At 54.2% G+C, this 138,838-nt stretch overlaps 6 protein-coding genes across 15 annotated transcripts; 2 read left to right on the top strand and 4 right to left on the bottom strand.

Moving 5' to 3' along the window:
- Positions 1-15,075: 15,075 nt before the first annotated feature.
- IBA57 (iron-sulfur cluster assembly factor IBA57) lies at positions 15,076-32,677 on the bottom strand. The gene is made up of 3 exons (XM_004466882.3): positions 32,337-32,677; positions 18,986-19,320; positions 15,076-17,696 (listed from the first exon to the last, which is right to left on the bottom strand). Exons 1-3 carry the CDS (start codon positions 32,675-32,677, stop codon positions 17,305-17,307), a joined length of 1,068 nt encoding a protein of 355 aa, XP_004466939.2. The 3' UTR covers positions 15,076-17,304.
- A 16,294-nt stretch (positions 32,678-48,971) lies between these two features.
- GJC2 (gap junction protein gamma 2) lies at positions 48,972-62,331 on the bottom strand. 2 transcript variants are annotated; one of them, XM_058286332.2, is made up of 2 exons: positions 62,187-62,331; positions 48,972-51,487 (listed from the first exon to the last, which is right to left on the bottom strand). In XM_058286332.2, exon 2 carries the CDS (start codon positions 51,466-51,468, stop codon positions 50,134-50,136), a length of 1,335 nt encoding a protein of 444 aa, XP_058142315.1. In that variant the 5' UTR covers positions 51,469-51,487; positions 62,187-62,331; the 3' UTR covers positions 48,972-50,133. The 2 variants fall into 2 exon arrangements, with proteins under 2 accessions (XP_058142315.1, XP_058142310.1); XM_058286327.2 differs by lacking the exon at positions 62,187-62,331 and adding an exon at positions 52,658-54,090.
- A 1,375-nt stretch (positions 62,332-63,706) lies between these two features.
- GUK1 (guanylate kinase 1) lies at positions 63,707-81,401 on the bottom strand. 2 transcript variants are annotated; one of them, XM_058286318.2, is made up of 8 exons: positions 81,302-81,401; positions 67,603-67,716; positions 67,123-67,164; positions 66,416-66,512; positions 64,938-65,076; positions 64,781-64,865; positions 64,407-64,492; positions 63,707-64,122 (listed from the first exon to the last, which is right to left on the bottom strand). In XM_058286318.2, the coding sequence occupies exons 1-8, from the start codon at positions 81,360-81,362 to the stop codon at positions 64,087-64,089; spliced, it is 660 nt and encodes a 219-aa protein (XP_058142301.1). In that variant the 5' UTR covers positions 81,363-81,401; the 3' UTR covers positions 63,707-64,086. The 2 variants fall into 2 exon arrangements, with proteins under 2 accessions (XP_058142301.1, XP_058142304.1); XM_058286321.2 differs by lacking the exon at positions 81,302-81,401 and adding an exon at positions 68,729-68,855.
- Positions 81,402-81,635: 234 nt separating this feature from the next.
- Positions 81,636-86,578, top strand: MRPL55 (mitochondrial ribosomal protein L55). Of its 7 annotated transcripts, none has more exons than XM_071211478.1 (6): positions 81,639-81,780; positions 82,552-82,686; positions 82,878-82,962; positions 84,595-84,804; positions 85,237-85,438; positions 86,101-86,578. In XM_071211478.1, the coding sequence occupies exons 3-6, from the start codon at positions 82,937-82,939 to the stop codon at positions 86,248-86,250; spliced, it is 588 nt and encodes a 195-aa protein (XP_071067579.1). In that variant the 5' UTR covers positions 81,639-81,780; positions 82,552-82,686; positions 82,878-82,936; the 3' UTR covers positions 86,251-86,578. The 7 variants fall into 7 exon arrangements, with proteins under 7 accessions (XP_004466941.2, XP_071067579.1, XP_058142290.1 ...); XM_058286307.2 differs by having other exon boundaries at positions 81,639-81,784; XM_058286300.2 differs by lacking the exon at positions 82,552-82,686.
- A 5,152-nt stretch (positions 86,579-91,730) lies between these two features.
- Positions 91,731-96,113, top strand: C2H1orf35 (chromosome 2 C1orf35 homolog). Of its 2 annotated transcripts, none has more exons than XM_058286288.1 (8): positions 91,731-92,010; positions 92,114-92,264; positions 92,443-92,488; positions 92,688-92,770; positions 93,020-93,092; positions 93,318-93,403; positions 95,132-95,263; positions 95,546-96,113. In XM_058286288.1, the coding sequence occupies exons 1-8, from the start codon at positions 91,917-91,919 to the stop codon at positions 95,682-95,684; spliced, it is 804 nt and encodes a 267-aa protein (XP_058142271.1). In that variant the 5' UTR covers positions 91,731-91,916; the 3' UTR covers positions 95,685-96,113. The 2 variants fall into 2 exon arrangements, with proteins under 2 accessions (XP_058142271.1, XP_058142267.1); XM_058286284.1 differs by having other exon boundaries at positions 95,508-96,113.
- A 2,044-nt stretch (positions 96,114-98,157) lies between these two features.
- Positions 98,158-118,052, bottom strand: ARF1 (ARF GTPase 1). Its single transcript, XM_004466886.5, has 5 exons — positions 117,940-118,052; positions 101,867-102,052; positions 101,180-101,290; positions 100,258-100,382; positions 98,158-99,743 (listed from the first exon to the last, which is right to left on the bottom strand). Exons 2-5 carry the CDS (start codon positions 102,012-102,014, stop codon positions 99,582-99,584), a joined length of 546 nt encoding a protein of 181 aa, XP_004466943.1. The 5' UTR covers positions 102,015-102,052; positions 117,940-118,052; the 3' UTR covers positions 98,158-99,581.
- Between the last annotated feature and the right edge of the window lie 20,786 nt (positions 118,053-138,838).

Raw genomic sequence — 138,838 nt, 5'->3', positions numbered from 1 at the left:
GCAGCAAGGCCTTGAGCCCTCCCTCTCCCGTCATGGTTTAAAATTAGAGCCAGTGGGTCTGGTCATCAGCACACGATGGGCTGCTGCCTCCTTTCCCCAACAGCTGCTGCCTCTCTCTGGAAATGCTAAGATTAGGATCACACAAATTCCTAGAGTAGAAATTAAGGGCCAAAATTGCCAGGATGACTTAATTTTTAAAACTTGCAATTTTATCTTAGTTAGAAAGTGATTCCTCTCACTGCCAATAGTTTTCTACAAAGTGACTCCATTGCTTCAGTAAATCCCTACACCTCTGGTCTTTCTGAGGAACTTCAGGACCCCAGCTAATTTACTTCCAGGCATCTGGTATCTGGGCATGTTCATGCAACATCCTGTCATTGTCTTCTTGCCCCACAGCTGTCCTGGAAGACACTCCGGACAAAGTCATCTGTAGGGCATATCTCAAAGTTGCCCATGTGGCCACCACTAGCTCTTCAGTGACCATCCCAGGGCTAGCACATCTAGGAGAGAGGGAAGTAGAAGGCCAAGTGAGGACATTGTACAGAGAAAGCTGTTTGCATAAGAAGCAGTCCCTACTTTCTAAATATTGGCTCTAAAATTTGCTTAGAGGTTACTAAGGAAGCAATAGTAATCGAGAAAGTGACTCAGAAATAGAGAAGCAAGCCAATGAAAAATAGAAAACATGTAAACTGGCCCTTGCATATTCAGACATTGAGATGTCCCTGCAGAGGAGTGCAGGAAGGATGTGCTGGACAAATCGTTGTCTTCTGGAAAAAGGAAAACCACATCCCTACCTTACACCATGCAAAGAAAATCAAACCAAGATGAATTAAAAACTTACATGAAAAAGCAAAACTTAAAAATATAAATTAGAATATTGAGGAAAATATTAGAATATTTTGTGCAAGGATTTCTTAAATGAGACCCAAAAAGCATACATCCTAAAGGAAAAAAAATAATTTGACTTCATTGAAAGATAAAAAGTTTCAATTAGGCAAGAAAAAGATATAAAAGATAGCTAATTTGGAAAGGAATAAATACAACCATCTTTATTCACTAATGACACAATCATAAATATAGAACACCCCAAAGAATATACATACAAAATACTATTAGAGCTAATAAATAAATTCAGCAACATTATAGGAGGGGTACAAGACTAACATGAATCAGTTGTTTCTCTATACTTCAACAACGAAAAATCCAAAAGAAATTAAGGAAGCAATTCCATTTACAACAGAATCAAAAGAATAAAATACCTAGGAATAAATCTAACCAAGGAGGTAAAAGTCTTGTATACTGAAAACTATAAAACATTGCTTAAAAAAATTAAAGATGACCCAAATAAATGGAAAGACATCCATGTCCATGGATTGGAAGACTAAGTGTCAAATTGTTTAAGTGGCAATACTACACAAAGTTATCTAACCATTCAATGCAATATCTATCTGTCACATGGCAAGGCACCTGGAAGCCCAGGTTCCATTGCTTTCAGCTTCTTGTTTCCATGGCTTTCTGTCTCTTTTTCTGAATTTCATTCTCTTATAAATGACTGCAGTAAGAGGATTAAGACCCATCCTGGGTCATGCCATAACTGAAATGATCTTATCAAAAGGTCCAACTTACAAAACGTTTACACTCACAGGGATGAATTAACGTTAAGAACATACTTTTCTGGGTTCAGCTTCAAATCATCATAGATGTGCAACATCAGTAGTCATTAGAGAAGTGTAAATCAGAACCATAGTGAGATACCACTTCATGTCCATGAGGGTGAATGTAATTTTTTTAAAAGCAGAAAATAAATGTTGGCGAAGATGAGGAGAAATTGGAATCCTTGTATATTGCTGGGGTAGGGGATTGTGAAATGATCAAACACTGTTAAAACAGTTTGGTGGTTCTTCAAAAAGTTACAAGTAGAGACACTGATGGTCATAGCAGCATTGTTCACAACTGCCAAAAAATGGAGACAACCTAAGTGTCCATCAACCAATGAATGAAAAACAAAATGTGTTACATACATATAATGGAATACTATCCTCCAGTAAGAAGAAATTAAATTGGGACACATACCTTAAAATGGATGAATCTTGAAGACATTACTCTAAATGAAGTAAGCCAGACACAAAAGGACAAATATTGCATGGTCTCACTAACATGAACTAAATAAAAAGAATAAATGCATGGAGTTAAAATTTAGAGTATAGGTTATTAGGAGAGAAAAGGAAGGCTGTGAAGGGTACTAAGGCTTAATGTCTATAGAAGTGTTAATTAACTTGACTGAACGTGTGGAAATGGATAGAGTGAATGGTAACACATTATAGGGAAAAGTAGCTCGTTTATAACAGGGATTGTGGCTGAAAAGTGTAGTCTAGGGATGTAAATGTCAATTGAAAGAAAGCTAGAGAATAATCTAGGGACTGAACTGAATGAACCCAGAGGTGGATGAGAATTGTGGTTGATAATACAAATGCAAGAATATCCTTCTGTGAATAGAATGGATATATATCACTATTGCAGGGTGGTGGGAACGTGGAGAAGCATGGGAAAAACAGAATTAATGTAACCTACAAACTATAGTTAACAGCACTATTGCAATATTTTGGTATCAATGTCAAAGATGCAGGTATTAATAATAAGGGGATATGGGAAAAAATATGCCAAATGTATGCTATGAACTACAGTTAGTGGTAGTAGTATGATAATATTATCCCATGATCTGTAACAAATGTTCCACACTAGTGTGCTGTGTTGGTGAAGGGGTGTTATTTGGGAGCTCTACACATGTGCATTCTACACATGGCAACTTCGGTAATAAAAACATACTTTTTTTAAGTTACAAGTAGAATTAGCACATGACCCAGAAATTCCACTTCTAGGTATATACCCAAAAGAACTTAAAACAAATACTCAAATACTTGTACATGAATGTTCACAGCAGCACCAATTCACAACAGCCAAAAAGGGGAAAAAATGTCCATTAACAGACAGATGTACAGACAAAATGCAGTAAATGCATACAATGCAAAATCATTCAGCCCTAAAAAGGAAGTAACTACTGAGAGATCAACAACTTGGACGTACTTCAAAAATATTTTGCTTATTTTAGTTCTGCTAGGCTTCCAAAATGCAATATACCAGAAATGGGTTGGCTTTCACAGTTTATTATCTTACAAGCTTAGAGTTTTGAAGCTGAGAAAAATGTCCAAATCAAGGTACCATCAGGTGACGCTTTTTCCCCCAAGACCAGCTGCTGGCAATCCTGGACCCCTCTGTCCCAGGGCAAGGCACATGGTGGCATCTGCTGGTCTCTCCCTTCTCTTCCCAGTTTCATTGCTTTCAGGTTCTTAGTTCCATGGCTTTCCCTCTGTTTCCCATTTATAAAGCACTCTGGTAAGAGGATTAATGGGCCATGCCTTAATTGAAGCAACTTAATCAAAATGTTCTTAAGTGAAGTGACCTAACACAATAGGTTCAACCCACAGGAACAGGCCAACTTTAAGAACATGATTTTCTGGGGAACATACAGTCTGAAACCACCACATACGCTAACTTAAAAAAAAAGTCAGACACAAAAGTTCAAAATGTGATTGTGTGGATGTGATTGTGTATGTAAACTGACAATCTGACTCTAAAATTTACATGGGTGAGCAAAGGGACAAGAATAGCTGAGATACTATTACAAGGTCTTGGCTTATAATAGAGTCATGCCAGTTAATAAGAATTATTTAAAGGCATAGTGATTAAGACAATGATGCACTGGCGCAAGAATGGATAACAGAACATGTGGAGCAGAATAGAAAATCTAGAAGGAGACCTACGTGTAAATGAACACTTGAATTATAACAGAGCAAGCACTGTACTTCAGTGGGGAAAAGACAAACAGTATTGGGACAACTGGTGATATAAATGGAAAAAAACCCAATTTAATCCCTAACTCAAACCATACACATCAATCCCAATAGATTAAAGATCTACACGTGAAGGAGACAACTATAAAACGTTTAGAAGATAGTAGAGGATAATAGCTTCATGACCTCAGAGGGTGGTGAAGGAGTTTTTTTTTAAGCAAGGTACAAAAAAGCACACACCTTAATGAAAAAAAAATGATAAAAAGTTCATTGCATTGACGTTAAGGACTTCTGCCATGAGGAGAAACCATACAAAAAAATAAAAGACAAATCTCATACTGGGAGAAAATACTTGCAACTCATGTAAGTGAAAATGGTATTTCACACAACAGACATAATTTCTACAAAAATCAATAAAAGCAAAAAGATGAAGACCGCTAGAGAAGAGTGGGTGAGGGACTTGAGGCACTGGACAGAAAAAGGCAGATGGTCAGTAAATAAAAGACAGCATGTTCAACCTCATTAGCGGTCAAGGAAAATGAAATCAAACCTGCAAAACCCCATTTCAGACCAGCAGACAGGAATATCATGCAGCCATAAAAAGAAATGAAGTCCTAATGCATGCAGCCACAAGGACGAACCTTGAAGACTCCATACCACGTGAAACAACCCAGACCCAAAAGAACAAATATTGAATGATCTCACTGATATGAAATAATTAGAGTAAGCAAGCTCACAGAGTCAGAATCTAGAATATAAGTTACCAGGGGCTGGGCTGATTGTAGAGAATGGAGAGTTAAAGGCTTAATTTGTAGAGAATTTCTATTTGGGTTGATTATAAAGTATTGGAAATGGATGGTGGTGATGGGAGCACAAAATCCTGAATGTAATTAACAAAACTAATTAAATATGTAAATGTGGTTAAAAGGGGAAATTTTCGGTCATATATATGTCACTAGAACAAAATGTGAAAACAGAACACGGGACAGTAGTACACAGCGAACCCTACTGTAAATGATGGACTACAGTCTATAGTACCATTATTAAAATGTTCTTTCATGAATTGTAACAAATGTACCACACTCACGCAAGGTGTGAATAATAGGGTGACATGTGGGAACTCTGTATTTTGTGCATAATTTTTCTGTAAATCTACAACTTCTCTCAGGAAAAAAGAGAATCTGAACAACGACAACAAAACACTGACGCTCCGTGCAAGGTCACAGAGGAATCTGCTGCTCCAGGCAGGCTCCACGCGCCCGTCTGCTCCTGTCCACAGCCTACAGGGGGTTCAGTCAGACGTCTGCTTCTTGGCGTGTGATACCCAAGCATCTCCTCCCTGAACAAGGACTGACTTTGCCCCCGACACCCTCTTCAGGCATCCCTCTCTGTAACTCCCCGAAAGCACGCCGAGCTTTGGCTGCTATAACCTTGAACGCTGCCTGCCCTGAGTGCATCTTGTTTCGCAAAAAGAGCACATGCCAAGGTGATTTCCCAAAAGTTATAAGTAAGTGCCTGGCAAATATTTAGCCACTTTTGTTCCCCAACCATATTTAATCTTAGAGTAGTTGCCATGGGCATGGACATACTTGAGTCACCTTCTTGCAGTCTCGCTCTCGGTTGCATGGTACCTGCAGCAATCTGCACATAAGTTCCCCTAGTACATGACTAAGGACTTATCACCCTGGCATGCAGTGCCCCTTTCTTGGGAATCTCAACAACCCCATGGTAGGACAGTCTGGCACAGTGTCGGCTGAGTCTTCTCCAGTTTCTTCTTTTGGGGTGGGTCCTGCTGCTGTGCCAGCAGATGCAACAACTGGTGCACATGGTGGTTTGGAGCTGTGTGTACCCCAGAAGAGCGTGTTCTTAGAGTTAGCCCATCCCTGTGGGTGGGGACCCATTGTAAGCAGGACTTTTGGGTGAGGCTACTTCAGGTAAGGTGTGACCCACCTCATTCAGGAAGGGTCTTACTCCTATTACTAGAGTCCTTTATAAATGGAATGAATACAGACCGAGAGAAAGAGAGAGAGAGAAAGAGAGGAGAGAGAGAGGGAGGGAGGGAGAGGAAGAGACATGGAAGCAAGAAGTTGAACGCAACAAAACCAGAGAAACCGGCAGATGCTGCCATGCAGAGGAACAAGTCTTCAGGAAGAAAGCATTACCTTGATGATGCCTTTATTATTTTCATGCATGTTTTGTACCAGAGGAAAAGTAACACTCTTTTGAGAGATTGGGATGTATGGGGTTCTCTGGTCCTCTGGGTGACACTTGCATTAATGCTCCAAAGAGGCTGTGCAGATAGCAGAAGTGTTGGTCACCGTCTGGTCTGGTGCAGTTACCATCACCCTCAACTCAGAGCTCCTTGGAGGAAATACATCTCTTTTCTCAGAGCCTCCATGCTGGGTTACTGTGTACTTCCTTTGACAGATGGCAATGCTTATTTGCTGGCTAGTCCTTTCGGCCGAGCCAGGACGGATAAATTTCATGTTTTCGCTTTTAGCAGTCTGGTCTATCGTAGCCTCTTACAGCTTTTCTTGCCGACAGCCAGCCTCCAAACCGCAAAGCCCTTGCTGTTTATCCAGTATTCTGGTTCTATTTTGTCATCCGTTGGATGATTCTTACTTTACTCTCCCAGTAAAGCAGGAAAAGGAAATTAAAGACCAGTGACTTGACAGCTCATCCAAAGGACACAATTCGCTGTGGAGCTTTGCCTCTGGCCCTCTTTTGTCTCATTTTGGTGGTATTTGATTACTGAGTAGACCAGGAGATTAAAAGGGAGCCATCTAGCACCTTTGCCACTTATCTTAGCAATCCATGTTGGAAAGGCTGCCCTTTTCCTCCTGTTATTTCTTTAGAATTCATGTGAAAAGCCCATGCAGTAGAATGCCTCTTTGAATGTAATGAGTCCCTGTGGTCCATCTGGGCGACTGCCAATGAGTAGGAAAGCACTCCAGTACTCCTGCAAATTGAACAGCGTTGGTCGCTGCATTTCCAGTTCTGAGAATATCAGTTCAGGTGCAGCTCCTAAACATTTTGCCTTATGACTATGAGAAGATGCCTCCCTTTTCATGGACTAGAATGGATAGTCTATATCCATTTCCTTTTGTTTCTCTCTTTTAAACTTAAAAAAGGCAGGAGTGGGTGTAGCTCAGTAGTTGAGCACCTGCTTCATATGTACGAGGTCCCCAGTTCAATCCCTGGTACCTCCAAGAATAAAAGGAAATAAACCTAAAAAGGCAATGGCATAACTTACAAAACTGTGCAGGAGAGAGTGTAAACTACAATGTAAACTATAATCCATGCTCAGTGGCAATACTCCAAAATGTGTTCATCCATGGTAACAATGTACCACACAAATGAAGGATGTCATTTATGTAGGAAAATGTGGAAGGGGTAGGGAGCAGAGCATACAGGAATCCCTATAATATTTATGTAACATTTATGTAAATCTAAGTATCTTTTTTTAAGTATGTATTTTTTTTGAATGAAAAACATTAAAAATTAAAATAAATTTTTTTTAAAAAGGCAATGGCAGAGGTCAGGAGGGAGTTTCCCATATGTGAGAAGAAAAAAGCACACATTAACCTAAATTCAGATTTTGATGAGAGAAAATTCTGTACTTGTTGCTTTACAAACAGAAAAGAAAGAGACCAAAAGAAGTCTCAATGGTCTTTTTTAATAGCTTCCAATTTCAGAGGCATTCAGTGTTTTATCTCGTGCCCTGGCTTTGAATATGCCAGCTAAAATACTAGCCATCAACATGTTAATTTTCCTTTGACTTAAGCCCTCAAAGGGCCAAGGGTTCAGCCTACTCAAACAGAAGACCTCAAAACTGTAGATTGTTAGGTCTGTACATCGCCCATCATCACATGGGCAACTTTTCTCAAGGGTGAAGTGAAGCAGTTTAGCTATAGCGTAGCTATTAGGCACTCATCATTATTCTGTGTAGTCTCGCCTCTAAGTGGAAAGTAAAGCTAAATCAGATGTCTGCATTTAACCATAGGAACACGAAGGGATGCTTAGAATATGACACAGGATGAGTTGGGTTTCAGTTGCCAACTTTACAGAGTGAGGTTAACAGTTTTTTCATTAAATGAGTTTTTTGGGAGTTGGGGAATAATTTATTTCTTTGGTTTTAGACTTTATTTATAACGCTAATTAGCTGTCCTTATGATGAGGACTTGCTGCACACATGCACCTGCTTGCACTCTCAGCTATTTATGCACACAAGTGTGAAGGCTTTACAGGGAGAGAGTGTCTGGGACAGGCTGATTCTTAGCTAAATGGGACTCCTTCAAGGTAATAGGAGCTGCTGTCTCCCATAAATTGCACTTTAAAGGGCTCTATGATTAGGAATCAGGAAGAAAACATTCATGTTAAATATACAGTTACTAATAAAGATAGGCAATTCTTATTTCATATTTCCTTATCATATGAATTTAAATCTGTATTCTTTCTGCCTTCACATAGATATCTAATTTTAACATATTTTCTCCATCCCCAGATTAACCAAGAGAACAATACTAGGTCAAGCAGGTCCTTGAAATGAGAGTCAGTATCAAAGCACTACAAAGTTGGCCCCCTCGATGCCAACTTTGTCCATTCTTGAAGTGACCTGCAACACAGCTTTACCTGATTTGCTGCAAAGGTCCATGGATGATTTTTCAAATGAGAATTAGAAAGGAAAGGAAGGGGACTCCAAAACAAAAGGAAATCCTGCTCCACAAACTGGGTAGTTTCGTGCTTCTGATGAAATTCAAGCTTGTGAGCATCACTGCAGAATGTGGTGCATCGCTGTCCTCGCCAGTTATCACTTCCTCTTCCTACTTCTGAGCCTCCATTGTCATATTCTCAGCAATAGGAAGGGTAAAGGATTTAGTGGCTCTTTGGATGATAAGACTCCATCGTTGCCAACATACTTGAATGTGAACTATAGTCAAAAAAGTCAACCATGAATCAAGTCTTTTGCGGCATAAGAGGTTTATTGTGTCTGCTGAATTTAGTCTCTTCACTGTGGTTTTCCTGCTGCTGGGCAAGGTGGGGTTATGGGACACAGGACTGTGAAACATTTTACAGATTATCACAGTTGTCTTTCCATAAACAGTATCCCCCACAATGTGATTAGAAAGCTAGCAAGCCTGTGGTCAGGGATTTTTTTTGTGTGTTTTATGCACTCTATTTAATACATTTGGCAGAAAAAAATATATATGACCCATGTCATTCAGGGTGGGTCTTAATCCTCTTACTGGGGTCCTTAATAAAAGAATGAACCTCAGACCGAGAGAGAGAAAGCCACAGGAAGCAGGAAGCCGAAAGCTAGGAAACCCGGAGGAGAAGGGAGAGAGCAGCAGATGCTGCCAAGTGCTTTGCCATGTGGCACGGGAGCCAGGGATCCCTGGCAGCTGGTCTTCAGGGAGCAAAGCATCACCTGACGATGGCTTGATTGGGACATTTTCACGGCCTCAGAACTGTAAGCTTATAAGTTAATAAATTCCCATTGCTAAAAGCTGACCCAGGGAAGCAGATGTGCCTCAACTGATAGAGCATCCGCCTACAATATGGAGGGGCCAGGGTTCAAACCCAGGGTCTCCTGGCCCATGTGGTGAGCTGGCCCACGCGCAGCGCTGCTGCATGCAAGGAGTGCCGTGCCACACAGGGGTGTCCCCCGCATAGCGTGTCCCACATGCAAGGAGTGTCCCCTGCAAGGAGAGCCACCCTGCACGATACAAGCACAGCCCACCCAGGAGTGGCACCACACACATGCAGAGCTGATGCAGCAAGATGACACAACAAAGACAGACACAGATTCCCGGTGCTGCTTGACAAGAATGCAAGCGGACACAGAAGAACACACAGGGGGGAAGGCAACAGGGGGGAAGGGGAGAGAAATAAATAAAAATAAATCTTTAAAAAAAAAAAAAAAAGCCAACCCATTTTATGGTATCTGCTTGCACAGCTTTGGCAAACTGGAATCCCTGCTTTTCAGTATCTCCATGTGCACAGGCAAACTATGTGTTTCTTTTCATTAAACAAGGTCAGTGATCAAATACTACTTTCCAAAGTAATCTCTATAAGTCTAAATTCTAACCAACTGCTGTGATTACCAATGAGGGTTAAGAACAAATGTGTGTGTGTGTGTCTCACACTGGCCTGCTTTCCTTTGATAAAGGTTGTGGTCTACGTGGAAATTAACTCTGAGACCCAGATAGCCCCTCTCCAGAACATGTGTGTGTGGCTCATACTCAGCCAAGCCCCTGCAAGCACAGCTTGTATCTAATGCATCATCTATATTTCCCATGTTTAGACAGTAGATGTGAAGTGAACAGCCATGACAGTGACTGTGAAAAGAAGACAGAACTTCAGTTCCTTCCATTCTTTCATTCTATGTGGCCACATTTAGTATTCGCATTTAAAACAGCGGAGTAGTGTAAACTGCCCAGTGGCAAATTTTTGTTGGTGGTGTCATTCTTTTGCTATTTTTATATTTCTTTATTTTTTCATTTTTTCACTGGCGTGATTACAGATGTAAAGTTTAATAAGAGAACCTTTTTACTCTACAGGCTTCTTTTCTGGCTCAGCTTTTTTGTTTCATTTCTTAATGATGGCTGTAGCAGTTTGATATGGTTATGAATTCCAAAAACAGATATTGGATTATGTTTGTAATCTGGTCTGTACCTGGGCATGATGGAGTTATGATTAGAGCTTTGATTGGGCCATGTCATTAGGGCATTGAATCCCCAACCCTTGGCGGGTGGAGGCTCACAGATAAAAGGCATGGCAAAGCACAGAGTTGGAGCTTTTGATGCGAGGGTTTTTTGATGTTGGAGTTTCAATGTTGGTGTTTGATGCTGAAGCCTTAAGCTGGAGCCCCAGGAAGCAAGCTCACAGAGGAAAGAGAAGCCAGCTCCAGGAAGAGAAGAACACTGAGCCCAGGAAGAAGCAAGCCCTGGGAAGGGAAGGAACCTTGAAACCAGAGAGAAGCAAGACCCTGGAAGGGAGGAACCCAGGAAGCCTGAACCCTCACAGCCGTCAGCAGCCATCTTGCTCCAACATGTGGAAATAGACTTTGCTGACGGAAGTAACTTATGCTTTATAGCCTGGTATCTGTAAGCTCCTACCTCAAATAAATACCCTTTATAAAAACCAACCAATTTCTGGTATTTTGCATCAGCACCCTTTGATTGGCTAATACAATGGCTAAGAATCATTTTGTCATTGGGGAGTGGGGGCGAGGGGTTGTTAAACAATGCTCAGCTCCAATTGTCAAATACCTGGCATTCTGGATTCTGGAACCTTGATCATCCTACCGCGTGCTGGGCATTTGCACAAATGTTGCCCTTATTCTCAGCATCACATAGAGAACAACCCTGGAAAACGTGGCCATGCCGGCGTGAGCTCGGTCCATGCCGCTTCGGCCTGGTGCCCTCCACCCCATCTGCAGGATGGGCTGTGCACCGCCTTCTCTGGGAGACAGCGGAGGACCACCAGCCGTCACTCCTGCAGCTCCTCCTGTGGCCCCCTGGCTGGAGTACACCTGAATTCGTCCCAACGGGGCCTCCCCCATCTGTCCCTGCCACGTTCTTCTCTCCCCTCCCCCCTCCGCCTCCAGGCCCCTGTGTGCATCCAGCCTGGGCAGTGCCCCTACTGGCATCTCTAGGCATACACCTGCCGAGGCCTTGCTTGGAGAACGCAGCCACCTCCCAGCAGGTTCTGTGAGCTTGCCGGGGTAAGCTCCACGTGCCGATGGACCATGGAAGGCCCAGCCTGGCCCATCCTGCTGCTCCCTGGGAAGTGGTCTGTGTTCTCCAAGCCTCAGGCCCCAAAGCACCGCAAGGGGCTGCACCCCCGTGCCTGAGCTCCCTCCGTCCGGCCCGGTGCCTGCCTGGTCATGCCAGCTCTCCCAGTGGAGGGCGCTCCGGGGAAGATCTCTCACCACTGCTGGGCAGCAGAGCCTGCTCTGGGTCCGGTCAGAAGGTCAGCCAGGGGGTGCCACTTCTGGACCTTGAGTTCCTTCCCTACAGAGAGAGAGGGCTGGACTACCGAGTGAACACTGAATTAGGACCTGAGGTTTCTCTAGTCTTACAATTCCCTAAAGTACCACCTGCTCCTCCCTTCTCTGTGATGAGAAAACAACTTGATCAGTCAGGGTTCTTCAGAGAAACAGAGCCAGTAGGATATTGATCTGACTTCAATTTATCTATCTACCTATCTACCTATCTATCTATCACCTACTATTATCTATATCTACCATCTATCTATCCATCATCTAGCCAGCTAGCTACCATCTATCATCTATCCATCACCTAGCTAAGTAGGTACATCTATCATCTATCTATTCATCTATCATCATTTATATCTATCATCTATCCATCATCAGCTACCATCTATCTACCTATCATCTATCAATCGATCAATCATCTAGCTAGCTAGCTATCATCTATTATCTACTACCTATCATCTGTCAGTATAGCTGCCATCTATCATCTATTTATCATCTATCACCTACCATCTATCATCTATCAACTTATCTTCCTACCTACCATCTATCCATCTACCTATCATCTATCATCTCACCATCCATCATCTATCTACCATCTATCATCTAGATCTATCTATCCTCCTATCTATCATCTATCACATCACCTTCTATCTATCTATCTATCTATCTATCTATCTATCTATCTATCTATCTATCTATCTATCTATCTGGAGAGATGCAGATTAGATATAGAGAGATGGAAGTACATTTCAAGAAACAGACTCACTCATTGTGTGGGCCAGCAAGTCCAGACTCCATAGAGCAGGCCAGCAGGCTGGAAACACATGTGAGATTTGATCCTGCAGTCTTAAGACAGAATTTCTTGATCCTTGAGGAAACCACAGTTTTGCTCTTAGGGCCTTTCAACTGATTGTCTGAGTTCCATTCACGACATGGAGGGCTGTCTCTTTACTTAAAGCCAACTGATTGTGGATGTTAACCACATGCACAAAATATTTCCACTGCAGCACCTAGAATGGACTGAACACCATGGGCTAGCCCAGCTGACACAAGCTGACACATCTGACCCTTCTCAGAGCAGCATGTTTGAGATTCACTCGGAAACACGCCCTAGCACATCCTCTGGGACCCCAGAAACGATAGGGCCATAAGTCCTCTCTCTGGAAAGCTGGGTGCCGTCCTAAGGGTGGTAACCACCAACGATGGAGCAGAAGATGCGCACATCTGTTGAGCCCTCACTCTGCGCAAGAGCTCCTCGCCACCACCACACACCCCGTCAGGAAGGCCCACCAGTAACCGTCAGTGGCACTGGAAAGTATCCCCACCTCCACGAGGCGATGTCCCTCTGGGGAAGGGCCTTGGGGGGGCTGGGATTCCAGGGTGCCCAGTCCAGGGCTGAGCCCCTTCTTTCCCGGTGCCTGGAGGGGGCAGCTACTGCCCTGCCTGCCTCCCTGGTGGCAGCCCTCTGGCAGCACTGTATGGGGTCACTGAGTTGGCGCTTTCCTGCCCAAGCTCTGCCAGCGGTCCCCACCACCGCTGAGCGCACTGTGGCTGGTGTACCCCACGGACCCCCGTACCCAACTGGGATCTTTAAAAACAGTTCTATTTTTCTATTTGCTTTTCAAATCTTTTATAGTCCTTTTGCTTCTTATTCATATTTTCAATTCCTTATTTCTTCAGATTTATTAAATACAATTATAGTATGTGTTTGCTTACTCTAATATTTGAAACTTTGTGGGTTTGATGTTTTTTTTGTTGGCTCTCTCCTTTTCACTCATGGTATCTTGTTTCTTTGGGGGTTAAATTAGGGTCGGGTCTTTTTTTGTTGTTCGTTTTTTGGTTGGTTTGGGTTTTGTTGTTGTTGTTGTTTTTGTTTTGGTGTCTGTTTGTTTTTACAATGAGCATAAATTCCTTGGAAGTTTTTCTCTGAAAATTCCTTAAAGCCTGAGATGAAGGTGAGTTTCTCCAAAGGTTTACACTAAACTCTGCTGTGCTTGAGGAGATACTACCAACTAAAGCAACTTTTTTCTTTATCCATGATAGCTTGGTTTTCAGACCTTTATATGTTTTCTTAAAAAAAATAAAGCAGATATGAAAAACATTAAAGAATTTACCAAGTTTCTACACCAGTCCTCACAAAGATATCAGTAACCATGAAACTGCTACCAAATGTAATGAGTAAACAAACTGAATATTCCCCCTCTTCTCCTTGTCCCCTGGGTGGTCCCAGGTGGCCTGCTTTGCAGCTCCTAAAAGCACCGGTCATTTTTGTGAAAACTGATTTGGTTTCTACAACAAAGCAGACATTTGTTGTCTGACACTTTCTTTTGCAAAAGTACTGAGGTGTGAAGATGTAATGTGTATTTATTTAGACCTGAAATCTTTGCGACTCCAAATGCCTGGTGAACTCTGAAGAAATTTACAGGGCACATAAATACTAATTGTACACCTCCTAACATCTAAGGCAGCTACTGTCCTTTTAAACAGAAGACTGTTTCACTCGGAAGCTGCCCAAGCTCAAAATAGCACTGTGAGCCCTACCTTCCTTTCAGATCTACTTCCAGTTCCCCCCGTCGGGCTACGTCACTGGAACAGAAGGTTTATGCTCATGCCTAACAGGCCCCGATCTTTTACAGACACGCTGGCGTAGGGACTCCAGGTGACCACAAGAAACTGAGAAACTCCAGGCTCAGAGGGTCCAGAGGCACGGAGAGCCACGCTGGAGTCTGCCGGCGTCCCTCCAGGAAGGGAACTTGACGTGTGTCCCACCCTGCAATGCTGATCGCTGCCAGGTTCTCAGTCACACTTACCATGAGACTGAGGACACTGGCTCGTGCGCTCACCGAGCCTGTGTGTCAGCTCGAAAAACACAGCCAGTGGGGTTAAACATGGCGCAGCAGCAAGTGCTGACCAATCCTACACACATTGCTGACATGGTTTTGAGAGCACGAAGCAGCTGGGTTAAAATTTCACCTCTGCTGATGATAGCACCACTCTGTGATGAGCATGAGAGCCGCTGGGTGTGCGCTTTGAATGGACTGTACAAACATGGGACGGGGTAACACAGGGAATCCTGAGGTGGGAGATGGACTGTGGTTAAGAGGACAAACACGAGAACGTCTTCACCTGAAGGAGAGCAAATAGACAAATACTAATACAGGGTCTTAATAATCCCGTGGGTCAGGGGAAACGCACCAAATGTAAGAGACAGGCTATACTTCGTAGTGATTTTTGTTTTCGTTTTATTTTTAGTAGTGAGTGTTTAATGACACACTTTCATCGTTTGTAACAAATATTTCACAACAATGCAAGGTACTGGTGGTGGGGTGATATATGGGAGCCCTGTATGATGATGTGCATGTTTGCTTTGTAAGTTCACAACTTATATTAGACTCTGGTAAAAAAAAAAAATTTTTTTAATGAAAATAATTTCACCTCAGCATTATCCCCACTTTTAATGAAAGAAAGCTGATGTGACTTTTTTTTTCCTTTGACAAATGTGAAAAAGGAAGCAAGAAGGCCAAGCTGAGAGACACAGGGTGGTTTTGGACTTTGCATGGAGAGTCCGTGGGAACCTGCTTCCCGGCGGTGCCATCTCAGGCACAGCGACAGCCAGCACCGCTCCTGGCCGCGGCGCCGCTCAGCCCCTCCCCAGCTCGCACGCCACGGGGAAGCCCTCACCCCTTCCGGGAAGCACCTGCCTTGAGCTGCGCACTCGGCCAGCTGCTGCCTGCCCAGCCGTGGCTCCAGACCCTCGGGGCTATTGGGGGCAGAGCTGCCCTAGGGGGCCACCGCGTCTCCCCAGCAAGTCCAGGGCCCCCCAGCCCTGCGGCTGGCCAAGGCCCCACGCGTCGCCCTCCAACTGTTCTTGCTGTGCGTCGAGCCCACTTCCCGCGACAGGCCACGGAGCCGTTTTCAACATCTGGGATGTGGACCCGGTGGCTGAGGCCCCCGCAGTGTGCCCCTTCCCGCGGCCCAGCGCCTTCCTCTGTCCTTTCTCCCCTCAAGCCCCGTCTCGGCCTGAAGCTGAGGGCCACGTGCAGCCTGCGGCTACAGATCCTTCAAGGCGGCCCCCTGCCCAGGAGCAAGGGCTAGAGAGAAAGCCCCCTGGCTGCACAGGTCCCCCGCGCCCTGCAGACCCCCAAGCCCTCAGGCTCTCCCCTGGCCTTGACCTCCGAGGGTGTCGTCCTTTCCTGTGGGCTCACCACGCACACTGGAGACGCTCGGCTCAACATTTCATCTGCCGTGCTGAGCGAGAGGGAGAGGCACAGCCGTCCAGTGTTTCCAGACAGAGTCCCGGCCTCCTGCCTCTCGAAGCAAAGCCAGAGCTCCGCCCGGGGCCTGTCGGTCACTCTTCAGTGGGCACTCGGGATGCACCTGCCGAGGCTCGCTATTACGGGAACTCCACTTTGCAGGAGGACGATGTGAGTCAGTGGTTTAAAGGGGAGAGAGAGACCCCAACCCTGGAGAGTAGATCCGATCCTCTCCTCGCTACACTTGAAAAACAGCACGGGAATGAGTCCAAAGTCCTAAGCATGACCTCCTCGGAGCCGCGGATGCAGCGCCTTTCTTGGCCCTGCGGCGGCCAGGCCCACCCCACAGGGCTGCAGAGGCCAGGCCCAGGGTGGCATTGTCCTCGCAAGATGCATCCCTGAGGGGCAAACGTGGGGGGTCAGTGTGGAGAGACAGCTGGGGGTGCACCCCGGATTCGCTGCTCCCCAGAGCAGAAGCTGGTGCAAGTGCACTTCAGGAGGGCGCGGGCTGGCTCAGGTGCAGTGTCGGTGCCCCTGTGGCAGTGTGCGTGTCATGTGAGTACGTGTGGCTTGTGTGCTTGCAGTGTGGGTGAGCACGGGGCACGTGCATGCGGCACGTGCATGGACCTGTGGGTAAGTGTGCTTCAGTGGGTGTGCGCCTGCTGTGTGTGGCATGGTGGGTATGCCGTCTCTGAGTGTGCGACGTGTGCCTGTGTGTACATGTGGCGCGTGTGTGCGCACAGTGTGGGTGTGTGTACGAGCACTGAGTACAGTGCAGACGGCAAGGGTGTGCACACTCAGCCTCCCCGTGAGGCAGCGGGGAGAGCCAGCCTTCCAGACACGTGGACACAACCCCCCCAGTTCCTGCCCCAGCCTCAGTGCTCCACGGCCCCCACAGAGGCTGATTTTCAAGCACGCTACGCGTGGGGCATAGGGAGCCCAGGAGCAGGCCCCGAAGCCCCCTCCTCACCACTCCAGGACCCAGCACAGGCGTGCCCACCTCGCCCTGCGGCCCCAGTGGACCCCGTGTAAGCCCACACGCCCCAGAGGCCGAAGGCCAAGCCTCGGGGCCCCCGGGGCTCGGCCCCATCGGGGTCTCCAGGGGCAGGTGCAGCGGCGAGGAGCACCCCCAGACGCCAGCTGCAGGGTGTGCGGCGCCGGCCCCGCAGGCCCGTGTGAGGCAGGGGCCGGCACGGCGGAGTCACTTGGCAGCCCTGGGCCACCAGGCGGGCACGGAGGCGGTCACGGCCACCCGGCCGCCCTCGGAGGTCTGGATGTGCAGGGGCCCCCTGATCCTCTCCGACTGCAGCAGGGCCAGCCCCACGTCGCCCTCGCCTGCCCGGAACTTGCCAGCCGCCTTCCCCGACGCGGCCAGGACGGCGGTGCCCGGCGCCACGCCGGCCGCGGGGAGCGGGCCCGAGAGCCGCACAGGGAAGAGGCGCTTGCGGATGACGCCCGTGTGGTGGGTGCGGGCGGTCAGCTCCTGGCCGATGTAGCAGCCCTTGGTGAAGCTGACGCCGTTCATGAAGGCCAGGTTGGACTCCAGGGGCAGGGCCACGCCCGGCGGCAGGTCGCGGGGGCCCTCGGGCACTCCTGCGGAGACGGGACAGGTGGGTGAGCCTTCCTGCAGGGCCGCGGAGGGGAGGGAAGGGGCCCTCGGGGACTCCTGCGGAGACGGGACAGGTGGGTGGGCAAGGCGGCTCGCCTTCCCGCAGGGCCGCGTGGGGGGGGCCTTGGGGACTCCTGCAGAGACGGGACAGGTAGGTGAACAAGGAGGCTCGCCTTCCCGCAGGGCCACGGAGGGGAGGGAAGGGGGGCCTCGGGCACTGCTGCGGAGACGGGACAGGTGGGTGAGCATGGCGGCTCGCCTTCCTACAGGGCCGCGGGGGGGCCCTCGGGGACTCCTGCGGAGACGGGACAGGTGGGTGGGCAAGGAGGCTCGCCTTCCTACAGGGCCGCGGAGGGGGGGCCTCAGGGACTCCTGCGGAGACGGGGGCAGGTGGGTGAGCATGGCGGCTCGCCTTCCTACAGGGCCGCGGTGGGGAGGGAAGGGGGGCCTCGGAGACTCCTGCGGAGATGGGGGCAGGTGGGTGAGCATGGCGGCTCGCCTTCCTACAGGGCCGCAGAGGGGGGGCCTCAGGGACTCCTGCGGAGACGGGGGCAGGTAGGTGAGTGCTGCGGCTCGCCTTCCCACAGGGCCGCGGGGTGTGGGGAGCTCAGGGCACGTCGGGGCCCTGCTCGGGCCCTGCCCTCCGCCACCAGCCTGGCCCGGCACACACAGGGGACGGTGGCTGTGCAGGACCGCTGGCCTGGCCCCAGACCCCTCACAACACCTCATCCTGGACACCGAGCACCCGACCGCTGTCGCCCCTGGGGCAGGCCCGGTGCCCCAGTCCCACCGCGCCGGGGAACCCTGCGCCTCACCTCCTGTTCACGGCACCCTCCCCTCCAGGCCGGGGCCAAACGACCTGCAAATACCCTTCCGGCGGGGGGGGGGGACAGGAAACACCCCCTCTCGAGTGTGGTCATCAGCCGAGCGGACGGCCAGACCCATCGTGACTACGGCCTCCCAGCCAACGTCCCCTTCAGGCCCCGCTGCCTGGCCCGCGACATTTCTGCACACGGCTCACAGGGCAGCGCCCCGCACACCGGGCCGAGCCCAGGCTGGCCGGCTTCCACTGTTCGTTTCGGAAGCCGAGGCAGCTTGGGGCGGCAGCAGAGGGCGGGGGCTCGGCAGACCCCGCAGGCCCGCTCGGGGCCGGGCCGTCTGCAGCCTCCGCCAGGCCCGCCGGGCTCTGTGGCGCTGGCCCGACGCACACCGGCCGCTCGCCCAGGGCCCGCCCGCCCCCGCGGCCCGCCACGCGGCAGGCTCTGCGCCTTACCTTGCCGGTACCGGTGCCGGTGGTAGGCGCGGGGCTCGCCGGGCCGGCCGCCGGGCACCAGGGCCAGGGCCGGGGCCGCCCGCGGCGTGAGGAACCGCCAGCCCATGCAGGTGGCCCTGGGGTCGCGGGCGAGGACCGAGGCCCCCTCCACCTTCTCCTGCAGGGGCCCGGCCGCGGCGGCGGGGAGCAGCGCCCACACGCTCAGCTCCAGGCAGGGCTCCACCACCACCTGCCGCCGGATCCTGTAGAGAAGCAGGTGCTTCTGCAGGGCATCCGACACGGCGCCGTCACACTCCAGGAGGAAGCTGGCTGCCTCCTGCTCGTGCTCGTGGAGCCTGAGGGTGAAAGAAGGGGCACGTGGGAGATGGCGAGGGCGCGCACCCGGCCTCTGCGCCCCGCCCGTGTCTGCGCAGCACGCTCCATGCACGTGGCGCCGGGTCAGGCAGGAGAGGCACCCCAGGGAGCAGCCGACAGGCACGCTGGGGCGCATCTGGACCCAGGGAGGTGCCTGGGCGGGGCCGGCCCCACGTGAGGCTCCAGCGAGTGTGGGGTCGGGGTGCAGGTGGGGGCTGAATCGCGGTCAGCGGGGCCGGCTCGAGGCTGGCTGTTGCATTAGGCGCTGTGCTCTGTGTGGCGGCCACAGAGACGGGAGGCCGCCATGGCCGCCCCAGGCCCGCTCACTCAGGGGGTCTGGCAGCTGTGCTGGTGGTCAAGAGGCCAAAGGAACAGCAGCTGGATCTCCCTGGGAGGGGGGAGAAGCCAGAGAGATGGAGGAGGGCACCTGGCCGGGGCAGCAGGCACGAGGGGGCGCGTGGCAGGTGGAGAGCCCTGAGAGGCCACCCACCTCAAGGTGGGGCAGGCAGGCAGGAGGGCCTGCATTCCCGAGGCTCCAGGCTGCTGAGGCTCTGGAGAGCGCCAAGGGGGCGCAACGTGGACACTGGACAGAGCACGTGGGCCGTGGGGCTGGTGTGCCCGAGGGGGTCTCCACAGGCACAGATGGACGACACGGGGGCCGTGGGGCTGGAGTGCCCGAGGGGGTCTCCACAGGCACAGATGGACGACACGGGGGCCGTGGGGCTGGAGTGCCCGAGGGGGTCTCCACAGGCACAGATGGACGACACGGGGGCCGTGGGGCTGGAGTGCCCGAGGGGGTCTCCACAGGCACAGATGGACGACACATGGGCCGTGGGGCTGGTGTGCCCGAGGGGGTCTCCACAGGCACAGATGGACGACACGGGGACATGGGGGCAGGGACGGTGGGGGGTGCGCACGGGCGCTCAGAATCGCCCTCGCCTGCGCTCAGGCATCCCCCAGCCAGGGCCGCAGGGGGGCCCGCTTGTCAGGCCTGGGTCAGGAGGGGCGTCTGTCCACAGGGCGGTCTCCAGCAGGCAGTCGGAGGCTGCTGAGGAGCTCACAGGAGGAGCTGGGCAGGAGCAGAGACTGAGCTTGACCACACCCTGCACAGGGCAGGAGCCCCCACCTAGGGCACGGAGCCCCCCGAGCCTCTCCCCAGGTAGGAAAGGGGTAAATCCCCTCTGGAGATGCCACTCACCCCAGAGAATACCGGAACCCTAAGGGCTGGGGAGAGGCCACTGCAGTGCCTGGTCAGGAGAGTCTCTGTCCCCAACCCAGAACGACAAGAGGCTGAAGTTGAGGAAAGACAGAGCCCAAAGGAGAGGCTGGCGCGCAGGGAACAGAGGGAGGAGTGACACATCACTCCGAAATGGCAGCGGAGCACCCCTTAAAACTACAGAGGAAGCTATTTCAAAAAGAAGAATCGGAACATAAAGAAGTCCTTTGAGACTAAAAAAAAGAAAAAAGCTACAATATAAACTCTAACAGAACGCAACAAAGTTGGGGAGATCTGACAGAAAGAGAGACAAAAAAAGAAAGCAAAAAAACAAGGCAGAGAATCAATCCAAAAATTTAAATATCCTCCTAACAAGAACTCCAAAATAAGCAGAGAAAATGTTGAGTAGAAGGGGAAACGGGCAAAAAAATAACACAAGGAAACTGCCCAGAGTTAAAGGGTGTGAGTCTCCGTCAGTTTTTAAAGATCCATGCTGAAGCATATTGTTTCAAAATTCCAGCATTCATGGGATACCTACTGAACTTTGAGAACAATCAAAATGGTTTCATTTCTTATCAGCAGCAACACATACAGGAAGACAACCGAGCGGTGCCCTCAAGACTTGAAGGAAAATTATTCACAGCCTTGAACTCTATACCCAGATGTATTAATCAGCTAACAGTATATACTCAGGAGACCTGAATCTCTGGACTGTCCATGTGACAGCCAGGCCCTGAGCCTCAGCAGACTTGCAACTCCTACCCTCTGGTTCGTTGGACTTACCCAGATCAGCTAACAGGGAGGTGAAGAGGATCAGCCACAACACCAGAGAGCTGAGAGTGCCTGCAACTGCAGGCAGGAGAATTGCATCCATCACCCAAGTGGAATCTGAGCCCCCTCTCAATATAGAGGTGGAGTGGACACAGCCATCCCAGGGTCCACAGGACGGAGGAATAGAGTATGGATTAGAGTTGACTCGCTGGTGTTTTGCTGGAGAACTACTGTGATTAGTAAGGGAAGAAATTGTAGCATTGATGTGGAGAAAGTGGCCACAGTAGCTGCTGAGGGTAGGGAGAGGGAAGAAGAGATATGATGGGGGGCATTTTCAGGACTTGGAGCTGTCGTGGGTGGTACTGCAGGGACAGATGCTGGACATTGTGTGTCCTGCCATGGCCCACTGGGTGGACTGGGGGAGAGTGAAAACACAGTGTAGACCACTATCCATGTGATGCACCAGTGCTCCAAAGTGTATTCTCCAGGTGCAGTGGGTGTGCCGCAATGATGGAAGAGGTTGTTGGTGCGGGAGGAGTGGGGTAGGGGGTGGGGGCCTCATATTGTTTGAATGTAACATTTAAAAAGTTAATTAAAAAAATAATAATTTTTTTAAAAATGAAGGAAAAAAAGAAAACCAACAAAAAAATGGAAGAAAGGAAGAAAGGAAGAAAGGAAGAAAGGAAGAAAGGAAGAAAGGAAGAAAGGAAGAAAGGAAGAAAGAAAGAAAGAAAGAAAGAAAGAAAGAAAGAAAGAAAGAAAGAAAGAAAGAAAGAAAGAAAGAAAGAAAGAAAGAAAGAAAAAGAAAGAAAGAAAGAAAGAAAGGGGTGCTGATGCAAAATACTAGAAATTGTTGGTTTTTACCAAGGGTATTTACTTGGGGCAGGAGCTCAGATACCAGGCATAAAGCATAAGTTACTTCCCTCACCAAAGTCTGTTTGGAGCAAGATGGCTGCTGATGTCAGCGAGGGCTCAGGCTTCCTGGGTTCCTATGTTCCTGGGCTTGCTTTTCTCTGGCTTCAGGGTTCCTTCCTTTCTGGGGATGGCTTCTCTTTCCTCTGTGTGCCGACTTCCCAGGGCTCCAGCTTAAGTCTTCAGCATCAAACTCCAATATCAGAACTTCAAACTGGGAACCCTCACCTCTGTCCTTGGCCATGCCTTTATTCTGTGAGTCCCTGCCCACCAAGGGGTGGGGACTGGGAGGGGAGTCACGGCCCTCTTCATAACTCAGTCACGCCCAGGTACAGATCAGATTACAAACATAATCCAACATTTCTTTTTGGAATTCAAGAATAATATCAAACTGCTACACTAGATAAGCATGAGGGTGGAATAAAAATATTTTGAGACATTCAAAGTCTCAAAGTTAAGTGCATTTTTTCTTAAAAGGCTACTAGAAAATGTTCCAGGAAAACAGAAAAGCAGTAAAGGGAACAGCCAGTATAAGAATTGAGTACAATGCCTAAGGGGAGAAGGGGAGGCAGAGATTGACAGACAGACTGAAGGAGGGGTAACACCAGGAGAAATGTTAAATTTTCTGATGTTTGAGCATTCAAGAAATGTTTATGGACAAACCTGATGGAAACAATTAAAAAGCAGTAGATAGAAAACTATGTAAAGAAAAAAGAAAGGCAATTACGAACTCAAGGTCAATTAAAAGTTGCACAAGAAAGAAAATACAGTAACACTACTTATCACAGTAGGAAATGATGTTTACATACTGTGGAGCAAAACCAGTGACCATGGGTTTCACTAGACACCAGGAAATAACTGTTGGGAGGATGGAGAAGAAGTTGGAACATTGCAAAGAGTGGGCACTCACAGGCACTTACATTCCATAAGTTGCCACATAATGTCAACAATCAGATAAACTGGGAAATGGGAACATAAGCAGACCGTTTAGAAATATGGAGTTAAAATGCCAGAAGAACTAGCTAGAATGGCTAAAAGATACTTCCTCCAAAAAGCACATGGAAAGATGCTCAACGTCATTTGTTAGAGAAATATAAATTAAACCACAATGGGATATGCCTACATAACAATCAATACAGCTAATAAAAATGTTTAAATAAGGACAAAACTGAATGCTGGTGAGGATGTAGAGAAAATGGATCCCTCATACACTACCAAGAATGCCACTCAGGGTATTAGTTTGGTAGTTTCTTTAAAAACGAAGCAGGCGAGCGACCTGACCAAGATGGCGGAGTAAGACGCTCCAGGGTTCTGTGCCCCAGGGACGTTTTGAACAACAAGAGGACGGACAGAACCATTTTTCTCAGCACTCCAGAAAAGAGTTAAAGGGTTGTAGTAAGAGGGTGAGCAATGAATTTAAAAATAAAAAATAAAAATAAAAAAGAAGGCAATTTAAAAGCAGTGGGAGAACTCCCGGCATCTTTGCAGGCCTCCCCACACATTCTCCCTCACCCAGGGCAGAGCTGCACCTGCACAACCAGTGCAGGTCACTGCTCCCAGTGCCAGAAGACGCAGAGCAACCCTTCTGCACATCGGAGGGTGCATGCGTCTCTAGGTTACTCTCCTGGTCACGTCTGAAGGGGTGAGCCAGGACACTGGTCACTGGCTTGCCATCCAGAACTCGCCCTGCACGTGGAAGGGGCTCACAGGGCGCCAAAACACTACATAAAAATAAACGAATCCCAGTCGCCTAGGGAAAAGGATTACTGGCTTTAAGACATACAGTACAGCACCTGGGACTGGAAGAAAGACTATTTCCTAGGGGAAAAGGCACATTTAGATCTATGTAAAACAAGGGAATTCCTAAGACTCGTACACATGCCCAGAAAAGACCAGGGAGGGCCCCGTGCTTTCACCTTAAGCTGCTCCTTAGACTCACTGTTAGGTTGGCTGAACTCTGAAGGAAATCACTCACACGGTACTATCTTCAAAGCCTGGGAAAAGTGTTTCCCTGTTCCTTTTTTCTTTTGTTAGCTCCTGGAATTCCAAGAAATCTCTATCTTAACACCACCTGTATACAAATTAAAGGACCAGAGACCTCAGTGACTAAATTCCCAGAGACAACATGTTAAAATCCTAAAATGCCCAGTATGCAACAATATTATAAGACATACAAAGAAATAGGAAATGATGGCCCATGCAAAGGAGCAAAAGAAAGACGGGACAGAGAACATACCAGACAAAGACTTTAAAAAATGATCTTACTCTCAAAGAACTAAAGAAAAACACAAAGAAATAAAGGAAATCAGGAAATCGACAGAAATACCAAAGCCATTGACCACAATAACTGAAATTTTTTTTTAAATCTCTAAAAGGATTCAACGGCAGATTGGAGCTGGGCGAAGAATCAGTGAACCTGAGGCTAACACAACTGAAATTATTCAGTCTGAGGAGCAGAAAGAAAAAAGAATAAAATGAATGGGTAAAGGGTACACAGGACGTCCTTGTACATTTTCCTGCAGTCTTCCTGTGACTCTCTAATTGTTTCAAAATCATAAGGGGAAAAAAGGAGCTGCCTCAGAGGAACACAAATACGTGGTGGGGAGGAGGCAAGCAGTGGACAAGAATTTTTCATCAGCCTTTTAGCGTGATAAGATGTTTTTAAATCATGTGTGTGTGTTATTTTGATTTTTTAAAACTTCAGTGAAGACAGGGTGATCCACACTGTGAAACATGAGGGAGCAGTCCTGTAAGATGCTTACCCTGGCTCCTAGGAGGCCCGGGGACCTCGGCAATGGGCGCAGTGGAGCAGGACGGGCAGGGTCAGTGAGGCCTGCGGTACGGGGACGGTGGCTGCCACTCCTTCCAGATCCCTGGCTGTCGGGCAAGGAACTAGGGCGAGACTGGACAGAAGGCCAGGCTGTGAGGAGCTTCTGTTGGATTTTAAACGGGGGGAAAAGACAGCAGAACTCACGTGGATATGGAGATGAGCAGGAGGGAATCCAAGTGCAGCAGCAGGAGAGGTGGAGGGAGGAGGAGAGGGCAGGGGCAGGAGGGGCCAGGACCCGGAGGGGAAGGCCAAGAGCCCCGAGGACCCACGGGAGCAGGCCAGAGACCCTCCACGGGGCACCTGGCCACGGGGGTGGGGCTGCTGCCTCCCCCGAGGAGGAGCCCAGGAAAGAACGGCGAGAAAGACCCAGAGAGGAGCTCTGCAATTAGATGAGAAGGACCCAAAGGGCAGGGGGCCATGGTCATGGCGAATGACGGGACGGCTTGCCGGGCGGGGCCACGCTGGAAGTACCCGGGAAAGGCTGGGCAGGGACAGACACGGTGGGGGTGGGGAGGGAGGCTGGCATCAGGCGGTCGCTGGTGGAGTGTGCGGCGCGGGCCAGGACGTGGCCAGGAGAACGGCCCAGACCACGGGAGACCAAAGAGCCCGCCCAGTGAGGTGAGGGCTCCACGAGGCCCGGGGCAGGGCCCCAGCTGACTGAGAGACAGGGCCTCCCCAGGGCTCCTCCCCTGCTTTGCCGCACCCCCCAGGTCTCGCTGACGGGGCACGTGTTCTCGTGGGGCTCCAGCTGTGGTGAGGGCCATCAGGCCCGATTCTGGATTCCACCCGTTGCCAAGTCCAAAATGATGGCAGCACTGAGTGATACGCTGCTCATGACCGCCCACATGTGGGCCCCCTGGGGACCTGACAAGGGGGTCCCCAGGCTCCCCGCCCCTCAACTAGCCCTTTCTCCTCCCGGTGAAGGTCCAGCAGCAACTCCACGGCAGGTGGTGACTGGGGCTCCCCCCTGCCTGGTTGTTCAGAATGACCTGCTAAGCCGGTCTCCAGGGCAGGCTGCACAACTCCCACCTGGACATCTGGCTGGAAGCACGCTGCTGAGGGTGGGAGCTGCCCTGGGCACTGCAGAGGTTTAGCAGGTTCCCTGAGCTCTACCTCCTAGATACCAATAGTCACCACCCTCCTCCCCCAGTTGTGAAAGCCCAGTATGTCTCCAGCCTTTGCCTGATAAAATACAGGACGCACAGCTAAATTTGAATTTCTGGTAAACAAGGGATACCGTTTTAGTGATGCTGCCTCCAGATATTGCAGATAGCATACTCATACAAGAAATTAATGGCTGCTTTCTCTGAAATTGAACTGGGCATCCCGTATTTTTATTTGCTAAACCTACCTGGGGGCAGAAGTGTCCCGGGTTGAGAACCAGTGCAGGCAAGGGGCACGGCTGGGCAGTACTGGGATCAGCCACAAGGTGGCACCGCCGCCACAGGCTTCGGCGGGCCATCCCCGCTCCCAGTGCGTGAAGAAGAAAGAAAAAAGGAGCCATGGCTGGGTCCTGGCTCTAAGGCCCTCCACTTTGCCCTTGCCTCGTTCGGTGCTGACCCTCCCACTGCTCCCCTAAGCACGCCCCGTTGCTCCTGCTGCCCCCTCTGTCCTCCACCCAACCCTCTCCCCTCCTTCTGATCACCCTCTGCCAGGAAAGCTATCCAGACCAAGCAGCCAGAGCCCAGGTGGGCTCTGCCTGCAAAGCTCCTACGGCACCTGCTGCCTGCACGGAGCCTCCTACAGACAGGGACGGCAGGGATGGCCGCCTGGTACCACGAAGTAGCAGTCAGGGCACTGGAGGCATGTTTCCAGGCCTGGGGGGCAGCGGACGCCTCACAGGTAAACTGACTCTCAATTCCAGTCCCCAAAGCTAAGAAGGGTGTGTCAAGGAAACCAAAGGCGCCAAGGCCTGAAGGCACAGGTGGGCCTGGGCTCAGGGCCGTGCACCGCTGGCTAGGCGAGGGAGCTGCTGGGCGAGGGAGCTGCTGGGAGTGGGAGCAGCAGGTCCCAGCTGCCATGCCAAGAATTTTGCTTACACTCTTTCTCAAGGCACCAGGCGGCCTGCTAAAGGGTTTTTAAAGAATCATGCTGGAAAAGGGCCTTCTGGATAAATATGGGAGACAGAGAACCCACCATTAGCTCCACTGTCCCCGAATACCACAATGACAGTGAATGAATTAAAAAGATAAAAACCCTCAAGAATTAGATAACAAGGCACAGCTACGCACCTTGGAAAAACAGAAAGCAGGTGGATGGTGGCATATGACTTAGCAGAAGCCAAACAGTAAGGGTCTGTGGGGTACAGCTAAAAGCAAACTGTTCCTACAGAGTCCCCAGATCCTAGGAAGGTGGGGCAAGATATGGGGTAAAAATAGAGGAACAACCCACACATCTATGGCCAATTGCTTTTCGACAAAGGTGCCAAGTAAACTCCATGGGAAAAGAATTGTTTCTTCAACACATGGTGCTGAGAAAGCTGATGTCCAAATGCAAGAGAATGAAGGTGGACACCTACCTCTTACAAATTTACAGAAATTAACTCGAAATGGATCAAGAGCTTAACTATAAGAACTAAAACGATAAAACTCTTTGAAGGCTTGGAGGGAAATCTTCAGAACCTTGTATTAGGTAATGATACTTATATATGACACCAAAAGCATGAACAACAACAAAAATAGATAAGTGGGACTGCAAAATTGAAACCTCTGTGCATCACAGGGGATTACCAAGAAGGTGAAAAGACAACCTACAGAACGGGAGAAGGTATTTGGAACTAGCACATCTGATAAGAGATTAGTATCCAAAATATAGAAATACAACTCAACAATGAAAAGACAATCCAATTTAATAATGGGCAAAGGACTTGAATACACATTCCCCCAAAAAAGACAAATGGCCAATGAGCACATGAGAAGATGCTCAACAGTATTAGCCAGTAAGGAAATGAAATCAAAACCAGACTGAAACAATACTTCACACCCACTGGGACAATTATTATTTAAAAAATGGAAAATAACACAAGTGTTGGAAAGGATACAGAGAAAGAGGAACCTTCATTCATTGCTGGTAGGTATGTAAAATGATGCCACTGCTGCGGAAAAGTTTGGTAGGTCTTCAGAAAGTATAGAAGTATCATGTGACCTGGCAATCCCACTATTAGATATATACACAAAAGAATTGAAAGCAGTGACCCAAACAGATATTCTTACACCAAAGGTCACAGCAGCTTTATTCACAATCACCAAAATTTGGAAACAACCTAAGTGTCCATCAACAGATGCATGAATAAACAAAATGTGGTATATCCACACGGTGGAATATGATCCAGCTGTAAAAAGGAATGAAGTTCTGGTATGTGTGACAACATGGATGAACCCTGAGGACGTCCTCTTGAGTAAAATAAACCACATGCCAAAGAAAAAATATTGTATGATTTCCCTTAATAAAAAAAGAAAGCTGATGAATGGTTGCCATGGCAAGGGGGAGGGGAGAATGAGAGCTGATGCTTAATGTACTGAGTTTTTGTTTGAGGTGATGGAGAAGTTTTGTTAATGAGTGGTAGTGATGGTAGCACCATATTGTGAATGTGCCACTGAACTGTACACATGAAAATGGTTAAAATCGGAAATTATGGGTTAAATATATGTTACCGAAATAAGATTTTTAAAAAATAGGGAGACTGATTGAAGTCTGAACGGGGGCAGTTAGATTCTGGAACAGGTTGTAAAAATGTCCCCAGTCCTTCACCCCTGCCTGTACCAGGTGGCTTGGAAACTGTGATGCCCCACTCAGGCCCAGGCACACCTCCTTTGGTTAAAGGGATGTTACCAAAGGTGACGGACGCCGAGCGTGGAGCCCTGGACAGGGCCGGCGTGGTGCTGTTCTTGCTCTTGCTCCCTGAGAAGATGGGCCCGTGGCCCAGGCACCTGGCCAAAACCACCCTAGGTCGGTCAACAGTCACCGGGGCCCAGGCCTGAGGGCGAGCTGGACCAAGATCAGATGCGTTCTGCCAGCTCGCGTGTGAGCGCCCCTGAGGTGTGCGGTTGTTTGCCATCCGGCACGGCTGCGGAGGTGGAGGACTGATACAGATCCCCACGTCAGCACCCCCGTACCACATGGGCAGATGGGTTCCCCCATCCCCACAGATCTGGGGATCCCAGGCATGTGAGAATCCTAATCTCCTGAATACTCAAAGAAGACCTGTATCCTCCTTACCAGTAAGCAGGCAGCCAGGCATATCACCCCAGGAAAGAGACGACAGGGCACTGCTGGAGCAACTGAACTGCCCCAAGAGAAAGTCCTCCAGTCACAGACGCTTCAGCTATCTCCCTACAGCGAGGGCCTCCGGTCAAGTGTCACCTGTAGACCAGAACCTTACACTGCCTCTTTCAAGCAGCCGGGCATGTGAGGAAAGCCCCTAACAGAAAAGACTGTGGTCAAACCCTGTGGATAAGGGAACCCAGAAGAGGCAAACACACTGAGCGAATGAGGAAAACACCCCAACAAACTACATCCTCATAAAAGAGAAGACACTGCATCCAGGAAACAGAGCAGGATGCTCTGAGGAAGGATGTTTGAAGAGGGTAGGAAAAATGCTCTTAGCATTTGAAAGTATGAGTGTTGAAACAGAAAGTTCTGGAAAGAAAATGCAGGAAAAATGCCAGGTGGAAACAACTACGGAGAAACCAGGAAGGTACAGGGGCGTCCAGGGAAAGATGGCCCTTGACAACTCTTCCCTGCTCTGCTTCTCCCCAAAGGAGCTGCCATGAAGAGCACAAAATAGTAGGACCATAAATAAATTACCAAAAGCAACCCAAAAAGGAAAGGAGGATGACCTCAAGAAGTAAACTTCAAAAATTGTCAGACAAGAAAAGAAGTGTCTGGAGTGGAGCAGAATGGACGGAAGAGCTCAGCTCCGAAGCCCACTGCATGCACCTGAACTGGTGAGTGGATAAAATCTCAGCAACTCCTATCACCACCCTCAAACTTGAGAGAAGCAAATTGAATGGGCAGCCTCATATTTTCCCTCTTCTAACCATTGAAGAGAAATGGGAAAATAATGTGTGGGCCCGCCTCTCTCCGATGCAACTGAAGACTTTTGGGTTTCACAAAATATTATGACCACAATCCAGACGTCCATGGTGTCCCCACAGGAATGATGTATTCCCACCACCACCAGTGTCCAGTGGATATTCCCTGGCACACAATTCTTAATTAACATCTCAAAAGAGAGAGCAGAGTGGGGTGCCTGAAGTCCTCCCTCCCTTAAGCTATGCCAGGAAGGGAGTAAGTTCCCCACAGCGCCCCTCCCCTACCATTACCTCAGGCTACGGAACAGTGAGTGGCATATCAGTTTTGAGAAATGAGCTAGGAGAGCAAAACAACTGCTCTCCAAGAGAGTGGGAAGAGAGCCTCCCCTACAAATGAGAGCAAGCAGAATGCCTGGAAAGCGCAACCCAAGCCCAAGTAAACAAGAACTGTTTGGCACAGCACCTATGAGAAATACTCTACAACAGATGAAAAGGTAGGGGGAAAAAAGCTCAAGAAACAAAAGGAAATCACTTCACACTGTAGAACAACTTAAAGGAATATGAATTTCACAAAACAAGAGCTCACAGGCAAAAAGATGTAATGGGAGAATGAAAACATAAGGAAGCAAATTTGGGGACCACTTGAAACATCATTACAAGGCTAATAAATAAAAGTAAATTTAAAACAGCAATAATCAGAATCAATACAAGTGAAAAATACTGACATAAAAGCTTAAGATAATCAAAACAAGCAAATTTTGTAAAATATTTAAAATAAAGCAATTGAAAGGAAATAAATATGTATGACAGGTGATGTGCTCCCTATCCCTGAAACAGGGAGCACATAGAGACCTAAGCAGCAGTCAGCAAACTTTTTAGTCAGATAGTAAATATTTCAGGCTTGAGAGCCATATGGTCTCTACCATAGCTAGTTAACTCTGTCATTGCAAGACAATATGTAAACAAATGCGCAGGACAGTGTTCCAATAAAACTTTATTTATGAAAACAGGAAGCTGGCCTGAGGGTCTTATTTTGCTGATACCTCTAGATTCATAGAGCCCACTAGGTGTCCAGCAAAATGATATGATAAAAGATCCCAAACTAGAAATACATCACCATGACATTTCAAGCTAGCAGGGATAAAGAAAAGCTTCTAGAGAAAAAAGTTCACACTCAAAGAACTGGAACTAAGAACGGCATCAGACTTCTCAACAGAAATACCAGCAGCAAGAAAACAATGAAGTGATGCCTTCAAATTCCTCAGGGGCAATTTTCAACCTGGGATTTTACACCCAGCCAAACTACCAAGCAAACCCACCTGCAGACCTATACTGAGTCGAAAAATTCTTCTTATGTACCTCATTTCTTGAGAAGCTGCTAAAAAGAATGTGCTCTTCCAAAATAAAAGAATAAAATAAGAAAGATGAAGACAAAGATTCCAGGAATCCAAATTCACCCAGGAAAGAGATGACAGGCATTCCCAGGATGAGCTTGAAGGGGGTCTTGGACAGATTGCTTGGCAGCAGGCCAGAGGGAAACTAGTCGGGATTAGAAAGGGAAAACTCAAAGAAAAAGCAGAACTGGGGAATTATCTGCCACCACTGACTGCCTGGAATTACACTGAGGAGGTGTGGAGGGAACAGTTCAGAGAAAGGAGAGGAATGGAAACCAACACATCTAGAACCACAAGCCCTCAGGTGAAGTCCCTCTTCTGGCTTAACATTGAGCGCTGTCGACTCATAATGTCAACCCAGTCCGATTTAACCAAAAACGAATATAACTGGATATGGGGAGATTTGGGGAGGGCAAGAGGAAATTATGAAAATCCATAGAACTGCACGAGAAAAAGAGTGAACCTTAATGTAACTACAGGGCATGTTACAAATATAATTGTAACATCGTCGCATCTGAGGTAAAAGGAACCACACTAACCAAAAAAAAATGTTAATAAGGAAAACTGCGGGGCAAGGGATGTAGATGAGAACTCTGTACTTCTGCGTGATCATTCTGCAAAACTACAACCGCTCCAATAAAAAATAAACAAAACCTGACTTCATTTAATTTAAAAGTCGTGGCACAAGCATGTTACCCAGAAACACGGGGGCCGCTCTAAGGCGTCTCCTCGGGCCCACACCCCCTCCTTTTCCGCGAGGTGCAGGGCACGCGCACGCAGCGCGGGCGCGCGCCCCCCCGGGATGCGCCCCGCGCCCGCCGCCGCCGCCAGCCGCTCTCACCTGTACAGAATGACGTCATAGAGCGTCCGGCCCTGGACGTTGAGGAAGTGGGCGTAGCCCGCGCGAGTCGGAGGCGGGACCGCCGCGTCCCCAGGCCCAGGAAGCGGCAGCTCATTGGTCAACAGCCCCAAGAGAAAAGGCGCTGAGTCCGGCCCGCGCACGCGCAACAAAGCGCGCTCGCCGAGCGGAAAGCAGGTCCATCCTGCGCCGAGGGCGCTGTCGCCGCCTTGACGGTCAGGACCGTGACCGAGGCGGCGCCCTGAGGCCGCGCACAGTCGCCAGCCCCAGGCGGAGCCGCCGCGGCCCGGAGTCAGGCCCCGAAGCAGCGCCGCGGCCGCCATCTTGGGCAGTAGTGAGGGTGGCCGGGAAGAGACGGCCCGAGGGGCAGCGCCCCTTCGAGCTACGCCACAGCGGCCCCTGGCGGCGACCGCCGGAGAGCGGCGCGGGGCCTCAGCCTGTCCTTCGAGCCGCGGGCCTGACGGCTCCGCCCCTTCGCTCTGCGGTCTCCTGCATCCCCCGCGTAAACTCTAGCCTCGGTCGGGACCACCGTGCCTGGCTCGTGAACGCTGGGCCCCTCTGTCGCTGAAACCTTCCCGCTAGCTTGCAAACCTGCAGTTATTAGTTCATCTTAAGACGTGTTCTTTGTACCCTGACTCCCCATCACTTCCTGCCCCCAATATTTTGCTCCTCTTTCCACCGAAACTTGGAGAGCGCTTCTGTGCCATCTTTAATTTCTGCATTCTTAACCTTTTCTTTAAGTAAACTTTATTTCAACTTCAAAAAATAAAATAGACAAAAGGCATTTTACCAAATTTTGAAAGCAATCACGCGAAAAAATTCTGTCCAAGCACATTTATCTTATCTAAACCTAAAAGCAAACTCAATAGTTTCTCCAGTCAGATGAACAGAGTGTTTCAGTGACATGACCAAGGTCTCCTTGTTGATGTAGAAAATTCCTTCATTTTCATCCTTTCTTCTTTAAAATAACTTTTTATCTTAGTAATACACATAGCTGAATAGATTCCATTTTAACCACTTTCAAGTGTACCACTCAGCAGTGTTAATTAGATTCACAATATTGTACCACTATCCCTATCACCCGTTACCCAAATTTTTTTATCACCTCAAACAGAAACTGTACCCATTAAGCATAACTCCCCCATTGCTTTCACACACATCCCCTCACACACTAGTACCCTGTCATCTACTTTATCCCACTGAATTTTCTTATTCTAGTTATTTCATATCAGTGAAATCACACAGTATTTGTCCTGCTGTGTCTGGCTTATGTCTCCTAAAAACGAGACTATGTCCTTTCCTATCCATGGCACCAATATGATGTTTCAGAACTTCATTCATTTTTATGGCTGAATAATATTCCATTGTAAGTTTTATACCACATTTTTTTAATCCACTCATGTTTCTCATCTTCTCTTAAGCCAACATTTGCCCCACTGCAGGAACTCTTGCCTGAGATGGATGGTAGATTTAAAATGGCCACAAATTGGGGGAAGTGGATGTGGCTTAGACAACTGAGCTCCCGCCTACCACATGGGAGGTCTGTGGTTCGGTTCCTGGTTCTTCTAAAGAAGACAGCCGTGGCAAGCTGACACCATAAGATGATGCAACAAGAGACACAAGAAGAAAAACATAATGAAAGACACAAATAAGCAGGGAGCAGAGGTTCCTGATGCCTCCTAAAGAAAACGAGCAAGGCAGCAAGCTGATGCTATGGGCAGGCATGGCAAGCTGACACAACAGGAGACACAGAAGATAAAACAATGAGATACACACCAAAGCAGGGAACAGAGTGGCTCAAGTGATGAAGCGCCTCCCTCCCACATCAGAGGTCCCAGGTTCAGGTCCCCATGCCTCCTAAAGACACAGCACACAGCAAGTTCAAACAGTGAGGGGGTGGGGAGAAAATAAATAAATAAATAAATAAATAAATAAATAAATAAATAAATAAATAAAAAAAATGGCTGCAAATTCTTTGCATCTCCTCCTATCAAGGCAATGACTATTTTCTCCCCCATTGAGTCTGGGTTGATGTTGCTCTTGAGAGCTGGGCTCCAAGACACTCAATGTCATCTCTGCCCTAGTCTGCTGGTTACAGCTCAGGCCAGTTTGCTGGAGATACGTGGCCCCGCTGACAGCAGCACTATCTTGAAGGCTTTTTAGACTGCATGGAGTCCCAGTCTGGCCATCAGATAACTGCGGCAAGAGGGACTTCAACCAAGACCAAGAGAAGAACCACTCAGCTGAGCCCAGCCCAAATTCCAGACCTACCAGAGCAAAGGAAATGGTGGCTGTGTTAGGCCCCTAAATTTGGGAGTGATTTGTTACACAGCCCAAAAGTAACTAAAACAGTCATCAAAGACCTCCCTATTGCTAAACGCCTCAGTCCTCTCTTTCTGGAGTCTTTGGGCCACACTTGACATCATCCATCATTCTATGCCCCTCGAGAGGCTTTCTTCACTTGGCTTCTGGGACAGCAAGTGGTTTTCCTCCTGTTGGCAGAGGGCTCTGGGTCCTGAACTTCTGGGTTCTTGGCTTATGTTGCATAAAAGAATTTAAGGACACACCATAGAGTAGGCAAGGGAGGAATGAGTTTCTTAAGAAACAAGAAAATGAGAAAAGTACACAGTCTGAGGATGGACTGCCAGTGTACTGCAGGGTGAGAGGCACACATGGGGTCCCCAGGTTAGGCCTTTTATTTATTATTTTTTTTAAGATTTATTTTTTTATTTATTTCTCCCCCCTTCCCCCTCCCCCCTCCCTCTCCCCCCAATTGTCTGTTCTCTGTGTCCATTCGCTGTGTGTTCTTCTGTGTCCGCTTGTATTCTTGTCTTGTGGCACCAGGAAACTGTGTCACTTTTTCATTGTGTCATCTTGCTGCATCAGCTCTCCGTGTCTGCGGCTCCACTCCTGGGCAGGCTGTGCTTTTTTCACACGGGGCAGCTCTCCTTGTGGGGTGCACTCCTTGTGCATGGGGCTCCCTTATGCGGGGGACACGCCTCTGTGGCACAGCACTCCTTGCGCACATCGGCACTGCGCGTGGGCCAGCTCCACATGGGTCAGGAGGCCCTGGGTTTGAACCCTGGACCTCCTATATGATAGGCAGATGCTCTATCGGTTGAGCCAAATCCACTTCCCCTCAGGTTAGGCCTTTTAAAACCTTTACTCCTCCCTCTTCATGATGTCGGGAAGGGGCCCCAGCTTTTGCTGTTCTGATTGGTCACCCCACCTGTCAGTTCTCAGGGGGCCAATGATAAGGCCTTTTGAGGGTATCTGGAGCTTTCCCTTGACCTCCAACGGGTTCTCATCCCAATCTCATTCCAAATGGGATTCTCGTGGCCAGGTGTATTAGTCAGCCAAAGGGCTGCTGATGAAAATACCAGAAACTGGTTGGTTTTTATAAAGGGTATTTATTTGGGGTAGAAGCTCACAGTCACCAGGCCATAAAGCCAAAGTCTGTTGCCATGTGTTGAGCAAGATAGCTGCCGACATCTGCCAAGAGGTCAGGCTTCCCGGGTTCCTCTCTTCCTGGGGCTTGCTTCTCTCTGGGCTCAGCTGCCCTGCTCTCTCCACAAGGCCAGCTGTAGACTGTCAGGCGACCAGCTCCGTCTCTCTCCCCGGGCTCGATTCTCTCTGGGCTCCAGCTCAAAATTCCAACCTCCCTTCTCTGTCGTGCGTTTCCCTGAGTCCCCCCGCACCAGGGGGCAGGGACTCAACATCCTACTGACGTGGCCCAATGAAAGCCTGAATCATTTGATCAAGTAAAGGTGAAACCTCTGAATCCAATACACTCTAATATGTCCAGAGGAAAAGGCCAGTGCACAAACATAATCCAATACCTGTTTTCCTGTTTTTGGAATTCATAAACCATCTCAAACTCCCACACCAGGATCTCGCGGGATCCTTGCTGCTTTATTCTTGATGGCAGTCTCTCCCTCAGTGTTTCCTGCCAGGCCTTGGCCGCGATCGTCTTCCCTCTCCCTGAGCTGACCCGCCTCACTCCCACCTCACTGGGGCCTCCGTCGGGTCTCCCTGGAGGCCCCTCCCTCTCCCGGTCCCCACCATGTGGCGGCGCTCCAGTGTGTGCTCTGTCTCCCCTCACTCTCCCGTCGCTCTCATCCAGCCGCTGGACCTCACACTTCCCGCATAAGCCCGTGACTTCAAATTGGTGTCTCTAGTCCAGACATCTCTACTGAATTCCAGACCTACGAGCCCTATATGCATGGCCACTTGCCCGTCATACCTCCAGCCTGGCTCAGACAAAGTGAACGCCACATGTATCCCGAAACCTACCCTGCCCAAAGCCTCCCACGCTTGTGGCACCTCGCGGCTCAGCACAAAGCCTTGTGCACGAGGGACTCTGTATTTTATACCTGATTTTTCTGTAAACCTACAACTTCTCTAATTTAAAAAATACGGATGTGTTTTTAAGCCCCATGTCATGCCCTCTCCTTCCTTCACGCCCACATCTGTGATGTCAGACCCTCTCCCTCCTCACCATCTGTCACCGGGGCTGGCCGTCCACCATCCCTCCCGCGGACCTCTCCCAGCTCCTGCCGCTGCCAACACCCCTCAAAACCCACCAGGGGCTCCCGTGCCACACAGTCACCTCTGACCCCACCCGCAGTCTTCCCCTCCCCCCGCCTCAGCCCCGACAGCCTCCCCCAGAGGCAGCCGGTCTACCCTCTCCTCCGCCTCTCCCAAGACTGGGCCAGGCTCACCTTCTCTACAGAACTGGCTCTGGCCAACTACTGATTGCTTTTTCCAATTTCTTATTTTCAAATTTTCTAACCTACAGAAAATATGAAAGAATATTACAGTGACTGACCATCTCACCCTTAGCCTAGGTTCACCAACTGTTGCCATTTGTACTATCTGCCCCAACTACCCATTATCAAATCTCTCTGATGAACCACTTGAAAGTCAGTTGCAAACACCATGACCCTCTGCCCCTAAATCCTGCAGGAAGCGTCTCCTAAAAACCAGGATGTGTCCCTTCCTATGCACGGCACCAAGGTCAAGCCATTCAGTTTAGCCATATTCAAATGTCTCTAGTTTTTCCAATGCTGTCCTCTATAACTTGTCACTTTTTCCATCCCAGGGTCCCAGCCAAGATCGCACATTGCATTTGGTTGTCGTGTCCCCTTCGTCTCCTTTAATCTAGGATGGCAAGCCCACTCCCCACCTCCGTTTTTATTCTTCTCTTATCTTGTATGATACTGGACATTTATGGAGCACTCAGACCGACATCCTGCAGCACATCCTCCAGTGGATTTATAGGCTTGTTTCTTCCCCTGCCCTTGTTCGTGGGTGGGGGTCAGTGTACCCCTTAGGATGGCTTTTTTCCCAGCGAGGGACCGTCGTACCGGGGCCTTTCCTCTGTGGTTAATCTGTAGTGTGACTCTGGTGGCTGTGGGACTCAACGACTTACCACCAGCCTTCATCCTATGGTTTTAGCATCTGACATCCCCCCGCCCCCCAGTTAAAACTGTCCCCCGTCCGCCCCCACTGGGCAGTTCTCCCAGTTCCCCGCTCACCCTGGCCACATTGTTCTTTTCCCCACAGCATGTCTTTTTCCAACAGACTAAATGCTTCACTTATTAAGTCCTGCGAGCTCCGGGCAGGCAGGGGTCTTTGTGCAGCTCACTGCCAGTCTCCCCAGAGCCTGGCACATATCAGGGAGGCAGTTAACTTCTGCCGCGTGGCTGTGAAGATGATGGTCCCCAGAGGTTCTGAGGGGAGGGGAGGGAAGAACAGGAGTAGCATGGGGCATTTTCAGGGCATCGGATTTGTTCTGCGTGATATTGCAATGGCAGATGCAGGCCTCTAAAAACCTGTGAAACTGTACAGCTCAAAGTGTAAACCGTAAGTAAACTATTAACAATGGTTGCAAACGATGCCTCAATATTGGTTCATCAGTTGTTACAAATGTACCACACTCATGCAAGATGTGATTAATAGAGGAAAATGCGAGAAGAGGAGGAGGTAGGGTATATGGGAAAACATTCAATGGAACCCTTTGGTAACCTAAAATTTCTCTAAAAATAAACTTTATTATACATATGAAAAAACGTTGCAGCATGAACGAATTACTGTCCCTGGCGGGTCTTCAAATCGCTCCCCTGCTGTGAGCCTGCCTCAGGAGCCTGGGACGCGGCTTCTGAGGCCCTTCCACCAGCCCCCCTCCCAGCCCCGCACCGCTCTGGCAGCGCAGCCCACCCAGCAAGCCTGCCGCCCTGCTGCGCGCTCTGGCTGCTGCCACCTGCCCCCTCCCCTGACCTTCCCTGCCCTCCCGAAGCCTTCTCTACCTTCTGCCCTGATGCCTGCGGGGTCCCGGGGCCTGCCCAGCCAGGCCCTGCTGGGAGGTTGGTCGGCACGCCCGTCTCCCTTCTCCCCTTCCCCATTCCCCATTGCCTGCGTGGAGGGCGCCCTCCTCCTCCACCGCCCCCCCCACGGGGCCGGCCCGGCCTGGAATTCCTGCAGGTGACCCGGCACCTCCCTGCCCGCGGCGGGGAGGACACAGAGGAAGCGGGGTGAGAAAAACACCGGGCAGGATGGACGGCCCCGTTCCTCCCAGGGCAGGGGTCACGTTCCTCCCAGCACCACGTCAGCCCCTCCCGGGCCAGCGCAGGAGCCGACTTCCCACCCCGCCGCCCACAGGAAGGGTGAGCGGCCCGGGCTGGCGCCCCACGCGGGCCCCTCGACACCGCGCTGCCCTGCCCAGTGCGGCAGCCGCGAGCCTGCGGGCCGTTCAGTGAAGGTCACTGGAAGAGACCAAGGGAACCCTCTGGGCCCCTTTCAAGCCTCAAGTGGCCAGAGGCCCCAGGGTAGACAGCGCAGAGAGCGCATCCCACCACTGCGGAGTCCTGCGTGGGCCGGGGTCCCTCCTCCTCCAGGAAGCCCTCTGGGCCTCTGCACCAGCCTGACACTTGCGAGCCACCGGGAGGCCTGCATGCGGGCCGAGCCCTTTTCCCTTCTCGGCGCCCGCTCCTCAGGTCCCTCAGCTCCATGGGGAAGGAGCTGTGGGCTTGGCCGCCAGGACGGGCCCTGGCCTGCCCTCGTTCATTGATCCAGGCCTGGCCGGGGGCCCCCCTGGAGCTGGAGCCAACATGCCATTGACTCGTTCCGAGCTCCGGGCCCTGGACGCTGTGGCTCGTGGGGCGGGGAGCAGAGGGCTGGAAAGTTGGCCCGGCATCGGGGGTCCCAGGCCCTGCTTCCAGCCGCTGCAGGGAGGGGGTGTGAGAGCTGGTTTCCTGTTATTCTCTCCTCACAGCTTCCTCCCTTCCCAAAGGAAGGCGACGAACACTCCCCCGCCACTCTGGGGGAGTCTCCGAGCACCCCCACAGACGACCTCCCGTGAACTGCTTCCCCTCGAGCGGCTGCGGAGCTGGCCGAGGCCGTGGAAACCGACGAGCCTAAGACGAGAAGGCCTCGTTCCTGCCCGCGTCTGCTCCGGTCTGCTCCGGCCCTCCTCCACCAGCCCCACCCCGGACCTGCCGCACACAGCTGCACCCTGGGGCCCAGGACAAGGCGCCCAAGGCAGGGAGCTGGAGGCCGGCTCGGAGCCGGGCGGCATGCTCCAGAGTGCCGAATGGCGCGGACAGAGGAGGGAGGGAAGGGAGGGTGGGCAGCGCAGGGCCGGGTTCAGCAGCACCAGGGCCCGTGCCCAGGGCTCCCCGGACCGCCCGCCGTCCTCCCAGCAATCCCCAGAGAGTCTGGACTGCATTTGTGCTTGGGGGAGACCGACTGTTGATTTTAAGCTGAGTAGTTGGGATGGGTTTAGCCTTTGGGAGTTAATGGAACCGGGCATCCAAGATACTCCTCTTTTTTTTTTTTAAACAATTGATTTTATTGATACAGATTAATAAAGCATACAATTCATCGAAAGTGTGCAATGAGGGAAGCGGATGTGGCTCCACTGACAGAGTGTCTGCCTACCATATAGCGGGTCCAGGGTTCGATCCCCAGGGCCTCCTGGCCGGTGTGCAGCTGGCCCATGCGCAGTGCTGATGTGCGCAAGGAGTGCCATGCCATGCAGGGGTGCCCCTGCGTAGGGGAGCCCCACGCACAAGGAGTGCATCCCACAAGGAGAGCCGCCCCTCATGAAAAAAGCGCAGCCCACCCAGGAGTGGCGCACACACAGAGCGCTGACCCAGCAAGATGACGCAACAAAAAAGAGACACAGATTCCCAGTGCCGCCCGATAATGCGAGCAGATGCAGAAGAACACACAGAGAGCAGACAATGGGGGGGAAGGGGAGAGGAATAAATAAAATAAATCTTTTTTTAAAAAGTGTACAATCAATGGTATTCGGTATAACTACATAGTCGTGCATTCACCACTTCAATCATTATTAGAGCATTTTCATTATTTCAATAATAATAATAAAGAAAAAAGACAAACAAGAATATTCAATCTCTCTATGCTTCCCCTGCCTTACAAAGCTGCTATTTCTGGCTATTCTTGTACATTTATTTATTTTTAAGTAGTTTATTGAGATATCGTCACATACTATGTGATCTATCCAAAGTGTAGAATCAATAGCTTTTAATGTAATCACAATGTTGTGCAGTCATCACTGCAAAAAATTTTAGAACACTTTCATTACTCCAAAAAAAAACACCCCACACCCCTTAGCAGGCACCTGTCCATCCCCCCATCCTTCCCAAGGCCTCCCTAACCACTGATCTAATTCCGTCTTTATAAATTGACTTACATTTACACTTTATATAAATGGATCCTACAGTACGCCAAGGCGCTCTCACACAGGTGGCACAGCACCAGGCTCCAACATCAGAACACAGCTATGTGAAGGACGAACGCCGTTACAAGAAAAGGGCGGGAAAGCACCAGGATGACACTCAGCCCACCATGCCCTCGTGGACGTCCTGTGAGGCTGGTGACACTTAGGGATGCTCCCATGGGAGAGAAGGTGACACAGGCCATGGGTCACTGTCATCCAAAGACGCCCAATTCAAACTAGGGACTACAGTTAACAGTAATCTGTTTATTTTTAATGCTAGTGAAAACATGAAGGATGACACTTTACGTGAATCATGGCATGACATAAATATTATTTCTGTTTCGGTGCACATCCGGGTATGTTGTTTCTAGTACTAGCCATAAACATACAACCGATTTAGTTGGTGTCAAGAAATTGTAATGAGTTTGACTATTTTGTGAAGCTGTGAAGGCAGTGTGAATTATAGTAATGCTAAGGATAATAATCATTGAAATTAAATTGAAGTACTACTTGAATTATAATTATTATTCTAGGTTTAAGAATAAGCATACATTAAATGTACAGTAATATTTTAATATTCTTTCAACAGGTAAAACAAGGTACCACACTTACTAGTCATCCAAAGGGGTGCTGATGCAAAATACCAGAAACTGGTTCGTTTTTATAAAGGGCATTTATTTGGGGCAGGAACTCACACATACCAGGCCATAAGGCATAAGTCACTTCCCTCACCAAAGCCTATCTGGAGCGAGATGGCTGCCGACGTCTGTGAGGGCTCAGGCTTCCTGGGCTCCTATGTTCCTGGGGCTTGCTTTTCTCTAGGTTCAAGGTTCCTTTCTTCCTGGGGCTGGCTTCTCTTTCCTCTGGGAGCTGACTTCCCAGGGCTCCAGTTTAAGTCTTCAGCATCAGACTCCAACATCAGAACCCCTCAACTCTGTTCTTTGTCATGCCTTTTATCTGTGAGTCCCCAGCCCTTGCTGGGTAAGGACTCAATGCCCTAATCGTAACTCAGTCATGCCCAGGTACAGATCAGATTTCAAACATACTCCAGTATCTATTTTTAGAATTCATAACCATATCAAACTGCTACACATAGCAATGTCGAATGTCAACAATGGGGGGGGGGGAGAGAAAGCTGCATTTTTTATGGGACTTTTATGTAAACCTACAAGTACTCTAATTTTTAAAAAATTTACAATCATTTATAAAATATATGCTAAGAAACCTGACACAAAGTACTACATACAGTATGATTCCATTTGTACGAAATGGAAATATAAATAAATCTATAGAGACAGAATTAGACAGAATTAGAATGGTTGGAGAAGGATAGAGAGATTGAGAGGTGACTGCTAAAGGATAGGGATTTTTTCTTTTTGGAGTAATGAAAATATCCTAAAGTTGATTGGGGCAATGAACGCACAACTGTGATTATAATAAAAGCCATTGATTATGCACGGTGGATGTAGTGAGTGGTATGTGAACATATTTGAATAAAACTGCTTTAAAAAAAAAAAAAAGCTCATGAATCTTTAAAGTGGACCAGACTTCAGTGGCCTACTCAGCCCCCCTCCACCCCAAGTCTCAGAGAAAGGAGGCTGTCTCTTTGTGTTTCTTCATGTCCCTTCTCTCCTTCCCCCCCGGATAAGAGGACTGTTACCTGGTGTGGCAGCTCGATATGGTCAAAAATAGATATTGGATTATGCTTGTAATCTGGTCTGTGCCTGGGCCTAATTAAGTTATGATTAGGGCTCTGACGGGGCCATGTCATTCGGGCATTGAGTCTCCACCCCTTGGTGGGTGGGGACTCACAGATAAAAGGCATGGCAAAGGACAGAGTTGAGGGGTTCTGATGTTGGAGTTCGATGTGGAAGCTGGAGCCGCAAGGAGAGAGACAGAGCCATTCACCTGATAGTCTACAGCTGACCTTGTGGAGAGAGGCAAAGCCTAGAGAGCCTCATAGTCTACAGCTGCCCTTGTGGAGGAAAGAGAGGAGCTGAGCCCAGAAGAACCCAGGAAGCCTGAACCCTCACAGACGTTGGCAGCCATCTTACTCCAACATGTAAAAATAAGCAGACTTTGGTGAGAGAAGTAACTTATGCTTTATGGCCCAGTATCTGTAAGCCCCTACCCCAAATAAATACCCTTTATAATTATTTTGCATCAGCACCCCTCTGGCTGACTAATATACCTGGGCATGTGCTTCCTAAACAGAAACTCCATTGTTCAGCCCCCATTGCATCTGGGGATGCCCTATAATAAGTTCTACCTGGCATAATGTGAGCAGGGGTCTGCTCCCTTCCTCTTCTGGTTCCCTATCCTACCCCTGGAAAGCAGATGTGTTGGCTGGAGCTCTGCCTGCATCTTGGAGCCATGGCCTGGGAGAGGCGGACTGGAAGCTGCCTTCTAGCCCAGTCCAAACTTGTGTCTTGAGCCCACTCTTATTTGGAGTTTTCTGAGACTTAAAGCCAGATCCCACCCTGACTTGCCTATTCATAGACACAGAGCAAACCAAGGGCAAAGCCAGGGACTGTGCCTTCTAAACCTGTGGATCAGCAAGGGGCCCCTCTTACCATTGTACAAAAGGACCCCTGGTTTCTCACGGACGGAATCCTATCCACTATGGTAGATGTCTCAATGCTATATCGATATACTAGGAACTGTGCACTCACCTGGAAGGTCAAAAAGACACTCAAAGTTGTCTCCGTCACTCAGGATGGCTTCAACAGCGGGAGACAGAGCCTCAGCTGTAGGGGCTTAAACACAAAGGAAACTCGCCCTGTGTGACAAGCCCCAAAGCAGGCAGCTCTGCCTTGCCACTGAAGGTCAGGGCTGTCATCTTCCACAAGCTGACCTGGACCTAGGAGGCCCTCAGGGCTGCAGGTTGGCTCTACACAGTAACTTAGAGACCCAGCTTCCTTCCAGCTTGTTGCTGCATCAGTCCCCTAGGAGAGCATTCCTCTCTGCACTGCCAAAACTGAGCTATATGTACCTCTGTGATGTCACTCACTGTCCTGGTTTGAGTCTTTTGCAGACCCCAGAATGTCCTGTTCTTAAAGTTTAAAGTACTTGTAAACCTATCGAATTTGGGGGCACTTTGAGTACATTCAATTCAGGACTCTTTTGATTGGATCACTTTTGATTAGATCAACTAATTTAAGAGACTTTGATTAAATTGTGGGACCCAGGGTAGGTCTTGATCCCTTACTGGAGTCCTTTTTAAATGGAGGAGAAAGGAGAGGAAAAGTTGCCATTTTACACTGCCCTGTGAGAGGGGACTCCAGGATTTCCTACAGCCATGGAAACACAAACCCTGAGAAGCTGAGAGAGAGGCCAGAGCCTGAAATCAGTGGAGCAGCCCAAAGCTGAAGCAACAGAGCCTGGAGGTGAGGGGGGAGATGAACTATATGCCTGATCACCCACACCAGAGCTCAGGGAGAAAGTGAGCCTGGAGGAGAAGGTGGAGACCAGCTGCCATTTCGCCTTGCCACAGGGCAGGAGTCCAGGATCACCAGCAGCCGAACTTCAGTGAGACAGCATCTCTGATGATGCCTTGATCTGGGCCTTTTCACAGTCCCCAAAACTGTAAGATTGTACCCTAATAAATTCCCGCCGTAAAAGTCACCCCATTTCTGATATTTGAATTATGATAATTAAACACTTACTATCAGGGCAAAGAGTGCCCTAGGAATGCATGGCCCCTGTCTTAAGACCCAGGCCTGGAACTATTAGCTATTTCTCCTGCTATGAGATGAATTTGTGCTCCCCAGCCCCCCAAAAATAAAGACATGCTCAAGTCCTAAGCTCTGTGACCTTATTTGAAAATAAGGTCTTAGAATTTGTGATTAGTTAAGAAGAGGCCAAACTGGATTGGGTGGGCCCAACTCCAATATGGCCGGTATCACTATAAGAAGAGGGAATCCGGACACAAAGGCAGAGAGGAGGCCATGTGAAGACGGAGACAGAGATTGAAAAGATGCATCTGCAAGTCAAGGAATGCCAAGAGTTGCTGGAACACCACCAGGAGCTAGGAAGACACAAGGAAGGATTCTCCTCCACAGGCTTAAGAGGGGACATGAAACTGCTGAGACCTTAGCTTTGGACTTCTGACCTCTAAAACTGTGAGACAGTGAATTCCTGTTTTAAGCCACTGAATTTGTCATCCTTTGTTATGGTGGCCCTAGAAAACGAAGACACTGTGATAGTTTGGAGCTGTATGTATCCCAGAAAAACATGTACTTACATTCAATCAATTTCTGTAGGTGAGAACCCCTTGGAAGTAGGACTTTTTTTTTTTTTTTCATTTTGCAAGTGGGACCTTTTGATAAGCAAGTTCAATTAAGCCATGACCCACCTCAGTCAGAATAGGTCTTAATTCTATTACCAGGGTCCTTTATAAATGGGATAAATACAGACACAGTGAGAGAAAGTCATGGGAAGCAAGAAGCTGAACATCAGTGGAACCCAGAATAGAAGGAAGAGACCAGGAAATGCTGCCATGTGTCTCGCAGGTGACAAGCTAAGGACCAAGGACCGCCAGCAGCCAGCCCCAGAAAGTCATAGTCTTAGGGAAGAAAGCGTTGCCTTGATGATACCTGGATTTGGACTTTTTTCTAACCTCAGCGCCTTAAGTGAATAAATTCCCATTGTTCAAGTTGACCTATTGCCTGATATTTGCTTGAGCAGCCCAGGAAACTAAAACAGACACCTTCCATTCATCTTCCACCAGTGACAGCTTGGCCCTGCTGCTGCTCCCAGAGGCTGAAAAATATAATCTTCATTGGGAAGTTATGAGCTGATTTTGGGTGACAAATTGCAGTCTCTGCCCCACGTCCAGCAGAAGTGGGATGTGTCTTCCCATGCAAGAAGAGTTTCCCCAGAAGCCCTCCTTGGCACAGTCCTTCTCTCTTTGACCCAAATTGCCTCAAATTGTATCTAACCAACTAATTGCAAGGGTATCGAGATGATGGAAATCGAACAATCTGCATGGTGGAAGGCAATTAATGGGTGATTTCAGGGCTGTGACAACAAGGAGGAACAGTGTTCACAAAGCTTCTGCCAGCATGTGCTTCAAATGGGGTGGGGGAGGAAAGGCAGAGAGAAGGGGAAGCTCTGTTTTGACGAAGAGGGCCATGCTGACCAAGGTTTGCAAGATCTGTTGTGTGGCTGGTGGTATTTTCTAATATGGCTACAATAAGATGTCGCAAGTCGCATGCTCATCTTAAAATATGACATTGACATATCGAAAGGTGGGGACTGTGTTTCTTCTTCTTGAATCTGAGAGGGCTGTGCTTATGGTGGAAGTGATAGGACTTCCCAGGCTAGGTCACGGAAGTTAGGGCAGCATTGCCTGGTGCTCTTGGGATGCCCATTCTTGGAATCCAACCGCCATGCTGTGAGGAAGCCCAAGCCACATGGAGAGGCCCCGGCTGGAAGCACCAGACTTGCTGAGTGAGGAAATCTTTGAGACAACTCTAGACCCAGATATCATCTGGCTACAACTACGTGAGAAAGCGCAAGCAAGAACCACTTCCCTGAGCCCAGGTAACATAGGGGATTGTGGTAGAGCTTCACAAGGAGAGTGTAGTCCTGGTGCTGCTTCCACAGCTCACCAAGGGGCAAGAGGAGGCTTAGCCTGGGAATGAGAATCCAGACCTTGTGAGCTTGACCTAAAATCCCTCTCTGTGGCTGGAGCTGAGACTTCCCTTAACACATTAGGAGTGGATTCCAGATGCTCTTTCCCACACACCCACCAGACCAGGGGTAATTGCCTGCTTAACACCCTTTGGTGTTTCCCACCACCCAGGGGGGGATCCTCAGGGTGGAGGGTCTCCAGATTATTTTCAGCTAGATCCTGGGGAGGCTGTGCCTACCTGCTACCACCTCCTGGGATCCTGTTACTAGTAGAAGTATGTCACCTCCCTCAGATGTGTGGGAGAGCTGACCTAAGGATCAAGGTCAACCCCCAACCTGCTTGTTGGCAGCTCCTCCCCTTAAAAGCTGTCACCCCAGCCACTTGAGTGATTCTGAATCCTCAAGTCTCATGCTGTTCCCTCAGCCCAGAATGCCCATCCCTCTCCATTACTCCAGGTGTACTCTAAGGTCTCCACCAAGACTCAGCTTAAATGCTACTGCCCAGGGACCCCTTTCCCATCCATCTTCCAGGACACATGCAACCTGGGATCAGGACCTATGTGGCAAGTCACTGCCATCCATTTGAGAAACAGTTCCAAGAGGCCCTGTGGCCCTGCAGGTGGCAGGACCCTAAGATAAGTGGTGCCTGGTGACCTGGTAACCTAGATCGGGAGCTATCTAATCTGGCCACAGCACTCTGCCATCGCAGGGTCTAGATGTCACTGTGCTCCTTATCTGGAGGCAGAGGTGGCTGGGGCATGGGCCCTCCCCAGATGGTCTGATTGGAGTCGGCAGAGGCTTGGGGAGAGAGAACCTCGGAGGGAGTGCCCAGAGCAAGCCTGCAGCGAAAGGGCACCTGAGAGGATGCCCGAGTGTGCCTTTTTGTGGTGCCTCCGACTCCCTCCTTGGCTCACTGAGCCCCATCACAGGGAAGGGACCCAAGCTTGCTGCAGCTGCATGAGCCTCCCCCATCATCAGCCCAGCCTCGCCCCAGGGATGACACTGGCCTTGTCACCAAACCGGGCTGCCGGTTTGGGGGACCTTTACTGTCATGGGCAAGCTAGGGTGTGCCCCACCTGTTTTGCGTTGGGGTTTGCTGTTCCTGTCTGTGGCTCTGGCTTCCAGTATCACTGTCTGCAGACTTGCTGGGGGCAGGGCTCAGCCTGAAATCAGCGCTCACCTGGGAATGGGGCTCCGCCTGGGATCAGGGTTCACCTGCGGTGGGACTCACCTTGGGGCAGAGTTCAGCCTAGAGTCAGGGTTCATCTGGATGTGAAGCGTACCTGGAGTCAGGGTTCACGTGGCAAAGAGGTTCAGCCTGGAGTTAGGGCTCAACTGAAGGCAGGACACAAGGCTGGAGTCAGGGTCCACCTGGTGTGGAACTCACCTGGTGTCAGGGTTCGCCTTGGGAGGGGCTCACCTTGGGGCAGAGTTCAGCATGGAGTCAGGGTTCCCCTGGGAATGGGCCTCACTCAGTCTGGAGTAGGGCTCACCTGGGGGTGCAGCCCACCTGGGCATGGGGTTCAGCCTCAGGCTAGGGTTTACTTGGGTATAGAGTTCACCTGGGGCCAGGCCTCACCTGGGGGAGGGATTTAACCTGCTCTGGGGTTCACAGGGACTTGGCGCAAGCATGGGGCCAGGGGTCAGCCAGTCAGGGCCCGGAAAGGAATCTGACTTAGCCTGCAGTTAGAGTTGGGCCAAAATCAGGTTTAGGCTTGGGGCTTGGCTGAGGGGACCTCAAAGACAGGCAAGCAGACCAGGAGGGTCTCTGGAGACAGCTGGGGTCATCCCAGAGTCCGGACCAAGCTGTCTCCCTCCAGCTAAGCCCTGCTCTGTCCCCTCTCCAAAGCCACCCCTGCAGGCCCTGGCCAGCATCCCGACAATGCCAGGTGGTCTGGCGGCGGGACTGCCCCTCCGTCCCTCTGTGCAGCAGGCTGGCCTTTGGGCCCCGTGAGCAGCCCGGGCTGGCAGTGCTCTTTGTGTCTTGCCATCTGTGTGCCCGCTTGCCCCCCCTCACTGCCACCCTCCGGCACGCTGCCTGGCACCGGGCAGCACCCAGGTGTTGCTGAAGAACTGCGGGAGCTTTTGGTTTGCACCCTGCTGGTTCCCAGGGGGTGGGGGGGCAGGAGTCTCCCCACCCAGCTGGTCTGGAGGTGAGGGGTGTCTCCCCTGGCACGAGGTAGGGACCAGTTCACACAGCCTGGTGACCAGAGGTGGCGCACACACACGCACGCACATGGTTGTAAACAAAAGTTAGTTTTATTTTACTCCCTTAGGCTGGAGGCTGTGTCTGAATTGGGAAGGGGCCTGGGTTGGGGGCTAAAGGGCAGCAGGAAGGCACGCCTGGAGAGCACCTGCACTCTCTCCCGAGCATTGCCAGAGCCGAGGCCCCGTACGGTCCTCCTGGCGGTCCAAGCCCCAAGGTGGGGCCCAGCATCTTTGCGGAACTTCAAGTGTGCCCCAGAAGGAGGAGGTCGCCAGCAGGGGCCCAGAGAGGGGGTGCGCTCTGTAGCCAGCCTTCTACGCCTCCAGAGAACCCCCAGACGCAGCACTCACTGGAGGAGGGGTGTTCACATTCCGAATCCCCCGTGGGGTGCGAGAGGGGAGGAGGCAGAGACCGTGCCTGGGAGCTGGGGTCTCTGCTCTTCCCTGGCCTCGGTTTCCCCAGGTGTACAAGGAAGGTGGAGGAGGATGGTTTGGGATTGCCTCCAGCTCTGCAGGACCCAGAAGGCGGGGCGGTGTAAGAAGCGCTGGAGGAACCCCCATTTGCTGCTGCAGTGGGGACACCCCCCAACGCCCTGTCCAGACACCAATGGGTGCCACACGTGCGCCACTGCAGGGGAATGGGGGGCAGGGGGGAGGTGGGAGGCTGGAGTCACCACTGGCCAGAACCCTCACCTGTGCCAACCAGCCCTGGGTCCTAGGGAGGCTGGGGTGGGCTGGGGAAAGGGACAGGCCTCGCAGCGGACCTCTCCCAGGCTCAGGGTGGCTCAGGGTAAAGGGTCTGGGGGCTCCAGCCACAGCCCTGCCCACTGCTCAGGGTTTCCAGGCGGGAGCTGGAACCCAGGCACCTTGCCCCCACCCCCATCCTGGTACAGAGAGGTCCAGGCCAGCTGCCCGTGCCCAAGGAGGGGCACAGTCATCCCCGGAGGGCCAGGCCCAGCCCAGGTTATGAAGCTTCTTCCTTCGGCTTCCTTCCACCCCTCAGTTCCTCCCGAGGGTCCCCAAACCCAGGGCGGAGCGCCAGGCCTCCCCGCTGAGGGGAAGGAGCAGGCTTTAATGAGCTCCGCACTCCCAGACCTTCCAACGCTCAGCGGACGCCCACCCCAGCGCCCCTGATGTGGAAGGGACGTGGGGGGAAGCCTCCCCGGAGAAGAGCCCGGCAGGGGCGAGGCTGCGCCCTCAGATCCACACGGTTGTCTTTCCGTCCCTGCTGCTGGCGCTGCCCTTCTCTGAGCTCGCCTTCGGCTTGGTGCCCGCCTGCCGCTCGGGGCCACCGCCCGGGCGGCCCTGCTCCCCCACGGTGCCCCCAGAGGTGGCGCTGCCTGTCCTGGAGGCGGGGAGGCCGGCGGCGGCTGCGGGGGTGCCGTGGGCGGCGGCCCTCGGGGGCCCCCGAGGGGCGGCGGGGAGGCCGGGGGAGGGCGGGCTGTCGCGCTCGCCCTCGCCGACGCCGTCGCGCAGCGCCTGCAGCGTCAGGTTGGCGAGGTTCTGCTCCTGCGCCCGCGCCGCGCGCTCCGCCGCGCGCACCACCAGGCTGTACTCGGGCGGGCAGGCCAGGCGGGGCCCCGCGCACGGGAAGGCGCAGGGCGGCGGCGGCGGCGCGCGCGCGGCGGGCGGCGGGGCCGCGGCGGGCGGGCCGCGGCGGGCGCGCACGGCGTCCTGCGCGCTGCCCAGGCCCAGGTGCGCCATCTCGCAGAGGTTCAGCAGCAGGCAGAGGCAGCTGACCACGTACATGACCAGCAGGAAGACCGTCTTCTCGGTGGGCCGCGACACGAAGCAGTCGACCGTGTGCGGGCAGGGCGCGCGGCTGCAGCGGAAGAAGGGCCGCACCTCGAAGCCGTACAGCAGGTACTGGCCCACCAGGAACGCCACCTCGAAGGCGGCGCGCGCCAGCAGCTGCGCCACGTACACGCGCATCAGGCCCTCGCGCTGGATGCGCCGCCGCCCGTCGTGCTTGGCCGCCGGGCCCGGGCCCTCCGCGGCCTTGCCGTCCTTGGCGGCCACCTCCTCGGCCTCCTCCGCCTCCTCGCCCTCGCCCAGGCCCGCGGCCGCCTCCTCCTCCTCCTCCCCCAGGCCCAGCATGGGCTCCTCCTCCCCCAGGTCCGACGGCTCGGGCCAGCCGGCGTGCGCCCCGACGGGGCGGCGGGGGCCGGGCGCGCGGCTGGGCCGGCGGCGGAGGGCGCGGCGCCGCTCCTCCTCCGAGGCGCGCGCCAATCGGTGGATGGCGTAGCCCAGGTACATGACGGAGGGCGTGGAGATGACCACAATCTGGAAGACCCAGAAGCGCACGTGGGAGAGCGGCGCGAAGGCGTCGTAGCACACGTTGTCGCAGCCCGGCTGCCGCGTGTTGCACGTGAACTTGCTCTGCTCGTCCGAGTAGATGGACTCGCCGCCCACGGCCGTGAGCACGATGCGGAACACCACGAGCACCGTGAGCCACACCTTGCCCACGAAGGTCGAGTGGTTGTGGATCTCCTCCAGCAGCCGCGTCAGAAAGCTCCAGCTCATGTTGGTCATAGGGGCGGGCGGGCAGGACCTACGGCAGCCGTCCCGGGTGGGGGTCAGCCCGGGGCCCCAGTGGCCAGGGACTACCTGTCTGCATCTGGAGGCCCCCCGGCTGCACCCCAATCTGCAGCCCTGAGAGCGGGGAGCTCACCACCTCTCATGGAAGGAGGCTGCCCCTGCCAGCATGGGGCCTCCAGGGGCACGAGCTCCACCCCAGCCCCCAGTCCTGCAGCGGGAGAGGTAAAGGCAGCCGTCTATCTCCCTGCCTGCCTCCGGCCGAGTCTTCCCTCAGAGACTGACCACACGGCCCCGGGGCCCCACCCTAAGGCCTGGCCCCAAACCAGGCCCAGTGCAGAAGCTGCGTCTCGCCCTCCACCAGAGCCCTCCGGGAAACCCCACTAAAGGAAGCAGGGTCCTTCTCACCCCAGCTCTGGGCCTCCCAGCCCAGGTCACAGAGCCTGGAAGCCAGTGGGCTGAGCACCCAGGTGGCGGTGGGACCGAGGGGGAGACCGAGACCAGCCCCCTGCGTGAGGAGCCTGTGGGGACCGTGGCTGCACCCCAGCACATCTGCTCACCTGCCTCTCCCGCCCCCCACCCTGGCCCCCGCTCCCAGCCAGGTTGCTGGGGAGGGTGCTACCACATGCAATCCGGCGCGGCCCTTCCCAGGCGCCCTCCTAGCTTCCCAGCCACCCAAGACCTCCCAGCCCCTGCAGCCCTCCAGCCCCCCCAGCCTCCCCAGGATCCCGGCCCGCAACCCTGCGCCGTTCTCTTCCGCACCCTGTGTAGGAGTTCGGGCCTCTCTATCTCCAAACAGAACTCTGATTTTCTTCTGCGCCCCTCCGCCCGCTGGTCCAGTTGCCCCAGGGACTGCCCAGCTGCCCCTCCCAGTGCCTGGGGACCTGGGGCTCCTCTCCCTTTGCAGCCGTCAGCCTGGACCCGTCCTTCAGCCTGGGCACACACACAGTCACATTTGGACACACTCGGCTGCACACAACCACATGCAGTTCCAGGCACATATAGTTAGACAGCCACAGAGAGTGGGCACCTCAACCAGGGCAGCACCCTCCTCCAGCTGGCCCCTGCAGGGCTGCTGCATGGGTGGGGAGGAGAAAGGGGGCCTGGCCTCCTGGCTGGTGGTCTCCCAGCGCCCACCCTCTCTTCCCACCACTGCCCCCCAGGAGGCCAGCCCCAGGGCCGGTACCTGCTCCTGGGTAGGTATGGGGGCAGGAAACCCCCAAATGCGGACACCTCTGCCTCTCTCCTGGAGCAGGACCTGGGGGCTGCTGGCCGCAGCAGGCAGGTGTGTGAGGGACAGTCCACCAGCAGCGGGCAGGAGCCAGGCTCCCGGCTGCTTTATGCAGCTGGAGCCCTCTCCCCTCCCTGGGCAGGAAGAGGGGGCAGCCAGAGTTCCTGGGGAAGTGGCCCTACTTCCTCACATCTGTGGGCAGCCCCCCACTGACACACTCACAGACACACACACACAGTCATGCACATGCAAACACCCACAACCCGTCACTGTCACCACTCTCAGACACATGTACGTTCACACAGACACATGTGCTCAAACACATGCACTCAGAAACACACACATGCACACACATTCACAAACATTGTGCACGTGCTCATAGGTGCACATGCACACACAAAGATACACAATCACTCAGACATCTGCACACCCATATGTGCACACACACCTATAGAGCCACACTCACACATGGATGCACATGCATATGCTTACAAACTCACACTCATTGATACATTGTACCCAGATGGACACACACAATGACTGCTTACACATGCACATACTCATAAACACACATACACTCCTAGATGCACATGCATAGATGCACATTCCCAGTCACCACTCATAGACACGTGCATACTCACACGTACACACACATGCATAGACCCACATTCACATATATTCACAATCACCACTCACACACACAAATGCACGGTCACATACGTACATATGCTCACAAACACACTCAGATGCATATTGCAGGCACATGGATGAAACACATATACTTGCAGACACACAGTCACTGCTCATACATGCACACACACTTGTAAACACATTTGTGCACTCATTCATAGGTGCACATGCACTTGCATAGATAACACACACCATTACACACAGACACCTGCACACTCAAACATGCACACATACCCACAGACCCACACTTACACATATTCACGCAGTCACCAAACACAAATGCACTCACACATGCACATATGTGCATACACACACTCGTATACACACATGCACACTCAAACACACATCCTAAACACACATGGCCACCACTCACTCAAATTTACACATATGCACTCACAAGCATGCACTCAATAGATACATGTGCACACACACACTTGCAGACAGACACACAGAATCACCGCTCAGACACACAAAGACATGCATGCCCATCCACACCCTCACACAGATAGCTTACAGACTCATGTATGTCTCATCCTCCAGGGCCCCAGGCCATCCTGGAGTCATTTTCTCCCTCCCTCTGCCTCAGACAAGGCTCCCTTGCCACCCCAGGCTGGCTGCTTCTCCTCAAGTCTAACATCAGCTCTTTTCCAGACCCTTCTCCCGTCCCAAACCCCACCATCCCATCTCAGGCAGCTGAGGCCGTGGCTGAGGCCCCCGGTCCTGGCCCCAGCAGGAATCCAGAAAAGGGATAACAGAGCAGCCCTCTTGGCACAGGCCCTCAGTCTCTTCCCTCCCTGCCCAAGGTGGGCATTGGGGGGCCTCAGGGAGGCGGAGACCTGTCCCAAGGGTTTCAAGACAGACCTGACCATGGTAAATACCAAAAAACCGGCTCTCGGGGGGGAAAAGCCTGGTGTGTAGTGTTGGACAGTTTCCGTGGTGTAAATACCCACCCCTTGGCTGTTTTCAAGTTACCACCTGAGGCTCCGGAATATGGACTTGAGAAGACACGTGCACGGTGGGTTCTTGAGAGCAGCCCTAGCACCCTGGGGTCTGAGGGACAGTACTCTGCCTGGGGGGACCCCTGTCCGGGTGAAGCTTTAGGGAAGAGAGGGCCTTCCGGAGGTGTTAGCTCAGAGCGGGGGCATCCCTGGGCGGCACAGGAGCGAGATGAACGTTCTCGTGCTTGCCTGGGGCCTCCTCTCCTGGCTTGCTGGCAGAGAAGCCAGCCTGCAGGCCAGGCTCCAGAGGGAGCGCCAGCGGGGGGGCTCAGGCAAGGGGGTGGCGCGGTTTCAGCCCTCCTGCCCCTCTGAGGCAGAGGCACCCCTCTGGCTCTTCAGACCTGGGGAGCCCCAAGCCCGGTGCTGTTAGACATGTGTGCACACGGAGTCACAGCCCAGTATGGGTCTCCATCTCATCACTCTGCCAGGTGACTTCCATGTGGTGACACTCGCCCAGCCTGGGGTCTTCTGAGCCTCCTGAGTTCGCCCCCTCCCGAGCTCCAGGTTTGAATGGCGAGCTGCCTCCCCGACATCTGCCCTCGGATACCTGGATACTTGGGTTCAAGAACACCGAACCTGAGCGCCCAGTCGTCCCCTCCAAGCCAGCCGCCCCGCCGCGCAGTCTCCCCCGATGCCCCCGAGTCCACCAGCAAATACTGTGCACCCAGAACCCCTCCTGCCACCTCACCCCACCCTGTGCGGTGCCCACTCTCTCGGTGGTCTCGTCCACTGCAGTTTTTCCTCCCTTTGAGCCAGGGGACCATCTTCCAACATGCAGCCGGTTGGTCTCTTCTCTGCCCCAGCCCTTCCCAGACCCCACGCCTCGCCTAACCTGGCCTCCCGAGGCTCACATTGTCACACCTAGCACCAACCCCTCTGCTCTCACTGATGTCTAAACGAGCGTGCTCACGCCACCCAAGGCGGCTCCCGCGACCTGGTCCGGCCCAGCCTGTCATGCCCAGTCCTCTCCTGTATCTGCATGTTTGCTGATGGGCCACCTCCAAGAGGCCTCTCGAGGCAGATGCCCATTCCTACGGGTTGAGAACTCAGGTACCGTGCTGCCTGTGTGTGCTGGCACCGCACGCTGGACAGTGGGAGCCCTGTGAGCACGGGAGGTGACAGACAAGCAGGGGGAGGAGGCTAGAAAGATCCAAGGGGTCAAGGGTTGGAGTTAGAGACATCAGCATCAACTTCTGTTCAGGTTAATGTTGGGACCGGTGGTTACAAGTATTTAGAAATTAGTGCATACACACCAGTCAGTACACACACACGTATCTCCTACCATGTCAGCTGAGAGGGCTTAGAGGCAAGGACAGCCCCGTAGCCCCAAGCACATCTGCATCCAGATCGTGGTTTCTAAAACCGCTCTCCAAAGAAAGGAGGGCTCCTCCGAGAAACGACTGATTCGAGGACCAGGGCAGGAAATGTACAAGATGATCCTGGAGCAACTTGTGCCAGAACGTAAGTAATTGCTCCAAAAAACCCCACAATGATGGGATTTTTCACAGGGACATGGGAGCCAATTGAAAGAACTCCCAAGAGCCAAGGTTGAACAGTTAGAGCAATAAAATTCATAAAGTAGTATTGGATTATAACCCATAGCATAAAATGTCCATGGATCTACACTGGGATAAATAAGTAAATGCTGGGGGAGGTGGGGGGGGAATGATTCACTCATGCAGAAGAATTCTAAATGATCTGCATAGATAGATGCTCTGCCCTCAAGGAGATGGAGCCTAAATGCCCATTCCTTTAAGTAGGGGCTACACAGAGGGACTTTCTTCCAAAGAGAACAGGAGGAAAAGGTGGAAAAAAGAGCCACTTCATGGTGGAGACAACCGATAGGCATGACCTCAGCCAGCTGGTCAAGGTCAAGGATTGAGAGACTGTCCCCTTGGGAAGATGTGATGGAAAGGCGCTGTGCCTCTGTGGTCTTCCTCCCCCCGGACCCATAAACCCAGTCCCATCATGCGAAAATCAGCAGACAAAGCCCAAGGGAGGGGCCTTCCACGGAATGCCTGCCCAGGACTCCTCAAAACTGGCAAGGTCAGACAGGCAAGGAAAGTCTGAGAAACGTCACAGCCAAGGGCAGCCTAAGGAGACATGGCGGCTCAAGGTAATATGGGGTCATGGAACGGGAAAACAACATTAGGGGGAAGCTAAGGAGAACCAAAGAAGGTATGCACTTGGGCTAGTAAGAACATACTGGTATTGGCTCATCAGCTGTCGCAAAGGAGCCCTACTGATGGGAAGATGTTAACCACACAGGCAACGGGAGGGGGTTGTATACGGGAATTCTCTGTAGTGTCTTCCTAACTTTTCTGTAAATCTAAAAGCATTATAAAAGACAATAAATTTATTCATTATAGATTAAAAAAAGCATTATAAAATGAAAAGCTATTTAACATAGAATTACCATTGCCTGCCCGCATCATTCTTGGTGCTCCCTGACATAGGGCTCCATCTAGAACATGCCTTCCCTGTTGGATGCCGAGCCCCACGAGAGTGGGAACTCTGGGGTTCCCACAGGTGTGCCTCTCCTGCGCAGAACCCAGAAGCTAGCGCTACTCAGGCAGTGTAGGCCAAAGGGATCGAGTGTGCGGGCCTGGGAGGGGCTGGCTGTAGGCCTGGGGGGAGCAAGCTGGGCCAGGGCCAGCCAGGGCTGGCGGCTAGTGGTAGAGGGGTAAGAAGGGTGCAGGCCTCACAGGAGGCCCCCAAGTCAGGCTTAGAGCTCACAACCCCTTTAAGTGAGGCAACCTTGGGTGCAGAGGAAATCAAACCCCAAAGCCACGTCAAAGCAAGTGTGCGTGGATATGGGGGTGGAGGGGGCAAAGAGGTGTACTGCGGACACGGCCTCCCCTGATGGCCCTGTGTGGGATCCAGGACAAGGTTTGGTGGGGAGGGGGCGTCAGTTTGGATGAGAGGCCCTGGGTAACCGGGTCGGGGCTGGGGGCTGGGGGAGACGGGCTTGGGTGTGCTCGGCAAAGGGAGCCAGGGGTGAGCTTGGGAGGATGACGACAGGACCCAGCCCCCTGGGGCCAGGAGTGGGCACAGGAGCCAGCCTGGCCTGGAGGAGGGTTTTAGGGCTGCCGGGCAGCACACACTGGGGACAGCTGCCTCCTGCATGGACGGTGATGGGAAGGGGGGACAGAGCACGGGAGGGCCACGGCATGGGAGCAGACGGCACAATAGGGGGAGAGGGTACAGAGGGACAGCCTTCCAATGCCTTGCGCCCTGAGCTCACTCGCTGCACCCTGGGCCCCTTCCTGTGTACCCCACTAACTGCCAAGACGGCCCCGCTGATGGTGTTGGGGGGCTCCCAGTTGGGGAGAGCAGTGGGCGCGGCCCTCTGAAGCCAGGGCGAGGGCCTCCCTCTCGGGATCTGGCGGGGACCGCGCAGGGCCCGTCCTGGGCAGGCGTCTAGTGGGGAGCAGGCCCGCGCCGGCCCACCAGGAAACGGGGAGCTGGCCCAGCCCCTGTCCCGGCTCGATGCAAACGACCAGGGCTGAGATCACTCCTGGTCTGAAAAACAAGCGTGCTCCGGAGGGGTGCGCCAGGCCCAGGGCGGCCCTCCTCCTGCCCAGGCGTTTCCTTCCCCTCCCCTTGCCCGCCCCTCGCCCACTTCCTCAGCACACCCCGCTCCAGGCGGGACGGGCAGGGTGGGCTGGGCTTCCGCCTCTGCAGGGACGGGCAGGTCCAGCACCCCGAGCCTGCCGCTCCTGGGGCACCGCCCTCCACGTCGCCGGCCGGCCGAGCAGGGCCAGCGGTGGGTGCCTGGCCTGACCCTCCAAGAGCCTCTCTGCCCACTGAGGATGAACGACCTGAGCGCGCGGCCCGGCACGGGGCGTCCCCGTCCACGCGAGTGGCTCCTGTCGCCCTGGAACAGGGGTCGGCCCTCGAGGTAGGGGGATGCACTCTACCGAGTCCACTCGGCGGGCTGTGAGGCCCCAGGACTTTCCCCGAGGGCCCTCAGCCTGCCCTGGACGCCTCACCCACCCTGCTACCCTCCTTTCCTGCCAGCACGCCTTGCCCTGGCCTCCCTGTGCTCCTCAGGGTCCTCACCTGGCTCCCTCTTACCTGTGCTACAGAGGTGGCGGCAGGTGGAGAGGGGGCCACCCGCAGCCCACCTCAGAGCCCGCGTGCGCAGCGGTCCCTGCCCTCAGGCCTTGGCGGCACAGACTTCCCAGCTGGTGCCAGCTCAGGGCCTCCCACACTGGGGAACCCACGGGTGTGCAGGCGGCACGGCCGGGCAGACCAGAGGGCCCCCGGCCCCGGGTGCTGGGATGCTGCCCAGTCCCTCCTCTCTGCCCTGATGCGTCCTCTCCCTGGAAGCCCTTTGCAGACCTCTGCTGCTGACTGCCTCGGGTTGGGGGCTCCCCTGGGCTCCCTGACTTGCTCCCTGAATATCTGAACCTCGCCGTCAGCTCGGATTGGACGTCTCTGTCTGCAACTCCAGTCCCCCATCGCTGCGCCCAGGACTCGAGCCCCAGGCCTGGGGACCATCTGCCGCACCTGTTCTGCTCTTTCCTGGGCTCACCCCGTGCTTGCCCCAGGCCACACGTGGCACGGCCACCGCCAGAGGCTCCTCCGGGCGCCCAGCTCCCCCCAGCCCCGCCGGGGTCCGGCTGCTGGACTGTCCTCAGTCCTCCAAGGCCCTCAGGGCCCACCGTGCCCACCTGTTCACACTCACATATGGCACTTGCATACACACTCACACACATTCACATTAGACTCACATGCAGATACTCATGCATAACTCACGACAGGCACACTTGTGCACATGCTCACGTGCTCTTCATGCACTCATACTTATGCACACTTGTCACACTCATACACACACTCATACACTCACGCACTCACATGACACACTCATGCACATGCTCACATACTCCTGATATACTCTCATCTACACAACACACACACATGCACAAACACGCTCACCCACTCATGCACCCACACATACACTCTCACACACAAACTCATGCACAATCCTGTATTATCCTCTTGTACACACATACACACTTGTGTACTTGTACACACATTACATTCACACTTGTGCACATACACACGATATACTCACACACATGCACACACACATCATGCTCATTCTCACACATACACATTAGTCTTGCTCACACATTTATACTCACACACTCATATTCACTCATGCACACACATCCTCACAACTCCTGCGTATTCACACCACTCAAATACACACAGACACACCTGCAGACACAAACACATGCTCACACCCTCCCCCTGCACTCATTTTCCCACCCGCCCCTCCATGCCCCTGCTTCTTTGCGCTCCCCACTGCCTCGGCTGGCCCCTTCCTCCTGGGCCCTGCTGGCTCAAGCCAAGCCACCCCTCCAGCCTAACCGCACAGGGCTTCCATTAGCCCAGAAGCACCCCCCCGACCCCTGGCGCATAGCCCTACAGGAAACCCTGATTCACTGTCCCCCCTGCAGACTGGGAGCCGGCGGCCCATCTCCTGGACCCCAGTGCCTGACAGCACTTGGCAGGGGGCATGTGCACCACACATGTGGAAGGACGGCAGGATGGGAGAATGAATGAATGGGAGCATGGGGGGGCAGCCCAGGCGCCCCGCAGCGTGGGTGTGACCCTGCGGCTGGAGGAAGAGGACTGGACGGCGCGGGCTCCCGCTTCCCCTGCTGGCTGCCAAGAGGCAGGGGGCTGGGGGCGGCAGCTGCTTCCATCTGCTGAGCGGGCTGAACCCCGGCCTCTGGACAGACAGCCTCTGCCGCCTCCCGGGGCCTTGGTGCTCAGGACATGGGCGTGCTGCCTTCTGCCGGACCGTGGGTCCTGGCAGGGCTGCGGCCAGGGCGTAAGTTCCGTCGTTCTGGGAGGCGTATGGGCAAGCGGGGGCGTTTCCCAGCAATCCTACCTGAACCCCTTCCTCTGCGCCAGGGCCTGACCAGGCGGGGCAGCCAAACCTGCCCAGGGGCCGGGCCCACTCCCGGGGGGTCCCCAGTGGAGGCCCAGAACCTACTGAGAATCCAGGGGGCCCTCTCTGCTCCGGGCTGGCCTGGAAACCGGGACGGGCGAGGGCCGTCCCCAGCCCGCGCGGTGGGTGGAGGGTGTGGCGGGGGCGGGCGGAAGGCCTGGAGCCGGGATGCAGGGGACCAGCCCCAGGACAAGCCTGGGCAGTGAGTCATCTCGGCGGCCTTCCCCCGGGATCTGGGGAGGCTGGAAGGAGACGCGCAGAGAGAGGCACCCCAGGCCCCTGCAGCAGCCTCCTGGGCCCCCACCCCAGCACAGGACCTGCCCTGCTCAGGGCCACACCCCAGCCGACCCCTGCAGCCGGTCCCTGACCACGGCTTCGCCTCCAGCCCTGGACGTCTCACCGTGGCCAGCGTTACCCGCCTGTCCTGCAGACTCCGTCTTCCCACCCACCCTGACCGGCCCTCTGAGCCTCCTTCCCCTGCGTGCTCCTGAATTCTTCCAGCGCGTCCACTTTTAACCCTCGCCTCCCACCACTGGAAGGCCCTCGCCGGCTGCCGGCGGCCCCACCTGGCCGAGCCGACCCTGCCTGGCACGGCATGGGCACCCGTCCTCCCCCTGCCCCTCCCTGCAGGGCTGAGCGCCTTCCACCCCAGGCTTCCGAGGGGGCCTGGAATCCGGGCACACTCACCTGGGCCCCACCAGGCCTCCCGGGCTTCCCGCCTCTGTCCGCGGCTGCATCCCGCCTGGCACCGCTCCCCCAACCCCAGCTGCCGGCCTCCGCACCCGTGTGCCCCCCGCTGTCCCTTACCTCTGAATCGTTGCTTCGACCCCATCTTCTCAACGAGGCCCCCTGACCTCTGTGCCCTCCCCACCCAGCCTTCTCACCCCTCCTTCCTTCTTGGACTGTTCCCGCTCCGGCCCTCCCCTTCCAACACAGCTGATGGTGAGCTACCTAGTCCCCTGAACTCTGTAGCCAGTTTCTAGGGGGTGGGGTCTGCGTGCTCACTGCTGCACCCCAGGGCCCTGAGCGCCTGGACATGGGAGGTGCCTAAGGACTTGTTCAAGGAACCGTCTGCCATCCCGAGGTGACAAGCCTGGGAAGCAGGGCTGGGGTTCCGGAACGGGTGAGGATGGGCGAGCAGGTGTGCCCACCGCGGGCTGTCTGCGCCTTGCAGGAGTGGAGCGGGTGCACATCCAGAGGTTTGCGCCCTTCTCCCCAGCGGTGGTGGCTTCCCTACAGGGCCCCCACCCACAGAGGGAAGGGGGCCGGGCTTGGCTGGGTCTCCCCCTCCCCTGCCTCCTGCACCCCCAGCCGGGAAGGACAGGCAGGGGCCTCTGCCTTGCGGACACACTGCAGCTGGCTGGCTGGACGGGGCTGGCCAGGCCTGCCGTGGCAGAGGGGGCCCAGCTGCCGGGAGGAGGAGCCGGGCCTCCCTCCCTTACTCCCACCCCCCAGCGGGGCACAGGGAGTCCCTGTACTCCCCAGTGACAGGGCCCAGTGACCAGGGCCTCCGGATTGCTGCCTCCTGCTGCAGATAGGGCATTTCAGCCTCGGCCTGTCAGCCAAGTGAGACGCACGGGCCCCCAGACCGGAGGGCCAGCGCTGCTGCCGGCACCCAGAGGGATGGGGCATCCCTGCCCGCGCTCACTTCCTGGTCCTCCCCACGAGCGACTCCCCGCCGCGCACACCTCCAGGGGACCTGGGAAGCCTCCCCTCCGGCAGCCGTGACCTGGCCCCGCCTCCCCAGGCTTCTGCCGCTGCCCAGGGACCTCGCCTCACACCTGGCCTGGCCCCCAGGAGGCGTCCACGGCCAGCTCCTCCCGGACCTTACCTTCTCCAGGCAGGAAACAGAGTCTGCTGGGAGCCCTTCCACCTGCTGGAATCCTCCCAGGGTGTGTGTCCAGGCCTGCGCTGCTCGGCGGGTCTGACCCGGGGCCACCTCTCACCACCAAGCACAATGGGGGTGGGGCGGGGGAGAGAACCTTCAAGCGCCCCATTGTTCCCACCGCGGCCCACGGGGTCTGAATCCCTGCGATTGTCCCTGGAGCTGCCAAGCCAGGGTCCTCTGGGGTGGGTTCGCTGAGCCTGGCCTCCTTCAGGGGATGCTGCCCAGAGAGGGAAGGGGATGTCCCCGGGCCGCACAGCGGGTCAGGCGCCAGCCCAGCCCTGCCTTTCAAGCTTCCCTAACTTGAACCCCGCTGCCCCTCAGCCGGTGGGGAGCGGCTGGACCCACCCCCTCGTTCCCCTGCAGCACCCTCACCGCACCCGCCTCCCTGGACATCTGGGCTTTTGGATGAGTCCATTGCCAGCCCGGGCCCCTGCTGGTCCCTCACGCGCTTGTCTACTTTCCATCATGTCTGTGTCTCTGTCAGGCTCCACCCCAGGGGTGGCCTGGCCTGGGCACACACCACACTGGAGCGAACGCTTTCCCGCTGCCCCCGCTAGGCTGGCAGCTCTTCTCCTGGGCCTGGGGCTGGCAGGCCACATGGGTGGGATGGACAGGAAGGGTGGGAGAGGCTCGGGGAAGGACGCTGGGATGGGGAAGCCAGGCCCCCAGCCCAGGGCCCTGGCCATCTTCTCAGCAGGCTCTCCAGGTTCTGGGACTCCTGGCCGAGGGCCAGCTGCCTTGACCAGGAGCATCCAAGACGGCTGGCTCAGTGGGGCCATGGGGCCCATGGAGAGCAAACGGCACCCACGGCACCAACAGGCCCCAGGGCCCACGGGCCTCAGCTTCCCGGACCCGTCGGGCCGGGACTCTCCTTGTGGTCTCTTCCAGGGTCACTGGGCACCCCTGCCACCCAAGCCTGCCCAGGCTGGAAGGCCAGGGAGCCCGTCCCCAGGCCCGGCAGGCCCAGCAGCAGCAGAGAATGCTGAGCCTGACGGCCCTGCTCTCCGCAGCGTCGGAGCTGAAAAGGTGGGTGGCGAGGCAGGGCCACCCTGCCCGGCCCACTCCATAGCCCTGCGCTCACCCGGAGCTCTGGGCAGGAAGCAGCCCCCGCCCAGGAGAGCGGACCCGCAGCCCGTCGGCTGGACGCGGGCCTTGGCCTGGGTGCAGGTTGTCTTTGCTGGGGTGGTGGCGGGGGGGTGACACCCTCCCCGGGCTGCGTCAGGGCAGGCCCTCCTGGTCCCCTGGCACACGGCTGACAGGGCCTCTCCAGGGAGGGGAGCGGCACACCCTGAGACCTGGGCATGGGGGGCAGCAGAGCCTCTGACCTGGGCAGCCTCCTCGGGGCTGGCTGGCTAGGAAGGGTGGGGGTGGCCCTGCCCCCCGCTGGGTGCACTGGGCCGCCCGGGACAAGCCCTGCCTGACCTTTGGGGCCGCCCTCCACTTGATCATGGACAGACAGACACTCCAACCCAGCAGTGATTTTATTACATTACCCTATCTGCAGGTGGGAGGGTTGGGGCCAGGGAGGCCTGAGAGCACCACGGCCAGGGATGGGGGGCCAGAGGGGCCACGAGTGGAGCCCAGGCAGCGACCCTCCCTGCCCGAGCCTGGAGCAGTGGCCTGGGCCCGCAGAGGACAAGCAGCAGGTCCCGAGACCCAGGCCTGGGAGGGAAGGCGCCACTGGGGGCCAGGGCTGGGTCAGTCCTGGGCCATGCCGTCCTGAAGGGGGTCTCACAGCAGCCCCCTGCCCAGGCCCCCTGGCTGGAGCCAGCACCCCAGGGATGGGGCTGGCACGGAGGCCTGGAATGCATCTGTGGAGTGGGAAGCACGCAGGAAGCTCTGCTCAGGAGCGGCCAGTCCCTTGGGCTTTCTTGATTTCCTGCCAGGGAGAGAGGACGAGGAAGCCTGTGGGGGAGGCTACGGCCAGAGAGGGGCCCAGGAAGCACTGACCTGGGGCCTTGCAGCCCTCCCAACGGGGACACGCAGATCCCGGGGTGGGTGGGCACGGCGGCAATTTTCACATAAGCCAGATGCAGAGAGGAACACCGTGCCCTGCGTTGGCTGGGGTGACACTGGCGGCTGGGGCCACGCCAGGTCTGTCTGGGTCCTGGCCTGACCGAGGTGGGGGTGGGACGGGGGGAGGGGGTGCGCTGTGAGCCCCACCTCAGAGAGGGCCTCTTTCAGCAGCAGGTAGGCCTTGTCCAGGTTGTCGTTGATGATGACGAGGTCAAACAGGCCGGGCTCCTTGCCTAGAAACAGGGGGTTCGAGGGGAGAGGCTGGAGGCCAGAGTGGGGGGCTCGTCCCAGGGCACCCACCTCGACCTGCTGCAAGGAGGCTGCAAGTGCGTGCTGGGGGCCCTGACGCAGAGCTGGCTGCAGCAGGAGCCTCCCCACCCGGGGCTGCCCTGGCCTGCCCCATCTGGCCCCCAACAAAGCCTCCGAGCATATTAGGTGAGAGATGGCGTCGCGGGGACGCTGGTGTGTGGGCGGCAGGGTGGGGTGCTGGGGGCAGAGCCAGGCCGCGGGGGTGGACTCACTGCTCTCCATGTCGGCCTTGGCCGCGGCCAGCCGCTTGGCCAGGCTCTCCTCCGTCTCCGTGTTCCGCTCCCGCAGCCGCTGCTCCTGAAACGCGGCAGGGGGTAGGTGGGGAAGCGTGGCTCGTGCTGCGCCCGCCCCCGCAGCCCGGTGACCCACCAGGACCTCCAGGGAGGGTGCCTGCACGGAGATGTAGATGGGCTGCAGGTCCGTCTTCTTGATGTTGCGCACGCCCTGCAGGTCCACGTCCAGCACGCAGATGCGGTTCATGGCCTGCACGGCCTCCACGGCCGCTTTGCTGGGGAAGGCAGCGCCGCTCAGCCGGGAGGGCTGGGACGGAGCCGCCGGGGCTGCCAGCCCGAGGCCCGGGCCCTCCTTCCCAGCTGAGGCTGCCTGGCTGCTTGTGCCGGCCCCCCTGCTGTGTGGCCTCCATCCCACCACCCTGTTACCAGTTCCTGGGTGCGCACCTCTGCGAGTGCCCAGACCTTGCGTGGGGCGGTTCCGGCGAGGAACAAGGCCAGCTCGGGCGCCTACCTGCAGGCCCAGGCTCAGAGTGCCTCGCCAGTCAGCGCTTCCTTCTCCTGCACGCACACCCCCTTACCCAGTCACTCCATCCCTCTGCCTGCGCCCCCACTGCCACCCACTCAGGTGCTGGAGCTCGCTTGCCTAGGCCGCTGGCTCCCTGCCCCCAGAACTAATTTCCACTTGCTCTGTGCCTGGGCCAGCTGACAACTCCCCGTGGCCCCCGTGGCTGTGCCGGGTGGCTGCTGCTGGTTCTGCCCGTGCTCTGGCCCCCCAGGTCCACGTCCTGCCCGCAGGGCTACCCCTGAGCTGGCGCCCAGCCTCCTAGAACCCCCTGGACAACCACGCCCTCTGGGGCTCCTCTGCAGCTCGCCTTGTGCCGCTTGTGCTCCTGCCCGGTGCGTGCAGGGTGCTCCCCTCACCCCCAGGCAGCCTGCGGGCTCCACACAGCGGGCGCTGTATAACCCGGGGCTCCGGGGCAGACTGCTGGGCGGCCGCTGCCTGCCAAGCTCCTTTCCGGGCTGTCCCCAGCGGCCCAGTGGCTGCGGCTGAGGCGGATTGTGGAGAGGAGCCACAAGCCTCTCCCTCCCCCAGGGCTGGCATGGAGAGCAGGCGCCAAGCGGGCATGACGGGGCCTGCTCCAGCTGCCCCAGCACAGGAACAGCTCCTGGGGTGCTGTGAGCCAGGCCCCAGCGGGCCCTGGGGAAGGGACACGCAGAGGGCATCGGCGGCTGCCACGTGGCCAGCAGACGGGCAAGATCAGGCCCCCCAACGAGGCCCGCCTGCAATGAGGACCCAACCTGGGTGCGCCCTGCCCTGCTCCCACCACAGCCTCACAAGCGCAGAAGGGTGGGCGAGGAGAAGGGGCGCAGGCTGGAGAGACCCCTCTACTGCTGCCCAGAACCGGGGGCGGGACGACAAAAGGGGCACTGAGGTACCTGTGGTGGGGGCCTGGGACCCTCCCCAGTGACTGCCCGCACACACATCGCCTTAGAAAGCTTCCCCTCCACCCAGCACATGACTGCTCTCAGAGGGGTCCTCCCACTGTCGGGGAGAGGCTGGAGGACAGGGTGATGCCAGGGGCCCCTGGGGAACGACGCCCTGGGGAGCCCCACCTGGTCCCGTACAAGTTCCCTGAGAACTCTGCGTGCTCGATGAAGTCGCCCGCGGCGATGTCTCTCTGCATCACCTCCCGGGTGACGAAGTAGTAATCTGGAAAGAGCGCTGGCTGGTCACCAGGGCCGTGAGGACCCTCTCCTGGGAGGGCCTGCCTGTCCCTCCGACACCCTGCCTGGGCAGCTCGATGCAGGAGGGCGATGGACACGCGGCGGCTGCTTCTCCTGTCGTCCTCGTTAGCTGAGACTGCAGAGCAGTGGTTTCCCAGAGTGTGGGGTCGGATGGACAGGCCACTTGGCAGGCACAGAGTCATATCCAGGATCCGAGGGCCTGCTTAGGTCGGGCGGGCACGCGCCCCGAGGGGCATACAGCTATGACTTCGACACGCGCCGACCAGGCACAGGACAGCGCAGAGCACGGCGCGCTCACGTGAGGCCGGCCGGTGCAGCGGGGTGGGAGCCCTGCCCGGCCCCCCTGGCTTCCTAAACTCCCCCTCGGGGACGTGGCTTGCGACGTGCATCCGCCATGTGCCCTGACCACATCGCCGAGCCCTCTGAGGGACTGCCCTTCCCCAGGTGGGAGGGCAGGGGAGGCTGACCCCCGAGCCTGCTGTGACCCAGTGTGGCTTGGGGGCGTCCGTTGTGCCAGTGAGCCTCCTGGAGGAAGGTCCTGCCCCGGGCCCACCCGAGAAGGGCGGCGGGCTTACCTCTACCGTTCTCCTCTCCGGGTCGCGGGTCCCTCGTGGTATCTGCAAACGAGCAAGCCCATGGCCCCCATGGGGCTGTGAGGCCCGGCCTCCCCGGCCCGGCCCCAGGGCACTGGCTGAGCGGCAGGAAGGGAGGTGCGGGAGGCTTAGGGGTACGGGAAGGTGGTCTTGAGGGCCCTCCTGAGCAAGCAGCAGGGCTAGGAGCCCGCCTGGCACCCTCGGCCAGACACGAGGCCCAGGCCCAGGCTCCCGGCTGACACCTGCCCTGCCCAGGTGTGTTATCTCACAGACACGTGCCCGCGCAGGCGGAAAGCGCCCTGCAAACCCAGAGTCCAAGAGTGCGGGCACGTCTCCCTGGGGTTGGAGGTCAGGGACCTGGTGGGGGGCGGAGCAGGACCCCGCTGGGAGGGAGCCGGGCCGGGCAGCCTCAGAGACCCGCCTTCCCCGCCACGGGAGCCGTGGGGCACCGGCGAGACTCACGGGACACACTGAAGCCAAAGATGCTGCCGTACTCCTGCAGCAGTTTCTTCAGCAGGGTGCTTTTCCCCGCACCCGACGGGCCGCTCAGCACGACCGGTCTTGGTCCCGACATTCCTGGGTGGGGAGATGGGGAAGACAAGGTGCTAATGTCCAACGGGAAGCTGGTCAGGGGGCAGCACCGGCCCAAAGGCTCTGGGCTCTTGATCAAGGCAGCGCAAGTGCTCCCAAGCGGCCGTGCTCCAGGAAAAGGGATTTGGGTTGGGTCTTTATCCAAACCCTGGCTGTGCTTTCCCAAACTCGGAATCTGAGTTTGCCTTGGCAGATTCTGCTTTGGGATTAAGTTAAGCTGTCTCACACACACACACACACACACACACACACACACACACACACACACAAAACACACTGATCATAAAGCAGAACTGAAACAGGAAACTCCCAACCAAGAGGAGAAGCAAACCTGAGGCTTTCCTCTCGCCCTCCCCACCTGGGGAGTGTGCACTGCGCCTCAAAAGGAGCCTGGCAGCCTGCACACGGCCCCCTGGGCTCCTGGCTCTCGGTGGCTAGCTGCCGTGTCCCAGCCAGACCCAGCGAAATTCTTTTCTTCAGGCAGTAAGACAGCCTGACCCCAGCGGAACGCCAAGGGCTCCGTGCCCTCAGCTCCATACCCACAGCCAAGTAAGAAAATGACAGCCAGGTGGAATCCTGGACCTGGAGCAGTGGCCGCAAGACCAGGTCTGTGGGTGTACAGCTGCCTTTACCCCCTGGCATGCTGGGTTCAGAGCCCTGGGAAAGGAAGGTGCCCAGAGCACTGTGGGGGCTGGACGGGACACCCAACTGGGGAGCAGAGAGGGAGAGCACAGCAGACGGAGAACCAGCTGCTGGCTGAGTTCTCCAGAGCCAAGGTTTGTCGGGCTGGGCCCTGAGCCGGGCCGTGGGTTCCGCCCAGGTGGTCGGGGTCCTTCCTCCCCACTCAGGGAACACCTCCCAAGGAAGTGTCTGCAGGCAGCCAGGCGTGCCTGGTTCCTGGGACAGACGCTGCTGCTCCTGGGCCCACACCTGCCCCCGCCTTCCTGGCCTCCCCGCAGCTCCCCAGGCAGCGCTCCTCCCCCCGGAGGCCCCCTACCTCCTCCCTGGAGCGTGCACTCTGCTCCGGGTGGCCGGCACACGCCTCCGTGGTCAGCGCACTTGGCAGGCAGCAGCAAGGAGGGGCTGAGGACCGGTAGGCAAAGCCGCCTTCCTAATCCCTGCCAGCCCGCCCTCCGAGCAGGAATCTCCTGGGCATTCCAGTGCTGAAGTCTGCCTCCACCCCAACACCCCCTTGCGCTCCTTGACCTTGAGAGGCACACACGTGTGCCCAACCACCCCACGACTGCGTGGGGGATAGAGAAGCCACAAGGAGAAGGCAGGCTCGGGGGCTGGGCGGCTCCAGCTCCGCTGGGAAGCAGCGGGGAGGGCTCCCAAGTCTGCACAACTCCTGCTGCTCTCCGAGGGCTGGCGCTGGGCCAGGAGGGGCTCGGCTCAGGAGACAGGTGGACAGGAGCCTGGACGGGAGCCACGTGGGAGGGCTGGGAGGTGATTTGGAGAAAGAGCCCGATGAGGCAGGCACTACCAGGCTGTTGGGGGCCCTGGGGAGAGAGGCCCGAGGGGGAGCTCGGGGAGCTGGAGCGGAGCCGTCTAGAGCCTGGAGTGCCGCCTGGACCCTCGGGCTCCCTCTGGGAGGTCCATCTGGCAAAGGGTCAAGGGGTCTGCGGTGTAGCTCAGATGGCCAGCAGACGGGCCAGCCACCCCAGAAAGGTGAGCTGTGGCCCTGGGAGGCCCGACCCAGCAGCCCAAAAGGCTGCTCAGTCTGCTGCGGAGGCCACGGCCACGTGCCCCTCACTAAACCACGGTCCCACTAAATCCATGACTTCCAGGCCCCTGCCCCCACATGCCCTTGAAAAAAACAAAAGGCAATAAGAATGATCCACGATGAAGAAAAAGACATAAGAAGAGAAGCTGGGAGTGGCTACCTCCGAGTAATGAATTCTTTGATTCTTTTCCGCCTCTTCCAGTTTTCTATTTTTATCCAAAAATGACGCCACTTGAGTCAAGAGTCCTTTTTCTCGTCTGCCTCCCAGCTCCCCCCACCCACAGAACCCGCCACCCCAGTCCACTCAGGCTTCCCACCTCTGCTTCTCCGCTCAGCGCAGCCCTCCCATCTCCACTGAGAGCACCCGGCCCTCGGGGGCCCGGCACCCCGCCCTCTGCCCGCAGCGCTCCACGGGGTGTCACTCCCGCAGGGCGGGGTACAGCGCCCACACAGAGCAGCCCCGGGGGGCCCAATGCTCCCGTCTGAAGCCCCGCTGCAGGTCTGTTTTCTGTTGAGTCACTGGCACCTAGCTGCTGGGTTCTGGTAGTCATCTCAAGGGCTATGAGAGTTTACATGCTGATGTGTTTAGGATTTTTAAATAGCTATTAATACGTGGGACTCATTTGTAGTTACCGCTCTGTGTGCGCGCGCACACACACACCTGGATTATCAGTTTTGGGTTGAATGGTATCTAGTTCAGTAAGAAGAATCCGGGAAATTTTAGGCTGTATAAATTAGAATGAATTATTTTAAAAAGAACATAGAACTGGACAATATATGAACCTTATTGTAAACAATGGATTATATCTAGTTAATATTACAATTATTAAAATGTTGTTTCATAAAAGATGAAAGCACCTCACAGTGTTTGTAATTAGCAGTGCTGTTATATGGGTATGGCAGTAGTTGAAAGGGAAAGTCTAAGGTCATGTATATTACTAAAAAGAAAGCTAAAAAATGTAACATGGGACTGTATAGCATAGTGAAACCTCATGTGAAATATGAATATGAGAAACGTTGCATATATGACTTTTTTTGAAACTGAACAAACGTTATGTATGTTAATGTTACAAGATATTAATTACAGGCAAAAAAAAAAAAAAACCAAAGAAACCAAACCATCATGCTAAATAAAAGAAACCAGACACAAAGCACTACATATTGTATGACCCACTTATACAAAATGGAAATAAAAATCCATTTATAAAGGTGGAACTAGATTAGTGGTTATATAGGGCTGGGGAAGGATAGAGAGATTCAGATACTAAGGGATGTGGAGTTTTCTTTTTGGAGTAATAAAATTGTTCTAAAATTTTTTTGTGGTGATGAATGCACAACGTTGTGATTATATTAAAATCCTTTGATTATACACTTTGGATAGAGTGTATGATATGTGAATATATCTCAATAAAACTGCTTTTTAAAAAAGTCCTTTTGTGAATTGTTATCAAATGCACCACACTAATGCAAGCTGTGAATGATAATGTGGTATAAGAGAACTGTATTTTATGTATGATTTCCCTGTAAACCTACAACTTCTCTAATAGAGTAAAAAGAACTTAGCTGAAAAAAAAAAGAAGCACCTGGAAGCTCTCACTGTTTCTACCAGGGGTTAAGTTGTACCCTCCCCAAAAGATCCGTTCATGTCTGAATCCCAGGGACGGCGAGTGTGACCTTACGTGGAAATAGGGTCCCAGAAGGCGAGACTAGTTAAGGCGAAGCCAACTACTCCAACACGACTGGACCCTTAAGAGGCGGGAGGAGACGCGAACAAGGTCCCAGGGGAGGAGGCCACGGAAGACGGAGGCAAGGAAGGGGGCCACGAGGAGCCAGCAGATGCACCTGCAAGCCAACAAGACCACAGGTGGCCAGCAACCACGGACAGCTGCAGAGGCAGAGAAGCCGCCCCGGGAGGCTTCAGGGGGCACGGCCCTGCAGACGTCTGGCCTCCGGAACCATAAGGCAGCACATTCCTGTAGTTTTAAGCTACCAAGCCTGTGGTCATTTCTTACAGCAGTCTTAGGAAACCAACGCAAGAGCATCTAGATACTCCTTTAATTGCTACAACGTTTTAGTCTGCTAGGCTGCTGAAATGCAATATACCAGAATCGGATTGGCTTTTACAACGGGGATTTATTAACTTGCAAGCTTAGAGTTCTGAGGCTGGCGATTCTAGACCCCTGTCACGTGGCGAGGCACATGGTGGCGTCTGCGGGTCTCTCCCTTCTCTTCTGGGTTTTGGTGGTTTCAGCTTCTGGCTTCTGTGGCTCTCTCCGGGTTTCTCTCTTCGCCTGATTTTCATTCTTGTATGAAGGACTCCAGTAAGAGGGTTAAGACCCACCCTGGGCCATGCCTTACTGAAGTCATCTCATCAAAAGGCCCTTCACAGAAGTGACCTAATCAAAAGGTCCTACCCTAATAGATCCACACCCACAGGACTCGATTAGCTTTAAGAACACGATTTTCTAGCTTCAAACCATCACACTATACATACAAGATTATTGATGGTCACAAAAGGCTTAGGACTCTTGGCTCTTCCCTCATTCATCTTTCTTGCTTACACTTGTTGTGGCAGCTTGAAATTATTTTATGAATCCCAAAAAAGAGAAAGATTGTAAACCAATCTATTCCTGTGGGTGTGAAACTTCTTGACTGCATTAAATCTGGCTGAGGGTCCTTTGATTAGATTACTTGATAGGATCCCTTTGGGGTTTTTGATTGGACGGTGTCAGTGGGGCGTGATTCATGTTCAGCCTTTGCCCTCTTGCTGGGGTCTGATAAAAACACTGACACAGAGAGGGACTCACACAGACACAGGAAAAGGGGAGTTGCCATGTTTGATCCAGCCATGTCAGAGAGGACTGCAGGACTGCTAAAGCACAAAGCCCTCAAGAGGCTGGGCCCGTGGAGCAGCTCAAGAGGAGACCAGCCCTACACCAGCTTTGCCTATAGCTGCAGAAAGGCAGAGGCCTTGCAAAGACCAGTGGCCGTCTTGCTTCCCCACACGGCAACTGACTTTGGTGAGAAAGCACTTGTTATGGTGCCCTGAGTTGGACTTTTCACAGCCTTGGAACTGTAAATGTTTAACCCATATAAATCCCCTCTATAAAAAGCCAACCCATTTCTGATATTTTGCATCAGCAGCTCCTTTGCAAACTAAAACACTTGTACACCAAAACCAACTATAATAGTTACTATGAAGCGCAGAGGTGAAAGGAAACAAATCACACTGTGAGGCGGTTTAGAGGGTGCTGGCACAGATGGCACGGCCAGGCCGGTCTGGCTGAGGCCGGGCGCCCACAGCGTGCCAGGGGTGTGAGCAGGCCCTCATCCCCTCTGCGCCTCTGCTCTCTATCTGGCACACAGACAGTGTCCAGTAGATGCTGAAACATCATCGATCTGAAAAGTGGCCATGGCTTGAAACTCCCTTCCAGCAGGGGCCTCTGAAGCACATGGGACGGTTTCTCTTGCTCTAGGGGTGGGATACGGAGTCCCCTAAGGCGGATCTCGGCTTTGGAAAAAGCCCGGAACTGAGGCCACCCAGCCTGGTGCAGCGGGTGAGGGGAGGGGCTGAGGTGAAAGGGCAAGGAGGGAGACCCACGGACCTGAGACTGCACCGAGTAGAAGGAACTGCTGGGGCGGGGGTTACAGGCCCAGGGCTGTGAGGGCTGCCAGGAAGGCCTCAGACACCCGCCTGGCGCCTCGTACCGGGGAAGGAGGCCGGGGGGCTCCGCGTGCCACTATTCTGCCTCCTTTCCCCTTCCTAGGAGCTGGGAGAATCTAGCTACCTGCACTAGTCACCCTGGGCCCAGCAGCCATTCTCTAGTCCTGTCTCCTTGACTTCTTGGTTCTGCTCAATACAAGCAACCACTGCTCCCTCTTGGAAACTCTCTTTATCTGGCCTGCACCCTACCCCAAGCCCCTCACGTGGGAAGACCCAGGCACAGCCTTATGTCCCACCGCTCATGGCTCATCTCCCAATGCCAATCCCCCAAACCCCAGACCCCACGCAGGTGTCCACTGGACAGCTCTGTGCAGGAAGGCCCGTCTGAGGCCCCTGTTCCTTCCACTGCCCACAAGGAAGTACCTCGTTTTAGCTAATGGTGTCACCACCTGTCCTGGTTTGTCTTTTGTGGACCCGAGAAAATTGCATTAAGTTAACCCATTCCTGTTCCTACACATGCAGTGTAGATGGGGCCTTTTGAGTAGACTCGGTTAAGGGAACTTTACGTAGATCGCTTCTGATTAGATTGCTTTAAGTCATGGACTACATCAGTGAAGCATGACCCAGGTTGGGTCTCTGCCTCTTCCTGAGGTCTTAAATAAATTGAGAACTGAAAGTGGAAACACACAGAGGAAGACAGCTGCCATTTTGACCTTGCCATGTGAGAGAGAGGTTCGCCTACAGCTGCAGAAAGACAGAGAAACCCTGAAAGTCTGAGAGAGGCCAGGGGCTAGAATCAGTGAGGAAGGTGAAGCGATGAGTCCCCCAAGGGGCAAGGCCCATGGAGCAGCTCAAAGCTGAGCGGGAAGGTGGGTCTGGAGGAGAAGGCAGAGCGCGACTGGCAGGCCCGCCATCTTGCCTTGCCATGTGGCGGGAGTCCAGGACCACCAACAGCCGACCTCTGGAGAGAAAGCACCTCTGATGGTGACTTGATTTGGACATTTTCAAAGCCTCAGAACTGTAAGCTTTTACCCCAAATAAATTCCCTTCATAAAAGCCAACCCGTTTCTGGTATATTGCACTGGCAGCCTTCCGCAAACTAGTACACCATTGATCTACATACTCGGCTCAAGCAAAAACCATTTCTCTTCCTCAGTTGACACAACAACTCTGTCAACAAGTCCTGCTCATGGGAACCTCCAACCACGCCCTGCACCGGCCCTCTCATGTCTCCACCACCCAGGCCACCACTGCCTCCCGCGGGGACTCCAGCAGCATGCCTCGCCACCTGTTCTCTACATGCAGCCAGGTGACCGTCTCCTTAAAGCCTAAGTCAGAAAACACTTCACTGGTGTCCCAGCATATCTGGAATAAAATCCAAACTCTGCACGCACTTACAAAGTGGTGCCAGGCCCATCCTCGGGCTTCACGCTGTCTATTCCACTCCAGATCCACACTAAGCTGGCCCTGCCCTGGGGATTTTGTGCTAGTTTGTCTTGTGCCCTTCCCCAGATCTTTGCAAGGCTGACTCCTTCTCATTTAGCTCTCAGTTCACCAAAGTCACACCCAGTAAATGTCAAGCAGAAATGCTGGCTATCATGACCTGTACTAATTCCCAGCACAGCTCACCGCTATGCTCATTTCCTTTCCTGTTCTCTAAGTGCTCCAACCGCCGTGATATCCTCAAGGAGAACAGAGGCTGAGTCTGCCCTATTCAGGGCTGGGCCCCAGGCCTGGCGCACGGTGCTGCTGGATAAAGATGCGATGTGAGCGCACCTGGAAGTCCTCAGCCTGCAGCCAGGGAGAAGCCCAGGCTTGTGTGAACACGGGCCAGTCACGTAGCAACACAGCCACCTTAAGAGGCAGGGAACTGTCCTAAGGAGAAGACAAAGGCCCCAAAGGCTGTGGTGATGTGGCTGCGGTCCACTGGCGTAACTTGACGCATTCAGCCTCAATCGTGGGGCTCTGGGCTCTGGGCTGGTCTTATCTCTGTGGAGCAGAGGGTCAGTCTGAAGCAGTGCTTCCCACAGCGCTGTGGGTTTCCCACGGCAGGGCCTGCGGCTTGCGTTTCCCACAGCAGCGCCGGAGGTCTGGGTGTGTGCAATGCCAAACTGGGCCTCCAGGGGGTGCTGGTGTGCCCTAAGGCGCGGTGCCCCAACCCAGCTGAGAGAGCCCCCCGACCCGTGTGTGCATGCACCTACATGTAAACGCGTGTGCACACATGGCTCCAAGGCCACTGCCACACAGAGCAAGCCCCTGTCCTTCCCCTCCAGGCCCAGGTCTAGCCTGGTGTCCCTTCCCGTGCAGGTGCCATGTGAGGCCTGTCCCCTCCGACAAAGCTTCTTGGCTCGAAGGTTGGCCCGCAGCGGGGAAGGTGACCTGCTCCTCTCAGCCTGTCCTCAGGGAAGTGACGAGGGGAGACGGAGGCAGCAGACCCCGTGGCACTCTGCTTTTCCATGACAGATCCTGAGGGCCTGCTCCCAGATGTGGTGTAGGCAGGGGAGAGCTGGGAGCGCCAGCAGTGGCGGGAGTGGAGGGGTGGGAGGAGCACTGAGTGGGCAGTGGGAAACACCCAGGAAGGTGGTAGAAGGCCTAAGAGCCCTGAGGCCGCTCCCAGAAAGCGCCCTGAGGGGACAGGCCTCATGCCCAGGGGACAGTACACAGCGTCCCATCCAAGTCCCATCCAACTATCGGGCCTCCAGCGGCGGCCCCACAGCCCCCTCCCAGGAAGGTGCCAAGTCACTCCCCTGACAAACACCCCCGCTTTATGGCTGTCCCCATCTCCTGCTGGCCCAGATGCCCCCCACCTTCCACCACGGTGGCGGAGGGGCATGCACTCACACCGGGTTCTCCGAGACCTCCCTGGGGCAAGGGGGGGCAGTGGCAGGGGGCCTGGCTGCCCCCGCACTCGCCCCCTTCCCATGCTCACGGAGCAGGGCTCACCGCCCAGGCAAGCGCAGAGCTGTCTTGTCTTTCTGGGACCCAGCACAGGCTGTGGGCTCCCCCAAAGCAGGGCTGCCCACATCGCCCCACCCCGGCCCCCAGCACACAGTGCCTGGAACACCTGCCACTCATCGTGAAGCCTCCCTGGCAGCCCACCAGGTCGGGGCTCACACCAAATCTGTAGGGATGTCCCCTTCCAAGGGGAATGGGGGACGAGAAATCCTTTCTTGAGTCCACGGCGAAAGGATACAGGAAGGAACCTGCCCCTGGGGAGCGTCCCTATTGCTGTGGCCCTCCTCAGGGACAGGGAGCGTACAGGAGGAGAGAAGTCAAGGTCAAAAGTGTCATCAAAGCCCTGCGTGTCTGAGAAGCAAGAGCCACCTTGCCCGGTCCGTGCAGAAGCACCTCAGGAACATAACAATGGAACATAACAATAGAGAGCCTTCGATGGCTCGATGGCTCGTCCACCTGCCCAGCCTCTCCCTCGCACCCCCAGCCCGCAGGCCCCTCCCACCAGCACCCCCCCGCCTCCCTGTCCTCTGACCTCCCAGGTTAAACCTGCTGGCCGGACCCAACAGCTTTCTCTGGACCTGCCTGTGGTTTCCGGGCTCATTTGCCAGTTGGTCCCCCATAGGGCCTTTCCCTGCTCTGGCCTCGGTAGGCCAGCACAAAGCCTCCTGGTTTTCAAGCTCTTCGTATCTGGGATCCAAGCTATTTCTGGCCACAAGCCCACATGTAAAAAAAAAAAAAAAAAGACATTTTTCTTCCAATGCACAGCTAAAAGAAACCCAAGTTTCCAAAATGACACTACAGCACATTTCAGTGCTGGTTGACACTGGCCCTCTGTTCCACGGCTGGGACAGGCAGCCAGAAAAGGCCTGGCAAGCCCTGCCCTGCGCTCCTGGACCCCATGGCCCTGCCACTCGCCTGAGGGTGACTGAGCTGGCAGAGTGTGCGGCCCTTCCCGGCCTCGTCCATGCCTTCTGCCCAGGGCTGGGAGCGGACACCTCGTGCCAACAGATGCGTGTACTCGCATGGAGCATGGAGCCCCAGCCATGCACAGGAGGTGCTCAGCCACCAGGCCCACTCCCCTCGTCCCCCGTCCCCATGCTGTGTGGGCTCCCAGGTTTCCCAGGTCCCATCCACTCACCTGTCCCTGGATGGTTAAATGGCTGGCTGTGAGTTGGGAGAGGGCCATAAGGGCAGGGGGACGAGCACCAGCTCAGCCCTGCCACCTGCTGGTGCTGGGGCTGGACGGCGGGAAGCCCTACCAAGCGCGTCAGCGCCTCGAGGCCGCGGTTCTTGCCATGCACTGGACGATGTGGGAACAGGCTGCAGATGCTGGAGGGCTGCTGCCTCCTCTCCCAGCTGTTCTGCAAGTAGACATTTCCCTCCCCTCTGGGGCCAGGAGCCACGCTGAGTTTGGCTCTACCTCTAGCACGAGGGCACCTCACACCAAAGTGTATGGGAAAGTCAGCCAGCTTCGACAGCACTGTGGGCAGGTGGAGTTGGGGGTGGGGGGCAGGTCCCCTGGGGGGGCCTCTTGGCTGGCCAGAAGCAAGCACACTCAGGCTCCCAGTCCTGGGGTCAGTGTACTGATGGCGGAGGGCACGTTCACGGCCGCTACTGCTGGAAACAACCCTCGTGAATCCTGGCACAGACTTGACTTCTCGGGAGAGGAAGCTCCAGGCAGTGGGCAAGCTGACCGAGCAATCATAAAAGGCTACCTCTGATGGCTACGCAATCAACGCTTGACAGACCACCACAGCCTCAGAAGTCTCAACTCCAGTTACCATCAAGGCTGGATGAAAATTTCCAGGCCTGGCCTTGGGGCCCTTGTGCCTGGTGAAAGAGGAATTTCTGGGGTTAGAGATGTCTTCTATGGGGGGGATACAATCCCTCTAGCCAAGAGTATTCTGAGCCCGCTCTTCTTTGACTATGCCACGATCCCAAGCCACTGATGTGTGGCGAGAAACAGAAAGGCCCAAAAGAATGAGGACGCAAGCAATTTCCAGAGAAGCTCAGACATGGAAGGTATCTTGGGAGTCAACTGGTGCAACCCGTGCATTCAGAATCCTCTCTACTGGAAGGCTCCCTAGACAAGGAGCCCCCAGCTGTGCTCCCTACACCACCACTGGACCACTTTTCTTGAGAAACACATCCCTTCTCTGGGGGAGAAACCCGCCTTATGGCTTCCACCCACTGGTCCTGGTTACTCAGCCCTGGGAGGGGGAAAAGATTGCACCACTACGCCCCAATCTCTCCTCAGTCTCCCATAAAAGAGGCTTAGTCCTTTTAACACAGAAAAGAAACTGTCCATTCCCTCTTGCAAAATGCAAGCAAGGATCCACATGGATTTGGAAAAGGGGGTTGGGCTGGCAAAGGGAAAGCTGGTCAACAGTCGCCACCCAACCAGAGAGGCCGTGTGTGTCGTGGAAGGCTCACTGCCCTTAGTGGAAGGGCTCCAGGGACATGTCCAGTTGGGACCTTTCCTCCTTACAGGCTTGGGGAAAGCTTTTTTCCTTTAGAAGTCTCAGGGACGCACCTGAAGAAACCTGGGCCTTCTCATACAGAATGAGGTAAGAACCTTCCTTTGGTTCAGAGGCCAGCCTCATAACTGAAGGCCAAGAAATCTCCCTAGAACTGGCATCTTCTGCAGGGCTATGCTGCTGCGTTCATCTATCAAGGAAAAGAAGTGCAGACTGACTCCTGCATGGCATCATAGCGCCAGCTTCATGGCTGCACAACAGAAGGTGCAAGAAAGAGAAAGGAGCGGGAGTGGGAGGAGCCCTGAGGCCTCCAGGGGGGTTGTCAGTTCTTTCAGGCAGAGGGAAAACAGGTCCAGCAACACAGGGGTCAGCCATGGACCATGTAGGGAAACTGAGACCCAGCAAGTGTAGGTGTCAGCCATGGATCCAGAAAGGAAGCTGAGGTCTACCAAATGCAGATGTCAGCCATGGAGCCAGAAGGAAAACCGAGACCCAGCAAATTCAAGTGTCAGCTATGGACTCAGAGGGAAACCGAGGACCAGCAAATGCAGGGTCCACCACAGTCCCAGAGCTGGACTGCAAGGCCACCTGCCTGCCACCCCGTGAGTCCCAAGGCCACACCCTCACTGCTCTCCCTCTCCCTTTGGGGGCTGTGGTCACCTTCCTTCTGGCTCCAATCATGTCATGGCAGCCCTTCCTTCCTGCTCTTCCTTGAATCCTTCCGACCTCATCTTTGGGGGTTACACTGTGTGTGCTGCAGGAGAGGAAAGCTAAGAGCCTGGGGTGTGACTGAAGAGAAACATTCTGTTTTACCTCCAGAACTTCCAACATGGGTTACTCTAGGAAACTACTGAGGGTATCCACCCAGGAAAAGATGGAGGTGCGGGGCTACATGACAGTCCCAGAATCGAAAGTGGAGCCCGGTCAATCCTAGCCAGCACACACTTAGCACATGCCAGGTGTGAGCGCAGGCACGTGTGCGGTTACTTAGGAGGAGGAGGACAGAGAAGGCACCTTATCTGGCAGGAAACTCAGCTTATAAATCATTGAGACAGGAAACCACACAAGTGTCAGATCCCTCCTGGGGTGGTGAAGGAGTAGGTTTTCCTGACTTCCTTATGGCAAGTCTTGGTTTGGGGAGGTTAAGAGTTACAGAAAAGTCCAGATTACTGTAGGCACGTAGTCTAGGGGCCCTCATGAGGAACCCGAGCTCAGGCAGCAGCTGAGACAGACACAAGGGGCGTCTTTGCCAACAGATCAAACTCCCCTCCTCTCCTTTGGCCCACCCCAAACTGACCAACCATTGTCTTCAGCTTCCAATTTCCCCTACGTGCCCGCCTCATCAGCTCAGCCCCAAAATACCACCAGGATGAGAGAGGTATCTTCCTTCACTATTCCCCCACACACTCCAGTCACTCCTAGAAGGGTGTTTAGGAGCGACGAGACGTATGGCTTCAGCAACCTAGACTTCGAGCCTCTGACCCTGAAGGAAGCTCTGCCCCAGTACCTTTGCATGTGAGTCAGGAAGGCCCGTCCCCTGACTGGCAGCCACATGCCGCTTGGCCGGGCCCCCAGACCACCTTGTAGCTCATGGGCTGTGAAGGCAGGCGAGGAACCCCCGCTCTCCCAGAAGACGCTGGAGCAGGGAGCTCCCTGAGAGCAGCCTGGGACTGCCTGGGACTACCTTAGTTGTGCAATCTGGGAAGGAAAGCTGGGCCTCCAGGAGGGTTTCTGCCCTGCTGCTCTGAGCTCACATTTTCAGATGCCCTAGAAGCCAGTTGGGAATGTGGGAACTGCTAGTATATCAGATTCCTTAGGTGGCTATGGAACAAACTTTGGAAGCTGGATCCCGCGGTACTGCCAGTTCTACTGGGTGGCCCATTTTGGGGAGGGCTGTCAGACTCCTTTGCATCCTGCACCTCTCCATTCTGCTGTGGCAGGCAGTAAGAAGTCCTCAGGTTGAGGGGATTTTACCAGGTGTCTAGAACTTCACATACCACGAATGACACAGGGGGACCAGCTTTTAATTTGTCCAAATAGAACTACCAGGGTGCGGGAGTAGCTCAGTGGTTGAGCGCCTGCCTTCTACGAACGAGGTCCTGGGTTCAATCCTGATACCTCTAAAGAAAAATTTTAAAAAAAGAAATAGAACTACCAAAGGCAGTGTTTTCACACTTACACTCAGGCACGCATAACTTCAGAAAACGGGCAGTCCTTTAAATATAATAAATTTGTCCGATAAAAACACTCCCTCCACTGTCCCATCTTTCTTCCTCGGCTTGCCCGTAAACTTTGGACGTTGCTCTGCGAACCACTGACCAACGACAAGGACTCCAGTGGTTGGGGAAATGATCAGAATTTCACGTGGGGGAAAAAAGGAAGCGTTCCTCCGCTGCCGAGCACTCTTAAGAGGTATTGATAACAATGTGACTATCGACAATCTGCGCTCGACAGAGTATTGGAAATGACTCGGGTACCCGCAGCGAGCTGGCTCCCACGGAAGGGTCGACAGACCGCACGTGAGCCAGGATTCAAGGCCGCTTCCTTCCACCTCGGCCCCGGGGGAGGCCGAGCCGAGGGCCCGCCGAGCCACCTGCCCGCCGGGGAGCTCCGAAGGCGCGAGACCCGGCCGGCCCCCGCCCCCAGCCCCCGAGGTCCGGGCCCTGCAAGCCGCCGCGCGCCCTGCGGACTCGTCGCGCCGGCCGCCCCCGCGCGTCGCCCGCACCCCGGAGGGGGCTGCCCCCCACTCACCTTCCGCGAGGGCCCGGCCCAGGGCGGCAGCCGCCAGCCCGGCCAGCGGGCGCCGCAGCATGGGGGAAGTCGGCGCCGCGCCGGCTCCGCCCAGGCCGCCGCCGGCTCCGCCCCCGTCCGCAGGGACGTCGGCGTCCTGCCGGCCCCGCCCCCGCCGCGCGGCCGCGCCCACGCCGCCCGCGCCGGGCTCGGCCCCCGGGAGGAAGCGCCGAGCTGGCCCCGCCCCCGCCGCACGGCCCCGCCCCCGGGGGCGGCTCCGCCCGCGCAGGTCCCGCCCACGCCACCGCCCGGCTCCGGGCAGGCCCCGCCCACACCCCAGGCCGGCCTTGCCCCGCCGAGACGTCAGCGAGGCGACGCCGCGGATGACGTCGCGGCCGGCGCCGCAGGAGGACCCGGCGCTGATTCCGCTGTGACCCTGGCGTGGCCTTGGCCCAGCTCCTGGCCCAGCTCCTGGCCCTTCTAGGCGGGTTTCCCACGTGGCAAGTAGGGGTCGCGACATCTGGCCCTCTAGGCCCTTCCCGGGCGCCAGGCTGGTGGGGAAAGGGTGCGACACTCTGCCCTTCCCACGCCATCCTGCAGTTGGGGAAACTGAGGCCGGAGGGGGACGGGCTTCCGAGCGAGAGGGGTGGAGCCGGACGGCCGGTCCCTCCGCCTTCCGCCCCGGATGCCCCTTGCCCCTCAGGCATACCTGCTGGCTTGGCTTCTTTTGTGGCGCGGGGGAGGGAAGGAGGGTGGGCACCAGCTTTTACCAAACGTTTTTCGTTTTAGAAGCTACGGGAACTTTTTTTGCCCCCATTTGCTGCCAGGTTCGGACTCCTCCTCCCGGAGATCCTTCCTTAATTAGAGATAGGGAATGTCAATGAAAGCCAGCCCTTCCCGGCTGTGAAATCTGTTTCCCGGAGTCTGAATATTTGAAGTTTCAAATACTCATTTTTTCTGACTTTTCACTGAGGATGCCTCAGCACAAATCTTCCCTGTGAGTCAGGGACAGGAAAGTAGCCTTGAGCCTTCTGTTAAAAGGGATGACAATCCTTACCTTGCTAGATTTGTGTGTGTGTGTGTGTGTGAAAATCAAATGATTTTAGAAAATGAGATGTGAGTGGAGTGAGTGTGGCTCAGTGGTTGAGTGCCTGCTTCTGTTGTACAAGGTCTTAGGTTTAATCTCTGGTACCTCCTAAAACAAAGCAAAACAAAACAAAAAAAGGAGGTGTGAGCTAATCTCCGCCCATTCCGTTGCATTCCTTCCTCAGGAACATCCCTGACTTCTTAACTCCCAAGTTCTAATCCACCAGAATCTACTGGAACCCTGCTACAAACTTCTGAGTTAGACTCTTCGGGAGTAGGCATTTGTTTAAAAAGAAAAACAAAACACAAAACTTCCACAGGTGATTTTAATGCTAGGACCAGATTGAGAACCTTGATGGGTTTTGGGGAGACAGTGGGAAATGACCTGGTGATAACTTGCCTATCAGAGGTATATTTGGTTCTGTGGCTTCTTTACTAGTTGGGCTGTAACCAAGATCAATTAAATGGAAAAGCCTTCCTTTTTTTGCTCTTGTGTTCCCTACCTTGGCAGCTCACACACCCAAGGCCAGACTGGACTGTGTCTGCGTGTTACAGGCGCTCTAAGGAGGAATGGCAGTGGTGGGCAGCCTGTCTGGGTAAGCATGGACTTTCATACCCCTGGAGATTACTGTCTTGGCATCACCCAAGTAGAATACCCACTTAACAGATTTATGTTCTGCTGCCCTGGAGAAGCCTTCACGAGCCATTGTATTCTTAGCTGGAAAATACCTACAACTGTACACCTTGACAGGGTGTCAAAGGAGAAATAGAAATGGCATGTGAGTACCCAGCCCCAAATAGATGGTGATGGTGGTCATCATCACCTTCCTAAATCAGCACCTGCAGTACAGCCAGGTGCTAGGTCCTTGGGGAACGCTGTGGACCTTCCTGCTCTTCCCCCTGAATTGCTTCCCTGTCTGCCCTTTCTCCTTACCCACTGGCCTCCCTGAAATGAGAGAGGCAGGTGTGATCGTGGTGGCAGAATAGAACTTGGAGCACAGGGTCTATGTTGTTTCTTTGGAATTTTAGGAAAGGTATGCAGTATCAAAAGCCATGCGTTGGTGTGAAGACAGAGAAGGGTCTCCAGACTTGAGTGTTTCCTGGAGAGATCTTGTCCTGGAAAAGGCTCCTGATGGATCTGCTGTTGTGGTTGGAAAGCATCCACTGTGTGTCTGCAAGGCTCAGCTCCAGCCCTTGTTCCAGAAAGTCTCCCTAAGCCCCAGACCCACCAAGTCTCTGGAGCCACTCTTCTCTGGGCTCCCCAGCCTCCCTCAGGCACAGATCCTAGCTCACCTGCTGGCTTTTGTGGCTCTGAAGCTCATGGACTGTTTTGCTTTCTCTGTACTTCCCAGAGCATGCTTCTTGTACACTTTTGTTCCTTTTACCAAAATTACCGAGTCCTATGCTAAGGCTCTGAGATTTAGCAGTGAATAAGATGCAGTTCTTGCCCAGGACTTCTAGTCTAGTGGGCGAGACGGACACACAGACCAAAGCGGTATCAGCTGGGAAACATGGGGTTTGGTGGGAAGTGAAAGATGGCGTTCCCGGTGGGGGCAGCATGGGCTGTGGCCCTGAGGTGGGAGACAGCACTGTGTGTCTGGACTTGCCTTGTCACAGAGGCTGGGAGGAGGTTATGCCTGAGAGACCCCCGACAACTGTGTGGGCAGTCAGGAGTTTCCTGTGAGCAGTGATTCTGGCAGGCAGGTTTTAGGAAATGCACTCTGAGCATGGAGCCCTGGTTGAAGCTGGAGGATCTGTGGGAGGCTTGCTGGGATGGGCTGGGCTAGACATGCCTGGCAGGTGGAGGGAAGGGGCTTAGCGAGATTCGGGGAAGGAAGGACATGGATGTGATCAGGAGACACTGAAGGTGACTAGAGTCCATGATGCTTGACATGCCAGGGGGTATCTGAAAAAAGGACAGCAAAGCCCCTTCTGAAGATTGTGACAGTCCCGAGGAAAGCTGGCAGCGTTTCCAACACTGTTCCTCAGGCTGTGGAGAAAAAGGTGGATGGTGGAATGGTCTAGGAGGGGTCTCAATCCACATTTAGATTAACCCTGGAATCTCAGAGTTGGAGGGTCTCTGGAGGTCTCAGGCGGAGCTGAGCCCTCTCATATTGAGGCCCAGGGTTCCCCCGCAGTTAGTGGCAGAGCTCAGACAGGGCACCTCCTCATTCCTGTCCCTTTAGAGCTTGTGCTTCCTCCTCCATGACTCTGGGGGTCTCGTCTAGGAGGTCCTCTTTCTCCTGCAAGTCAGCTTCCCATGCCATCCACGTGTCCATGGATCCATGCTGGTCATCCAGGCCTCACCAAGTGATCGTCTGTCTAAAGCCGACTTGGCTCCCAGCCCTTGTTCTCTGGCCTCGGCTGTCTGGGCAGCCCTGTGTGCCCACCCCACAGTGGACTCTTCCTAGCAGGGGACACCACAAAGCCCATGGGAGGTGAGGCAGCAGAAACCGTGGTGCCCCTCCTGGGCCAGGGCAGGTGAGGCAGTGAGTGGGAGGCCCCCACCATCCACTGTGTACCCCCCGCCTCCCCAGCCCTATCTGCTCTGCTCTTTTCAGGGACTAGTCACTGCTTCAGGCAGCCCATGGCCAGGCCGTTCCCATGGCCAGCATCCCCAGGGCAGGCCTTTTCTAGCCAGCACTTGGAAGTTTATCCCTCCAGCAATACAAAGCCAGAGTTGGGGAAAAGCCCTACCTATTATGCCTGGCTTTTCGGTACCCATTTCGCATGATCACACCTGCCGTTTATCCAGACCCCAAGGCCCAGAGCCCTCCGGGTTCCCACTGACTGACCGGTTAGGGGCCATGTTTGGTGTCTTAGACCCCAGCTTCGATCCACTGACTCGTTGCTCATGTGTTTTTCTGCAGCCTGCTGTGGCAGAGTGTTGGGAGAAGGGTGGCTCCCTCAGGCCACTTCCTGCATACATCTTCCTGGAGGGCTGACTGTAACAGAGCAGCACTCACCCGGCTGCACAGGCAGGCCTATGCGCGCCTCTATCCCGTGCTTCTGGTCAAGCAGGACGGCTCGACCATCCACATCCGCTACAAGGAGCCACGGCGGATGCTGGAGGTAAGGCTTGGTTGCCAGATCATTCTCTGGGCTCAGTGCCCAGGCTTTGCCTGGGACCAAGTGCCAGGCAGCCCAGCAGAGGCAGGAGGAGGCATGGCCACACTGACAAGGGCCCTGAGGGCTCTTCCTCTGGCCTGGGTTGGCCTGCTGAGGTCTGCTCTGATCTGGGTCCTGGCAGGCCCATGGAGAGAAGGGCCCCAGAGAAACCACTCTCCCCAGGAGCCCCTGCGCCAGTTCACTCAGAGCAAGCACGTAGCTACAGAGCATGACGGAGATAGCGTACATCAGTGGGGAAAGGATGTTCTTGTAGACAAGGGCTATTATTGGAGATGCTAGTTTAGACCCAAAGAGTATGCACACAAATCAGGCAGGGGTTATGAATTCTGTATTTGAAAAAAAAAGCAAATCCTGGGAAAACATGCAGAGAAGAATTTTTTTTAAGGAAGAAAGCTTCGAAGGGAGAGAAAACCCAACAAGAGATGTAAAAATCTAACTACGGTATAATAGATAAAACTAAAGTGAAACAAAGGCTTGGGAAAATGTCACGTGAGTAGCAGTTTATAAATTTAAAACCTGCTTGTGTTCTGGTGTTTTTCTGGCTTGACCCCCCTTTTCATGAGTGGTGTGGGAATGTACCATCAGCATTCTGCCTCCTCTTCTAGATGCCCATAGATATCGACACTCTGCCTCCTGAGGAGAGGAAGGCTCGGTTGCGGAAACGCGAGGCTAAGTTCCCAGAAACGAAGAAGGAACCAGAGCTCGAGGACGACTTTGATGTGGAGCGGTACAGACGATTCTGGAGCAAAAAGTAACTGGGGAGTGGATGTCGCTCAAGCAGTTGGGCTCCTGCCTCCTACACGGGAGGTCTCAGGTTCAGGTCCTCGTGCCTCCTTAAAAAACAAAAACAAACAACAACAACAACAAAAAAAAAAACAACTAAGGGAAGCCCATGTGACTCAGTGGTTGAGCGCCGGCTTCCCACACATGAGGTCCAGGGTTCAATTCCCGGTCCCTGGTACTTCAAAAAAAAAGTGTCTGCGCCCAGGAACCTGTTCCAGGAGAGGAGTTGTGCAGCTGGAGGGAGGGTCTTCCCCCACATCTGTGTCTGATTCCTAATGATAAAGTCCCACCACCACCTCACTTTGGTGCTGTCTCATCCTATACTCCCTGGCCTGAGAGCTGGCTGAGGAGCACGTCCTCCCTGAAAATCACCCTTTCCGCCAAGCTAGGCCCCATGTGGCACCGCCCCCCAGAACTTGCCATCTAATTCTAGCAGTAGGTAAGCAGAGGGTCCCAAGGCAGGGCTCCTCGTGACCTGCAGCCCTGCTGGAGAACATGGAATTGGTTTACGCCAAGCCGGCCACCACGAGGCCTAAAGCAGGGAGGGGCAGGCCTGGGGCCACACAAGAAACCCACGGCAGAGTTGGCAGTGGAGGCAAGACGGACTTGGTCTACTGCTCCTCCTGCTTCAGAGCATCTGTCAGGCTCTTGGCCATACCCCCCATCCATTCCAGACCCTTCTGCACTGGCCTCCACACACCCAGGAGCGTTAGGGGTTTGCTGCTCGGCTGGCAGAGGGCAGTGGCCAACAGCCCAGAGTGGGTGGCAGGAGTGTGATGTCCTGGGATCTGAGGACAGGCTTCTGGCGGTGGACCTCAGGTGTGGCTGTCCAGCCTGCTGCGTGCCCCTGCAGCACCTCAGCTCTGTCCTGGAGGCGCAGCCTCCTCACCCCTGCCTGCCTGTCCCGCCTGGACTGTTTTCCCCCACTCTGCTCAGAGGGCTGTTTCTTCTACCCCCTCTGCCTCTCTTCTGGGCTGGCCCCCCTGCCCCACCTGCCAACCCTACTGCGCAGACAAGCCCACAGCCCTCCCAGCTGTGCCATCACTGCTCTGCCTACCTGGAGTTGCCACTTGTTTTAGTTTGCTAAAGCTATCAGGACCAATATGCCAAAAATGGATGGGCTTTTATGAAGGGGGTAGCTCATAAACATTCCGTTCTGAGGCCATGGAAATGTCCACATCAAGGCATCAGGCAACATGGCCCGAAGACATGGCAGCCAGTGACCCTGGACCCCTCTGCCAGATGGAAAACACATGGCAGCGTTTCCCTTCTCTTCCGGGTCTTCTCACTTTCAGCTTCCTGGTTTCCATGGCTTCTAACTTCTGGGGGTTTCTCTGTCCTGTTTTCCGTTGATTTCCAGGACTTTCTCAATGTCTGGGGGTTTCTCTCTCTGTCTCCCTGTATTCATCCTGTTTATAAAGTACTCCATAAAAGGATTAAGACCTACTTGGGTCACGCCCTTCTGAAGTAACCTCATCAAAAGGACCCTTAAATAGGTTCATAACCACAGGAATGGATTAGCTCAAAGGACATGATTTTCTGGGGTCCATCTGGCTTCAAACTGGCATGCCACTCCAACAACTCTTCCTCTCTCTTGTCTAGTAGTGTCCTTTTCTCCAGGACTGTTCCCTCAGCCAACAACATTCTGTCTCCTCCTCCCGACGCCTCCCTGGATGGACCTTACTACTCAAGCTGCTGCCCAGTGCTCTGTTCACTTCCACAGCAGATCCCAAGAGACCCCAAGTGGTCCCCGCCTGCTCCCCTCCCCATCTCATAAACTCAGCTCATGGCCTTCCAACCCCGTCCCACCACCGTGCTCCGGTCGAGGTCAGCCAGCTCCCTCCGTGCTGCCTGGTGCAGAGTCCGTTCCCAGCCCTCGCAGCCTTCTACCCTTGGCCCCTCCACACCCTGGCTTCCAGACAGCATACTCGCCGCCAGCCAGCTTCCAGCCCAGGGTTAAGTGCTCTCTGCACTGAAGGCGCCTAGGTCTGTGCTAGTCGGCCCTGTGCAGGCTGTGCCTCGTCACCAGCTTGTTCTGGTTGGCCAGGGGGCACTTGGACTCACCAGGCTGAAAACGGCCTAATCTCCCACAAAGCTGCCCCTGCCCTGAGTTCGTCACTTTGCGCCTCGTCGCCCCTCTGTACCACCACTCCAGCCAGTCCCTGGGAGTCATCTTCCACTCACGTGCCCCTGACCATCTGCCACAAGTCGGACTGTGTGGTGGTCACACTCAACATCTGGTCCAGGACCAAGTATTGAGGCTCTGCCTTCAAAACCTACCCCAGTTCCGGCACAGCCCACTGTTCCCCAGGCACTGCCGCCTTCTGCCTGGCCAGCGGTGGCAGCCTCCCATCTGGGCTCTGCGTCACCCGATGCTTCCCCGAGGCTGTATGCGCCTGCCAAACAGCCAAGCCTGGACCCTCTCCCATCACCCTCCAAGGGAAGTGGAAGCCCTGCTGCGGCCCTTGGGTCCTGTGACCTGGGCCGCCCTCACCACCCAGCACGCCCCTGTGTATCACTGTCTTCAAGTCTCTGTGCTCACGATGGCTTCTGAGTGTGACGCTCTTCCCGTGGGAGGCCTGTCCTTCAGCCTTGGCCTTGGCACAGGTCGTCCCCCCGCCATCCTGGGCACTCCTGTCCCTGTGTATGAAACGTTATATCTTTACATTTATCTGTCTCCCCACACCAGAATGCAAACCCTGCTTTATCCCTAACACCTAGAACTGGCTGGCAAGTGCTCAAGAAATAGGTCTTGAAAAAATGAATAACAGGAAGAGGGCGGAGGGCTGCTGAGCCTACAAACTGGGCCTTGACTGCGTTAAAGCATGGGGTTTACTGGAATCTCTTGGAGGCCCGCTATTTCATGTAACATTTTGATTGAATAGTCTTATTTTTAAAATTTATTGAAGAGTCTTAGTTTCCGTAGTGGCTCAGGCAAATACCATGTAATGATTCAGTTTAAACAACAGGAATTTGTTGTTTCATGGTTTTGAGGCTAACAGAAAGTCTAAAGGCCTCATCAGGGTGATGCATTCTTTCCAAAGACGGGCGCTCTGGGGCTGGCTGCCAGCGGCCCTAGTCCTTGCCTCCTTCGTCACCTGGCAAGGCACATGGCAGCCTCTCCTGGCCTCTTTTCTAGATTCAGTTGATCTTCAGCTTCATACTTCCTGTGCTTTCTTCTCTCTGTGTTTAAATTTCACTTTACTTGTAGAGGACTCCAGTAATAAGATTGGGACCCATCCCGAGTCACTCGAGCCACACCTTAACTGAAGTCACCTCATCAAAAGGCCCTACTTCCAATGGGTCCACACCCACAGGAACGGATTCAGCTTAAGAACATGTTTTTCTAGAGTACATACAGCTCCAGACAACCACACATAGTATAGAGAAAAGTGCACAAATCCTAAGGGTGTAGCTGGATTCATTTTTCACAAGTCAGCAGGACCCACTTGCACATAGCAGCACACCAGAAGCCCCTTCCCACTCTCGACCTGCCTGTCCAACCCCAGCATCACCGCTTTTCTGACACCTAGCAGCACAGGTCAGTCAAACATTCTGGAAGAATGACAAGACCCCCTGTGCTTTAGAAAGGTCGCGTGCAAGGAGGGATGTTCAGGGGCTAAGACATGGCAACAGGCTGGGGATATGGTAATTCCAAAGTTTCTACTCCAGTTCCTGGTGGACATTGTTGATGCTTCCTGAGCTGGGGAACCCTGGAGAAGGAGCAAATCTGTTTTTGGAACATGTTATATGGAAGATAGAGAGGTCCCTAAGCAGGAGAGACAGGCCTGGAGTTGCAGGGACATGGTTTGGTGGTTAGGGTTATGAGGGACGCAGACGTGTTGGAAGGCCAACCTAGGGAGGACCTTGCATGCTCTGGGCAACTAAGGCCAAACCAGGGTGCAAACAGGTCTAACTCCCACCGTGTTAAGCTGGGAACCCCAAAACTGAAAGGCAAGTAAGGGAGACTGAGAAGGTGAGGTCAGAGAACTTGGAGTTATGTAGCTTCAGAGGGGCTGCTTGGACCATCGCCAAAGCCTCTTCTCTCCCTGACTCTACCCTTGTCTTGCTCCTTATTGTGGCCTGTGGTGTCACCAAGTTGCAAAACTTAGCCCATCAATCTGCTGAAATGAATCATTGACATAGTAATGACAGGGGGCCTGCTGAGAAATGTGCTGGTGGCTCCTGTGGTGTGTGAATGTTTAACAACTGGCTCGGCAGGGGAATGGAATGTCCGTGTTTAAATGGGCACAGAGTGTTCTAACAGTTTACTGACATAAAGGCTGTGTGTGTGTCAGTTTACCAAAGAAATATACAATTTTATGTATTGTAAATTCCATATGACCAAGTGGTTCTCAGAGCATAGTTTTGGGGTTTTTTGCCACCCTGTGGTTTCATTTCAACCCCGATTTGGCTAATGGAGTGATATCCCAATCCACTAAATTTATTATCATTAAATTCAGTATGCATGCTACTGTTCAACCAACATTTTAAATAGAATAAAATTTGTCCGTATTTTTAGATGATTGTTTTACTTCAGATATTGAATCATCAGGTGACAGTCACAACCAACAATTTAAACAGAGCCAAGTGAAGATTTTAGTAATATTGACCATCTCCACTTTTGAACGTTTCCCTATCAGAACAAAATGCAGTTATGTTTTTTACTTGTATACATTTTTTATTTTTCTTCTAAAATTTGTTTACTTTTTGTTTTGATTTTTTCGTTTTTCTTCATTTTTCATTTTTAAATTTTGTCTTTTCATTTTTTATTTTTAAAATTTTTTACGTATTTTTATTTTATTCATTTTTGTTTATACATCTATTTTTAAACAATTTATTTATACTTATTAACGCCACAGTAAGTTAATGTAAACATGTTAAAAACACATGCACTGCGGCCAACACGAGGTCACCGAGAGCAACCACTAAGCCGCCTGGTGCAGGAGCTGGCCGCGGCGCAGGGCCGAGCTTCGCGGGCGTCTTCTCGGGCCTCGCCCTGCCTCGTCAGTGGGAGGCGGGTTTGGGAAGATCCCCTGCGACGTCTTCGCGCGTTCCTGACCCGTGCGGCCCTTCTGTCCTGAACGACCGAGTCCTCCGTGCCTTTCTCCCTTGGGACCCGGCGGCCTCCTCGACGTCAGGCAGAGCCGCCGCCGTTGCCCCGAGCCGTGAGCTTCCTGACGGGGCTCACCGCAGCAGTACCTAGCGGGCTCTCCTCACGCAGCACACGCGGGGGCCAGGGGCGGGCGCCGCCGCGCTCCCGGCGCTCCCGGCGCTCCCGGCGCTCCCGGCGCTCCCGGCGCTCCCGGCGCTCCCGGCGCTCCCGGCGCTCTCGGCGCTCTCGGCGCTCTCGGGGCGGGGCGGGCGCGCACGGTCGGGGTGACGTCATGCGCGGGGCGCCGAGCGGCGCGGGGCGGTGCGTCACTGCGCGCGACCAGCCGCGGCCCGGGGCGGGCGGGGCTGCGCGAGAAGCGGCGCGGCCGTCGGGTGCGGGCCTGCCAGGTGGGAAAGGGGACGCGGGCCGGCGGACGGCGGCTGGCGGGCTCTCCCTGGCGCTGTCTCTGCTGACCTCCGGGTCCGAGTCGGCGCTCGGGGCGTGGGGAGAGCCCCCCGGTCCTCGGCCGCAGCGACTGGCACCATGTTCGGCTCCAACCGCGGCGGCGTCCGCGGCGGCCAGGACCAGTTCAACTGGGAGGACGTGAAGACCGACAAGCAACGGGAGAACTACCTGGGTGAGCGCCTACCCCTGGCGGGGGCGGGGGTGACGGAGACCGAGCTGTCCCCAGCTGCGGGGAGGGCTTCTCGAGGAACCCCCGCTTCCCCGCACCCCCGCAGGTAACTCGCTGATGGCCCCAGTGGGTCGATGGCAGAAGGGCCGGGACCTCACCTGGTATGCCAAGGATCGGGTGGACACCGGGGGGCTGAGCCGTGAGGAGGAGCTGGCCGCGGTGCGGCAGGCGGAGCAGGAGGCCCTGATGGCAGCTCTGTGAGTGTCCTCGTGGGGGAGGGGGGCACGGACCCCTCCCCTTGCTGGGCCTCCGCTTCTGAGCGCCGTGGTGCCCAGAGACTCCCAGAGGGCAGGGGAGGACCTGGTTCTGAGCAGCAGGGCCCTTCCGCCTCCTGGGGCGGCCGCTTCCTGAAGCTTGTGCTTGGGCCCCTTGCAGAGGCTACAAGAACGTGAAGAAACAGCCCACGGGACTAAGCAAGGAGGTGAGGAGGCAGGGAGGCCCTGGTCCAAGGGGAAGTGTTGCCGGCAAGGCGGGGAAGCACTCTGGAGTTGACAGTGGTGGTTCTGGCGCTCCTTTGACTTGAGTTCGATTGGGAGGGAGGGCCTGGCCACAACTCTGATGGTGGGGTGGTTGGAAAGCAGGGAGGGCCAGCTCAGAGGACCCCTCTTTTCTCCCCTCAGGACTTTGTCGAGATCTGTAAGCGAGAAGGCGTTGACCAGGAAGAGAAGGGTGTAGACCGGCTCCTGGGCCTGGGAAGCTCTAGGTGTGGGTACAGGGATGGTGGCAAAGGTGCTAGGAGTCCTCGGGGTGGGGCAGTGTTGGGTGGGGCCTGGAACTTTAGCCCCTGACAAAGGAAACATCCTGGCACAGCAGGTCCCAGAGGAAACGAGGGTCAGTTCCTCCTCTGGGCACTGCGGGTTACTCAGGTGGAAGTGGTTATTGGAGGCAGAGCATCTCCAGCAGGGCATGGCCTTCTTGTGGTGGAATGTCCTGACGGCGTGTGTCCCCACAGTGGCTCTGCTGGCCGGGTGGTGCTGTCCAGAGAAGACAAGGAGGCTGCCAAGCTGGGGCTGTCAGTGTTCACGGTAATGCCGCTGCCCCCACCCCAGAACACACCAGGGTCCCGTCCTTGCAGGGCAGTCGTTGAGGGTTTGGGCTCTCTGCACTTTAGGGGACCCTTCCAGCTGCCTGACTGGGAAATCTGGGGCTTGGATTCCCTGGCTCTTGGAGCCCCAGCTGGGCCTGGAAGCCCCTTGAGCTAGCTCAGGCCCTCCTCCTGCTTAGAAAGCGTCTTTGGCTTCTTTTGGCAGCACCACCGCGTAGAGAGCAGCACAGCAGGGGCCTCCCCATCCACCACTAGAAAGAAGCTTCGGTCTGAGGAGAAAGCAGAGCTGTGGTAAGTGCCTCCTCCTTGGCATGCCCAAAGCCAAACAGGCAACACAGGATGCCTCTGATGGGACTGTTGGTCACAATCTCATGACTTTCTAAGATAGAGTTTTAAGAATCTCTGGAACTGGGGCTAGGCCTCTTTGGGCCACACCTTGAGGGCCCTGGGCAGAAAGTTTGGAAAAACACAGAACTGCAGTTTCTCCAGACACACTCTGAAGTCTGAGTCAGACCTGCTGCCTGCCCGTGGTTAGTGTGGAGGATGTGTGTCTGGTGCAACTGTGCCCCTGGCTTGAGCTTACCCCCCTGCTTTTGTGTTTCTTGTGTTTTAATTTCCTTGGCTGCTCAAGCAAAACCATGTAATGGGTTGGCTTAAACGAATAGAATTTATCCGCTCACAGACTTGAGGCTAGAAGTCCAAAATCAAAGTGATGCTTTCTTCCCGAGGACTGAGGCCTTCTGGACCTGGCCGCCAGCGGTTCTTGGTCCTTCGTTTGTCACATGGCAGTGCGCCGGGCAGCCTCTCCTGGCCTCACTTCTCTTCCAGATCTGGGTTCCATGGACTTTTAGCTTCTTGCTTGCTGTGGCTTTCTCTTATTCTGTCTGAATTTCATTCCACTTATAAAGGAGTTGGTTAAGACCCATCCTGATCTTGAGATAGGTCACACCTCAACTGAAGTAGGCACATCAAAAGGTCCTACTTACAAGGGTTCAGACTCACAGACATAGATTAAAAACATGTTTATTTCTGGGATACATTCAGTTCCAAACCATCACACTTGACACCCCACCTCCTTTGAATTGGTCATCCTGGTGAACCCTCTAAGTCATTCTTAGCGTGAGGCACTTACATGGCAGGCCAATCCCCTGTATTGTGGACCCAAGATGTTGCCCAGCTCTCAGGGAACCCTGTGGCTGGAATCGGGAGAGCTGCCAGCATGCTGAGGCCCATAAGACCAGGCAGGCTTGAGAGAGCACTCCACAGAGGGGCCATCTGAGCCAAGCCTTAAAGGAGAGGCAGAGCAGAGGGGACAGGTTGAGGGCATTGTATTGAGCCAAGGTGGGAAAGACCACCCCGCACCCAGCAGGCAGTTTTGTGTGGTGCCAAGATGCTTAGGACCGGCAGACAAGTGCAGTGGCAGGCCGGGGGATGGTGAAGGTCCTTTACACCTGTGACATTTGGGCCTGCTGGGGAAACTGGACAAGTGCATGGAGGCAAAGAGGTGCACAGACAGATGGGCAGGGCAGACAGAGGTGGCCAGGTGGCTGTGCAAGGAGATGGCTCAGAACCCTGGCAGGGCCCTGGGGAAGAAAGGGTCAGCCAAGGACATCTGGGTCCATCCTCAGGAGGGACATGGGTCCCTGTTGCGCCCTCCTGGGCTTCACTGGGCAGGCAGCCTTGTGATCAAGGCAAGCATGTACAGAGCAGACCAGGTAGGCCCGGAAGCCTGTGTAGTGGGGAGCCCAGCACACGGGCTGCAAGGGCTACGGGCTTGTCCAGATGGGTGCTGCCCACCACAGTGGTTGCTGCCCCCAAGGGGCTGTAAGCACCTGAAGCATGGTCAGTGCCACTGAGGAAGTGGATATTTAGTTTTATTTCACATAAGTAGCCACACACATTTCCTGTCGAGACCCCTAATCTGGTATGACCCTGGCCTCAGCCTTTCCCTGCCCATTTAGGAGAGCAGAGCTCTGGATGGGCTGGGGGCTCAGGCATGCTTCGTACACCCTCTTTTAGCAGTGAAAGCCACAAGAAAAGCAAGAAGGAGAAGAAGAAGAAGAAAAAGAAGAAACACAAAAAAGAGAAGAAGAAGAAAGAAAAGCACCACAGGAAGGACGCAGCTGCCTGCTCGTCCCCGTCTCCTGCTAGGTACTCCCGGCTTGCTGGCAGGAGCGACAGCGGCAGCAGCTGTCCGTGGTGAAGGGGTTTGGGGGACTAGGCAGTCCCTCTGCATGGAACCTTTCTCTGCCTGGGCTGGGGCGCTGCAGGGGCCTGTTCCCAGCCCAGGAGGGCTGGGTGGCCTGGACCAGGCTGCCCTTTGCCCATCTCCCTGCTCCATTTCCACCTCAGCCCAGCCCTCCTTGCACCTGGCTGTCCCCTGCTTCTTCCCCAGGCACCCTCACACCTGGCTGTCCCCTGCTCCTCCACCAGGCCTGGCCGCTGTGATTCCAGCTCCTCAGCTAGCAACCGTTCTTCCCCCTGCCGCAAGAAGAGGAAGTGGGGGGACAGTGGTGGCAGTGGGCGGAGCCCCCAGTCCCGGAGGCGACATGACACAGACTCGGACCCCTGAGCCTGTGCCCCCAGTCGTGTGCTGAGCCAGGACCCTGGGGCTAGCCTTGGGCTGGCCTGCCTGCCCCTCAGCTCAGGGTGGGGTACCAGTGCCTCCCCGGCAGAGCCTGAGTGGATGGGAGGCTGAGGTCCTGCCTTCAGGGGAGCCTGCTCCTGCCCTGGCAGTGGCCTTGAGCCAGGCCCTGTCTTGGCAAGGTGGCCCGCTTGGTCTGGACCCTGGGAAGGGGCCTGGTGAGTGAGCTGCTGCCCAGCCAGGTAGGGCAGTGGGCCAGATCTCGGGCTTGCCCCACGGGGCTTTGCAGTGCCCCCAGACCTGCCAGGGTTTCCAGAAGAGACTGGACTCCAGCCGGGTCTCCGGATATTCCACTCTAGCAAAGTGTGACTCCTGTTAACTTGGTTTTTATGTGAATAAATTTATTTTAAAAAGAAAGCATGTCATGATAGTGTCCTGTCATAACAGGGACCGTGTGAAAACATTGCCCTGCTTCCGTACTCATTTGCTTGCCAAAGGCCCCTGTCCTTAGGCTCCCGTTTGAGTTATGAACACATTTCAGGTTAAAGGCCAGTCTGTGGCACCATCTGGTCCCTGCCCTGCAGCCCAGTGCTGTGTGAGGGCCTGGGTGGCACTTTGCTCCTCCAGCTGGTCCCTGGGGGGGCTGCCAACCACAGCCCTCAGTGGGCCCAGGAACGTGGCACTACCACCCTGACGTACCTCACAGCTTGTGATTGGCCCCTGCAGGCCTGGAAGAGGTGGCAGAGAGTCAAGCATTGAAACACCTGGGGGTAGAAATGACCAAGGCTGAAGTCCTTGTCCCCGGCAGCTGGCTTCTGGTGGGATGATGGCCAAGGCAGATGGTGATGTTGGGCGGCTTAGGAAAGGGTCCTGGAGGAGCAGCCGCAGCCAGCCTGTAGAAGGACCCCATCTTCTTGGCCTGTAGCCTGCTGACCCTGCCACCCATGAAGGCCCAGGTCCACTCCTCCCAAGGTTTGGGCTGTATCCTGGCTCCCTGCACCTCTCAAGCATTGGTCCTGCTGCAGAAGCCACCACCTTTTCCAGCCCAGGGGGTCCACGGAAAACCCGGCAGCCTGCTGTGTTCAGGGGCTGAGTGCCCTCTACCTTGAGGGCCGCAGTCTGAGCGGGGAGTCCACACCCTGGCACCACGTGTTTACACGGCAGCCAAGGGCCCGTGAGGAAGGCAGTTAAGTGGGATCTGGCCATGGCTCCCAGGCTGGGGTTTGGAAGGCATGTCGCCAGGGCCGCATGACCTCTGCAGCCCCTCCTGTGTGTATACACACCTTATTTTACACCTGCATTGGTAAAAAGACCGTAACCCAGGCTGGATTCATTTTTCTATTTTTACTTTGCTTCTGATTTTAAAAGAATTCAGTTAAAGAATTTCCATGGGTCTTGAGGATCAAGGGGAGCCCCAGGCCTCCTGTGCCCAACGGTGAGTTGGCCCCAAGGGTCCTGTCACTCTGCCCTAGATGGGGAAGGGTAGTTGCGAAACAGACACAATGATGCAGTCTTGGCCAGGTCCCCCTCAACTCTGGATACCTCCTTGCAAGGTTTCAAAATATGGAAGTGATGAAAATGATCTTGGGTACCACTGAGGTGGGAGGGAGGGATCAAGGGGTCTGGAGGCCCTGTCCCTCGAGAAGGCCGAGGTCAGGGCCAGCCATGGCTGCGGCCCACAGCTGACAGCAGCCACCTGTGGAGGCTCCCGGCCCACCAGGTCCCATGACCTCTCCCCTGCCTGGATCTGGTAAGGATAGTGGTGAGACCTCCAGCGGATGCCGAGCCCCAGCCAGGGCAGATGGGACGGCTTACCCCAGAAAGCCTCCATGAGGCCAGCAGAAGGGAGAGGGTGCAGTGGTGGTATGACCTTTGAGTCTCTGATCATGGCCCTGTGCTCATGGCCTCAATCACCCATGGTAGGGGATGGGGGACAAGTACAAGCAGCCATCTCCCCTTTCTGCTTAGCAGGCCATGGACCACACCACAAAAGCTCTTTAAAGGACACGAGGCTTGCGGCAGGGAGGTTGGCTGAGGGTTCCCCACCCAGTGTGGCCTCAGGCCAGCACAGCACAAATGGGGCCCTCCTTGGGCTCCACAGTAACCACTTGGCTTGCCGAAGCCACTGCACACATGGTAGCCCAGGAAAGCTTTTTCCCAACAGGAAAGAAAAGGGCCCCATAGGTCTGCCATGGCCCTTGCCAGCCATGGGCCCAGGATGCGGAGGCCACGAGCGCCACAACCTTGGCCTACGGGGTGCTCCCAACAGCCAAGAACAAAAGTTCCTGGAGTCGGGAAGGTGGTGGAGGTGACAAGCTGGGGCATCAAGCACAGCACGTGGCACCAAGAAAGGGTTTCATCCCTCAGAGTTAGCCAAGAGGGCCCCCCACCCACCTACCATGGCCCCCTTGTCAATTAACACTGAGGAGCTCAGTTGGGAAGCAGCACTGCAAAACCCACAAAATAGTTAAGAGATTTTATTCTAATAGCTATAATTACAGTGCTTGTTTGTCGAAATGAAAACTGAAAACAAGTATACAAAACAGTTGATTACTAATTGTGTATTGAAAGCAGTAAGAGGTTCCACAACACCAAATAAACCAGTTCTGAGGTTGTTTTTCCCCCAAGATAAAGTTTAACAGCTCCAGCTTCTTCAGTGTTTATCAAAATACAAAAGAAAAAGGATAGAGGTCGTCTTTTTCTGATGGCAAATCTGACCCTTGCAGGAGGAGGGAGTGAAAGCTACTTCACACATATACAGGTAGGGGTGCTCCGAGACAGGCTGGGCGCTCTAGATGGAGTGACTGTCCATACTGCATGCGTTTCTGCTGGGGAGACCCCAGGGCACCCCGAGAGAGCTACTCTGAGTAAATGCCGGGAAAAACAGACTCTCTGCTCTGGCAAGTGGTTTCAAACAAAAGCACCACACACCTGACCAAAAGAATAGGTTGGTGGTTCCCAGCCTTTTTCTACACTGAGAGCCAAAGGCTGCTGCCGATGCCTGTGGCCAGCAGCACAGACCTCTCCCGGGGGTCCCTGAGTGGCCCGACACCAGTGACCTGGCTGGAGGGGGAAGAACCCAAGGCCCCAGTGACCGGACGGAGGTGCCGATGGTCTCAGTTGGTGGCCTGGGCCATGCCACAGCCTCAAAGCTTGTTTCCTCGGTAACCGTGTGAGCACAAGTACAAGCACAAACTCTATGAAATACAGGATGATCCGAAGACAAAGCGTAATTACAGGGATCTCTATTGTGACCATGCAAAATTTGATCGTGGGTTTGATTTCTGTCACCTTCTCTCACGTTCCCAAAGGGAAACACAGACGATCAGATGGACCAGTATTCAGGTTGTTACTGCAAAACCTACACTAGGCATATTTCTCCCTTCTGTGTGTTCAAGTGTTCTCCTTATCTTTTATGTGTAACTATGTTAAAAAATGCACTGAGTTTGGGTTAAAAACCAACCACCAAAATGGACCTTGACAAGATCTAAAGTCAAGGAGGCGCGCTCGGCTCTTCCAACCCAGCAACTCCTGGAAGCCCAGGTGCCAGAGCGCCTGAAATCCCTTCTCAGTACTCAACAGGGAGTTGATTTCCTTTTTTTTTTTTTTACAATAAAAAAAGCTGAGTAATATTGCATAGGAGTACCAGAAACTGCCTCACTGGAAACAAAAACTATTTACATTAAATAAAAAACCTGTTTGCAGGCTGCGTCTGCCACATTTACAGCATGGTGCAATACATACTGTGACCAAAAACCCATGGAAACAGCTTCTGGCACTCAATACCACAGAGTAGCACAGTTTGCCACATGAGAGTAAAGCGGAGGGCGAAGAGGAGGAAGTAAGAGGGAGAGGAGGAGAAAGGGAGGAGGACATGGTCTTGGTTCACTTCTGGTTCCGGAGCTGATTGGACAACCAGTCCAGTCCTTCGTAAAGCCCGTCCCCACTGGTGGCACAGGTGGCCTGAATGTACCAGTTTCTGTGGCGCAGAGAATGCAATCCCAGTTTATCTGTGATTTCAGCAGCGTTCATAGCATTGGGAAGATCCTGGTAAGAAAAAGGAACACAACAGGGGGCCGGATAAGCAGGAGGGGGCTGCAAAGAGAACCAGACAATGTCCCCAGATGGACAACCAGCCCTGTAACCCTGCAGTCACGCCCCTCCCTACTGCTGGGAGTTGGTCCGGCTGGTCTGGGGCCACTATAAGGTGCAGAAGACAATACTCCTCCCAGATGGCTTCCCCACCCCTCCTTCCTTCCCTGCTGGCTCCCGCCTTGCTCCAACGCAGCCTTGAGTCCACTGCCTTCTCTCTGCACATCAGTTTACCCAACTGATTATCATTCCCTATAATAATATATATTATTCCCTATAATAACAGGGAATAATGTTTGCTTCCCAAAAACCACCACCTGGGAAGCTAAGCAAATAAATTAAAATTACGTAAAGTCAAACAAGCGCCCTCTTCCTGGGGTCAAGGCACTGGGTCTCTGGATACTTTCAAGGCACAGAGTCCGGGGGCCACCATCAGGAACCGGGCCTGGGGCCTGGCCCACGTGCATACCTGCTTGTTAGCAAACACTAGTAAGACGGCATCCCTGAGCTCGTCTTCTGCCAACATCCTCATGAGCTCTTCACGGGCCTCGTTCACACGTTCTCGGTCATTGCTGTCGACCACAAAGATGAGACCTACAAAACAAGCAGGAAGCACTACAAAGAGCCAGGGACACAGCCCGCCTGCCCTCTGCAGGGAACTCCACTGGAATTCAGAACTGACCCACCCTTGCAGGGCGGCCTGGAGACAACGGTTGGTGAGGTTCACAGGACTTCGGCCAGGAGGTGCAGGTGTGGGCTCCCCACATGTGCCCATACCTCCAGAAGGCCTCCTCTGTACCTGGGCAGTCACCAACTGCCTGTTTTCCCGGGCTGCCCGAGAGAGCCTCCAAGAGGGCTCTCCACCTTGGAGTAGGGGGAATGGTAGGTACAGACCGTTGGCGAGAAGGAAAGGGCCAGCTGCCCAGTATCAACAGCCTGAGAGGGCCTCTGTGCTGGCATGGGAGGGGCACAAGGGGCTGCTGATAGACCATCCAACCCCAAAGCACAGCAGACTAGCACTGACGGGAAAACCAAAGTGCTGGCTCTAAGGCCACAGTGCCTGTGAGCACACCAGGCTTGGCTCCGATGGAAAGATGAGGTGTGTTACCTGGGGGTGCCTGTGCCCTTGCCTGACCAGAAGAGGTGGCAGCACCAGCCCCTGAAGGATGGCTCTGAGGCAGCATGAGACCAGACATGGTAGGTATTCATACCTGTGATTATTAACTAAAACACAAAAAACACCTTTCTAAGGCCTAGTATTTGAATCTCAAATGTAGTAGCTCCCAACAGGTATGGGGTTTCTCCTTCAAGAGTGTGCGCTAGCACACCGGGCAATGCTGACACCTGGGGTGGCCCTGCTAGGCCAGCCCCCAGCCGCTCAACCCGCTCACCTTGTGTGTTCTGGAAGTAGTGGCGCCACAGAGGCCGGATCTTGTCCTGGCCACCCACGTCCCACACTGTGAAGCTGATGTTTTTGTATTCTACAGTTTCCACGTTGAAACCTGAGAGAAGCAAAGCAGTTAGAGGCTGAGAGCCTTCTCCACTCATCCAGGCAGGCTGGAACTGCTATAAGGTTACAGAAAAGCTTCCCCTTCCCCACGAGACCACCCCTACAGCGGTCTGAAGCTCTCCAAATCGCCACGGGTACGGCACCTCTGCGTGGCCAAACCTCACCAAAGCAGGGCTTCATAGCTGTGGAGGCCCTGCTCAAGGTAGGGGGGAGCTGAGTGAGGAGAGCATGGCTCTCTGGAAAACCTCTCCCCTACAGCCCAGAGGCAGACCGTGCTACCAAGAGGCAGACTCCTTCTGTCCCCAGGGCCCTCTCCAAGAAACCAGTCTGATGTGGCTCCAGCCATTTCCTTCAGAAAGGCTCCTCCCAGTACTGCCCCATATCCCTCCTGAGAAACCAACCATGTCCCAAGCCTGCTGGCTGTTAGGGTTCCCCTCTCCCTAGCCTCTCCCCTCCAATGCTACTGTAAGTGGACTGAGGCATCCCAGGGGCCCAAGGTTCAAGGTGGAGACCTCCCGCCAAAGGTCACAAGCAGAGGTCTGTCTGCATCAAGGGCTGGGTTTCTTACCGATAGTAGGAATAGTAGTGACAATTTCACCAAGTTTCAGTTTGTACAAAATAGTAGTCTTTCCTGCAGCATCCAGGCCAACCATGAGAATGCGCATTTCTTTTTTGCCAAAAAGGCCCTTGAAGAGGTTAGCAAAAATATTCCCCATGCTTGCAGACTGGTATAATCAACACTGGCCAGAGAAACCTGGAAAGACAAGATTTTCCACAGGTTTCCTTTTCTGTGTTGCTTGAAACGCTGGGTGTTTCCCATTGCAGAAGCAAATCAGAGACCTACACACCAAGGACCCATCACTTACTGTTACCTTGTTCTGAAAACTACTCACAGGGTAGGATATTAGGCAATTCTGGTTTCCAAGCAATGGAAAAAGAATCCTGCTTAAGCTATGTGCCCCTAAATCAACTTTATAATAGAAGTCTGGGAATCTTTTAATGAATCAGAATTTTAGAGAAGTGCTACAACTCCTTGATTTAGTCATACAGCAAGTTAGGGTAAAGACAGGCCCGGAACAATTCCCAGACTCCGAAGTTCTATGAAACATGCTGATATGTGCTATGTCTAACCATGAATCACACTTGAAGCACGCATTTGAAGATGATAAGTTTCACATTTGAAAAACTGGTGCTTTTAAATAAGCATTATATTTTCTCACAATCTAACAGACATTTTTCAAGGGGTCAGAGAGAAAAATCCCAACAAGCCCTCAATGTTTCTAGTCTCCCAACTGCACCATCAACTTACGAGTGGGGAACAGGAGCTTCAGAGCAAGGGAAGTGCAGTGGGGTCACCCAAGGCACAGCGTCCTCAGGACCAGTTTTTCCGGAAATGCTGAGTATAGCCATTCAGCTGGAGGAAGGACTTCAGGAGCTTCAGCATGCAGACCCCACCCCACTCCCCACCCAACACCTGGCTCACCCCCACACTGGGCCCTGTCTGCATGTACTGAGATATAGGCCCTACAGCGCCTACATTTCTGAGAAAACAGAGAGCTGCTGAAGGCACCAGGGGAGAGCATCTCCCCTGTACCCAGAAGGCAGGCATGACGGCCCCTGGAGAGAAGCTGGGTCATGCCCATGGATCACAGGCCAGCCCCAACAGCCCACATCCTACTAGAGCACGCACAGCTGCAATGTGTCGATGCCATGATGGCTGGTTCCACCCAGCAAGACAAACACGGGGGCTGTCACTCACATCAGAGGTGGTCCAGAGGACTTCTGGAGGAAAGCAGCAGCAGCAGCTCCTTCTGTGAAATCTTTACAGCCCCCTGGGGAGAGCCGGGCTCGAGGTAGATGGAGTCACCAAGTCCAGGTGCCCCTTCTCTTGGCATTAGACCCTGCCAAGACATCCAGGGCCTGGCCCCACCATTCTGTGGACATTTTCACTCTTCAGTAGTTCCCACCACCAAAAGAAGTTTTAGAAACACCTCACTTTCTCTGTGGATTTGTCTAAACATTTGGGATTTCTAGCATCTAATAATAAAACCCAACAGTGGAGTGCTGTGCAGATTGTAAGAATGAAGAAAGTTACATATGGACAGAGAAACCTAACCTGTATGTAGTATACAACAACACAGTGCACAGCCATGGGGTCCCCAGTCAGCTTCCAAGTATTGAGAGGACTGTATGCCTAAAAAGGACCTACAGATGCCAGTGTTTGGGACCCCTGCCCCATCTCCCTTGGAAAGTCTCCAACAGAAGAGACCAGAACAAATAAAAAAGGTATGTGGAGGGAAGCTATCAAGACAGGAGACAGAAGATTAAAAGGGGGAGGACAAAACAAGAAAACCACACATGCAACACCAGCACCAACAAGTTAGAAAATATTAGGTCCACAAAACAAAAGCTGGATTGTAACAATGAAGGAAAAGAAACCAAGAAAGACCGTGCAGAAAGTAGGAATAGCCAAGCTGAAAAATTCAACAGAAGAATTAAAAATGAGGCAGCAAGTAAACAGACTTGGCTCAACAGATAGTGTGTCCACCTACCACATGGGAGGGCCATGGTTTAAACCCAGAGCCTTCTTGACCCATGTGGAGTTGGCCCGTGCACAGTGCTGATGCGTGCAAGGAGTGCTGTGCCAGGCAGGGGTGTCCCCTGCGTAGGGGAGCTCCACACGCAAGTAGTGCGCCCCGTAAGGAGAGCCACACAGCGGGAAAGAAAAGTCCAGTCTGCCCAGGAGTGGCGCCGCACACACCAAGAGCTGACGCAGCAAGATTATGCAAAAAAAGAGACACAGAATAGAAGCAGACACAGAAGAACACACAGAGAATGGACACAGAGAACAGACAACTGGGGCGGGCAAATTAAAAAAATAAATCTTTAAAAAGAAATGAGGCAGCACAGCTTGTAAAAACAAAAATAAAAAAATATAAATTTCAAAAAGAACACTAAAGATAATGGGGGAGGTGGTTATTAAACTTTCCAGAATGGAATATAATAATCTCCAGACTGAAAGGCTAAGTACAAAACACAAGCAGTAGGGAAAGATCTACTCCAAGTCAGCATGGTAAATTCTACACCAGGGGTCAAAAGATCTGAAGAGCATCTAGAAAGCCCAAGAAAAATCAGCGATACTTCCAAATTTCTGAGAACAAGACATTTCAATCTTTAAGTTTATACCCAGCCAAAGTATCAATTAAGCATGAGGGTAGAATAGAGATAATTTCAGAATTGCCAGGCCTCAAAATATTGACCTCTTACTCCTTCCTCAGGTGGCCACCACAAAGGGATACAGGCGACAGGAGTTCCATGTCCAGAGAAGGGAAGGGACCCTACAGTGACTGCAGAAGGGGATCCGCAGGCCTAAAGAGCAGCCATCTAGACTGGAGCAGAAAGAAAGGGACAAAGAGACCATGTTCTCTACAGGCTTTTCATGTGGGGTTTGCCAATGCTAAGGAGATGTGGGAAAAACTAATAAATGGGGAGCAGGTATAGTTCAGTGGTTTAAGTGCCTGCTTCCCAAGTGCGAGGTCCGAGTTTCAACCCCAACGCCTTCTAAAAAAAAGAATAAATAAATCAATCACCAGAAAACACCTATAGATGAAAAAGGGTAAAAAGAAGGGTCATTTAAAAATTGACTCAAGGAAAACACAAGCAAGTCACTGCCTGGCTCATCAGCAAAGGATACTTTTCTAGTCACAACAATGACATTATTAAGTTCCTGGGATGGAGGGAAACAAAGTGAGAACTTGTGGTGTAAAAGGCCAATCCTCACTGTCCAAACTAAGAAGAAAAACTGAGGTGTAACAGTATTTCATTTAGAAGTAACAGGTAAGCAACAAAGGAAATAGTCTCTGGGAAGCAGGTTGGGGCGTGATGGTACAGAGGACTACTATTTATATTTTTTGTTTTAGTTGTGAAGTATTACACTCATTTAATTAACACAAATGTAAGCACTAAAGGGCAAAAAAGCTGCCTATACTCTTACCTATGGCCCCATCAGGTAGACATAACCTTTCCCTTGGATTTTGGCTACAAGTGGCTCAAGCATAACCACAGCACAGGGCCCCAGGCCACTCGTGCTTTCCACTCTGGGTATGCCCTGGTTCAGCACCACCAAAGCATGCACCCAAAGGCCGACTGTGTTTGGCTGGGGCTGTGGGGAAAGCGGCTTACACACTTAGTGGCAGAACTAAGATCTGGATGAGCACAAAGTTGTACATTTAAGAAACCAGCAGTGAGGGGCATATGGGAATCCCTATATTTTTCAAGTAACATTTATGTAATCTAGGTATCTTTAAAAAAATAACAAAATATATTTAAAAAGAAAGAAACTGACAATGACTTAGGAACCCCCAAAAAATCATGTCTTCATTGCAATCCCATTGTAAGCACGACCTTGCGAAGCTGTATTTTTAATGAGGACGTGGCCAACCAAATCTGCCGGGCCCTATTTCTACTACTAGAGGTCTCAGAAAGAGAAAGCAGTGGGAGGAACCAGAAGAGAGAGGAGAGATTATGGCCACAGGATGGGAAAGCCTAGGAACAAGTGTTTCCAACCTGCCCGCCAGAACACTGTGACCCCAGGAGGAAGCAAGCATTCTAGCTTCTAGAAACCGAGATGATAAATTTCTGTTGTTTAAGCAGATCCATTACATGGTACTTGTCAAAGACAGACACTATCTCTCCTACTCTACAAGCAAGGCAAATGTGAGGCAGTGCTTCCTGCCTTAGCATGTTCCAGCATCCCCATGGGGCCCTGGTCTTGAGTAAGAGGCCCAGGAGAGTTCCTAGGCCCATTCTCCCTAGCTGTATTTCCCCCATTTACTGCAACTGCACAGGCCCAAACCTATTATCATATATTCAGGTGGGAAAGTTCAACAGGGACAACATTAGCTGCTCTGGTGTCCTCTGCACAAGTTCTAACTTGTTCTATGATGCCCAGCCCAGGTGCCATTTCACTCTTTGCTCCACTCTCAAGTCAAAACTTGCATTTCAGGTTCATCCGCATTACACTGTGAAAACATGACTTTTCACAAGAGCCTCGCCTCTGCCTATGCGTTGATGCCATGCACCCTCTACAACATTTTACTGCTTCTGGTCTCCACCTTTGGAGAAGTCATCAGGGAGGCAATATGTTAGGGACATTTTTTTCCTTCTTTTTGGTCAGGATGGGAGAACAATGACAAAGGTGGCCTTTAAGGAATTTAAGCAGACTAGTATATTCAACTCTGGTGGGTGACATTCTCTGGCATTCCAGGGGCTTCCCTGGGGAAGTCAGTCCCCGGGAGCAGGAAAGAAGCTGCCTCCTCAATAGGGTGCAAGGCAAGGTGGGAACAGGGTTAGGGGAAAAAACCTCGCCTTGCAAGCCAAGGGCAGTTCCACCATCATAAGGAGCCAAACATAACTGGTTTGGCTGCTTCAGAGAAATAAACTGTGACCCAAGTGAACTTGTGACCTCTCCCTGTACCATGTGCTTTAACTGTACCTGTCTCTGAGCAAGTTTCGTAGTAGTTTCAGGGTCAGCAGGGAACAGCCCACACCTACAGTTACAGAGTTGCACCACTTGCCTCTGCAGAAGGAATTTGTTTAAATAGGTTTATCATTTTTCTTAAAACTGTTACACCTAGTTTATTAAATAGTTCTATAATTTTTTTTATAATTACACCAAGATAACCTGAACTATTAGTAATCACTATGAAAAAAACCACAAACCTAGAGGACAAGGCAAAGAAATAAAAAATAGGCTCCTATTCTATTCTCTGCTGCTTACCAGATGGGCCCCACTGTCTCCATCTATAAACTGGGACTTACAGGACACTACCTACTTAAATGGGAAGAAAGTTGGATGACAGCAAAGATCTTTTCCTTTTTTTCAAGTCAAGTCTGTGGTGGTATAAATTACATAGAGTAGAATGGACAGATCAAGTTTGCAATCTGCTTGTCTATCTAATTTTAAGAAAATTTAAAACTGAAGATTTTCTGAGGAGCTTCTCTACATTATAACAACTTTTCTTTAAGGGTTCCATTAAAAAGAAACTACCTTCAGGCATTCATATGTGTGCTTAAGATTATGTAAAGGGGTGTCTTCTACTTTCATATTAAAATCTGCCACAAACTGCTTTTTGTGTCAACCTCGGACTCTTGACACATCAGCTAAACACATCTTTGAGCCATTACAAGGTGGCCCTGCCTGTCAGTCAAATGTTCCTACTTTGCAGCTCTGACATTTTCCTGCCAGAGTATTGTGCTACTTTTTGTTGTGAAATTTTGGTCTAACAGGAAAACTGAACGTGCCAATACTAGTGGTCAGCAGATACACCTCACAAGCCTAATGTAGTTCTGACAAAGATCTCAACCAACACGCATGCTCAGAAGGGAGAACAGCCTGAGACAATGGGTTTTTAAATAAGTTGGCACAATTTTCAATTATGAAGAATAAAATTAAAGAACATGTAAAAACATTTTAGAACAATATAATTTAAGAAGAAAACTTTAAGAATGTTTTCCAGGAATGAATTAGGCACTAAAAAGACTGCCTCTAGGCAGTCATCCTACATGCCTATGAAGACAGACAGACAGACAGACAGACAGACAGACACACACACACACACACACACACACAGGGCTGCCCAACAGGAAGGAAAATGAAGATGGAAAAAACACCTGAAGTTCGCATGCTTTAACCAATGATAACAAACTTGCTGCTTTGCATTCTGCCTTACACAGCTTCTAGTCTTTGGAGGGTAAAAGGAGAGGCATTACCTCTCAGGTCTGGTTCTTAGGTGGAATAAAATCAATGAAATTCAACTTAGAGGTGACATCATCTTGAAACTGGTCTGTAGACTGCTAAAAATGAGCTGCATTGATATGATTATATTCCACAAATTGTGTACATGGAATATAGTTATACTAATGCCAAAGTGTCACTGGACAGTGCCAAAGTAGAACAAGTATACGTAGAACACCAGAAGACACGTCCGAACCACTTACCTAGAGGAACTTTAATATACCTTAAAGCTTCCTCCGTATTTGTACTCACCTTTTCTCAGTAACAGAATCCCAACCTGTCACTGGGCACAGGGGCGTCCAGAAGGAGGTCTCAATTTCCTGGTCTTCCCCACAACCACCCACCACAGGACTGAGGCCTGGCCAAGGGGGAAGGGCAGGCGACCATGCACAGAGGCCCCAGGTCCAGCCGCCCTAGTGGGGAGACAACACAAGAGGAGCCTGGGGTCCCGCCTGCCTTGGTGCAGCCCAGAGCCCAGGACCACTTAGTGCCCACGGCTCTGTGAGGGAAAATGCTGCGGCAGAGCCTAGATTCTGATCAGTACTTCTGTTTTGGCAGCCAGGGTTCAGGCAGCCTCTATATGACCTGAAAACACAGTTACATTCACAACACAAGGTGTTGGTGGAAGGGTGATGCATGGGACCCTTGTATGATGTTTATTTTGTAAGCTCACAAAATTTTACTATACACTTACTGTTTTGGTATGTTCGTGTATAAATGATAAACTTCAAAATATAAAAATAAATTTTTTAAAATGATGCAGTTACGTCTGAAGTACTCCTCACTGGAAAAACCAAAGACCAAAACCACTGATTTGCATCAAACTGTATTTTGAAACTCACAACAAACTAAACAGAAAATGGAGGAAACTAAAGTAATTTATGATTAAAATGTAATGAAGCATCTGAGAAACCATGAGAACCCTAAAGACACCCTGGAAAAGTGGCCTACCCTCCACATTGGCGACCCTGACCCCCCCATTAGTGTGCACACCCTAAAGACACACTGGAAAAGTGACCTACCCCCCACTGTGTGGGCCCTGATCCCCAACTTGCGTGCCTGAGTAATTAAACAAGGTATGGCAGCTAGACAACATATGTAACTAGATGCCCCTGTCTGCTAAGTCTTCAGTGTGACCATCGAACTTTAGCAACCTTCCTACTTAACGCAGGTCACAGTTCGTCCTCCTAATCTAGTGAGAAGTAAAAGGCATGTAGTTCATTGCTCATGACAGCCCCTGCTGGGCTTCTCTCTGCCTTGGAGAGTGAGCCCTCACCCCTCAGCAAAGAGTTCAGGCTCACCACCCACACCACAGGCCCAGTCTTCTTTGCAGACACCCGGACAGTCACCAGGCTGTGCTCACTCCAGTTTGTTACTCCACTTCTGAAGCCAAGCTCAGACAACCCCTTCCACAGCAAAGGCCTCTCCCCAAAAACAGGCCCTTCGTTCTCTATCCTTTTCACATGCTGCTGGGAGCACACTCACCATACTGACTTAAGAATCAGCAGTTGTGCCTTCAGAACAGTGCCTGGCACAGAGTGGCTGAATACTCACTGAAATGAACTGATGAAGAGGAAAACAGAAATATAGTGGTGACAATACCCTGCCCTTCCCTGTCACGAGGCACAGAACAGTACATCCCCAAACCTCACTGGTAAACTAATGTATACGGAGTTTGTGGTTCAAGCAATGATCAAACGGAGATGTGCCTTCAGACAATATTACAAAGTCTACACTGTGATCTAGAAATTTTAAGATCCAAAGACAGGCACATATTCACAGAACTTACGGCTGCTGTAGGTACTGCTCAGTGATCCTTACAGAGCTGGCAGGCATGCAGTCAAGCCACTTTAAATTCATACCAATATTAAATAATACAGTTACTGAGTTTTCATTCTGGGATTGAAGATACCACAAAAAGCAGATAATTCAGGATTCTAATTTCTATAGCAAAGTAAACCGTATTATTTATTCTCATCACTTAATTTCTGTAACTATGTGGTCTCCACCAAACATGCTCGGTACCAAGAACTTGCCGGTGTCTATTTTGGTCCATTTCCCAGAGGCAGCCCCACCCTGGGCTCTCTCGCAGCACAAGGAGGCGCTCTGGGGAAACCAGTCTTGAAGACTTCCTTTCTATATCACTTTAAGAGAAAAGGATCAGCAAAGGGTGCTTTCAACTAATCAACTCACAAACACTTTAGAATGGGGGAGGAGGCCCCTGTAAGGCTTTCTCACCTCCAGGTTAGAGCAAAGTAGTTGGTGGGATTCATGACTAAGCCAATCCCCCAAACTTTATTTACCCCGGAGAACTTTTGTTTGAAAATAAAAGAGAACAAAAGAACTGCAACCTCACCTCACTTTTTTACTGCTCTTTATAGAGAAATTAAAAAGTAAAATTCGGCAGGTAGTTAAGTGCTATCATTTCAATCTCTCCCCCTTTGGAGCAGGTGACCTCTCCCCCACCGCAAAACCTGCCTGTCTTCTTACAACCCTTACCGTGTACATTTCAACAGAGAAAAGCCATTCTGGTCCTTAAACACTCCTTTGATCTCTGGAAGTCACTGTCTTAATAGCAACTTTTCACCTTATGCCTAGACAATCACAAAACCTCTACTCTGCTCTTTTCCTACCTCTAGTCAAGAGAAATCTTTATAAAGCATATATCTGCTCATGCCATCCCCTGCCTAAAGCCCTCCAATAGTTTCCTGATATCTGGATGCCTTTGCTCCCCACCCTCAATTAGACAGAGGGTTGCTCAAATCAACTTCTTTTTTTTTTTAAAAGATTTATTTATTTATTTAATTCCCCCCCCCTCCCCTGGTTGTCTGTTCTTGGTGTCTATTTGCTGCGTCTTGTTTCTTTGTCCGCTTCTGTTGTCGTGAGCGGCACGGGAAGTGTGGGCGGCGCCATTCCTCGGCAGGCTGCACTTTCTTTTCACGCTGGGCGGCTCTCCTCACGGGCGCACTCCTTGCGCGTGGGGCTCCCCCACGCGGGGGACACCCTTGCGTGGCATGGCACTCCTTGCGCGCATGAGCGCTGCGCATGGCCAGCTCCACACGGGTCAAGGAGGCCCGGGGTTTGAACCGCGGACCTCCCATATGGTAGACGGACGCCCTAACCACTGGGCCAAAGTCCGTTTCCCTCAAATCAACTTCTTGCATCCTCATCCTTCAGGGTCCACTTTTTCTCTCTAGGCATAGAGCTCATCCCATCTAAACACAGCTACCTCCCCCCAATTTCTCTTTCAAGCTAGATCTCAACTCTGGACTCACAGCCTACTGCCCACTCCACAGACATGAACCTTTTTAAAATTCCAAATCTTTCCCACTTTTAACACAGTTGCTTAGACCCTAAAGCCTGACAATACCTTCAATTCCTCATCCCCAAATCAAACCTTTATCAGCAAAATCCTGCCATCTCTCCCTTCAAAAGGTACAAGAATCTGACCACTTCTCTTTAGCACCATCATGCTTTCCCTGGTGTCCTGGCCCCAGCCTCTGGTATCAGGCAGCAGACTGCAGCTTCCATCTCACAACGTGTTCTTCACATGTCAGCAAGAGTGGGCCTTCTATGGTAAGTCAAAAGACTGAACAGTGCTGCTCTAAACCACCACTTCCCACCCATCACGCTCCAAGTCAGTGAGAGTCCTTCCAGAGGCCACAGGCAGTTTTCAAGCCCTCCTCCATCACACCTGAAGTTAACCAACGTAGGCACATAAAGTATATAACAAGGGCAATAAATGGAAAGTGATTTATAATAAGCTATGCCTTCTACTAGGCAGTACCACATATCTGCCACCCCTATTCAGAGCACCACCACGGACACTACTGAAAAGCAAGCTGTGAAAGCAGCGTGTCAGAATCTCAAATATTAAAGAGGATGCGGCCTCCAGGAAAGGATTATCTCTGTTTGGAAATGAAGAAAAACTCTCAGCAAGGCCCTGAAAAGAACAAAATACAATGAAAATACAGGGCAGGTGCACTCCTAGAACATTCACATCTATTAAAACTATGCTAAGAAGAGAGCTGTCTTTATATAATTCGGTTTAGGATCTTAGTAATGGAATTTTTACCTACATGAAAAGTCATGAAATACATTCTTGCCTCAGCCTCTAAATGCCAGGACTGCCTCCCAACCTTCAGATAAAAATGCTTCCACAAATTTCCCTCCCCAACCTCAACTCCGCCCTCTCTTTCCCTCCCCTCCCCTACTCTGCTCCTGGCAGAGCTCCCAGAATACCACATTCATAGCCACCCCAGAGCCTTTGCACTTACTACTCCCCTGGCTCTCCTACAGAGCCACAGCCCCTTTACACCTCTTCTCAAACGCCACCACCAGAGAGCTACATTTAAAGGTCCCACTACTACCATCACATTCCTGGCTTGCTATGACAGGTCTCCACTGCACTTGATATCTACAAGTTTACTGCCTGTGAGCCCTCCCCATGCCAAGACAGTTCTGAATTTTGTTCACTGCCACAGCCCATGTCGAAAACACGACCTAGCACTCAAGAATGGGGTTTCCTTTACGTCCCACCATCTTCTCCAGGGTGGCACCTCTCTGTGTGCCCAAGTGACTCACCATCAGGTAGAAATGAAAATAATTGTGGAAGAGTATTTATCAGGGCCAGTAAGGATCAAAAATATCAACACACATTTCCACAAATATTCTTGTGCTAAAAATTAGTTTGCCAGTAAAACCCATCAAATCAACAATGAATTTTGTGCTATGTTAAAACTGTACTCCAGTAAGATCAGTCCTTTGAATGTAACAACGCAGAAACCCAAGAGTGCAGAGATACTGTTAAGAGCATACTTTTCAGATACTTTAAGCATGGCGTCTCAACAATATAAAACACTGGGTGGATGGCGCAGATCCCTTCAGTTCAAGGGCTCTTAAACTTTTTTTTTAAGATTTTTTAAAAATTTATTTCTCTTCCCTCCCCCGCCTCCAGTTGTCTGCTCTCTGTGTCCATTCACTGTGTGTTCTTCTGTGACTGCTTCTATCCTTATCAGTGGCACCGGGATCTGTGTTTCTTTTTGTTTCGTCTTCTTGTTATGTCAGCTCTCCATGTGTGCAGCATGCAGCGCCACTCCTGGGCAGGCTACACTTTCGTTCGCACTGGGCGGTTCTCCCTACGGGGCGCACTCCTTGCACGTGGGGCTCCACCACGCGGGACACCCCTGTGTGGCACTGGCACTCCTTGTGCGCATCAGCATTGCGCATGGGCCAGCTGCATACGGGTCAAGGAGGCCTGGGGTTTGAACCACGGACCTCCCGTGTGGCAGGCAGACGCCCTAACCACTGGGCCAAGTCCGCTTCCCAAGGGTTCTTAAACTTTTTTGTTCCACTTACCCCTTTGCCAGTCAGACGAAAACCACGGACCCCTTACTAAGTCCACTAAAAACTGTATATTATTTAATAAATATAACATACCCACACCAGCATGCCCCCACAAGAATGTTTTTCTGAATTTAAATTCAAGCTCACTGACCCCTTGATAAGAACCCCTGCTTTAGTTGATAATACATTTTCAGTTCATCTTCCCAGTAATTCTCAACATCTTATATCACACTTTGACAGAAAAGAACTGCTAAAAGCTATAAATACTTTAAGTAAAGTCCACTGATACTGCCAAAAGATGTAGTATCTGAAAACATAAATGAATGAATCCGATCAATTAGGAATGGCCTTCTCACCATAGGGTAGGAAGCTACTCCTTCACAGGAAAATGAATGTTTAAAAAAAGTACGCAGTCTGGTCTGAATCTCATGATCAAAAAGGCTGGTATGTTTTTATGTCTTCATTCTTATTCTTCATGAATGAGTCTAGACAAAATTTAGAAAATTTCTTGACCGTTTATGCCTAAATCAAACTGACAGTATACTTTAAAAACTTCATGTTAAAAACCTCATAATCTTAGAGAACTAGAACCACTAAGTTTCCTGTTTAGCTTCTTATATGGTACTGCAAAAATAACAATATATAACAAAAAATGGAAAGACCTTAATTATTTCATAGTCAATACTTGAAACTCTTTGAAAATGACTCCTTCTAGCTTGCTAGCATCCCTTTAAAAAGGAAAACTTAATTTTTAAATAAGTTCTGATTATGATATTTCCAAAATGCACTACATACTTCTACCTTCTCAAATGGGTAAGGTCACAACTGAGTTTCCCATCGCCTTATGCTGTATGTAATAGTGACCCCCTTGGGCAGCAGAGATATTAAAAAATATCTGCCTCCTACACTTATAGAGCTCCCAATTGCTATGTTTAAAAAATATGCCTACCTTCTATGCTGTTTTTCCTGTCTCTTCCTTTTTGCTAATTCAACTTTTGGGGGGGCCATCTTTAGAAGCTTTAAGCAGCTCCACTCTTTTCTTTGCTATTTGCTGGTAAGTTGCCAAGCTCTTGCTACCACTACATAAAACCCAGGAAACAAGGCTGTTAGGGATATTATGGAGGATAGGTTCCTGAATCAGACAGTCCCAACTGTTCCTCCCACCTCCTATAAAGGAGCTGAGGTGCTGGACTATGGCCGAGGGCCTGATTCACCCAGGAATACAGAGCGTTAACGTTCCTGGGTTAAGTTCTGCATCATTTTTCCAGCTAATACAGCCAGCTGATACTCCTGAAAATGCCAACCTACCTTTCAGGGTAGTACTGCTGGAGAGATGAAACAGAGGCGGGGCAAATGTACTGCAAGAGGGTATAAGCCTAAGGAAGAAGGAAATGGTCGAAAGTGTTGTGTGTGCATCCTAGGATCTCGATCTTCAATATCTCTTTATCTCTCTCTCACTCACACACACACACATATAAACAGTCCTTTACTTTCTGATAGCAAGTGTTACATCCAACCCACTATTAGGTCAAAATCTTTTCCAAAAAACAAATTCAGATAATGTGGGAAGATATCTCTAATCATCTATACCAATGAGGACCATACAGCACAAAAATGGTTAAGTTCGCATCTTATTTTAAAATCCCAATGGAAAGGAATGGTCATGTTTCTGTATCTCAGGCATTTTATGCCCTTTCATTTCTAATAATTTTAAGAAGGATAAAAAGGTAGAAGAAAAGAGAATACCTATTAGTGGTAATCAGTGAATGGAATGACAAACCCAGAACAGCCAGGGTCTGGTCATTTCTAAAGAGAACTTATCACAACTCTCAGGAAGGTGTGTGTCAAAAAAAGCTTGATGAGCTTGATCTGTGATTAAAAGCAGATTTTATTTTTTTTACTTCATTTATTTATTTACCCCCCCACCACTTATGTTTGTGTTTGCTGTCTACTCTCAGCAGCAGTGCAGCCCAGCCTGCCTTCACCAAGAGGCTCCAGGAATCAAACCCAGGGCCTCCCATATGGTAGATGGGAGCCCAATCAACCGAGCCACCTCCACCTCCTAAAAGCAGATTTTAAATACATATATAAAGGGAACATTTAATTTGAAAAATCTGAAGAAAATTAACTCACTCAAACCAAATTCATATACTACTATGCAAACTTGCACAACAGACTTTTTTCCTTGGTTAGGATGACTCCTCTGGCTATCTGACTCTGGAGTTCACCTTAACCCTTGACACATTTTAAATTTTACAGAAAGCACAAAAGAAAAGCCAGAAGGTACCTCCTTCCATTCTAAGCCTGTCTGATCTTAGGTATAGACATTAGCAGTTATAGATGTCAGAACGCCCACTTCATATTGTGCAAGAGGTCAAGTGAACACCCAGACCTATGATTTTTAAAGCCCTACCTGGGAGGAACACAAAACTAGTTTTTGCTTTCGACTAACTTCCTTTTGAGGATGAGTAGACACAGTGGATGCCAGCTACTATCCCCACTGATCATTTTTAATCTCTCTGGAGTAGCAAAGCTGAACACCTGAAGACACCCCTTACAAGAAACAGCCTATTTCTAAAGCTGACGTAGTAATGATCTATTTCCCCTGGAACGTTTCTTAAGCTAATACCCTATGATGGGGCACACCCAGGATCCAGGGCCTCTACCTTAGGTTCATGGGAAGGACCCACGTATGCCCATGAATATGAGATCACCAGAAAACCTTAATGCAAAGAAGACAATAAACTTCTACCAATATGGCAAGGTTTGGTCCTAGCTATTAACACCACAGGTTTCAAGTTCTTATAGTTTTAGCTAGTAATGGCAGTGTTCCTGAAAACTCAAATTAATTGGTAACACTGTTAGACACTGGAAGATGCCAAGGCAGAAGACCACATGGGAGAGTGGCATCTTACAACTCTTTCAGACACACTGCAGAAAACACCAGGAGTGATGCAAACAGCAAGGAGGAAAAAACTGCTGACCACTAGTTCTGAAAACAAGAACTAGAACTGACAACTTCAACATCAGTAGTGACACCAACCACACAGCTCTCAACAGTGACCTCTGGGACCACCCAAAAGCTTCTTAATTCCCTTGGTTTCCTGCCAATGATTTCTTGTGCAATTCTGCTCAGTTCACTTAAAATAGCAACTTCCTTTTCCTTTTGATGAAATGGGGAGAGTGCCACCTACCTCAGTGGTGGTGTTTGAATTAATTACTTAATATTCTAAGTACTTTATAATTGTTAAGTCGGATTAACAAAAATTATATTTTAAAAAGCCAAAACCACCTGGATTGTGCAACAAGAAAGCATTAAGTCACATCTGCTAGCAAAACTGCTTAAGATTCTGTGGACAAACTGTTTCATGGGTAGGTTAAAAATTCACCAGCTTAGAAAAAGATATTCTTATCTACTCTCGATGACATTCAAGGAAGAAATCCTGGGGTTAAAGCAAGGATAAATCAGTCCTCCAAAGGCCAGAGTAGCCTTGAGTGCGGATTTAAAAGACAGTTCCTTGGGCCTTCATACGAAGTATTCACGGAACCCAATTAATCTTTCTGGGAGAACTCTGGGTTTCTCTTGAAGCTCGCAGACTTCTACTCGGTCGAAACCTAAGCATTCAGTTAGGCCATACAGGCAAAGCGCAGGGACCCTGCCCTCAAAGAGCTTCGATCAGGCCACTCCTCCCCTCCCCCAGCACCACTGAAGCCAAACTCCGCGTCCGACTCCCACTTTCAGAACAAACAGGAACTGGATTCTGGAGGCCTAGGTTCAAACCCTAGCGAGCTGTGTGACCTTGACCGCGTCACGGAGCTGCTCCGAGCCTCAGTTTCTAGACCCTGAAGTGAGATTGGTACGTTTCCCTCTTCCGAGGGTTGCGCCCGGGGGCGCCTGGAACGAGCTCGCTAGACGTTCAGCGGTCCCTGGGAAAGACACCCCCTGCTCCGAACCCCACGTACCCCGCTTCCTCCTCCGCCTTCCCCCAGCAAAATGACTCAAACTCTCCGGCTCCGACTTCCTTTCCCTCCGCCAGTTAGCGACAGCGACTCCCGCCCAAGCGAGCAGTTCCTGAACACGAGAGCAAACAAACCTTTCGGCAGCGAATGGGGGGGGGGGGGGGGAGGTTGGGAGAGCGAGAGAAGGAGCAGGAAATGAAAGCTTTTTGAAGGAAAAGCCCGACATCCCGGGGAGGCCGAGGGCTAAAGCCCGGATTTCCGGATTTCGGGACCAGCGAGTGGAAGGCCGCGAGGGTGGTGGGCGAAGACGCTCGGGCACCCTTAGCAAGGGGGTAGGCCGACGAGTGGAGCTAAGAAGGCTTCGGCGAAACCCCCCGCGCCCGGTTTGCCCGGCCCTGACCAGACCCCCGGCTCCGCGCCGCCCGCCCCGCGGCCTCGCCGCCTCCCGCCGCCGCCGCTGCGAGTGAACGAGGTCTCACGCACGAGGCCCAGGGCCCAGCCACGCCGCCCGCGCGCCCTCCCGCCGTGCTGCCCCTCACCTGTCGGTGGCCGCGGAGGCTGAGGCTGCTGCTCGGAGCCAGGCGTTGGTTTCGCTCCCACAAGATGGCGGCTCTGACGGCGGCCACGTCAGTGCCTGGTGCCGCGGGAGACGCTGGGTAATTGGGGCGGGGACAAGGCAGGCCCGGCCCACTCCGTCTCGCGGCGCGCACGCGCGAGCCGCGGCCTGGCTACAGGGGTACCGAGCCGGCCGGCACGTCGCCCCGCCCCGCGCCTGCGTGCTCCCGCCGTGAGCTCGCTGTCCCCGCCGGCTCCTTCTGCGCCTGCGCTGTGCGCTTTATGCCTCAAGAACGCAAGCGGACCCGGACGACCGGGACCGCGGTCCTATCGCATCCTGGGCTCTCCTGCCCTCCGGCGCTGGGATTTCGGGCCAATTTCCACACCGCAACTCTCTCTCCGCGCTCTCCAGGGTCTCGTCGCCCCTCGCCGACGGAGGCGGGGCAGCGCGGAGTCGGGCCGTGTGTTGTGGAAACCGTCGCCACAACAGGCGGCCACACGCGGCAAAGGGGGTTTCCAGGGCGCCCACAGCAGGGGTGGGGGGCGGTTTGCTGTGTGCCTGCAAACCCCAACACGGGGCGCCGCCTTGCCCCCCTCCCTGGCCGCGGCGCCCAGGATACAGCAGGGACCGCAGCAGACTCGCGCCTGCTCCCTGAAGCTGACAGGGTCATAAAGACGTAAATGGTTTACCAAGTCGGGTCCCGAGCAGGGAACAGGGCGGCGGTCAGGGTGCCGCCGATGGAGTGACCTTCGAGCTCTGATGCATGGGGTAGGAAGCGACAAGATGTGTGAGCTCCTCTGGGAAGCCTCCCTGACGGACCAGAGTGAGGAGAGCAGAGTGGCAGGCTCTCACCTACGTCCTCGCCAGGTGTTGAAGGCTCAAGGCGAGGCCTGGCTCTGGCCTCAGTTTGGAACCTCACTTTGGCCTCTGACCCACCCCCAAGTCTCCTTATTTGTGGTTGTGCAGCCTAGGCTCCCCTCCCACCGCCCTTGTGCTGTGGTGAGGCCCCCAAGGGGCATGGGCATCTCCCCTTAAGGAGGCTTTGATGAAATTGCTGGGTGAGCATTGCAGCCCCCTCCCTGGGTGCTGGAAGGGGCGGAAAGTGGGATCGCTACCTTTGCCCTGCCATAATCACCCCATTGGATTCAGGCACAGGCATGAGGGTATCACAGGAGTCTGTGGACCCTCACTGCCCCCAGTGCATGCGGCTCCTCCTGAGGCCACACCGGCGAGACTGCGATTGCCCCAGATGGCCGGGGGACGGGGGTGGGGGGGAGGACCCAAACCCTTAGCCCTCGTGAACTTGCCGCTTGAGCCCAGCTCTATCCCGCAGAGCTGGTCATCTCTAAGAATCCACCTCAGGCCACACCTCTGCAATGGGGGCACAGCTCCTCTGCCATCACTGCTCTCCCCTTACCTGGGGCCCACCCACTCTGTTCCCAGCTCCCTGTCACCTCCATCCCATTGCTACCGGGCTGCCCGTTGAGGGGTCTCTCCCCCACCCCAGACACCCCACAAGGCTTATGCAGAGCACCCCACGGGGATGTGCGTCTCCAGGGAGGGATGTGGAGGCGCCATAGAACTTTCTGGTGGTGTGAGCTCCCCACTCCCAGAGAGCTGGCCCCTGGCCAGACGTCTCTGTGATTACAACCCCTTTCAAGCCTAGGAAACCACAGAAGAGAGCGAGAGAAGACCCTGGGCATGAACTAAAACTCTCCTCCCCTTTCTTTAAAAGAACATTTCATATGTGAGAAAGAACATATGTGAGACTCACATGATGCTTAAAAAATGACATGGATTCCTGAGGATCCATCTCCCAGATTAAGAAACTTGGCTTCCTCCTCAGTCTGTCCTCCTGGTTGTGTCCCTCTAGGGCGAGGGCGGTGTCTGCAGGTCACGGAGGTACAGAGCGATTCTAGGGCCAGGCACATCAGGGGAGTAATTCCTGCCCTGCATGAGATCTGACGCAAGATCAAGAGATGTCAGGCAGTTACCGGGGGAAACCGAAGCCCAGATGCTCGCCTGGATTGGACAGGGAGTCAGGGCCTCCTGTTGCTCTTCCGTGGGTGTCCCCAGGATGGGAACCCTGTGAGCAGGGCTGAGAGGGTGCCTGCTCAGCTTCGGCCAGGAGGGGGCGCAGGTTGTCAGGCCAGACTGCTGGAGGCCTGGCCTCTGGGGTCCCCTGGCCAGGCCTTCCTCTTCAATCCACCCACCAGCCAGGGCCTGGCTGTGGCCTAGGATTGGGCTCCTCCCCTGGCATGGGGGTGGGGATGTCCTCTCTTAGGCCATGCAGAGCTGGAAGGTGTCCTGGGGCAGGTGGGAGGAATAGGAAGAATTTGTTCCCACCCTTTGGAGCCCCAGCTCCGAACCTGGGAGGAGCAGACATCCTGTAAGTGCTGGGTGCGAGCTGCTGCGGGCAGGACCTCTGAGGCGGGCCAGGCTGCATGCCCAGGGTTAGAGAGGGCAGGAAGCTCACTCGAGGTCACACCGCTCAGACACAACGGCATCCCCAATCTCCGGCTGGCCGTGCCTTCTCCCCCCAGCCCAGCCTCTGGGAGGAGGAGCCAGAGGTGGGCTACTTCAGCCCCCTGCAGGCTGAAAGACAGGGTGGGCTCTCCGATGACCACACAGCAGCAGAAAGGCTGTCCCGTTCCCGGAGATGGGAGAGGCCTGGCTCAGGGGGCCTCTTTTGAGCACCACCTGTTTTCCCCCCAAAATAATAAAATATTAAAAAATAAAATAAACCTGTTCCTGCCTCGGTTTCTCCATCAGTGAAAGTATCCAGGGCCATGCCCCGGAGCCAGGTCACTGACCCTGCCCTTTTGTTCGTCCCTAGGGCCCTGAGGTGGAGGTCCAGAGCAACCCACGGTCTCCTCGTCCCTGGTCCAGCTCATGGGCGCCCTTGGATTCCTGGGAACAGGCCAAGGCCGCCCCTGCCCCTGGGCCTTTGCACTTGCTCACTCTGTGCCGGGGTGCTGTCCTGGGAGGGCACCCCCTGCAGGCTGCTAGATGAGTCCTCACCAGGCAAGGCGGCCTCCTGGACCGCATCTGCTGGGGCCTCCCGCTGCCTTCCTCCTGCTCTGTTGTGGCTGTCCCCTGGAATGCTGGCTCCGGACGGCAAGGACCGCGTCTGCTGCCTTCTCCCAGTCCTGGGGCGGACGGGTGCTCAGGCCAACACGGGGAGCAGACGAGGGGAGTGAAATGCTTGGGTGAGGCAAAGCTCACATTTCCTTCCTTGAAGGCGTTCCCTTCCACTTCGAATGCTGGCACCATGCAAAACTAGCAGTGTGAGCAGGGACCTATGATTTGGAAGCAGTAGAAACCTCAGGTATTTTGCTGTCACCTTCAAACCATTGCAGGAATCTTGAAATACTGTTTATACTCTTCATGAAGCTGAAATTACAGAGGCTGTCAGATTGCTGCCAGGTCTCCTTCTTGCAAGTGTTAATAACCAAGGCCTTATTACCAGATCACATTTCCCTCCTTTCTTCACATTGCTTTGTTTTTTCTTTCTGTTTTGTTATGGGTTTGCAGAGGTATAATTGAAATACAATAAACCGTAAGTATTTAGAGAGAACAGTTTGATAAGTTTTGATCTGTGTGTGCATGCCACAGTCAAGATGCTAAGATGTCTGTCATTCCCAAAAGCTCTTATACTGCCAAGTTTAAAGCTTTTGATTCTTTGGTAGTGGTGTGTCATTCATTTTATGCATGAATAAAACCTCATGCCATGAAGGGGTTCCCAGGCTTAAGCAGACAGCCAGGATGGTCCCAACTCTGGTTTCAACTAGGAAACCACAGAGAGGGCACTGCAGACCGCAGCAGACCACCCACCTGTTACCTTTGGATGTCCGTCACCGACTCACCTGAGTAGGTGGCCCCTCTTCTCCCATTTTCAGAATGGGAGCAATGAGGGTCGCCACGCTATTCCAAAGGGCTGGGAACGGCCAAGGTTCTGGCATAGGTCCAGGAAGGGGTCAAGGCCTGGTGGGTGTTGCTGTCCCCATTTTTATGCCCCGGCCCCAACTCCCCAGATGGCCCTGGGCTTCCTGGGACGTTTCTCTCAGCTCCAGGGTGTCCTCTTTTGATGCCTACCCCAGCCCACAGAGCCTTCCCCACTCCCCGATGTTGGGATGGGGTCTCAGAGGGCTGTCCTGTCTGTGTCCCACCTAGTCCTGCCTCCTCACCCCAGCCAGCAGTGGGGTGCGCCTGCTGGATTGAAGAGCTAATCTAGCTCCTCTGGTAGGAAGGGATACATTTGCAGCTAGAAGAATTTAGGTAAGATAAGGCCAGGTAAAGGGGGGAGGCTGGGAGATGTGGTTACTTGGGAAGAGGTTGGGTGGGGGGTGGAGAGCAGATTCTGATGGCCGAGGCTGTAGATGAGACAAGAGATTCTGAAACTAATCACCTGGATGTGTTCTGAATCTCTGCACACCACCCCCAGAATTTCTGATTCAGCAGAGTGGGAGTGGGGCCTGAGAACGTGCTGCCTGGAGGACCCCTAGGAGGCAGAAGAAAGGATTGGCGAGCTTGAAGACATGGCCTCTGAGAGTGAACATTCAAAGAACAGATGAAGGATGGAAAAAATTGAACAAGGTCTCAGGGAACTAAATGACAGCAAGAGACATGCAAACATACACATCAGGAGTGTCCCAATATGTGGGTGGGTCTTGGGGCTGTGGGTGGCTGGCCTGGCTTGGGAGGGTGTAGTGGTCAGCCAAAGGAGTGCTGACTTAACATACCGGAAACTGGTTGGTTTCATAAAGGGTATTTATTTGGGATAGTAGCTTAAGGATACCAGGCCATAAAGCATAGGTTACTTCCCTCACCAAAGTTTTTTTCTGTTGGAGCAAGATGGCTGCCGACATCTGTGAGGGTGCAGGCTTCCTGGGTTCCTCCCTTCCAGGGTCTTGCTTCTCTCTGGATTCAAGATTCCTCTCTTCCCGGGGCTGGCTTCTATTTCCTGTGAGCTTATTTCCTGGGGCTCCAGTTTAAAGCTTCAGCATCAGACTCAACATCAAAACTCCAACATCAAAACCCCCACACTCTGTCCTTTGCCGTGCCTTTTATCTGTGAGTCCCCACCCCTGGACCTACGGGTGCGACCCCATTTGTAGCTAGTACTTTTGAAGACGTTATCAGTTAAGGTGAAGCCCAAACTGTATGAGGCTGGGCCTTAATCCAATATGGCAGAAGTCCTTCCATGCAATGGAAATTGGACATGGACAGAGAAGTCACAGGGAGCAGCCCGTGGGAAGCCCACAGAACCCAGAAGAGAAGGGCCACCATGTGCCTTGTCCTGGGATGGAAAAGCCAAGGAAGCCCAGAGACTGTGGTCAGTCAGAAGATAGCAATGCTGGGAGGAAGCCAGCCTTCTAGCCTCTGACCCAGGAGCCAATAAATTCCTGCCATTAAGCCAACCCATTGAGTGGTATTTGTTTTAGCAGCTGGGAAATTAACGGACCTGCAACAATGAGTGGGCAGCCTGGTTCTTCAGCCCACAAAGATTTTTCCTTTTTTCAAATTTTAAATAGAGGTAGAATTTACATACAAGGATATGCACATATATTAAGTGTATAATTCCACAAGTTTTGAAAAATGTGTACATCTGTATCACCCACACCCCGATAAAATTACATACCATTTCCATCATCCAGAAGCTTCCCCCTTACCCCTACCCTGTCAGTCATTCCACACCCCCAGGCACCCACTGTTCTCATTTCTATCCCCTAGGTTAGTTTTTCTTATTCTAAAACTCCGTGTAAATGGAATCATACAGTATGTATTCTTTTGTGTCTGGTATCTTCTACTCAACATAATGTTTCCAGGTTCTTCTCCATCATTGCCTGTTTCAGTGATTTGTTCCTTTTTTTCTTTTTTTTTTTTTTTTTTTTTTTGGTTCCTTTTTATTGCTGAGACTATTCCGTTGTATGAATACATCACCGTTTGTTTATCCATTCACTGGGGATAGAGGTTTGGGCTGTTTCCAGTTTGGGGCAATTATGAATGAAGCTGCAATAAACTTTCTTGTACAAGTCTCTTTTGCAAAATATGTTTTCATTTCCCTCAAGAGTGGAATTGCGGCTCCTGGGCTTCTGTTTAACCTGTTAGAGCTGCCTGTTCTGCAGAGTGGCTGTGCCACCTGATGCCCCGTGGCAGGGAGGGGGGACCCACGTCCTCAGGATCTCCTGCTTCTGCAGACTTTTGTGACTTGACAGGCTTCTTTGCTTCTGGTAGCTTGTGTCTCTTCTGCTCATTCCAGATCTATATTAGCGACAAGGTGACTGCCGGTCAGAAGGGACCAGCGAGGACCCCAGGAACTGCCACCTCTTGCCAGCTGGAGCTGAGCCAAGGACTCCCCAGTCCCGGGGCCCTGCCCTCAGTGGGCCAGATGCCCTGTCCTGAGCGGAGCAGGGAGTGCCCGGGGTACAGAGCCCACTGCCCCTGTTCCTTGGCTCAGGGCCAGGTCTGAGTCAAGGTGGGAGGCTGTGAAATCCCAAGGCGCAGGGCTGGATGGGCGGATGGGGAGGAGGAGGGCCTGCCTGGGAGCACCCTGTGGTTGGGGCTTCTCCACTACGTGAGGACTTAGGTTTGAACAGGCTGTGAGCCCCCTCCCAAGGCTTTTCAGGAGAGGCAAGCTGAGGCGGGGAGCGACTGAGTCTGTAGGAGGCAGGGATGGGGTGGGCAGATGTTCAGGGGCTGGGGAGCAGAGGCTTTACTGCTCGGGCAGGGCCAGGCCTGGTGGGGGCAAGTACAGGACAGATTTTAACTCAACGCGCAGCGACAGCTTGACAGTGACCTACCTCCTGGGTGGTTTGTGATCTTCTGCTACTGGGAATGCAGGGAGAGACTCTGCTTGTTGGGAGACATGGGCATCAGGGAAGGTTTGTCAAGGTGAGCTAAGGGCTTAGAATTCAACATTTTTTTTGTGTGTGAAAGGAAGTCAGTGAACGGCAAGACATGTGTTGACAAGGCCAGCTGGAGAGAGGGGCTACCTTCTGTCCTCAAAGGATGGCTGGGACCCTCCTCCAGGTCTGGGGCAGAGGGCATGGTGTCTGGCTTCTCTCCCTGTTCAAGTAAGCAGAGAAGGCAACAGGAGTGGGGGGCACCTGGACTGGGAGGTAGAGCCCCAGGTAGGGTCTTGCCCTGCCCCATGGACTAGCCCTGGGTCACCCCACAAACCTGGGCCAGGCAGGGATTTCTGAATTGTGGATGTCACATGTCAAAACTATTTTGGGGACTGGTGTAAGGTGGCCCAGTTTGGATGACAGCCCCGAAGGACATTTAAAATGGAAATTGCTTTGTTCTGTACAGGGAGGACAATGCCCAGGCCAGCTGCAGTGCAGCACACGCACCGTCGGCAGCGAGGATGTCTGGTGCTTTGAGTCCCTACCCTCTTGTCACCTGGCAGAGGTGACAGCCCGTCTTGTCTCAGTTCTATGACTTGATAAGTTATACAAATTTTCATGGCTTAAAACAGCCCTAGTGTACTTTTTTTTTTAAGATTTATTTATTTATTCCCCCCCCTCGTTGTTTGTACTCACTGTCTGCTCTGTGTGTCTGTTTGTTGTGTGCTCTGTTGCCTCATCTTTTTAGGAGGTACCGGGAACCGAACCCATGTGGGAGGGAGGTGCTCAATCACTTGAGCCAGGTCTGCTTCCTCCTTGTTGTATCTCTCATTGTGTCTCCTCATTGTGTCATCTTGTTTCATCAGCTTGTTGTATAAGCTTGTTGCATCACCTTGTCATGTCAGCTCACTGTCTTTAGGAGACACCACACACCAAACCCAGGACCTCCCACATGGCAGGCAGGCACCCAACTGCTCAAGCCACACTGTTTCCCCCGCCTGCACTTTCAATGTAACTTTTCTGCAATGTAGAACTTCTTTAAAAGCAAAGTTTAGGGCTCAAGGGCTGGAGCGCCTGCTTCCCACATGGGAGGACCTGGGTTCAGTTTCTGGTGCCTCCTAAAAAGACAAAAAGAAAAACAAACAACAAGCAAAACAGACAAAAAAACCAACTCAGGGGAGCCGATGTGGCTCAGGGATTGAGCGCTGGCCTCTCACATATGAGGTCCCACGTTCAATCCCCCACCCCCAGTACCTAAATAAATAAATAAATAAACAATACAGTATATTGTATGAAAAACAAAACAAAAAACCCAGCCCTCCTCCTTTGGTATTTATTGCTCACGCTTTCTGAGGGCTGGGACTTCAGGGCCTCTCAGTGGGATCCTTCTGGACGCGGGTTCGAGGGTAGCGGCAGTGCTGGATTTACCCCCGAGGCTCTGTAATAGGTTGAATGGTGTCCCCTGGAACCTCAGAATGGGACCTTATTTGGAAATTTGCTGATGGGACCAAGTTTCTTTAATCAATACGAGGTCCATGTGAGATCATTGGTTTAGGGTGAGAATGTCCTCACAGGGTACTGAAAAGAGGACACACAGATACAAAGACGTGAAGGAAAAGGCCACGTGAAGACCGAGGAGAGCTTGGAGCGACGTGTCTGGAAGCCAAGGAATGTGGGGACCGCCCGAAGCTGGGAGAGGCAAGGACGCTTCCCCCGAGCACGGCCGGCGAAGCTTGCTCTCAGACCTCTGGCCCGCGAGGACACGTGCCGGTTGTTTCGAGGCTGGGGTCATTTGTCGTGGCAGCCCTCGAGGGTAAGACGCGCTTCTTCCCTCTCACAGCGGACCCCAGTCCCGGGAGCTGACGTCGCCCGGGCTCCCCCTCTCTGCTCTTCTCCCCCACCCCAGGCGGTCTCGCCCCGCGCCTCCCTGGGAGCCCAGGCTCCTGTACGTTGGCTGCCTGCCCTGCCCAGCTGGCACGGGCCTCCTGGTGGGCTGGTCGGGGACACTGGTCAGCGATGAGGGAGGCTCCTGGAACTCATCGTGCCCCCGCCAGTTCCCCTAGCTGCCCCCTCCCCTCCACCCTCCGGCAGAGGCAAATGGGAGCCCAGAAAAGAGGCAGGGTGGGCGAGAAGGGCGCCAGCTCCTGGGCGTGCCCCCCCGGCCGTGGGGCTGTGTCAGGGTGTAGCAATTCCCCAGTTCCCCGCCTCCCCTAGGCAAGTCCTCCGGTGATGAGGCTTTGCAGGGGCTGGGCAAGAGAGGGCTCCGGCGGGCGCTGACGTTGCTTCTTATGGGGAGATCCCCCCTCACCCTGACCCCTCCCTCATCACCCCCCAACACTCCGTCTCCAGGAGGAACCCAGGTGTGGAGGATGTCAGCTCAGCAGAGGGGCTGATTGCAAAACTGCCCTGAAGACAGACGGGCAGCTGTGGGCTGGGTGCCAGGGGCAGGGCGGGCACATGTGCCTTCCCGCAGGGCCCGCCTGGCTGGCCATGGACCGCATGGGCTAGCGAGCACACCCCTGGGCTGTCAGAGGTCAGGAAAGCCCCCGCCTGGCCCAGAATGCTCATTCTTGCCGCAGCTCCAGCCCTGCCAGCTTACTCTCAGCTCCTCAGTCTGTCCGTGCCCCTGCCACAGGGCCTTTGCACTGGCTGCTGCCTCCCCTCCAGTGGCCTCTGCTCCAATGTCACCTTCCCCGGGGCCTTCCTGCTTCTCACCCTGCTTTCTTCCGTTGCACACGGAACCCTTTTATAAATTTACAGGCTTCATTATGATTTTTTCTGTTGCCTTCCCCTTCCCTAGAGCAGGGGTGGGCAGTTGAGGCTGGGTGAATGCCTGTTGAGTGGCGAATGAGGGAAAGGGCTTGCTGCAGTGCTGTTATGGGTTGTGGGGCTTCGGCAGGGAGCAGGGGACAAGGAGGACAGTGGTTCGGTGAGGGTGTCCTGGCTTGCCGGGCCTGGTGGCTCCACAGCTTCTGTCTGCAGCCAAGGCCTCTGCTGGCCCTGGATGCCCTTTGAAGCAGCCCAGGAAGGAGGTGGCCGGTCGGCGCTTTAATTAAAACGCCCCTCTGTCTGACCCCAGCCTGCAGTCACACTCTCCATTTAATTGGGGGCCCTTTGGAGTGGCCAAGGTTGATTAAAAAGCCCAGCTGATGGCTTCGCTCTCCAGCAGCTTCCAGCGGTATGCCATGCACCCCCCACCTGGGGGCCTGGGCTGGGGGCGGGCAGGGGTGGGGATGAGAGGGGTTGCAGGGTGCAGGGACGCAGCATTGCTGCCCCTTTGCTGCGTCTTTAGGGGACTGTCACTGAAGAGGAGAGACGCATGGGATGCTCCCAGGCTCCCATGGGCCTCGCCGTCTGTGTCAGTCAGCCAAAGGGGTGCTGATGCAAAATACCAGAAACTGGTTGGTTTTTACAAAAAGTATTTATTTGAGGTAGGACCTTACAGATATCAGGCCATGAAGCATAAGTTACTTCCCTCACCAAAGCCTATTTCCACGTGTTGGAGCAAGATGGCTGCCGACATCTGCGAGGGTTCAGGCTTCCTGGGTTCCTCCCTTCCAGGTCTTGCTTCTCTCTGGATTCAGGGTTCCTTTCTTCCCAGGACTTGCTTCTTCCTGGGCTCAGGTTTCCTCCCTTCTTGGGGCTGGCTTCTGTTTCCTCTGTGAGCTGACTTTTCAGGGCTCCAGCTTAAGGCTTCAGCATCAAACTCCAACATCAAAACTCCAACATCAGAAACCCTCACCTCTGTTCTTCACCATGGCTTTTATCAGTGAGTCCCCACCCACCAACGGTTGGAGACTCAATGCCCTAATGTCTTGGCCCAATCAAAGCCCTAATCATAACTTAATGATGTCCAGGTACAGACCAGATTACAAACATAATCCAGAATCTATTTTTGGAATTCATAACCATGTCAAACTGCTACACCGTCCCAACCCTGGGAGGAGGTGCCCACCTGCCTTCACCAACTCCTGACTCCCAGTCTGCAGTCTGGCTCCCTGGCTGTGTGCCCTGACTGACCCCTACCCTCTCCAGCCCGCCCACTCAAGGCCTGGCTGGGTCCCTGCCCCGTCTGGAGAGGTCCTTAGGAGGGGCTGTGTGACCCTCAGCACCAGCCGCCTGCCACCCACTCCTCACCTACCATAATGACTGGTAAAGGAGAGGCGCAGCTGGCTGGGAAGGCGCTTGGCACGGCGGCTGCATTAGGGGGGTGGGTGACCCTGGGACAGAGGGATGGGGCAGGCAGGGAGAGCGAGAAGCTGGGGGGCGGGTGCTCTGCGCTCTGAGCGTCATGGGCTGTGTGTTGGGTTAGTAGCTGTGGGCTGCCTGGGGTAGGGGCTTGGAGGCTTCCCACCCCCCGGGTTAGGCCAGAATGAGGGACAGCCAGGTAGGGAGAGGCAGCTGGGCTCCCTGACAGGTGCCTTGTCCTGCACCACGCGCTGCCCGCGGGATGGCCGCCCGGCTCAGGGTCCATCGAGAACCCAGGGGCCAGAGTGGGTGGCAGGTGTGCAAGGGAGAGTGAGAGGGAGACAGCTGCAGCCAGTGCTTTGTAGTTGCCTCAGATCCTGGAGAGAAACCATCCCACCAGAACAGGTGAGAAACATCTGGAAAACCAACAGGCAACTGTGGGGTGAAACCCAGAGGTGGAGATGGCTGGCTGGGCCACCCCTGGCTGGGGGCTGCTGCCCGTCCAGCCCCTGGGGCCCTGGGTTGCAAGGGAACCCCAAGTTTTGCATTTATGTGTGTGTGAATGGCTGCAGAGAAGCCCCTGGCTGCAGGGAACCCCAGCTATCAGGGGTGCACTCTAGACTGTTCAGGGGTCCCTGGGCTGCTGCAGGGGAGCCCCCGACTGTCGGAAACTCCAGATGGGTGCTGTGAGTGTCAAAGCGGGGCCAGGACACCCCAGAGTGAAAGGGGGTAGGGGTGAGTGGGCCGAGCTCACCCCACCCGCCCCGCCTGGAGCCCCGCGGCCTCCCTTCCTCCCTCTCCACGGTTTCCCCCGGCCCGGCCGCGCTCCCCAGTCGGAGGCACGCCCAGCCGCGCTCCGTGTCCCCACCTGGGCCCACCGCTTGGCGGCTGCTCAGAGGCCTTTCCCCCGTCTTGGGCGCCGCCTGGCGGCCGCTCGGAAGCCTCTTCCCTGCCTCGGGCGCTGAGCAGGAGGCCGGCCTTACGAGCGGTGTGCGGGCCGGGCCGCCTGGTGTCACTGTAGGGAAAGCAGAGCTGGGGCAGGTGGGGCTGGAGCAGGATGAAGAGAGAGAAGGGGCTGGCAGAGCCCGCAGCGCTCCGGGCGGGTGGGCCAGGGCATCTCCGTCCTCTGATGGGGCAGAGCTGCCCTCCGCCCCCCTGCCTGCCGGGATCTAGCCATCCAACAAACTTCCAGAGGAGATGACAAGACAGCTGGAGGCAGCTGGGCCCTGAGGTGTGTGTGTGGCCAGGTGGGGGCACTCGGGGGGCCTGCAGGGCCGGGGTCAGCACACAGAGGGGTGTTCAGGTGCCCCACAGTCACCATGCACCCCATCAGCAGCCCTGGTACCCTGGGCGCAGCCCCCTAGCCCCTGCTTTCCGGGGTCCCAGAGGGGAGAACGCTTTAGTTCACCCTGGGCTCAGTGGGAGCCCCTGCAGGTCCTAGAGCCAGCTCAGTCTGGGAAAGATGGGATCAGAGGACAAGGAGCTGGGCCAGGGGCTGGGGGCAGCATGGTGGAGAGAAGGCTGTGGCCGAGGCCAGGGGCGTCTGAGGCTGCAGGAGCAGAGCCGAGCGGAGGAAGGCGAGGTGGACTGGAGGGACTCCGGGAATGAAGGAGCTGAAACCTCTGCTTCCGTTACGACACTGGCCCACCGTGCTGTGTGCTCTTGGGCGAGAGGATCAGAGGGGCCCTTGCACCCCAGAGTTGGAGCAGATCACGGAGGGTGCAGGCTGGATGAGACACTTGAAGGCCATCCTGGGGGCACTCGGGAGCCACAGACAGTTCTTCAGCTGAGGAGGGTGCAGGCCCAGGGCTGTGAGAGAGAAGGCTGGTTCTGACCCAGGCCTGGGAGATTTAAAAAACCAAACAACTAACTAACGACGACAACAACAAACACTCATGGAAGGAGCATGTTCCATCTACGAGACTCATTTCCAAATTCCAGACATCAAACAGCCTTCCCCAGAGCTCCTGGTCTCCCCACTGGCTGCAGCTGGCTGGGCCAGGAGAGAGCAGGCCCGACTTAAAGGGCCGTGACACAGCGGCAAGGACGGAGCGGGCACAGGCGAGGAAACCCCGGCGCCTGGGCTGGGCCGAGCGAGGCCGAGCGAGGCAGAGGGAGGCTGCACGCTCATGAGCTGCAGGCAGCGGCAGCGAGCAGCCGCGGAGCCTGCGAGGGAGCGCGGGCCCCCGAGCTGCCGAGCAAGGCGCTGCACGGACCTGCCTGCCCCTCCGTGGGTCCAGGCTGACAGGCGAGGGGCAGACAGCTGGGGAAGTCCCCTCCTCCCCACCAGCCCCCTGCCTGCCCATGCCTGGAATTCCACCATGCGCCCCCTTGCACCAAGACCTGGCCCCCACCATGTTCCAGTTTCTACTTCTGCAGATGGCTACTGGGGTGGGGCGTGGGAGCCGACTGTCCTCCTCGCGTCTGGCACCAGGTGACTTGGAGAGGGTTTGAGGAAACCGAGGTCTGGGAAGGACGCTCATCCCGGCTGGGATGGCGATGCAGAGCCCCTGGAGACGGGAGGGCCTGGGTGGGGCTCTTTGGAGCGGCTGCCCTGCCAGGGAAGCCTCATCTCTTCCTGGAAGCCCTCCTGGATTATCTGCAATCGCCCAACCTCCTATACACACATACACAAAGTCTGCCCACCCTCGACACCGGCCATCGGGCCACGTGAGTGCACCGCACAGCCATCCTCTTTCCACCTTCAGATGAAAAGTCACCAGAGTTGTCACTGCAGGGACAGGTTCCCCCAGAGCTGTGACCCAACCCAGTGCCTCCTAGCCTGTGTTTGGGTGGACAGAGTCCTGGCACCATAAATACCAATTTGCAGGGCTCTGAGAACCAAATGACTATTTACTATGTGCTCCAGAGGCTCAAATAAAAGAAAAAAAGAAAAAAAAGAAAAAGGAGGAAAAAAAAAATGACAGTGAGCAGGGAGCCAGCCTGGAGCTAAACAGCAATTAGCACCTTCTGACTAACTCCCGGCACAGCTGCCAAGCTGCTCCCAGCCTGGGTGACCTCCCCAGGGCTTCCCCAGCTGGCCCCTGGGTACCGTCTTCTCCAACCTCCTCCAGTCTCCTCCAATCTCAGAACTGTGGGAGCTCTGAAGAGGATGCTGGGGCCATAGAAAGAGCGCCTCTGGCTCATCTCCTCCAGGAAGTCCTTCTAGATAGCTGACCCTGGAGGTAGCTGAAGGGCCGTCTCCCGGGACCCTGACGTGGTGGTGGAGTGAGGGTGGGCGGTTTGGCCAAGGTCACCTGGCTGGGAATGGGGGGAGAAGGGTGGAGTGTAACCCCTTCAGCTGATCTCCCTCCCCCAGTTTATGGTGGGAACAGGTGAGGGAAGACCTGGGGAGGGCAGCTGGCAGGTGTTTTCTTCGTGGCCTCTACCTTGAAGGACATCCTGGGGAGAGAGTTCTCACACAGCCGGCCTTAGTTTACCCGTCTGTGACTATGAATAAGAAAGGCCGGCAAGCTGCCTGTTTGGCCTCTTCCCATGCCCAAGCTCAGGAGGGAGGTCACATGACATGGGAGGGACAGGGCAGGGGGAGGGCGTGAATCAGCTCCAGACCAGCACTGTCTCCTGACGTAACTCTGGGGCACACAGGGCTGGAGTGTGGACGGGTTGGCATGCCGGGTACGGATGGGTCTGCATGCCCAGGGATAGATGGGTCTGTGTGCCCAGGTGTAGACAGTTCTGCGTGCTCAGGTGTGGATGGGTTGGAGTGCCCAGGTGTAGACAGTTCTGCATGCTCAGGTGTGGATGGGTTGGAGTGCCCAGGTGTAGACAGTTCTGTGTGACCAAGTGTGGATGGGTCTGTGTGCCCAGGTGTAGACAGTTCTGCATGCTCAGGTGTGGATGGGTTGGAGTGCCCAGGTGTAGACAGTTCTGCATGCTCAGGTGTGGATGGGTTGCTATGCTCAGGTGTGGATGGCTCGGTATGCCCAGGTGTAGACAGGCCTGTGTGCCAGGTGTGGATGGGTATGTGCCCAGGCATGGACCAGTTGGCATACCCAGGGTGGACAGGTTAGTGTGCCCAGGTGTGGGTAAGTTGGCATAACTATGTGTGGATGAGTTGGCATGCTCAGGTGTGGATGGGTTGGTGTGCCCAGGTATAGACAGGTTGGCATGTCCAGGTGTACACAGGTCTGTGTGTCCAGGTATGCCCAGGTCCATGTACCCAGATGTGGACAGGTTGCGTGCCCAGGTATGGATGGGTTGGCCTGCTCAGGTGTGGACAGGTTGGCGTGCCCAGGTCTCCCTCCTGGTCCTGGAGGCAAAGGACTGCTGGAGAGGAAGCCAGCTGTCTGCAGAGGCCCAGCCTTCAGGCAGCCCGTTCCTGGGGCTGTCCCTCATGAGAGGTTTCAGTGGAGAGAAAATGGAGAGAAGGGGCTGCAGGGCAGGCCAAGGAGGGCCTGGGGCTGGGCATGGCGAGGCTGCTGTGCCCATAGCAAGGAGCACAGGCCACAGGCTGCAGAAATGCCGGAGGGAGCGGCCCGTCCCAGGCCATCCCACCAGGCTCCAGGGAGGCAGCCTCTGGGGACCAAGGACCAGGGGGAGATCCTCCTCCAGGCCAGACCCCCAGGGCAGGGCTGTGTCCCCCAGAGGCCCTGAGGGCAGGGCCGTCTTTGTGACCAGGCCTCGGTGGTCCCACTGTCTACTTCTACCTCCCTCTGTCCCCAAACATAGCAGTGCTCCGAGTCTCCTCCAAATCCTCCTTCTCCTCTGCCCAGGCCTTCCAGGATGCAGGACCTGCTCTCGGAGCCCCCACTGCTGGCTCAGATGTGAGCCTGGGTCTGACCTGCAGGCCCTGCTGCTCCCTTGTCTCCCAGCCTTCGGTGGGAGCTCTGTGCTGGGCAGACCAGGAGAGGGCCAGAGCCCTGTCCCCGAGGGGGCTGCTCCCCAGCTGGTGCTGAGCACAGAGGCCCACGTCCCGCTGAGCTCTGCCCTGGCGCCCTGGCGGCTGCTGAACCCCGGCCCTCTGTGTCTCCACTTTCCCAGGGTAACACCCAGCTTCCTGCTCCCCGGAGCGTGGGAATACCTTTTATTCCAGACAAAATCCTGTCTGCAAAGGGAAGGGCTGAGGGCCCAGGCTCACACCTGCAGGCCAGCCTCGACCAGCGAGGGCTGGGCCGGGGAGAGTGAGGTTCTGGGGTCCCTGGGGGACTCTTATGGCTGGAATGAGATGGCCTGGGCCGAGGACCACGCAGTGCATTCTCTTAGAGGCCAGTCGCTCAGGAGGCCCGCGCTGCCAGGGCAGCAGTACCTGCAAGTCCATGGACAGATGGGCACCCCAAAGCCCCACAGCTGCACTGTGGCAAGCATTCTTGGCTCTCAGAACGCAGTGGCAGCTCCAGGGGACGCGAGGGGTGTGGGATCACCAAGGATCTCTCCCTGCTGGGGAGGGGGTCCCTTGGACTTCTTACACCCCTCCCCAGCAATGAGCTTATGGAAGATTACCTCTCTAGGAGGTCCCCAGAGAGAGCAGAGGAGAAGCTCTGTAGTGCATGCCCCCGGCCTTGCTCGTTCCCAGGCATTTTTTGTGTGACTGTTGCAGCCTTCCCCGGCCTTGCTTGTTCCCGGGCATTTTTTGGGTGACTGTTGCTGCCTTCCCCGGCCTTGCTCGTTCCCGGGCATTTTTCGCGTGACTGTTGCAGCCTTCCCTGCATCCCAAGGCTGCTAGGATCCCTTGCTTAGAGAGCAGAGGCGTCGGGGTCCCTCTCTGTGCGGCGGCGGCTGATCAGCAGAGAAGGAGGCTCTGGCAGAGGCTGGCTGGCGGGGAGCAGACCGACAGGGGTGATGATGGTGACACTGAGGGCGTTGGTCACTGTGGAGGTGACAGTGCTGAGACGGGGGAGACATGCCCAGGGGCTGTCAGGATCCAAAGCCAATGGCCTCGCCCCAGCCCCAGGCCGTCACCGTCCTGGCAGCTGAGCCCACTTCTCCTGAAGGCTCTGCCTTGCGGGTCAGTTGGTTTTGTGGACATGGTGGTGGGACAGGGGGTGTCTCAGAATTTGGAGGCAGCCAAGCTAGACCCCTTCCTTGCTCTCAGGGACCAAGCATCTTCCTGTTGCACAGACTGGGCCCTGATAGGCGGGCCCACTCAACAGTAGGGGTAGCGGGTGCTAGAGCTGGGGCTGGCCAAGGGGGGCTGCCCCTGGGTGAGGGGCAAGCCCCAGGGCAGGGACAGAGTCTGGGGCAAGAGGGGCCCTGGAGGGTGCCCAGCCCCTACTCTGCAACCCGGAGAGGGCAGGGACTGGGGTCTCGGGCCTCCCTGCCAGCCGCAGAGGAGGACAGAGACCCCTGGGCCAGCCACGGGGGCGTAGAGCCGGCCTCCACTTGCTGCCCTGGACGGGGGGAGGGGGCAGGTGACCCTCCCGGAAGTTCTGGGAGGTTCTGGTCTGGCCCCTGGAGGCCCCAGAAAGTGGGAGTCCAGGGGAGGGTGTTACAGAAAGAGGGAACCGGGGGAGGGCTGGAGTGGGGGGGCTACTTGGACCCCAAAGGGGCCGGCCCCACCTCCTGCGCGACTTCAAAGCCGGCTGCCCCAGGAGTGTGAGGTTGTGGAGGGGGCCGGGGGCCGGTCCCCCTGGGAGGGGCGAGGCCCATGTCCGGGCCTTTTATATGGTTATTCCTCTCCTGTCTCAACTACCTGCGAACAGGCCTGCCAGGCCCATTTCCTCCCTCTGGGGGCGGGGCCGGGGAGGGGGTTGTAAACCCCCTGAGAGGTGGGAGCTGCTTCTGAGGGCCCGGGCCTGCCCGCCCCGCAGGCTCCATCCTCCCCCAGGACCGAGTAGGGGCACAGGCTGGGGCGGCCGGCGGGGGACCACTGGCCCCTCGGCAGGTGAAAGCGGGTGTGGGTGTAGGTTCCAGAAGTGGCAACGGATGGAACATCCCAGGTCGGCAGAAACGGGAAGCAGAGAGGCCGGGTACAGAAGGGAAACTGAGGCCCGGAGAGGGAGGGGCTGCTCCTGGCCAGCCATTGGCGAGTTGAGGGGTTTGCTTCCCCACGCGGGTCCTCCCCGAGCCTGCTCACCCATCGGCTGGGGCGCAGGAGCCTTATTTCTCTGGGAACACACCTGGCCCCCTTATTTTGGGGTTCAGCCTTAGCTGTGACTTCCCAGCCGCTTCTGCTTTCTGTGCTGCCCCCGGGGGTTCCTCTGGGGGCACTCTCACACCGGCAGCTACAAGGGGCATCTCGGGGACCCTGTGCCCGGGGGCCAGGCCTGGCTGCAGCCTGGCTGTGTCCCTGCCTGGCTGTGTGTCCTCAGTCCAGTGCCTCTCTCTCTCTCTGGGCTCCAGCCGCTGAGACAGAGCCTGGGGTGACCGGGCTGCTTCCACATTCTGCGATGCAGAGGGCCGCTGTTCCCTGGGAAAGCAGGTGGCCGCCTTGTTCTCAGCCTGCCCCAAAGTGCTCCCACGTGGTCTGGGCTCTGTCTTGCTTTCCGCTCCTTGGCTGGAGCGGCCTGTGGCTGTTGCATCTCTCGGCTTCTCTGACTCCTCAGGATCTACCATGCCCCGTGATCCTGGGGGTGACAGGTGTCCCCTCCCCCCCCCAGACCCTGCTCCCCCCCACAGGGCACACCTCCCCTCCCCACACCAGGCCTCCTTCCTTCCCCCTTCCTACCCCCTTTATCCCCCACCCGCTGACACCCCCTCTTCCCCACCAGGCACCCCTCCCGACTCCTTTCATCTGTGGAGCCTGGCACCTGGGCACTAGCAGGTGCCAATTAGGGTGGCTCCTGCCAAATGCCCTGACTCAGGCGGTGTCTGCGCACCCACCTGGCGGGGCCCAGGCAGGGCTTGCGTGTGACAGGTCTCCGTGGCAGGCAGCACCCAGTCCTTGTGGGCTGGGCAGCCCCTTCTGGGGATGCCTGCCCATCGGGGGGCCTCACCGCCCCTTCCCAGGAGCACCTGGGCTCGCAGCCCTGCGCTCTGCCGCGCCATGCCCCCTGCCGCCCACCCTGCTGCCGGGCACTGAGGCTGGGGGCTGTGCCCCGACCTGACACCCCCGCTGGTGACTCACTCCCCCGAGGAAGAGATGGGCGCTTCTGCCCCCGGCCTGGGCCGCTACCCTGAGCATTTAATGACCGGCTCCATCTTTACAGCGCGTCCGCCGCGGCCCAGCTGGCCCAGACTGACCCCCCGAGGCCTCCTGTGAGCTCCCCCCCCCCACATTGGGAGCCTGTCCTTGCTGGGTGGCGGTCGCGGCCTTAGCCTCACACACACACCTGCAGAGGTGGGTGGTGTGGTCTGGAATGGGCCCATGAGGGCGCAGGAGAGATCACAGGTGTTTTGGGATGGGCGGGGTGACGCCTGTGCTCGGCCATTCCTCCCTGAGTGCTGGGAGCCTCCCTCTCGCACCTCCCCTGGTTCTCCCCCAGCCCCCCCGGGCTTCCTTCTCCCGCCTCTCTGGCCCGGAGGGGCCGTTCCTGTGGGCACACCCCTGCTGCACTCCCTAGGGTCAGCTCCCTGAGCCCGTTGGGGACATTGTGGGTCCTCCGTGGAGCTTTGTGGGGGTCCCACTTGGTGCCACTGCAGAAGAGCCCTGCGTGTGACTGGAGCAGGCTGGCGGGGGACCTGGGAGAAGTCGCAGGCGGCAGGGACAGGCAGCCAAGGGGACGAGGGCGTGCGGCGAAGATGCGGGGCGAGGTGGGGTGCCTCTGGGACCTGGCGGGTGCATGTCAGGCCAGCAGGGAGCTGGGCGAGGCCGGCGGTGGCCGTCCCAGGCCCCTGGCCCCCGGCTTCCCTGGGAGGACGGTCGGGCTGGCTGGTCAGGGGCCCAGTTTCCAAAGTCAGTCCAGCCAGTATCCGCTGCGGGAATGAGTGCTTAGGGAGGCGGCACAGGCCTGGGGTGGCCAAGGGACCGGCAGGCACACAGGGGCTCCTGGTGGGTCCCCTGTGCAGGGCGGGGTCCCCTCACCTGCCGCGGCCCCCGCCCCCAGCTAGGCCAGGCCCTGTAGGAGGGCAGCATGACTTATGGGTGCTGTCGAGCAGGCTCCTGGGGCCTCCGGGGTTTGGTTCCCATTTCTTTTTCCAGGCCCCTGATGGAATCCGAGGGCACGGGTGGGGGGGTTCCACGTAAATGACGGAGTGCCACTGTGACGCTGGCCCCATGCCTGCTGCCCTGTCCACCCGAATACTGCAAGCCTGCACCCTTCTCGTCCCAATCACCAGGTCCGCGTGCAGGTTTACCACCTGCTCCCCCGCCCCAGCCCCTCCGGCTGGCGGCGTGGGGTTCCCACGTAAGGGTGCCTCGTTAAGGGCGGCGGGCACCCGGATGGCAGGCACCCCCCCCTCCCGGCCCCCTGCTCTCCCCTGCAGCCCCCCCTTCTGTCCCTGTGCCCCCCACCTCGCAGGCCCTCCCTTTCAGCCAGTTCACATATGGACAAGTGCAGCGTGGCTCTCTCCTGCCCTGCAGTGCCTCCACCTGTTTTCTTTCCACCCCTTCTCCCTCCCCCGGCTCTCTCCCTCGCCCTGTGGGGCTGGCTGGATGTCAGGGCAAGGCTTAGAGGTGGCCCAAGAGGGACCGAGGAGCCAGGAACCCTGCAGCACTGGGCTGGGAGGGGGCAGGGGCCCCTGGCTGCGCCCCCAGGCGTGGCGTCTCCACCCCTATCCTCCCTGGGCCCCGCAGCAGAGGCGGGAGATGGGGCTCCAGCCAGGGAGCAGTTTGTAAGACCACAGCCTGGTGCAGAAGACACCATGCCACCTACTGTGTGCTTCTCCAAATACAGAGGGAGATCCCGTGGGCCGGAGCCTCTCCAGGATTAATGGGGCGCAGGAACACCCTCCACTCCGATCCCACGGGGGGAGGTGGGCCGGGCAGAGGGTCCGGAACTCAAGGCCCAGC

Source organism: Dasypus novemcinctus, chromosome 2 (genome assembly GCF_030445035.2).
Source record: "Dasypus novemcinctus isolate mDasNov1 chromosome 2, mDasNov1.1.hap2, whole genome shotgun sequence".
NCBI lineage: Eukaryota > Metazoa > Chordata > Mammalia > Cingulata > Dasypodidae > Dasypus > Dasypus novemcinctus.
Note: the sequence above shows the minus strand (reverse complement) of the source record. Positions and strands in the feature narration are given on the sequence as shown.

Excerpts from the sequence above, each read along its gene's own strand:
- MRPL55 (XM_058286300.2), top strand. The coding sequence starts at position 82,937 with ATGGCAGTGGTGGGCAGCCTGTCTGG. Across the intron at positions 82,963-84,594 it reads GTGGTGGGCAGCCTGTCTGG|GAGGTCCTCTTTCTCCTGCA; the intron begins GTAAGCATGGAC and ends GGTCTCGTCTAG. Across the intron at positions 84,805-85,236 it reads CACCACAAAGCCCATGGGAG|CCTGCTGTGGCAGAGTGTTG; the intron begins GTGAGGCAGCAG and ends GTTTTTCTGCAG.
- C2H1orf35 (XM_058286284.1), top strand. The coding sequence starts at position 91,917 with ATGTTCGGCTCCAACCGCGGCGGCGTCCGCGGCGGCCAGGACCAGTTC. Across the intron at positions 92,011-92,113 it reads GCAACGGGAGAACTACCTGG|GTAACTCGCTGATGGCCCCA; the intron begins GTGAGCGCCTAC and ends GCACCCCCGCAG. Across the intron at positions 92,771-93,019 it reads CTGGGCCTGGGAAGCTCTAG|TGGCTCTGCTGGCCGGGTGG; the intron begins GTGTGGGTACAG and ends GTGTCCCCACAG.
- GJC2 (XM_058286332.2), bottom strand. The coding sequence starts at position 51,468 with ATGACCAACATGAGCTGGAGCTTTCTGACGCGGCTGCTGGAGGAGATC.
- GUK1 (XM_058286318.2), bottom strand. The coding sequence starts at position 81,362 with ATGCTGCGGCGCCCGCTGGCCGGGCTGGCGGCTGCCGCCCTGGGCCGG. Across the intron at positions 65,077-66,415 it reads GGGAACTTGTACGGGACCAG|CAAAGCGGCCGTGGAGGCCG; the intron begins GTGGGGCTCCCC and ends TGCCTTCCCCAG. Across the intron at positions 64,866-64,937 it reads CACCCTCCCTGGAGGTCCTG|GAGCAGCGGCTGCGGGAGCG; the intron begins GTGGGTCACCGG and ends GCCGCGTTTCAG.
- IBA57 (XM_004466882.3), bottom strand. The coding sequence starts at position 32,677 with ATGGCGGCCGCGGCGCTGCTTCGGGGCCTGACTCCGGGCCGCGGCGGC. Across the intron at positions 19,321-32,336 it reads TATGACGTCATTCTGTACAG|GCTCCACGAGCACGAGCAGG; the intron begins GTGAGAGCGGCT and ends TTTCACCCTCAG. Across the intron at positions 17,697-18,985 it reads CCGGCACCGGTACCGGCAAG|GAGTGCCCGAGGGCCCCCGC; the intron begins GTAAGGCGCAGA and ends CCGTCTCCGCAG.
- ARF1 (XM_004466886.5), bottom strand. The coding sequence starts at position 102,014 with ATGGGGAATATTTTTGCTAACCTCTTCAAGGGCCTTTTTGGCAAAAAA. Across the intron at positions 100,383-101,179 it reads CTACTTCCAGAACACACAAG|GTCTCATCTTTGTGGTCGAC; the intron begins GTGAGCGGGTTG and ends CTTGTTTTGTAG. Across the intron at positions 99,744-100,257 it reads TAGTGTTTGCTAACAAGCAG|GATCTTCCCAATGCTATGAA; the intron begins GTATGCACGTGG and ends TTTTCTTACCAG.